This window comes from Labeo rohita, chromosome 14 (genome assembly GCF_022985175.1).
Source record: "Labeo rohita strain BAU-BD-2019 chromosome 14, IGBB_LRoh.1.0, whole genome shotgun sequence".
Lineage (NCBI taxonomy): Eukaryota > Metazoa > Chordata > Actinopteri > Cypriniformes > Cyprinidae > Labeo > Labeo rohita.
The window spans coordinates 4006792-4150970 of NC_066882.1; the positions used below are offsets into that span (position 1 = coordinate 4006792).

Below are 144179 nucleotides of genomic sequence, written 5' to 3' on the forward strand. Positions count from 1 at the left end.
GTCTTTGCTGACCTGTTTTGTCGCGATTTCCAATTCAAGTAAACTTGTTTTAGAGAAAAATACAGTGAAATCACTTATATAGCTCTCTCTAAAATGATTCTGCCTTGCCTTTATGCCAAGCCAAACATTTAAAACCTGCAGCAAGACACTCTATGTATTATATTATAATCTGTTTCCACTTGCAAGTCGTTTATTTGTAACATCTCCTTCGTTGACTTCTATTCAAACAGCCTCTGCCGCTTTTTAAGTGGAGTTTGGCTCCCTCTTGGGGAGGAGCTTGGCGGCAAGCGTTCTATCACGTGACCTAGATTAATATTCAGCAGCCAATTCGGTCGCCTTTCAACAAATCAAGTAGGGCGATTGGGTAAACGTCACTCAAGCATCTTAATATTCATGAGTCAATCCTTCGCCATAGTAGACAGCGGGGTGGTACACTGACTGGCTGAGTCTGCCGTGAGGAGGGGAGATGGATGCGACGCCGCTGTCTACCGGCTGTGGTACTGAAATTTTTAAATATAACAATAGAGTTGGCTTGTTTTGAATGGCAACGATTTTACTAAGGAAAGCAGCATGTGAGGTGATTGCTTAAATGTTTAATGCATTTTTATACGAGTCATTCTGTTGATTTGTGCAGTGAATGAGATGGAGGCCGGTGGAGATGAAGAGGGAGAGGCTCGGGAGGAGAGCAAGGAGGTGAGAGATGATGTATGCATGAAAGAATAAATCTTTACTGCCTTCACGTCTAATTATTGTAACATTCTCTATTCATGAGCATAAATTAATCTCAGAGTAGCGAGAAAAAGGAAAATCGGAGATCAGGCTGCGGCTGTGTGAATTAACCGGCTTTTTTATTCATTCGAGGGTTGACACCCTTTTCATGTGACAGTGTCTGAGCATCTTTTGTATGTCTCGTAAGAGTTTAAGCAGATTGTGCAGATGATGACCTTATATTTCTATCAGTTTCCTTTGACACACATTGTTTGTGGTTAATGCCACACCTCTTAAATCCACCTATTGTGGTTTCATGCATATTCATATTTCTGTTGTGGTTTCATATGAATATTTCCACTTATTGAATTAAACTATACAAATGCATTTATTTAAATGATTAATGTAAGGTTAACAGAGACATAGACTTCAGTGGATCACATTTTTGTGTAATGGCAAGGCAACACCTTTGCATGTGTTTGCAATTTACATAAAGGAGAAAGGAGAACGAATAGAGAATTAGATAACTAACCTTTTTGAAAGGTTCCTAGAGGTTCTCCAGAGGATTGCATCACTATCACCATCTGAGAAAGCATTAAAAAAATCATTTTTACATTTACAGGTCATAATTACATATTGATATCCAGAATAAACTAGCAAGAACATACAGTATATGCATACATTCCCTCACATAAGTCTGGTTCAGGGAGAGAAACATCATCGCTTTGAAGAATATTATTGTGTTAAATGTAACAGTATGCGGTTTTCAGTGTAAATTTGTAAATATGACCACTTTTGTTTAAATGTTTGAGGTCAGAAAGATTTTCTTTATGTTTTTTTTTACATCTCTTATGCTCACAAAAGCTGCATTTAATTAAAGTAAAATGTTAATATTGTAAAATATTATTAAAATAACTATCTTCTATTTGAATATATTTTAAAACGTACTTTATTCAAGTCTTCAGTCTCACACGATCCTTCAGAAATCATTCTAATATGCTGATTTGCCACTCAAGAAACATTTCTGATTATTATCAGTGTTGAAAACAGTTGTGCTGCTCATTTTTTTGTGGAAGCCATGATACGTTTTGATTCTTTGATAAATGGAAAGTTCAAAAGAACAACATTTATTTAAAATACAAATCTTGTGCAACATTATAAATGGCTTTTACTGTTACTTTTGATCGATTTAATACATCCTTGCTAACCCCAAACTTTATTTATTTTGTATATATAGTTTTTTGGCAAATGCTGTGATCTCGAATTGTGTATTTTGTCAGTACTTCTATATAATTTTCTCAATATGCCATCACCTGTTCTTCTCCTCAGTGCCAGAGACTCACTGCAGAGAGAGATGAGGCTGAAAGGCAACTCAAGCACATTAAACGGGGTAAGATCAATAAAATCCTGACTGCTGTGAAAGAATGTGAAGTTACCTTCTGCTGTTTTCTAATTCTATATGTCAGGCATGTTTGTTATTCACAATGGGAAGAAAAATAATGCAATGTGGAACGTAATGATTCTGTTTATAGGTGCGGTCTAAAATCACTTGTTATTAGTGGTACTGCAGCAAATTCATTTTCTGATCTTCTGCATAGACCAGAGGTCAACAATTAGCATCCTGCGGTCCAGATCCCAGCTCAGTATGGACCACAAATCATTACTCACAAATTAATACAATTATAAACAGCATTTATCAGCACCCCACTTAACCCTTGCAGACTTTTTTGCTGCCAAGTCAGAAAGATCGCATTAACAGCACCATAAAACTGTACTTACAAGTGGAAAACTCTGAACTTTCTTTTAGTTTTCTTCATATCTGTAAGAAAACACAACGGATGCATAAAACTAAGTTGCATCCACAAAATACAACAGTATTATACAATTACGAAAGAATATAATTATTCAGTTTACAGCACCTTTATAAATAATATATATTTTTTAAAAATCTTAAAAATATTTTTTAAAAAATCCTTACCATAAATATATCAAAATGTACTTATTAGTAATATGCATTGCTAAGAACTTCATTTGGACAACTTTAAAGGCAATTTTCTCAATATTTTGATTTTGTTGCACCCCAGATATTCCCAAATAATTGTATCTAGGCCAAATATTGTCCTATCCTAACAAACCATACATCAATGGAAAGCGTATTTATTCAGATTTCAGATGATGTATAAATGACAATTTCAAAAAATTGACCCTTATGACTGGTTTTGTGGTCCGGGGTCACATTTGTGAGTATCCTGATGTCCAACAAACCTGACCTCAGTGAACCCCAAACATCACCTTTCCACTCAGAGTAGGAGGTGAAGATGATCTCACTTGGCTCTTCCCACTAACTTGACGCTCGGTGTTGTCTTATCTCATTTCCGATCCCCTCGCCCTCACCCATATCATCGTGACATTACCCGGGGGCTCTTCTGAATGGTCCATTATTGTAGGTGTTAGCGGTTATTCAAGTCTCCATGGCTACTGGGAGCCAACCGTGGAGATGCATTAGTGTTAAGGTGACCTTACCTGCTTCTATTGCATTTTGTGACATGTAAGGAAACCCAGCCTCAGTCACTAACTAATTTGTTAGCACTCTGACAACACTCAAGCGCCTGCCAGCTTTAGGAACAGAATCTGGAAATTGTTCTCAGGTGAGAAAATGCTAATTCTTCTCTGCAAGATTAGAAATAGTACTTCATTTGACAGGGTTTCACATGTTTTTGTACTATATATATATATATATATATATATATATAGTTATGTATTTAAGTAGAGAAGTCAAGAAAGCATATTTGTAATTATTTGGAATAGCATTACAGATTTTTTTCTCCTGGAATCTGTTGTATAATTTGTATGTTAATTTTATGTTTGTTTTTCATGCATGAATTTTTATCAATATTTGCATGATTATATGCAATGCATAAAAACATTGACATGTTATATATGTGACCCTGGGTCACAAAACCAGTAGTAAGTAGCACGGGTATATTTGTAGCAATAGCCAACAATACACTGTATGGGTCAAAATGATCAATTTTTGCTTTATGGCAAAGTAAAGATCATGTTCCATGAAGATATTTTGTAAATTTCCTACCGTAAATACAGCAAAACATAATTTTTGATTAGTAATATGCATTACTAAGAATGTCATTTGAACAACTTTAAAGGTGATTTTCTCAGTATTTTGAGTTTTTGCACCCGTAGATTTTCAGATTTTCAAATAGCCAAATATTGTCCTATCCTAACAAACCATACATCAATGGAAAGCTTATTTATTCATAAACTTAAAAATATGACTGGTTTTGTGGTCTCACAATATCATTTTACCTGGAAGCCTGTTTGGTAAATTAGTTGCATATTGTAAATATTATCTGTGCATAAGTACATTTATTTTAGACTATTTTAGGCTTCTGTTTTTTTATATGCTTGCTGCCCTTTTTATTGGAGTCCTGGAATTGTCAGACACTCCCTAGGGAGGCAACATAGACCAGGCTGAATTCAGCTCTCATCACTGTCTTGTTATAGCACTAAATTATTAAAAATCACCAATTATGAATAATTTATCAGTAGAAAATGAATAGGCACCCGCTTTGCAACCTTCCATTGTAGTTCAAGCCAAACCCCTTATGCACTCTCATATCATTTCTGAAATGCAAGTCACCCTGAATATGATTTAGTGAAAATATATTCAGCTCAGAAAGCTAAATGCATGACATTTTCACAATTACCTTGTGAGTTACGGTCAATTTTTGCTTCATTTTTTATGCAATGAAATGGCAGTGCATTTATTTTATAACCTCTTTCTCACTAAATGACACAAATTCTTGCTTTGGCTAACATGACACAGCAAATGTCAGAGTAGTTTGGCCTAGTTGCTGTCATACAGGACAATAGTCTTGTGCTGGGTGCACGTGATTGGTCTGTGTTCTATTTAATGATTGGCTGCTGCAGGGGAACTGCTGTTGAGTATCTGGGAGGTACTGGATGTGCGTCTGGCAAAGCAGCTGTCTCCCACCTCCTCTTTGGGACGCCTGAGCGAGCTTCATTAAGAATACCCTCTGCACTTATGCAAATTAAAACACAGGCCGTGTGTTAAGCTATCAGCCCCATTACTCAGCTTATTTACCTTTACATATCTCACCGTTTGAGTGTGAAAACAGCCCTTAATATTTACATTAAAATGGATGCTTTAGCATTTTATGGAGTCTACACATCCACCCTGGGTTGGGAGTAGATTACGGGTTGCAAGCGCAAGCACAAAATTAGTGCTGGAGTTGAAACCAAAATTGCTGGGTGATTAAACCGTAACTGTTGAGATTTATTAAAAGAGCTTAATCGCTGTGATCAAAATTGGGATGAAACGCTTTAGACTAATGCCAGCCTGACGCTGTGTTTAAGTGGCAGACAAATGCTTGTTTGAAGCCGTCTGCAAAGGATGCTGCTGCACTTCTTTAAGCTTTCGCCTCTGTTCGACTGACTCCGCAGAGCCATATTTTGCTCATGCAGCATTAAGCGTGCTGGACTTGCTGACCTAGAATTTGCTCACAGAAGGAAGCCCAGAAGCAGAGCTCTCTCGGTCAATCATTAGAAGCCAAATGAGTTGAGCAGATGAGTTCGGACTAATCTGCAAGGGAAAAAGAGGGAGCCACACCCCTGTTATTGTGCTGCTTTATGTCTATGGGCAGCACGTGCAAACTCACACACCCTGACTTATTGTCACATGCAGAATTAGTGAATGACCCAGATGTGCATAGACTGTTTTGCTTTGATTGTATGTCACAAATGCCAGACCTGGTGATTTATACAGCATTTATAAGCAGCTGAAATGAAATTTCAAGCCGTGTCAGCAGTGTTCAGTGGTGCGATTTTGGTTGAAAACAAAATAGTATATATTTGTTTTAGGGGTGTCAACTGTATCAGTTCAATACAAGATACGGATTTCATGATAGGATACTCTCACAAAACTTTAAACAATACCAAAATAGAGTGAAAAATTGTACTTTTTTTTTATTTGCTATTACATCAAAAATGGGCTTAGTCCTTATAAATGGTAACACCAAAATAGTAATATTCGTAATTCTGCTCAAAATAAGAAATTATGTTACACACATAAGCATGCACTGTGTGTCTGACTACATACATTCAAAAATTTAAAATAATGCATTTTTTTAAACAATGCTTTTTATTTTTAGCTGTGGCCTTTTGCGTTTGTCATATTTGATGCATCCTTACTATATTTGATGCCCATTTAAATCTGTCTAAACTTTTATTTTGGGTGAACTATGCACAGTTCATATTATCACTATCAGTATGCATTTTTGTATTGCAATACATATTTTGGCACAATATATTGATACATCAATATTTTATTCATTGCATCATGTTAAATGAAAAATATGCGACCCTGGACCACAAAACCAGTCGTAAGTTGCTCGGGTATATTTGTAGCAATAGCCAAAAATACAAGTTAAGTGAAGATCATGTTCCATGAAGATATTTGTAAATTTCTTACCGTAAATATATCAAAACTTATTTTTTTATTAATATGCATTGCCAAGAACTTAATTTAGACAACTTTAAAGGCAATTTCACAATATTTAGATTTTTTTTACACCCTCAGATTCCAGATTTTCAAATAGTTGCATCTCGAAATCAAATATTGTCGTATCCTAACAAACCATACATCCATGGAAAGCTTATTTATTCAGATTCCAGATTAATGTAAACCTCAATTTTATAAAACTGACCCTTGTGACAGGTTTTGTGATCCTGGTCACATATAAACTGCTCTTTATCTACAGTAGACAATAGGTAGCATTTTATATTGGGTCAATGGTTATGATGGATCAGTAAGCTAAAAAAAAAAAATCGATGGAGTGCATATTTGGATGATTTCTGATATGCATTTCTCTTATGGACATTAGCATTACTGTATTCTCTTTTGGATTTCAGTTTTAAGCAAGAGCTGTTGAGAGCTGTGAACTTCACTTTGAACTGTCAGGTTATTCTCTCATTGGCTCTGCAGATCTGCGCACTGCAGCACTGCTGCCTATCCTGCATATTTAACAGAAAAGAGAAAAGAGCTGCTGAATTTAGTAATAGTATTACAGTAAATTCTAAGCATTATATGCAACCCTGTGAGCTGTTTTAACCGTTTGATTCATGTTTGTTAAATTATGCTCGAATTCTGCACATTAATTTTGCATGTTGCTTTTTTTCTGTAATGTCAAATGTGCACTAATATGAAGTGATATCAGAATCAGTTGATCAATTTCTGAATATGGGGTGAAAGTAAGGCCATGCATTGATGACATGCTTTCTATTCTTTGATGTACTTTGCTGTGACTGCATGTGGAGAGACGCATCGTGCCTGCATAATTCAGCAGCCTTTCATGGAATAATGTATAATAAACTCACTCTCTTGCTCATTTCCTGTGAAAAGCACAGCCACACATAATGCATTTAGCAATATTTTGTCTCATACACATATATTATGTTTATATTTGTTATACAGTATTATTAATCATTCATTTTACCGCTCTGTTTTTAGATGCTGTTTGTAGGAATTTTAGAAGTAGTGCAATGCACTATTGACTTGTTCAGGAGCGTGTTTGATGTGAGCTGCTCTGACATTGCTATGACATCCAATCCTCTATTTGAGAGGCCAGTGTAGTGTATAGAGTTACCACGCCGGTGCTTTGTAGCAACAGTCCATCAATGGTACCCAAAGTGTGGGAAATGGTCCCTATTGTGAGCTTGTAACTGATAACTGTCCATCTCATTAGACTCTGGTAATGTTTCACTGATAACTACACCACATCTAAATGAAAATATACTTTTTGCAGTTGCTCTTTTTACAATCCTTGTTTTATAAGCTGTTAATGAATCAAGTCATATAATATATTTTCATATATGCTTCATTTCTGGTTTAATGACTCATGCAACGCTGTTTGCTTCTTTAAAATGTATTTTATACATTAAACAACAGCATTTGTGAATAACTTGTGTGCTTGTGGCGTTGACAGCCCCCTCATGAACTGTGTAGGTGGTAGCCTGGCGTTCACTCCGAGAAATACTGCCTTGCCGATGCTTATATCTAACAGGATCTAGATTTATATCTAATTTATTTAGATTTAGTTTTTGCATGATGGATTTGATTGTAAATATGACCTAATGTGCATTAATGTACTCATAAATGCATTTGATTTCTCTGCACAGTTTCCCAAATGGTGATCGAGGAGGTAAACGTGTTACAGACCCAGCTTGAGATTGAGAAATCGTGCCGGGAAAATGCAGAGGCTCTGGCAACCAAGGTGTTTACCCAACAATATTATACTACAGTTTCATTAAAAAAAAAAAAAAAAAACGGTTAATGCTTTACAATAAGGTTCCATTTGTTAACATTAGTTAACATGAACTAACAATGAAAAATACTTCTAAAGCATTTAATGATCTTAGTCAATGTTGATTCCAACATTTACTAAAACATTATTAAAATCAAAAGTTGCATCTGTTAATCTTATTTAATGGACCTGAGCTAATGTGGACTAACAATGAACAGTTGTATTTTAATAGCAAACATTTACAAAGAGTAATAAATATAAGATTAATTCTATTCTGCTCACCAGGCGTGCATTTATTTGATCCAAAGTACAGCAAAAACAGTAAAATTCTGAAATATTTTAACTATTTAAAATAACTGCTTTCTGTTTGAATATATTTTAAAATGTAATTTATTCCTGTGATCAAAGCTACATTTTCAGCATCATTACTCCAGTTTACAGTGTCACACGATCCTTCAGAAATCATTCCAATATGCTGATTTGCTGTTCAAGAAACATTTTATATTATTATTATTACCAATATTTAAAACAGCTGAGTAAATGTTTTCAGGATTATTTGATGAATAGAAAGATCCAAAGATGAGCATTTATCTGAAATATAAAGCTTTTATAACATTATACACTATACCATTCAAAAGCTTGGAGTCAGTATATATTTTTTTAGTTTTATGGGAAATAAATGATAGAAATGAATACCTATATTTAGCAAGGATGCTTTAAATTGATCAAAAGTGATGATAAAAACATTTATAATGTTACAAAAGATTTCTATTTCAGATAAATGCTGATCTTCTGAACTTTCTATTCATCAAAGAAACTACTCAGCTGTTTTCAACATAATAATAATGTTTTGAGCAGCAAATCAGAATATTAGAATGATTTGTGAAGGATCATGTGACTGGAGTAATGGTGATAAAAATTCAGCTTTGAAATCACAGGAATAAATTACATTTTAAAATATATTCAAATAGAAAACAGTTATTTTAAATAGTAAAAATATTTTTAAAATGTACTGTTTTTGCTGTACTTTGTATCAAATAAATGCAGACTTGGTGAGCAGAAGAGACTTCTTTAAAAAAACATTAAAAAAAACCTTACTGTTTAAAAACTGACTGGTAGTGTATTTGTAAAAACATGGTAGCAACATTTTACGTTTTACAGAATTCAATTTACAGTAAAAAAAAAAAAAAATAAATAAAAAATAAAAAGTTTAATTAACTGAGATATTAATATACCAAATTACTAAAATATGATTTTTTTTTCTGTTTTAAAAACATATTTATTTTAATGAAAACCCATTAAATGTGAGCTTTTGGAGAATTATGGGAATGTCGGTTTATTTTTTTTTTCACTATTTTTATCATCCAAAAAAAAGGTTTTTCTATTTTTATTTTATTCATTTATTTGTAATTTTTTACAGTATATTGTCTATATTTTACCATAACATTACATGAAATGTCCAAATAGACAGTCTTCTTTGTATGAAATAAGGAAATTTACCTTTAACCAATTAACAGATTTTTACTGTATTATTTTTAGTCTTTTACTGTTAAAATAGTTGCCTTCAAATGCCATTAATTTATGGTGTTAATAATTTTGTTTTGACCACATTTCAGCTGAACTGTGAGAACAGGAAGCTGAAGTATTTGAGCTTGTCATCACGGCCGTGTCTGGACGAGCTGCTGCCAAGTATTTCTGACTGCATTTCTCTGGAAGAAGAGGCTGACCCACAAGATCCTGGCTCTGATCCTTTCTCACAGTATAAGCAGCAGGTCAAAGGTAAACACCATAGTGTATCTCAAACAAATGGGATGCAGTTTCCTTTGCAAAGCAATCTGTCATAAGGGTATGTCCATTGCAACCTCTGATTTCGCCACAGATCTCCAAGAAACCGTGAGTTCTTTGCTGGAGGAGAAGAAGCAGCTGACTTGTCAGCTGCAAGATCAGCAGAGGCAGATTGAGGAGTTGACGGCACTCGTGAGTAGCAAAGCGACTTTTTAACTTTTTACTCAAATGGAGCTCAGTCGAGCCTGATGGGAGTGAATGGGGGTTTGGACTGCAAAGTGTGGTATTTTAACCTGTTCATGAATAATAAATAAGCTTGAAATGAAGCCTTAGTGACCTGCGGTATTGCTGATCCTAAAAGGATACCGGCGTAACAATGTCTAATCGAGTTTCTCAGACGTGTGCCTCATGCTAATTCACAGACTGAAAAGGAGCAGGCTGAGATGAAGGAGCTTTATAAAACCATTGAGCAGCAAAGCAAGACCATTAAGAGGTTCAACAGGGGTGAGTATGGACGTTATGGACACAGAGCCGCTTCATTTCCTCGCTTGTATTCAAATGCATGAGCATGACATCATCTCAAATGGCCTGCAGTGCATCTGTGCATGTGCCTTCCAAGAAGATTAATGTTCCCCACCAGCCCACTCACTACCGGCCGCACGTCAGAGTCCCCGATCAAATTATCTGTAAAAGATTCACCACAGGAAGTCCCTCTCCTCCAGCTGGGGGTGATGCACTTTGTTTTGACATCCTCCCAGCTCCCTCTTTGCTCATTTGTGTTATTACTCTGACTGGAATATTGGAAACTGCATTACTCAGGTCAAATGCTGCACTGGCTAGTGTTGAACTTATTTTGCACATGCTCACTGTTTAGGGGGTTTCATTTTTTTATTTTGACAGTTTTGCCTATGAAATTTGACAGAAGTAGCCATGGTGTAAAATAGTTGATATATGCAGATATATACACACACACACACACATATTATATATATATATTATATACAGTATATACATTATATATACACTATATATATATAATGTGTGAAGGTACATTGTTACTTAGAAACAAGAATTAGTTCTTCTTTTTTTTGAAAATGTCTAAAGGCTGAAAAAGTTTCACAAGTTTGGGACCTGTAATATTTTTTTATTATTTTTTTTAATTTAAGAGGAGTCTCTTATTCTCACCAAGGCTACATTTATTTAATAATAATAAAAAAAATCTGTAATTTAATTTTAAATAGCTGTTTCTTTAAAGTAGCTGTTTCAATTGCACTGCTCAAAACTTTGGGATCAATAAGATTTATGATGTTTTTTTAACAAACTCTCCATATGCTCATCAAAGTTCCTTTATTTGATCAAAAATACAGAAAAAGTAATATTATGAAATATTATTGCAATTTAAAATAATAGTTTTCTATTCTAATATAATTTAATACTTTATTTCTGAAGGATCATTTGACACTGAAGACTAGAGTAATAATACTGAAAATTCAGCTTTGGATCACAGTAATAAATTCTATTTTAAAGGATATTAAAATAGAAAACCACTATTTTAAATTGCAATAATATTTCACGATAGTAAGTTTTTTTCTGTATTTTTAATCAAATAAATGCAGGCTTGATGAGCTGAAAAGATTAAAAAAATATAAAAAATCTTTCTGATCCCACATTTTTGAACAGTAGTGTATAGATACTTTTTATATTTTAATATTTTATTTTTATTTTCATTTATTCCTGTGATTAAAGCAGAGTTTTCAGCATCATTACTCCAGTCTTCAGTGTTATGTGATTCTTTAGAAATCATTCTAATATGCTGATTTGCTGCACAAGAAACACTTATTATTATCAGTGTTAAACAGCTGTTAGGCTTAATAGTTTTGTAAAAATATGATGCATTTTAATGATTCTGTGATAAATAGGAAGTTCAACATAACAGCATTTATTTGAAATAACAAACATGTAACATTATAAATATCTTTACTGTCACTTTTGACCAATTTAATGCATCCTTGTGAAATAAAAGTATTTATTTTTTCAAAATTACTGACACCAAACTTTTGAGCAGCAGTGTATGTTTCCATAAAGCATTTTTATGTAGTATATTTGTTAAGTATATAGATAGATCCAGTTATTCTTTGCTTATGAGAAGAATCATGAATGTAAAAGTGGAAACTCCTTACGATTACCGTTCATCCGTTCATTACTGTCTTTTATTATTTTTTTGGCATTTTGTATTATAGCCCTAATGGTCTAGGGGTTTGATCAGGAGTGTTGCTTTATTAGAAATAATCAAGCATCACTATTTCTCTCTGTAGTGTCTATGATGGCCACTCACGAGTATGAAAACATGAAGGAGCAGCTGGATTTGGAACAGAGCCTCAGGCAGAAAGCAGAGACCTACGCACATGAGGTATGGGACAAAACACATCTAAATTCACTGCATCAACACACGGGTGAGGGGCTCTGACAAACTGTGACCTGGTGACCTGAAAATACACCCAAAAGACAAGATAAATGTGTTTATTGACTGATGGGTATGAACTGTCCATGATTGCATGCATCACAGGATGTTTTATTTCCCTTAGTAGCTGAAGAAGGGAAATGTTCTAAAATTGGTAGTTGTTTCCTAATGTTTATTTTCTCCTGTAGATGATGGTGAAACAGAAAGAAGCAAACAGACAGAGCATGATTCTGCTGCAGCAGGCAGATCCCAGCATTCAGCTGCTGAAAGCTTTAGAAGATGTGGCTAATGTGACCAAAACATTAGAAGAAGAGAGAATACAGCACCAAGAGAAGGTAGGTGATGGTTCAAAATTCAATTTGAATTTATACGTTTAAAATTATAGTATAGGTTTTCATTTTATTAGCTAATTACAGAAAAAGTGCCAGTGAAAGTTTAGCCATATTTGCATGAACACAATAAGCCTAATCACGGATTGCATGATAGGATTAGACAACGGAATTAAATTTACTAAACCCCTTTTCAGTATTTTTAACACTGTCAGCTAGAGCTTTTCATCGACTTAAATCCTTTCATTAATATTAATCCTCTAATATTCGTTATGTTGTTAGAACAGTTTTGTGTTATTCAATAGCAAAACATAATCCAGTTTAATCAGGTGCTAAATATGATGAAATAGTGTTGTGCATTTATCTGACTTACTTAAAGGAGAAGTCCAGTTCCAAAACAAAGATTCACATATAATGTACTCACCCCCTTGTCATCCAAGATGTTCAAGTCTTTCTTTCTTCAGTCGTAAAGAAATTATGTTTTTTGAGGAACTGATCATTTCACTAGACAAGACCCTTCTTCCTCTGCTGGACTCATTTACAACTGATTTGGGATCATTTGAAGTCGCATTTAAACTGCATTTTGGAAGTTCAAAATTGGGGCACCATATCAGTCCATTATATGGAGAAAAATGCAGAAATGTTTTCCCCAAAAAACATAATTTCTTTACGACAAATTTTTGTTTTGGAAGTGGACTTCTCCTTTAATGTAAATCATTAAAAAGTGTTCTAATAATGTAATTAACATCAATAAATGTAATCTTCAGGAAATCTCAAACAGAACATTTATGCCAAATTCTTGCATTTAAATGACTGCTTTTTATATTTAGGGCCACATTTACTAATAGCTTGCACCAGCACATTGAAAAATGGCATTGAAAAAATACTGGCACAATTTACTAAAGAGATTCAGTGATAAATTAGTCATGAAAAGACGCAAACACAGTTATTTTTGGCCTTATTGCATATGCATTTCTAGATGTTTCCCTTTCAGATGCATTTAAATGAACTTAGGTTTACGAAAGACAATTTACTGTATTTGTGCCAGGGCTCTACAGTGCAACTGAAAATTACTGCGTGTGACTATAATAGCATATTTGAGGGGAGCTTCAAAGGTTTCTACTAGTTTTTGCAATGTTGAGTCATGTATCACAGACATATTTCACCAATCCTTTCATAAACAAAGTGTAGAGAGAGTGTAAATAAGAGATTCACTGAACAGTGTAGAGAGCTTTGTTGATTATAATGGAACTTTGTGAGATCGCGATGAAGATAAGTGACAGCTTTGTAAATGAGATATTGATTTAATACAACAATTAAATGAGCAATAAGTTTATATTAAGTGACTTACATTGTCTGACTGTAACACTATTGCCTGATTTTGCTCCATTTCGTCATCAAAAATAGTTTGAAACAAGTCACAACTGAGCCGCTGCGGATCTCCATTCAAACATAGCGGTGTTTCGTTTATGAATGAACATGCATTTTTAAGCTAGTCTAGTAAGTCAGCGATTCAATTTCCCATTCATAAAGACAGTCACTTGCTTTAGTCCTGAATGAATCAGCCGTTTGAACGAATGAAATGAATGAATGATTCACTAATCAGTAAATCAGTGACATGCGCCACCTACTGGCAGTTTTATTTTTATTTTTAAAGTATCTTTTTAGTTATTTAAATCATTTAATATTTCTATATTCAAAATGTTATATTTAAAACATTAATCTCAACAAGAGTTTATGAGTTTGATTGCACTCATGCCACCTCTGAGACGCATTAATCAAGAAATTACACCTACAAGCCACTTTTGTGTTCTTCTGTACAGATTCTGTACAGATCTATAGTACAAATTAATTTTGTTAATACTGATTTCATTTGATTGCCAACTTATTCTTATTCTACATGTTCGTATTCTGTTGTTTGAATTAAAAATGTAAAAAATCTTATACAATATAATTTAAAAAAATTTACATAAAAGATGAAATACTTTTAATAAAGTTAAATGCCATTGCAAAGAAAAAAATGTAAAAAAAAAATAAAACACTGTAAGGAGTCAAATATCACCTTGTAATGGGAATGCTAATTTTGTATGATTTTTAATTATTGATTAGAAGGTGCTTCTAAAATTTGGCTGTGCTCTTAAATTTAAGTTAGGAGCACAAGTGCACACCATTATTTAATGCCCAAAAATGCATGCTGAGCTGGGTAGATTAATTACAAATTGTAATCTGTTACTGACTCCATACTATGTGACATAAATTGTAGTTAGTAATGCAATCCATTAAATTACACATTTTAGGTAATATAATCAGACTACTTTGAGATGACTTGTGAAGTAACTCATTTATCACAATATCAGTGCTTGCTTTGGGTCTAATGTGGATCTTCTGTTTTACACTTGTAGCCTCAGCATCATGTAATACTTTCAACATGTAATACTTTTCAAACCACATTTCATGACAAACACATGTGGTTGGTAGTCTGTCAAAACAACCACAACTATATTAAACAAACACAGATCTCAAAGCACCAGAGGAGACATCCGGAGGCTTGACAGCTGTCATAATTTGGAGATTCATTCAGCAGCTGTCTGTCATATTTAAGCTCTGGCAGCAAATAAAGATTGTCCAGATCATCTGATGCTAATTACACACAATAGTTACCACGATCTAAACAAACTGGATGAGCGACAAATCAGATGAGGCAATGTTCCGTTCGTGGAGTACAAAATTAAACCATCACTAGTACTAGTACTGCTTTTGGTTGCAAATGGTATTTAGTGTTTGTGAATCAGCAGGACTGATGTGTCATCGGTCAATACACAGTCTGACCCACAATTTCGATCCAAAGAGCATGGATCCTAACTTCAGACGTCATGTAATCAATAGGCTGTGTTAGCAAAGCCATGTTTACAAGTCAGCCTGTAAATATGAACTAATTCTGTACCAAAGTCAAGGGCGTTTTTCATTGAGCACCAATCTGGGCTCCATTTGAGTTCATTGCACCGATCCAATCTAAAACAATTACAGCTTTTCACAGGAACAAATATTTTAAATGAAACCATTTAAGGGCAGTTAATTTATTTTTGAATATTATGTGTTCAAGTCCTCCTGAGAAGCTCATATTTGCGAGTTAGGAAGTCAGGTGTGTTCAAATTATTGTAATCTCACAATTCTGACTTTTTCTCACAATTATGAGTTATAAAGTCAGAATTGAAAGATATAAACTCACAATTCTGAACTAAAATCAGTTTAGGAAAAAAGTTTATATTGCACAATTCTGACATTATAACTTACAACTGTGTGTCGACTTGATTTCTAGCAATTTTGAGTTTAAAACTATCACAGTTCTGAGAAAAAAAATCTGAATTGCAAGATGTAAACTTGCAATTGCAAGAAAATAATCAGAATTGTGAGTTTATTTCTACCAATTTTGACTTTATAACTTGCAATTTTGAGTTCATATCACAGTTCTGAGAAAAAGTCAGAATTGCAAAATGTAAACTTGCAATTGCAAAAAAATAATCAGAATTGTGAGTTTATTTCTACCAATTTTGGATTTATAACTTGCAATTTTGAGTTCATATCACAGTTCTGAGAAAAAGACAGAATTGTAAGATGTAAACTTGCAATTGCAAGAAAATTGTCGGAATTGCGAGTTTTTTTCTAGCAATTTTGACTTTATAACTTGCAATTTTGAGTTTATATCTCTCAATTCTAGGGAAAAAAAAGAGAATTGCAAGATGTAAACTCAAAATTGCAAGAAAATAATCAGAATTGCGAGTTTATTTCTAGCAATTTTGACTTTATAACTTGCAATTTGGAGTTTATATCTCAATTCTGAAAAAAAAGTCAAAATTACAAGAAAAAACTCAGAATTTCAAGATGTAAACTCAGTTGCAAGAAAATAATTTAAATTGTGAGTTTATTTCTAGCAATTATGACTTTATAACTTGCAATTTCTCTCAGTTCTGAGAGAAAAAAGGCAAAATTGCAAGATGTAAATGCAATTGTGAGAAAATATCTGAATTGCAAGTTTATATGTGGCAATTTTCACTTTATAACTTGCAACTGCGAGTTTATATCCCACAATTATGAATTAATAATTCGTAATCACAAGGTTATATTTCTAAATTTCAAGAAAATAATCAGAATTGTAAGTTCATGTCTAATTCTGCGATTAAAAAGTCTGAATTGCAAAATGTAAAACACAATCAGATTTAAGAAATGAAAAGTTATTTTTTTTTATTCAGTGGCAAAAATGGGCATCCATAAGATGGTAATGTTCCTTATCTGCATGAAATGCAACAAGATTTTTAACTCTGCATCTACAAAATGATGAATAAAGAATGTGCATCAGGTGTGCCTTTTTATGTTTTTATTAAAAGTAAGAAGTTGCTGTAAATTAAATCATTTCTGTGTAATCGTACAGTACTGTGGTATTTTGTACATGAAAATAGATCGATTAAAAAATAATTGTTTAATTTGTTTTAACATATTTTTTGTCAATACAGAAGATACATCTATTCTCACTGACACAACCCCAGTGACTCTGGGCTTAAAGAAACTCCTGATTTTTCTAATCATTCAACTCAAAAATATGCTTTTTCCAACATAACTCACCATATGTCACATTTGTTTGCAGGTTAAAGCTCTAGAGACTGAACTGGACGAATGTGCTTTACGTAAGCAGCTAGTTCAACTGCAAAGACAACTTGAGATATTAGACGAAGAGAAGAAAGAGACCGAGGGACGACTGCAGGAGGAAGAGAAGAGAAACACTCTTTTGGAACAGAAAGGTAAAACTAGAACCAGTAAAACTAAAACTTCCGTAACAGAGAGTATAGGCACAAACCGCAGTGACCCACATACAGTAACATCCCGGCATCCTTTTGTCGTTTGTCACAGTTAAAGAGCTGCAGGAGGAGAGGAAGAGCTGCGCTTCAGCATCAGGCCCCTCGCCTGGGACTGCTCCTCCCCCGGCCCCTCCTCCTCAACCACCACCCCCTCCCCCGCCGCCTCCTCCTCCACCTCCCCCGCCTCCTCCCTCCCGCTGCAACCCCCTCAGGTAACGCTCCACTTTACTGCACTGAAGCGAACTGTCATATACAATCATTAAGAACAGTGTTGTCAAACATCTAATTACATGTCTCTGTTTACGGCAGCTCTCTCATTGCCATTATGAGGAAATCGTCCAAGGGAGGTAAAGGAACCCCCAAACTAGAGCAAGCCCCAGGTGATTGTCCCTACCGTGTATTTTTATTTTATTCTGCTGCCCTATTATAAGTATCTGGACAAACACATTCTCTATCAATGCAGTGAATGAAGCCGTGGACGATGTCAAAGTCAAAGCTGTCAATGAAATGATGGAGAGAATTAAACACGGTGTGGTTCTCAGGCCTGTCAAGAGTCAGGACACTAAGGTGAGTTTTTGGACCAAAATTCAGAGTTTAATTGACTCCCATGAATCAGAATTGGCCACATCCCACAGGATATTGAATTGGAATGACAGGAAAAGGAATTTTCTGTATCGCAATTCTAAGAAATTCAACACAATCACACAGCAGAGTGATTTAATTTACCCAAAACCAACAAAATTGGTGAATTAAGGTTTAAGGTTTCCATTTGATAAACCTGCTTCGTGTTGTTTGGCTCCGTTTTTAAGATTTTGAGGTCAATTTTAACAATCCATTAAGTTTTTTTCCTTTAAGGTCTATAAAAATGAATGTTAATTTTTTTAAATACAATGAAATAAGAATAGACTCAACACAAATGTATATAAATGTCATTTCAAACATTAACACTAGCACTCAAAGGTTTGTGTTGGTAAGATTTTTTATTTTTATTTTATATTTTTTATTATTTTATTTTATTTTTGTTTTATCTTTCATTTTATTTGTGATCTATATCACCAATGTTATTTTAGTATTATTTATAGAATTTTAAAGTATTTAATAACATTCTGCATTAGCTTTTTATATTTGAATTTATGACTTTGTTATGTGCTTATGTGCTGTTGTAATAATTTTTCTTTTAATATATCTATTTAGATTTTAATTTATTTTTATTTCTAAATTTAGTAATGTTACAATATGAATACACCATATTTAATTTTTAATTAATCGGTTAATTGACAAGGCTACATTTCTAATTTTAGTTTTACAAGTTTACATTTTTAATATAATATTTATATGTTATTTCAGTTTTTTTTTTTTTTATTACCGAAACTTAAAAATTCTGTTAAAAATTGTGATGATTAACATTTTTGCTGAAACCATGATACATTTGATGAATAGAAAGCTTAAAAGAACAGCATTTATTTCAAATAGAAATCTTTTGTAAAATTATAAATGTCTTTACTGTCACTTTTGATCAAATACTATTAGTAGTAGCAGTAGTAGTAGTAGTATTACCCACCTTATATGCTGTGTGTGTAAAAGCAGGTAATTCATGCTGTAAAAATAGACGTTATTAAAAAGTAAAATTAAAGCAATACTGTTCAATTAATTTTAATTCCAGTCATTCTAATTTCTACTTTTATTTTATTTTATTTTAAAAGAAGTCTCTTATGCTAACCAAGGCTATTTTTTTTATTATTAAAAAAAGTAAAGTAAAATATTTCAACTATTTTCTATGTGAATATATTTTAAAATGCAATTTATTCGTGTGATGAAATCATTCTCTAATATGCAGATTTGATGTTTAAAAATATTTCTGATTATTATTAATGTTGAAAACCGTTGTGATGATTAATATTTTTGCTGAAACTGTGATACATTTTTTTCAGGATTATTTGATGAATAGAAAATTCAAAAGAACAGCATTTACTTGAAAAAAAATTTTTTTTTTTTTTTTTTTAATCTATTATTATTATTATTATCATTATTATTATTATTATTATTATTATTATTATTAGTGTATATAATAACAGGAAATTAATTTAGCAGAAATAAGCATAATATTAAAAAGTAAAATTAAAGATCTACCATTCAGTTAATTGGAATTTCAGTCATTCTAATTTCCAATTTAATTCCTGTTTTTTAAATTTAAATAACACTTCTGCATGTGTAACTGAATTAGAATTTTAAAAGAATTCTCATTTTGTTCTAAATGCTGCACCTATAACACACTCTAACATTCTTACGTTGGTTATAAATATATATTGTGTATTCTGTGTGAACTAATTGATGTTCTGCTTTGTTTCTCTACTCTGTAAAATCATCTGCTGACCTCATCATCACAGAGATTTGGCACAAAGGTATGTTCAAATCACACATATTGTTTAACAACAGTTATCACACCAGATCATCATTCCTCCTTCACCAGTGTTAAACTGCTCAGACAGCTCCGTTACAATCAAACAAATCCTGTGTTTTACAACTCAGCAGCATTTTGTCAATATAAAGACCCTGCAGAAATGGTTCATAGCATTTGATCATCCTCCCTGAGGATGGGTCGGCTCATTAACGCATTTTGAGTATAGACAGCTGATAGGCTGAGAGTGGATCCATCTTGTTTAAGTTATTGACGGGCAAAGCTACCAAGATTATCCTGTGGCTCAAAGGGGCTGTATAATTTCTGATCAATAGCTATAGTCCTGACTCTAGAGATTTCCTGCTTCCCAATACGCTACATAGGCAGATTGTCTTTTGTTTTTGGCTTTCAGACATAAACTTAAAAACACCACCCACTGTAGCTGCTTGTCAGCAGTTCACAAGTTTCTGTAATGTTTAATGTTAGTAATATTTTGATGATCATGTTTTGGTATCGCCAATGTTATTTAGTATTAATTGTATAATTTTATAGTATTTAATAATTAGGGATGCACAATATAATCAGACTGATATCGGAATTACCTGATAATGGCTTTAAATGTTAATATCGGCATCGGCCCGATATGAAAAATTATGTCGATATGTCTTGCCGATAAAGGAATACGTTAACTCACGTGCTCAGGGTGTGCTAGCGAATAGATACATCAGCAGTGTGGCTCATACTTAAAGCAGTTTTGCCTGTTTTGGATCACTGCATCGCTGCTGATGTCATAAAATCATGAGTATGTTTTGATTTAGAGATCAGAAGCTGTATCTCATATGAATAAAAAATAAATAAATAAATCACAAACATGACACTTGTAAATTAAATAATTTTATATATACTGATTTATTGATTAATGTTTAATATGTTACATTTTTAAACAAATTATGAGCTGTAAAAGATTTTTGCTTTAGACCATCTACAAATATTAAATCCTGAAATAAAACGTTAAGGTTACCACTGCATCTTTCTGGGGAAGAAAATCCAGCGGTTGATATTGTATTTTGTATAGTTATTTTCAAAGCTTCAATGTACTGTCATTATAAAAGAACTTCATTATTGTTATCTAATTCTAACAAAAAAGTTCTTGTTAAGAACTACCCAAAATTCAAAATATTTTGCTTATAATTTTTAAACAGGAGAGACTTGGTTCCAAACAAAAAGAAATATATCGGTATGAAAAATATCGGCATACCGGATATCGGCAAAATTCAATATCGTGCATCCCTATTGATAATGTTTTGAATTACTTTTTAATATTTTAATTTTAGTTTCTTATATGCTTCTTTTAATATTTCTATTTAGCTTTTAATTTATTTTTATTTATAATTTTAGTAATTTTACAACAGCTTGAATACAACATATTTCAGTTACTTGACAAGGCAACATTTCTCATTTTTGTTGTAATTTTTTTTTTTTTTTTTTTTTTTTTTTTTTTTTATTATTTCAGCTTTATTTCAATTACCGAATCATTTTCATTATAATGTGATGATTTGCTGCTGAAGAAACATTTATTATTATTATCAGTGTTGATTGAATAGAAATTTGATGAATAGAGAGCTCAAAAGAACAGCTTTAATTTGAAATATAAATCTTTTGTAAATTATCAACTTCAGAAACAGAATTTGAATGTAAAATAAATTCTCATTCAGTTCTATTTATTTCCGTTACTTGACAAGGCAACTTTTCTTCTTAAGTTTTTTAAGTTTTTGATTCGAAATGTATGTATTATTTTATCTTAAATTTAAACTACCAAAATATTTTTTATAGTTTTAGTTAACAATAACAGCGCTGATATATCATGGTATTTGTGAAATATTTTTTTTGATCATATAATGTAAATTTGTATTGTTCTTGATCCACAGCAGCCGAGCCCAGTGGCAGCAGCAGCAGCGGCAGCAGCGGTGGAGGAAAAGCACCAGGAAAGTGCAATGGAAGAGCTGAAAGGCATTCTGGTAGGTTTTCTGATTAACAGCTGCATGCCATTAAATCACCTGATTTTGATTATGAGTCCAGCTATTGATTCACAGATTACAGAAATATATCCATCTTCTGTTTGTTTACAAAAAATAGTTCAGTGATGATGATAATCTGTCCAGTAATGGTTGTACAAATAAATGTGTAGTATACCAAAGTACCCTTTGCTCAGAAAATGCCAAATTGACCTTAGAACTTAGCAACTTAATTCATGAAAATCTGTTTTCTCCCTGAATCTATAGGAGACGGTAAAGAAGAGTCCCAGTCGTGGTTTCCAGGAAGTAGTTCATGCTAAAAAGGACAGTGAACTGGAAGTAATTCTGAGGAGAAGACGCAAACAGGCCTGTGATCCGGACAAAGAAGGCAAGAAGATAAACTCTATACTTCAAGCACATACAATATAGTTAAATGCATATATTTATTATGTATTTACTATTGAAAGGAATTTCTATTATATTATGTTCTACTATATTTCTATTGCTAGTCCGAGATTTGAGCATTGGACAAAATTGCATTAAATATTATTGAAAATACCCTAAGCATCCTGCGTAACTGGAGCAATTAATGAGAATCTTTAATCTGTTGCTCTGCAGATGATGGGCAGCTCAGTAAAGTTTCCTCATCAAACAGCCTGAACGGCCGACACAGTTCTGACTCTGGCAAAGACACAGAAGGGCCGGGCACCAGCTCTCTGTCGGGCAGTGAGCGCGGATCAAGAACCAGCTCAGACTCGGGCCGAGAGCCAGCCGTGGCTCGACAGAGCTCAGACTCTGGCATGGAGTCCAAAGGAGCGGCTCAGACAGACAGCGTCTGCAGATCTCTCTCTGAGAAAGAGCCGGCTGAGCCAGTGACCAACGGGTGCTGTTCAGGGTAAGGTTACACTACACTACTTGTTTGTTCAGCAGTGAACCACAGTAAATCCGTTAAAGGAATAGTTCACCCAAAAAATGAAAACTTACTGAACATGTACTCACTCTCACCCCATCCAAGATATAAATGAGTTTGTTTCTTCATCAGAACAGATTTGGAGAAATTCAGCATTACATCACTTGCTCACCAATGGATCCTCTGCAGTGAATGGGTGCCGTCAGAATAAGAGCCTTAACAACTAATAAAAACATCACAATAATCAACAAATAATCCACATCTTGTGAAGTGAAGAGTTGGATGTTTGTAAGAAACAAATCCATCATTTTAACTTTAAACCATCACTTCTGGACAAAATATCAGTCCATCAACATATTTGTTTAGAACATATGTTTTTGCTTGTAAACAGAGTTTGATCTGTGCATATTTCCCCCCGATTCAGACGACACAACTTTTTCACTGGAGAAACCAATATTATGGATTATAGACTTGTATTTTAGCCAGAAGCAATGGTTTAAAGTTAAAACATCTTAGTAGTGGATTTGTTTCTTACAAACAGGCTGCTTTTCACTTCTCAAAACATTAACTGATGGACTGTTGTGGTGTGGATTACTGTTGTGATGTTTTTATCAGCTGTTTGGACTCTCATTCTGACGGCAATCAGTTAACTGCAGTGTTAATTTCGTTGACAAATAATTTGTCATAATTTTTTTTTCACCCAAGAAAATGACATTAAAGAAACAAAAACTCATTTTGAATGACAAAAACTATGACAGAAATCTACTGACATTTTCATTGACAAATAAAAACAAGATGAAAATGTTAGGGAGGGACGATCTGGGAAGAGATTTATTCAGAATGAATCTGCTGCGTGATTAGGAGGTTAGAAGCACACATTTGAACTGTATCATAGCCTATTGATCTATCCAGCAAGATATAAACTGGCAAACATTTGCATGCACGTCTCATAAAACTCAATTCAGTCCATTTTTTTGAGTGCACAAACCGAAGCAGCGCCTCTCACACAGCATACTAGTACTCTTTCGCGTCGCATGAACAGAGAGATACACACAAAATGATGGCGAATTGTCAGTTTTGATGAGTATTCACATAAATACACCCAGTTACGTCTTATGTAAACATAAACAGTTGGGAGATTATCAGACATGCATCAGTGCATTCGATTTTAAAGGGACAGCAGCCTAATATAGTTGCTATTGTCTGTGGCATTGATGTTAATCAAGCAACAAAAGAAAGACTGAAAATCACTCTCTGCCCTCGACTAAATCCCTTTAGTAGCCCTAATAAATCTAAATGTATTTCTATAAATAATTATGTCTGCTTGAAAGAATGTAGATTATGGTAAACAAGTGTTCATAAAGAATGCATAATTAGGCTATATAACCATTGGTCACAGCAGTTAAATCTGTGTCTATCATGATAAAACCCTAATATCAAACCTATACAATGAGTTTGATAATTTTAGAGAAATGCTAAATAAATGTATTACATTGTAACTAAACCTATTAGATTTTAGCCAGCTAAATTTACTGTAGATTTACTTGACTAAAGTATGTTTAGTTGAGTAAAACTAGACTAGAAAGAATAAAACAATTCAGATAAACTAAGTGGCATTTTAATCAAAATTTGCTGTCAAAATGAACACTGATTCACTGCAAAGTGATAAAATGCTAAATTTCTCCAAATCTTTCTCTTTAAATGCGGCTTCAAACAATCCCAAATGCGGTTGTAAACGATCCCAGCCGAGAAAGAAGGGTCTTATCTAGCGTAACGATCGGTTATTTTCATAAAAATAATAAAATTTATATACTTTTTAATGTCAAACGCTCGTCTTGTCGTAATCTGCCTGAACTGTTTTTTCCGGTTCATGACAGTTAGGGTATGTCAAAAAACTCCCAGCTCATGTTCTCCCTCAACTTCAAAATCGTCCTATTTCGCTGTTTTACCATTTTCACTTTGCAAAGACTGGGTCGGTACTTCTGCAACAATGTAGGATGATTTTGAAATGATTTTTGAAGTTGAGGGAGGAAATACGATTGCTGTTTTCCGACATACCTTAACTGTCTTGAGTCAGAATACACAGAGTTCAGGGAGAGCAAGACAAGACAAGCGTTTAAGATTAAAAAGTATTTAAATTGTATATATATATATTTTTTTTTTATGAAAATAACCGTTTCGCTAGATAAGACCCTTCTTCCTCTGCTGGGATTGTTTACAACTGCATTTGGGATCATTTGAAGCCGCATTTAAACTGCATTTTGGAAGTTCAAAATTGGGGCACCATATCAGTCCATTATATGGAGAAAAATCCTGAAATGTTTTCCTCAAAAAACAGAATTTCTTTATGACTGAAGAAAGAAAGACACAAACATCTTGGATGACAAGGGGATGAGTACATTATATGTAAATCTTTGTTTTGGTAGTGGACGTCTTCTTTAAGATTGTTACTTATTTTGCCAAAAGTTAACCTCATATTTAATATTACGATCTGGATTAAATTGTTATCCGTTTTTGCTTAAACTTTTCTTATCAGTGAAATGAAGGATGGCAATCCAGAGAAGTGGGCAGGGCCCAACGGGATCGGCCATACGGATGCAAGCGATGACCTGCAAACTACCATCAGCTCCTCTGCACAAAGCCCCAATGCAGCAAACGGTAGCACAGATGCCGAGTGTTAACGGCAAGCGGCGCTGCAAGGACAGCTGCATTATTTGCACAAAACCATGCTTTCTAAATTTGTTTATTCCAAATTCAAAACCAACCGTTCATATTTAAAATAAATATAGAAAGATCATTTCATCATTTGCAGCTTGAAAAAAAGAAAAACTTTTACCGGACAACACGTTTTTCCTTTCAGTGTAAATGTACTGTACCAATAAACACAGGGTGTTTAGACATTAGAGACATCAAACGCTTCAGATTCATTCTGCACAGTAGTTGATATTAGATTCATCTTGGATTCATAGATTCAACATCTGAGTCAATTTTCCCTAAGAATGCAAGCAAGGAAACTTTAATGATGAAGAGTGTGATTTCTGTGCCACTAGCAGCAGAATTTAAGCAAACTGTCTCAGCGTTTTTTCTCCACACAATGAAAGTCAATGGGGTCCAAAACATCACTAGACTTTTTTGTTTCACAGAACAAATCCCTCAAACTATCCCTTATAGGTAAATGCATTTTGCATGCTAACCAGTCAAACCTTGATGCCTTGGGCCCAAGTTTAGGTCAGGACTACTTGACAAATGCTGTTGGTGGCACAGAATATACTTCAGATTCAATGCAAAGCAGTAAAACAATCCTGACACAATCACTGCACTGCACATCATGGCACCTTTGCTGTTACAAAAAGGTCCTAAGTGTGGACTAGACTATCCAAATTAATCAAGAGATGCAATTATAAGCCATTCAAGCGATTCTTTCCTTAAAGAGGAACTGTTGTGGTCTGTTCTGTCTACCTCTTAAGACACACTCACCTCTTTGGGATCCAAATCGTACATCTTAGATCTTATGAAAATGAATACCATCAAACCATGGAGGGCTACGCACTCATGTCTTCCACCCATTTTCAAAACTTTGCACTGCATGAATGCACTGTAGAAAAGTTTGGCTTTGATCAACAGTTGCGTCTTGATTAGATCCGCTCACTAATGCTGAGCTGTTCCAATGCAATATCATCTGCGAATTGTAATATTGTGCAGGATCAGGCTGCCTTTAATAACTGCGAATATTTGCCTTGTGACTCCTCTTGACTCGAAGTGGATCATGTTAATGGTACGAATATTAATGGGACTGTACACTTAAAATTTTTTCACAAGTTTTAATTAAAAACTTAAGTTCAGCAGCTGCCTTAAAATTTTAAGTTAAATCAACTTTAAACTACAAGTAATTTCAACTCACTACAATAAAATGAAATTACTTTTGTACTTTTAAAGGAGAAGTCCCCTTCCAGAACAAAAATTGACAGATAATGTGCTCACCCCTTGTCATCCAAGATGTTCATGTCTTTCTTTCTTCAGCCATAAAGAAATTGTTTTTTGAGGCAAACATTTCAGGATTTTTCTCCATATAATGGACTGATATGGTGCCCTGATTTTGAACTTCCAAAATGCATTTTAAATGCGGCCTCAAACGATCACAAATGCGGTCGTAAACGATCCCAGCCGAAGAAGAAGGGTCTTATCTAGTGAAACAATCAGTTATTTTCATAAAAATATACAATTTATATACTTTTTAATGTCAAACGCTCGTCTTGTTTCGCTCTCCCTGGACTGTTTTTGTTCCGGTTCATGACAGTTAGGGTATGTCGAAAAACTCATGAACATCTCATGTTCTCCTTCAACTTCGAAATCGTCCTGTATCTCTGTTTTACCTTTTTTGTTAAGGGTATTTGATCTTCTTTGCACGTTCACTTTGCAAAGACTGGGTTGGTACTTCTGCAGTGATGTAGGATGAGTTTGAAATAATTTTTAAAGTTGAGGGAGAAAATATGATTGGAGTTTTTCGACATACCCTAACTGTCTTGAGTCAGAAAACACAGAGTTCAGGGAGAGCAAGACAAGAGGAGTGTTTGACATTAAAAAGTATTTAAATTGTATCTTTTTAATGAAAATAACCAATCGTTTCGGTAGATAAGACCCTTCTTTCTTGGTTGGAATTGTGTACAACCGCATTTGGGATCGTTTGAAGCTGCATTTAAACTCCATTTTGAAAGTTCAAAATCCCTTAAAAAACATAATTTCTTTAAAGCTGAAGAAAGAAAGACATGAACATCTTGGATGACAAGGGGTTGAGTAGATTATCTGTCAATTTTTGTTCTGGAAGTGGACTTTTCCTTAAGTTGATTTAACTTTAAAATTTTAAGGTAGCCGCTGAACTTAAGTTTTTAAGTTGAAACTGGTGAAAACTTTTTACAGTGTAGGGTTCTGGCCATCTCAGTTGTCCTGGTCTTATTGCCCAGTTAACAGAGAATGTTCTTAGAACGTTGGTTAATGTTCTGTCAAAGTTATGAACAGATGTTCTTTCAGTAACATTAATAGAATGTTCAATGTTATCTTGTCTTTAATAAAGTTCTGAAAATGTTAGAACAAAAAACGTTATGTACACATCATTCATGAAATGTTTTTTTAGTTTTAGTTGGATTTTCACCTGTGTTTTGCTACTTACTTGTTTCAAAGAACATTTAAAGTTAAGAGAACATTCAAAAATAACATTTTCACAACTCAATGTGAATGCTAGCAAAACGTTCTTAGAATATATTTATGTTAACTGGGCGGCAACTGCAATAATATTTGACACGGCCGATAAATTATGGTTGCAATTATGTATCACTTGTCAGAAAATCTGAATTGTTTTATTATATATTCTTGTTTTCACTCTGTCGTCACAAGTGATTCTAATAACCCACGTTGACGTGACTCATTTACACTCTTTTTTAATGTAGGAGACTTGTTTAAATTGCTCCTTGATTTCTCACCACTTCTGGAATGTGTTTTGGCCTTACTGTATGCACCACTTCTTCCTTTTCAGCCTTATTGGAGTGTAGGCTTGATTTTGTATAAGAACTCTGAGAGGTGATTGATCTGACTTGTGATCTTGAAATGAGTGTGTTTTGAAGCTTATACTGAGTGTACCTGTTTTTATTTAAATCGGAATCTCCCTCTTCAACATACCTTTTAAACAACTGAATAAACTTATGAAGAAATACAGACTGTTTTCTGTACCTTTTTTCTGTTTTTCATGCATGTGAGTGTTACATCTCATTAACTTGAAAAGCTCTTTTTTAATAAGAACACAAAAAATCCCTTGGTTAGTAGTCGGTTTCTCTAAGTATTCAGTCTCTGTTGTGTAAGCAGGGACTTTGAGTTCAGTTTAACATTGTGCAGTTAAACAAAAGAAGGTGCAAAACATTACAAAGAGTGCATTGAAATATACATGAGGGCATTAGCAGGTAATGCAACTGGATCTGCAGTGAGAAACACAACCTGGATGTGCAGAGGGGGATGGCAGGAGTTGACAGAGAAGAGAAGGAGATACAATCGGGTTGAATTATAAAGTACAGCATAATCATACACATATAATACTGGCTTTAACTTTTAATAGAGATGGTATAGTAAATGTGACCAGATTTCTGAAATGGAAAATGGAGGCTATTCCTAGTTCAGTGGTCAAAAATATCAATGAAATCTTACTTTTTGTTATATATGACATATATGATTACAAAATGGGGACAGTACATTTTTGAATGTTTTGTGTGTATTGCAACTGTTAGAATTAATAACTTGTGATGTGTGTGGGTCAAACTGGCTCCAAAATTATTTTCACCAAAAATCACACTGAATACTGTAACCACTGCCAATAGCAAACAAAATGACTTATGACTTTTTATGGCCTAATTGTTACATTTGTCTCATAAGTTCCATATTTATCACTTAGTATGTCATAATACTGACGAAATCAATATTGCTTTATGTCATATTTTCACCCTTTTTCTTATAATTATTATGAAGTATCTCATAATTTTGGCAATTCATGTCAATTATGACCCAGTATGTTATAATTTAACATGGTTTGTCATAATTTCGACTTTTTATTTAAATATTAATGTAGTATCTCATATATTTGACAGTCAATATTATGAATTATGTTGTAATTTTTACATTGTCTCAAAATATTTACTTCTTACTGCATAATTTTGACTTTTCTCTCATAATTATGATATAGTATCTGACTATTTTGACAATTTGTCATATGAGTTTTTTATAATATATCTTAGAATTTTTATTTTTTATGTTGCAATTAGACTTTTTCTCTCATAATTATGATGTAGTATGTCATAATTGATGCCATTATGACTTTTTTGTCAAACTTTTGACTGGTGTTTATGTCATAATTTTAGTTAATGTACTTACAATATTACATATTATCTCAATGTTGACAATTTATGTCAAAATTATGATTATTTGTGTCATAATTTGGCTTTATATCTCAAACATTTTACTTTCTAAGTTGTAATTTCAACATTTTTCTTCATAATGATGATACAGTATCTCATTTTGACAATTTATGTCATAAGTCTGACTATTTTGGCTTTATATCTCAAAATATTTACTTTTTTGTTGTAAATTCGACTTGTTTCATAATTATAATATCTCATCATTTTGACAATTACGTCATAACCATGACTTTTTCTCTTATAATTATGATGTAGCATCTCATAATTTATTTCATGACTTTTTGTCAGAATTTTGACTGGTGTTTATGTCATAATTTTGGTTTATTTACAATATGACTTATCTCATTATTGGCTATTTATGTCAAAATGATGACTTTCTGCATCATAATTTGGCTTTGTATCTCAAACTGCGTTGTATGTTGTAATTTTTTTTTCTTCATAATTATGATAAAGTATGTCGTCATTTTGACAATTTATGTCATAATTCTGACTGGTGTTTATGTTATAATTTCAGTTTATTTACTCACTGTATGACATTATCTCAATGTTGACAGTTTATGTCACAATTATGACTTTTTGTGTCATAATTTGGCTTTATATCTCAAACTTTTTACTTTCTAAATTGTAATTTTTCTTCATAATTATGATACAGCATCTTATCATTTTGACAATTTGTGTCAGACTTCTGACTATTTTTTGGCATTATATCTCAAAATATTTACTTCATTTACTTTACTATTTACTAATTCAACTTTTTTCATAATTATAATATCTTATCATTTTGACATTTATGTCATAACTATGTCTTTTTACTCTCAAAATTATGATGTAGCATCTCATAATTTATGTCATTATGACTTTTTGTCAAAAATTTGACTGGTGTTTATGTCATATAGTTTTGGTTTATTTACAATATGACTTATCTCATTATTGACTATTTATGTCAAAATTATGACTTTCTGTATCATAATTTGGCTTTGTATCTCAAACTTCTTTCTATGTTGTAATTTAATTTTTTTTTTCATAATTATGATAAAGTATGTCGTCATTTTGACAATTTATGCCATAATTCTGACTGGTGTTTATGTCATAATTTCAGTTTATTTACTCACAATATGACATATTATCTCAATGTTGACAATTTATACCAAAATTATGACTTTTTGTGTCATAATTTGGCTTTATATGTCAAACTTTTTACTTTATAAGTTGCAATTTAAAATTTTCTCTTAATATTTATGATACAGTATCTCATCATTTTGACAATTTACGTCATAACTATGACTTTTTGTCTCATAATTATGATGTAGCATCTCATAATTTATGTCATGACTTAATGTCAAAATTTTGACTGGTGTTTATGTCATCATTTTGGATTATTTACAATATGACTTATCTCATTATTGACAATTTATGTCAAAATGATGACTTTCTGTATCATAATTTGGCTTTGTATCTCAAACTGCGTTGTATGTTGTAATTTAATTTTTTTCTTCATAATTATGATACAGCATCTTATCATTTTGACAATTTGTGTCAGAATTCTGACTATTTTTGGCATTATATCTCAAAATATTTACTTTGTTGTAAATTTGACTTTTTTTATAATTATAATGTCTCATCATTTTGACATTTATGTCATAACTATGTCTTTTTACTCTCAAAATTATGATGTAGCATCTCATAATTTATGTCATGACTTAATGTCAAAATTTTGACTGGTGTTTATGTCATAATTTTGGTTTATTTACAATATGACTTATCTCATTATTGACTATTTATGTCAAAATTATGACTATCTGTATCATAATTTGGCTTTGTATCTCAAACTGCGTTGTATGTTGTAATTTAATTTTTTTCTTCATAATTATGATAAAGTATGTCGTCATTTTGACAATTTCTGTCATAATTCAGACTGGTGTTTATGTCATAATTTCAGTTTATTTACTCACAATATGACATATTATCTCAATGTTGACAATATATGTCAAAATTATGACTTTTTGCGTCATAATTTGGCTTTATATCTCAAATTTTTACTTTCTAAGTTTTAATTTAAAAAAATTTCATATTTATGATACACTATCTTATCATTTTGACAATTTATGTCATAAGTCTGACTATTTTTGGCATTATATCTCAAAATATTTACTTTTTTTTTTGTAAATTCGACCTTTTCCATAATTATAATATGACTTTTTCTCTCATAATTATGATGTAATTATTGACAACTTATGTTAAAATGATAACTTTCTGTATCAGAATTAATTTTGCTTTATATCTCGAACTTCTTTCTATGTTGTAATTGAAATTTTTTTCTTCATAATTATGATATAGTATCTCGTCATTTTGACTATTTTCGGCTTTAAATCTCAGAATTTGTACTTTTTTGTTGTAATTTCGACTTTTTTCATAATTATGATACAGTATCTCATAATTTCGACAATTATGTCATAACTATGACTATTTATCTAATAATTATTGACTGCAATAAGTTCCATCTATTACTCAGGCTTCAGTATGTCATGTCACTCCCGTACACTAGGTGGCGGACAGTAACTTACGGGTAAGGATGCGGCTTAAATACGCGGCGAAGAAGAAGCAAGCATGGCGTCCTCATACTATCAGGAGATGCAGGAGATCTTCAGGAATAACAATAAAAGCAGAGAGTTCCCGGCTCACAGTGCTAAAGTGCATTCGGTGGCCTGGAGCTGCGATGGAAAACGACTGGCGTCCGGATCATTTGACAAAACCGCCAGCGTGTTTGTCCTGGAAAAAGACCGATTGGTGAGGTTTGGTTTATCATGTCCATCATCTGCAGTACACACTGAAATATACAAGTATTACATATATGGTGACTGTTGTTATTGTTTATGTATTAGAACAACATTTCAACAGTTATACTTAGTGCTTGTTTGTTGTTTTTAAAAATACAATGTTCTCCAAGAAGCCTTAAAAGGCGTTTTGTTGTTTCGTTTATATTTAAAGTAATACCATACGACCTGAAACTACAACAGTTTAGATAGCATGTTGGTTCTATGTGGTTATTTGTCTTTATTAGGCGTGATCTTGCTCATTTTTAACCTGTATTGCATGTATTAGGTGAAGGAGAACAACTATCGAGGGCATGGAGACAGTGTGGATCAGCTGTGCTGGCATCCCACAAACCCTGATCTGTTCGTCACCGCATCAGGAGACAAGACCATCCGCATCTGGGACGTACGGACCACCAAATGCATGGCCACAGTCAGCACCAAAGGTGAAGCTCTAAACCTCATCTGTCATATCTGTTGTTCTTATGATGGTTATTCATATGTTGAATTTCGTCTGACAACTTCTAGGTGAGAATATCAACATCTGTTGGAGTCCTGATGGTCAGACCATTGCTGTAGGCAACAAGGATGATGTTGTGACTTTCATCGATGCCAAGACGCACCGTCCACGTGCCGAGGAGCAGTTCAAGTTCGAGGTCAATGAGATCTCCTGGAATAACGACAACGACATGTTCTTCCTGACAAACGGAAACGGCTGTATTAATATATTAAGGTATGTTTGGCTGTAGTTGGAAGAGGCTGTAGGCGTGCAAAATGTTTAGGTGATTTCATTAAAACGCATTATGTTTATGTCTATGTTTCAGTTACCCTGATCTCAAGCTCATACAGTCAATCAATGCCCATCCGTCCAATTGCATCTGTATTAAATTCGATCCCACGGGCAAGTATTTTGCCACAGGAAGTGCAGATGCACTTGTCAGCCTGTGGGACGTGGAGGAGCTGGTGTGTGTGCGCTGCTTTTCCAGGTCAGTTTAACATAATATTGTCAATTTGACATTTTATCTCAGAATTATGACTTAGGATGTCATAATTTTGACCTGTTATCTAATAGCGTTTCATTTTATGTCATAAAGACTTTTTGAAATAAAGAATTTTATTTTGGCTTTTTTATTTTTTATTTATTTTTAGAATTTAGAAATAGTTAACATAAGTATGCCTTTTTTTAAATATAGTTTTATCTTTTTTAATTTAAACACATAAACACTTTTTTGTTTTTAATAGACTTTTGAAATGTAAAATTTTTTTTTTTTTTTTTTTTTTTTTTTTTTTTTTTAAGTTTTTGCTACTTATTTCTACTTTTTATGCCATCATTTTTCCAATAATTTTAACAGTGTGTTATAATTTTGACTTCTGAAAAAGTATGACTTTTTATTTAATAGTTTTAGTTATGTCATGAAAACAAACAAAAGATTTTAATTTTTTAGTTTTTATGTCATCATTTTTCTAATAATTTTAACACAGTATGTTTTAACTTTGACTTTTGAAAAAATTAAAATTGACATAAGTATGATGTTTTGAAATAGACTTTTAGAGTTGTTTTTATTTACTACTAATCATTTTTTACTTTTTACATCATAATTTTAATACTTTTAACAGTATGTTTTAATTTAGACTTTTGAAAAAAAATAAAAATTGACATAAATATAACTTTTTATTTAATAGTTTTTACTTTTTATGTCATAACTTTTGTAATTTAAAAAAAAAAAGAGATTTTGGATTTTTTTTTTTTTTTTTTTTTTTTTTTGTTATTCCATTCCATTCCATAATTTCTTTGCTAGGTCAGTTGATACATTGTTGTTATTGTTAGCTAAAATGATTAAAACTGAAACCAGTCTGAAAAAAGTTTAGATCAAAAATACAAGCTAATTAAAAATATTAATAATATATTTTACAATATTATGTATGATTATGTATACACTGTGAAACAGGAAAAAGTAATGCAATTAATCTAATCTGAAAGTGCATTCTATAAGAAGCGATTTTATTTTTATTAATTAATTTATTCAGTCATTCATTTGTGTTAGTCATTTCAGTTTCTCAAAGATCAGAGTTCTTTGATTGTGATTTGTTGGCGGACAAGCACTTTTGTCTCATTTTCATATTACATAATATTTTTAATCCCAAAACAGACTAGACTGGCCTGTGCGGACGCTCAGTTTCAGTCATGATGGGAAAATGCTGGCGTCGGCTTCTGAGGATCATTTCATCGACATTGCTGAAGTAGAGACGGGTAAGCAACAGATTTTGAAATGATCATGAAAGCTTGAATTGTGTTTTACTGTCCGACTGACGTTTGTTGTGTTATCGCCGTAGGTGAGAAGCTCTGGGAGATACAGTGCGAGTCTCCGACCTTCACTGTTGCGTGGCATCCGAAGAGACCGCTGCTGGCGTACGCCTGCGACGATAAAGAAGGCAAATACGACAGCAACCGAGAGGCAGGGACCGTCAAGCTCTTTGGACTTCCCAATGACTCCTGAGGACCAGAGTTGTGTTCATGTGTTCAAACTTATTCTGCCTCATTTGAGGCTTAATGGATAGTTCAATCAATGTACTTGCTTCGTATTAGATCTCTATTTACTGTGAAGTAAATGCTGTAAATTGTTCACCATATTTTGATGTTCAGCTCTTGCATTACTTGAGTTCCTGAATCACCAAGGTATCAGTTACAAGTATGAATAACTACCGCCTGCAGGTCATCTACAGAACATAAGAATTATGTTCATCTTTTTTCAAAAATTGTCTTGGCTACGTGGATAGGATGGTAGTCTAGTCTGACTGATATTATGATATCTGCGTAGAAGACTTGAAAATCGTTTCACTTCCCATTTTGTAAAAAATGTTTTGGGTTTTTTTTTCATTTATGGATCTTAATCTTTTGTTCAAATGCATGTCTTGTATTTCCCAGTTTTGGAAATGGCCAACAGAGGGCATCACAAGCTCAGAGGAAACAAGGCATGGCATTGCTGTGTCTAATATGGGAAATTTTGTATGTGTTTTTTTTTTTTGTTTTTTTTTTTTTAATAAAAATAAACTTTATGTACTGTATTTTTTTTAAATAAAAAGTGTTTCTTAAAGTATGATTGACCTAAAAGCCATATGACAAGTTGTTGTGCTTTTTATTTTAATGATTAACATAATAGTTTTTTTTGTTTTGTTTTTCCTTGGAAAATACAAAGCACCATATTTTGATGTGAGCAGTGTTATTTTAGTATTATTTATCAACTATTATAGTATTTATACATATTTTGAATTCGCTTTTATTTTTACATCTACATTTTCAATTTTAATTTAATTAATTTTAGTTTAAATTTTAGTAGTTTAGCTGTGCATTTCACATTTTTTCACTTTGCTTTTTATTTATTTAAATATAATTTTTAGTAATTTAATAGTTTATCTCTATTAGTTGCCAAGGCAACATTTCTAGTTAAGATTTTCATCTATTACTATAAATTTATTTTTATTTCAATTAACGAAAATGCTTTTAATAGTCTACTTAACCATAACACAATGTGAATGGAAAAAAATGAAAAAAAAATAGAAATAAACTTTATGTGCTGTATTTTTTAAATGAAAAGTGTTTCTTAAAGTATGGTTGACCTAAACGTCATATGACAAGTTGCTGTGCTTTTAACTTTAATGATTAACATCATTAATTGTTTTTTGTTTTTTCTTTGGAAAATACAACGCACCATATTTTCATGTGAGCAGTGTTATTTTAGTATTATTTATCAACTGTTATAGTATTTATACATATTTTGAATTAACTTTTTTTTTTTTACATTTTTAATTTTAATTTAAGTTAAAAATGTTAGTAATTTAGTTGCACATTAATCATTTTTATTAGTTGTTTATATATATTTTTACTTATCTTTTTATTTATTTAAATTTTAGTTTTTGTCATTTTAGTATTTTAGGTATTTTATCTCAGTAAGTTGCCAAGGCAATGTTTCTAATTTTAAGATTTTCCTCTATTTATTACCATAAATTTATTTTTATTTCAATTTACAAAAATGTTTTTTAAGTTTACTTAACAAAAAGTTTTTGTTTAGCTGGTTCAGATAATTGCAAATTATTATTATTTTTTTTTAATGTTAACCTGGACCTTTGCTAGATTATTTTTAATCTGTATTTAAAAATATTTTTAATAACCATATTTTTAATTAGGTAATGTGTAGTAAAATGAGAATACAGTCTATCTAAGCTGCATTTGTTCATTGTTTGGGATTTATTAGAAGAACATCCTAAACTTGGCAGAGGCTTATACATTTCTGGTTACAGATTTAGCAGAGTGCTTTATTATTGTCTGTGCCATACCATGATGGCAAGTTAAATATTTAATCTGTCTCTGATTTCATTGCATACACTAGTCAAGGAGTTGTTAGAAAATGGTTTGTCTCTCCAATCAGAACTTTTCGGTTCTTGGGCTTTTACTAAACGCTGACGTCGTGATTTCTCTGGGATTGGCGATGTGGTGAAGGGCCACTGAAGGTGGAGCAAACAGCGGTAGTCTGTAGACTTGGAGCATTCTCCAGTCAGCAGGGAATAGCTGGTAAGTGAGATTAGGTGCAGCCCCATCATTAATCTTTCTCCGTTGTGACAGACTTGCACAGCACGCGTGTCTTCCGTGCCCACTTCAGGAGCCTCTAGTCTGGCTGGTGGCAGCTGTCCTCACCCTTCTCTGCTGATTCACCCCAGCAGGCTCCAGGATGTCTCACTTTGCCACTTCCTACATATGACACGCTGCTGCGGGCGTCCTTCGATTGCTGCTTAATTACATTTAATTTAGCAGAGCCCATTTCCCCTGTGATGTCCAGTTTCCAGGCTTTGGCTCATCACCATTATTTTCATCCTCTTGTTTATGGTTGAGGATGTAAATACATTTATTATCGTTAATCCTGCAGCTGTTCATTATTTCTAAATACAAGTCTGAACTCACTAGGATTTGTTTCTGTTTTACAGTTCTAATGAAATACAACCTTTTCCATGAACAATTTTACAAACTAGTATTTGATATTATATAACACTTAGTTTCGGTCTTGGCTGAGGGACTTAATAACATCATTATCAGGGTGGGATTTACCTCTTTTTTTACCCCCAGGAATGCAGTTGGGCTAGTTCTGAGTAGCAGTCGGGTGGGTTTTGTGTTAAAACCTGGCAACCCTGATTCGTGTTTTTGTTATTGGGTGAAAAAAGGCGTGATTTCCGTCGATAGTAAAACGTAATTTCGTGTGGAAAACATGGGAATAGTTTGCCATTTTTATTCTATTGTTTGTTATATTTATTGGTCATTGTCTTCTGGTGGTTTTGATTCTCTTGCTGTTTTATTTTATTAAGTCTCCCACAGACTTTTGAGAATTGATTATTACGGCAGTATATATGAAGACTTCAGATGCAAAAAAAAGAGAAAAAAAAACAAAACAAAAAAACATTTAAATAAAAAAGGTTTTTCTATGGCATTGTGAAGCACCTTTATTTTAAATAATGTATATAGGTTTATTTAACATGAGTTTTGAAGGCTTCAGTTTAATTTTGACCTAAACAACAACTCATATTGTTTTTGAAATGTTGCTGGATGACAAAAAGCAGAACTAATGTAATATTGATTCGTATATCTTTATAAATGTAAGTGTGTGAAGCCCAAACCTTATTTCTATGTAATTAAAATAAATGTTTGTAACCATTTTCAATCACTGAAATACTCTATATGGGGTGTAAACAGGCCTACAGATTTCCTAGGATTATAAGACTTCTTAAAAAAATATCTTCTTTGTTCATTTGTACACTTTTTTTTTGCCCAAATTTATTGGTGTGCATTGCTAAATTATATATTTATTTGCGTTTATGAATCCCATTATAAATGTATAACTTGTTTATTGTGTTAACTTAAAGTGCCCCTATTATGCCATTTTAAAGGTTGCTAATATTGTTTTAATAGACTCCCAAAACAGGTTTACATGTATGCAAGGTCAAAAAACATTTTAGTTTTCTCCAAAAATAGATTTAAATTTACCCCATTTCTAAATGATTCATAAACGACTCGTGCGAAGCAGTTCGAAGAATCAGTCTCTCTAAACCCCCTCCTTTCCGTGAGCCCTCACTGCTGTGATTGGTCAGATGGCGCAGGCCTTTATGATTGGTTTACCGCGTACAGCGTGTCGGAGAACGAAACGCCCATTGCCATAACTGACTGACAGCCCTGGATACTTGTCAATACATAGAAAAGATGGCATCGATTTTACCATAACAATTCCAGCCAGAGTCTAATGATGAAACGGCTGAAGTGGCTGATCGACAAGTTAGCACAGGCTACCGTGGAAAGTGCTCACAATTTGCTTTTATAACCGAACCGGGCACACCTCCACGTTGTAAACGTCAACATTGTATAATGCATAAACGTCTTTTACACCGAACGCGGAAAGTGCTGCGCTGCCGCTGGGTTCAGTGCAGCCCTTCAGAGCAGCGGCAAAAGTTCATTTGAACAACTGATTTGAACTTTGTCCGCGGCGTGCGCGCTCCGCTGCGCGTCCGCTTTGGTCGAGACCAAAACAAGCCGTCCTCGTGTGGCGGAAGCAATTAAACCGAATGGGTTTCACAGCACAGCGCTTCAGCATTCGGTGTGAAAGCCGCTTCATGCGCCATCCTTTATCATCACTTAAACTAATGAGACAGACAGACAGTCAAGCTGCATCAATCACAAATTGTCAGACTACAGTGGACCCACAGCTGAACAACAGAACTACAGAAGCGTGATTTAGCCGGTTAGCATGACATGTGCAGGGTTGTTACACAACATAACATACACAACTATGTATTTTGAACGATCGCTAGAAAATACAATCTTTGTAGATTCATCATCTTTTGGAAGTGAATATAAAACAGCTTTACTCACAGCATAGGATACAGCGTCTTCCGTATATTGTACATGTGAGGTAAATCAATGGTAATTTATGGGCGGGCAAGTTGTTCGCGACGTAGAACGTGGGCGGACATTATGCAAATCTGTTACTTCCTGACGTGTGACCGTAACAGACAAAGATTTGAATTCCTGACGACTCGTTTAGGCAAATGTGAGTCGACTCTTTTTTTTTGATAGACAATAACTTTATGTATCGTGCACTGTCGGCTTCACAACTTTGCAGATAGTTTATGTTCACATACAGCTACATGACACACTGCATGAAAGATCATATTTGAAAACGCATAATAGGGGCACTTTAAGAATGAGTTGTTGAATCATTTACTCAAATGACTCATTCACAGTCAGCTTCATTTAGATGCAAATGCCATAATCAATTTAAAATGTTTTATATTCCAAGCACATTTTAAATGGTTCTGCATGACGCAATAAACCCAACATTAAGCCACGGAATTCTCCTTCATACGGGACACTCACATTCTTACTGTGTTTTCTCTCTTCTTAAGGTAAAGCCAGTAAACCTTCGCCAGCCGGGTAATACCTTCGGGGTTTTGCGAGATCAGAAACGTTTCTCAGGAGAAAGCTCAGAGTTTGCACTGCAATAAGGTTCTTTACCTGCTGACCGGAATGGGCTACATTGGCACTTGGCTTCACATGCAAGATGTTAATTATGTGTGGATTATTGCGATGTTTTTATCAGTTTGTTAGACTCTCATTCTCAAATTTTTTATTTTTAAGTGACCTGTATTAAACTTAACACTGGACTATGCATTTTAATAGTTATTCAGATTAGCTTCTCTGATCTATTTTGTTTATACGACTAAAGATGTGTGATTGATATGTTTTCATCATGGATGGTGGTTTATTTTACATCCAGTGCATCCAGTATTCTGACTAATTTTGTTAGAATGTTTTAATTTTGGATGTTGTACTAATTCTTTTTAATTGTCTGACATTTGCATAATGTATTGAATAAGAATGAGTCATAATTTTATGATGGTCATAAAATCAGATGAGTTTTTTTGCATTTAAATGAACAGATATATTAAATATAAAAACATGATCTGAACTGTTATGAACAGCCACCAGGAATAAAATAAATGAAATCTCAGACTGAAGGAGAATGAATCTGTCTTAAAAGAGCTTAAATTCACAGCGTTTATCAGCACTGCTGACATGAAGAGGATAAAGTGAGTGTGTGCAGTGTCGAAGATATAGTTTGAATGTTTATGATCTATAGAAAGTAGACTTTTCCCAGCCAGGATGCATGAAGCTAAAAGTGCCTTTTTACTGTTATTTCTCTATGCCTTTTTTTGATTCATGTAATAAGAAATTGTCTTACATATGTCATAATAAATCACCACCGCAGAACAAACACAAATGAAGAGGCAGAAGTAAAATGCTTTCTGCTTTTCTCTCTTAAAATGACATGACACATTTTCATATCTCCCCTAATTTCCATTTCAATAGATAGAGCTTCCAGGTCCCTTATGAGACTCTCTCGGTCCCTCAGGTCTTAATGGATTAGTTTCTCCACAGCCATATTATTGGCTTTCGTTACTCTTCCAATTTGTCTTTCAGTTCTTGCTCCAGTAATTTATGGGGCTTGATGTGAAACAAAACATTTTTGACATGCAATTTATTAGCAGCCCACAGTAACCTTCGCCGTTCAACAATTCAGCCTCTCAGAACGTTGTTTTTTTTTTTTTTTCAACAGCTTTGGAATGAATAAAATTTGCAATTCACATGCAGGAGCAATATTTTATGCTTGGCCACTTTCCTGCACTATTTGTGTTCAAATATTCAGATTGACTTACTGTAATCAAGCTGTTTCTTATGTGCAAACTTTAACTAGTTAGTTACATGTTACTTGGACATTGTCTATTTAACCCTTTAAAGCATGACATATGAAATAGCTGTCTAAAATACAGTTTTTTGCTAAGTATCATAGGCTTTTATGGCAGAAAATTGCTCAAAGAAAGTTTGAGAAGTAGGACAAGCACATGAAGTAACAAACGCAAAAGCTGTCATCATCAGATCCTTACAGTCTCATAGGAGCACGATATATATAAACGTGAGTGGGCTTCGGTGAGCAAGTCCAACGTCAGCATTTGCTCATGAAATTCAGTCTTAACCTTGCCTAATACATTTTAGGAAATCAGTGGGAGCTTTACTGTCAAAACTAGAGTTTGAAGGCAAAGATATGAGACGTCCATTCGCTGACACTCTGCTAACCTTCATTTAAATTCACAGAAACATCAACATTTAAATCTTTTTATAAAGCATTTTATTTGCCATTTCAAAAAATGGTACTTTATGTCATTTAGGTTCATTAATGTAATAGATTTACAGTGATTTGGTTTGACAGATGTTGTATTACATGCAATAAGAAAATCATTCTCTATGTACATTCTCCACACGCTTAACCCTGGATCAAAACCTCAAACGGCTGAATGCTTGTCAGTAAACTTTTTTTAAAGCCTTTCAACTTTATCATAATCACATGTGATAGACATAGATTTATGCAATGAAAAATAATTTGTGTACATATGGAAAGGCAGTTGAGTCTTAAAGGAGACCACTTCCACTTAAAGGAGACCACTTTGCAAGTCCACTTCCAGAACAACAATTCACAAATAATTTACTCACCCCCTTGTCATCCAAGATGTTCATGTCTTTCTGTCTTCAGTCGTAAAGAAATTATGGTTTTTGAGGAAAACATTTCAGGATTTTTCTCCATATAATGGACTTGATTGGTGCCCCGATTTTGAACTTCCAAAATGTAGTTTAAATGCAGCTTCAAAGGGCTCTAAACAATCCCAGCCGAGGAAGAAGGGTCTTATCTAGTGAAAGGATCGTCATTTTTTTCAGAAAATACAAATTTGTATACTTTTTAAGCACAAAACCTTGTGTAGCACAGGCTCTGGGATGCGCGTTCATGACACTACATACTATTAAATCACATCAAAAGGTCACGTGCAATGTAGGTGGAACTACATACCCAGTGTTTACAAAGCGAACGTGTAAAGACTAAGGAAGTGCAAGTAAGTCAAACGCTGTTTACAAACAAAAAGGTACAACGATGTCGGATGATTCTGAAGTCGTAGGAGAAAATAAGATGGAGTTTTTCGCCATACTCTGCCTTTTTGAGCCGGAGTACACAGATGATGAAATTAGATGTGATTCGTAGTATTGATGGAAGTTCGGATCATTTTACCGAATTTTAAAATTAACAAATCTTTTTTTCGAGTCATTTCATTCATTTTAGCAAAATATAATTAAAATGTTACGTGTTACTTCCCTAACACATCTACTGCTTACACAAACACTGATCACACTACAAACAAGACAAAACTATAATGCTATAAGAAACAGAAAAGATGAATTCATTGTTTACCTGGGTCTTTAGTCTATGATTAGCTCACCTCACCTCTTATCTGACAAGTTTTCGGGTTTGAGCTTTGGGTTTGCTGTCACGTGACAGCCCCATAAGCTCAACCAATGCAGTGTGAGCCAGAAAAAGAATTGATTAGTTCATCTCTCGAGTCTTCGGGTTCGAGTAGTTCGTTCAACACGTGACAGCCCCATAAGATGAACGAACGACTCAAAAAACCCGAAGACTCGAAACAGGTGAACTAATTCCAGTACAGAACCTAATAGGATGTTGCGCATGCGTGACTGAACGAATCACTCCCCGAGATGACTCGTTCTTCCCGAGTCACATTAAAGATTCGTTCAAAACGAACAAATCATTCAAGAACGACCCATTACTAATTTGTAGCATTGTGGACACGCATCCCAGAGCTTGTGCTACACAAGCTTTTGTGCTTAAAAAGTATGCAAATTTTTCAAAAAAATGGCCTATTGTTTCGCTAGATAAGACCCTTCTGCCTCGGCTGGGATAATTTAGAGTCATTTGAAGCTGCATTTAAACTACATTTTGGAAGTTCAAAATCGGGGCCCCAATGAAGTCCATTATATGGAGAAAAATCCTGAAAAGCTTTCTTCACAACTGAAGACAGAAAGACAAGAACATCTTGGATGACAAGGGGGTGAGTAAATTATTTGTAAATTATTATTCTGGAAGTGGACTTCTCCTTTAAAGAAATAGTTCACCCAAAAATAACAATTTGCAAAAATATTTTCTCACCCTCAGGCCATTAAAGATGTAGATGAGTTTCTTCATCAGAACAAATTTGGAGTAATTTAGCATTACATCACTTGCTCACCAATGGATCCTCTGCAGTGAATGGGTGCCGTCAGAATGAGAGTCCAAACAGCCGATAAAAACACAATAATTATCTTGAGCAGTGAAAACTTGTGTCTTTGCAAGAAACAAATCTATCATTAAGACATTTTAACTGTAAATTGTTGCTTTAGGCAACAGTCCATAAGAATTATTTCTGGTCCTCTCACATCAAAATCCACTGTATTTGTTTAGAACTGTTTTAATTGCTTGTAAATTGTGTTTGATCTGTGCATATTGCTCTCCTGATTTAGATGAGATGACTTTTCCACTTAAGAAATCAATATTGTGGATATATATTTTTAAAATATAAAGCAGCAGTAAGTAAAAACATCTTGATGGATTTGTTTGTTACAAACACAGCTTCTTGCCTCACAAGATGTTAATTGATGGACTGGAGTGGTGTGGACTACTTGTGGATTACTGTGATGTTTTTATCAGCTGTTTGGACTCACATTATGACGGCACCCATTCACTGTAGAGGATCCATTGGTGAGCAAGTGATGCAATGCTACATTTCTCCAAATCTGTTTTGATGAAGAAAAAAAATGGTATTGCTTGATGGTGGCAGCATTACACACTCATCGACTATATGAGTTTGAAACATGAAAGCCTACTCAGCTTGGAAGTGTAATTTTGTAGCTATAAATAACACACTGAACATCCAGTATTGTGCCTCAGGATGAACTGTGGCCAAACTATACTTTTTCATACTCAAACTTACAAAAACTTGCCTAATTACAGCACCAGTGTACTCATAACACAAACTCTAGAGGGTTTTTTGATGAAACACAAAAACACTCTTGTTTTTTTCCATTGCAGTTTTAATAAACATGATCACCTGACCTGATAAAGCTGAAAGGTTGAGGTTTATTTTGATAGAGTAGTTGTTTATTCTGATCCAGAGTTCATGGCAAATGATCAGAGTTGCAGTAAACAGTAAATCATTCTACTAAAATTACATTTCCATATGGTTTGTAATTGCTTTTCTTTAAAGAAATAACATTCTAAGATTGTTTTACAAACCAAAGCCTCAAACACACAGCAAACGGGATAAAAATCAGTTTTATCCTACATCATATGTACCAGTATTTTACATGTTTAAGAAACTACTTTAAACTGAAATGAACTATTACAAATTCATCCAGGTCCCTGACAACAGAAACTAGCTCAAGTTGAATAGTTTAGACCTCTGCCTTCATTGTCATCCCGTACAGCCACACATTATTAACTGAGCACAAACAAATGTACTCAGTTATTCAGTTACAAACGCATGATGAGAAAACATGCATGTCCAAAGCCTACATGAATGGTATGTTTCATGTACCGATTAGGCCTAGGTAAAATCCAATGCACCTAATATATACAAAATTATTAATATTTTGTTACGCTGAAACAAAAAGACCAGTCATGGCCTGCAGGTTGACAGTTCCCCAGCTGACAGCGTTGAAGAGCAATGTTGTTCAAAAAATTTATTTATTTATTTGAATGTTTGCAGTGATTCATCCAAGGTCTTTATATTTATGCACATACATGGAATGGACAGTGCTATGTGGTATCATGCATTCATAGCCAAAGAATGAAATCAAATGACTTATTTCCCTCCATTCCTGAAATAAAGCATGCAAGTGTTTGGTCCAACCCAACCAAATGGTTTGGTGGAAATGTGAAACATAGCCCTTAACATAGACACTTTTAGTTTAGAGCATTATTACTCATTTATATATTGATTAGGTATATTAAAACAGGAACAACTAGCTGTTGTTAGTTCACTGAAATCTCATAGATATTCATCAGTGAAATCTCACTGAGCTGTGTATTTATGATATTCATCACAAAATTGTCAGTACACTTTTATATTTATTATTTATGCATAATTCACCCAAAAATGACAGTTTGCAGATAATGTTCTCACCCTCAGGCCATTCAAGATGTAAATAAGTCTGTTTATACATAAGAACAGATTCTGAGAAATTTAGCATCACTTGTTCACCAATGCTGATCCTCTGCAGTGAATGGGTGCCGTCAGAATTAGAGTCCAAACAGCTGATAAAAACATCACATTGATCCACAAGTAATCCACACCACTCCAGTCCATCAGTTAAAGACTTGAGAAGTGAAACGGTGCATGTTTGTGAGAAACAAATCCATTGTTAAAGCATTTTAGCTTTTAGCATTTTAGCTAAGTCCATGATCCAAAATAACACTTCTCCAGTGAAAAAAATCATCTTCTGTTGTCCTCTCACAACAAAATTCACCCACATATTTATTTAGAACAGTTTTTGGACTGTTTTCACTTGTAAACAGTGTTTAATCTGTGCATATTGTTCTCATGTTTGCCACTTTTTCACTGGAGAAGGCAAAATTATTGATAGAGGTTTTTTTTTTTATGTAATGCAATGGAACGTAAAATATAAATTGATAGACTGGAGTGGTGTGGATTACTTGTAATGTTTTTATCAGCTGTTTGAACTCTCATTCTGACGGCACCCATTTACTGCAGAGGATCCACTGGTGAGCAAGTGATATAATGCTACATCTCTCCAAATCTTATAAAGAAACAATCTCATCTACATTTTGGATGGCCTTAAGATGAGTACATTTTTAGAAAATGCTCATTTTTGGGTGAATTATTCCAATAAGCGGATGTTCAACCAATAACACATGCTGTGGATGTCATTATTTTAATAAATTCAAATCCATAAATGTTTTTTTTTCTACTGCCAGACATCTACAGTCCTACAGCATCTTAAAGATCACAGAATCACCAACACAGTCAGCCCTTTTACCCAGTTTATTATGTAATTTTCATTTAATAGAAAAATTACATAAAATGAAAATATGTCCGATACATATGAAACGAAAGAAGTATCAGTAAAGTGGGAATTGACATCTAAAGCGTCAAAATGATTCTGTGGGGAATCAACCAACTATACCGTGATCTCAAAAAGTATTTGAACAGGTGAGCATGTATGAATTTCTTTGTGCATTGTATAACATGAAACCAAAAAAATAAATAAACAATATTAGAAGTGATGAACTGAAGTTTAAAGTCTAGAATCAACTGTTTGTAAATGACACTTGGCTTGATATCTTATATCTAATGACATTTAAGTACAACCAAAAGTGTCCAAATACTTTTTAGGCTGTTTATGAAGTTATGAACCACTGCATTGTGGTGACACAATGCACGAATGTAATTTATGCCGAGAGGTATATCGGAGGTACAACTAATATAATATCACATTTTCATCTAAGATCAAGTTGCGAATGATAAATGACTAGAAATAACCCTAGCTGAGTAGCATCAACAGTTTTGAAATGTTCTCTCAGTTCTGTCAACCAAACAACCTGAATGATCGGCCTGATAATTCATCACATCCCATTAGACAGATGGGAACTAATCCCTGGATAAAGGGTGCAGCTTCTGTTGCAGGGACAGCGATACATAAACAGGTACAACCTGACGTTCGGATTTGGTATTTAATGCAAAGTTCATCTGCATGCATACATGAACATTAGGACTCCCACATACCCCGATTCCACCGTCTTTTCACGACAGCGGACACAGCCTGCATTAGACTGTATGCACATAAAACACATCAACAGGTACAACATGAAATAACATTGTACAGCACAAACAGGTACAGACGTACATAAATACACACTTACATTGAGAACATACAGCACATACGGTAGACCGTACTACAGTAGCAATCTTTTTAGAAGACTCTCTTTCTCTCTACGAAAAGTATATACACTTTCTGACACAGACTATGAAGAGTTAAATAGATTTTTAGAACATATTTTTACAGATGCATGACTACAAGATGATTATTTTTTCATTAATTATTGCAGTCTAACAATATGGCTTTGACTAGTGAAAAACCTTTTAGCACTACAAAAATGAAAAAGTCAATCTCATTCTTTATAGATCAATTTAAAAAACGCACTTGCGTACTGCTAAAATTAAAGTCTACTTGAGAGTAGCATGTGTTATTCTAAAGTATGTCATTCTGTTACTAAGATTTTTTTTTTTTTTTAAACAAACTTTACAATCTTAAAAGCATTTTGATCACAGAACAACCAGCCTAATGGATACGGATACATTCCTGTAGGCATATCATTTGCTAACAGACTTTAAAAAGGGACACATTTTTAATCCGACTGATTGGAAAACATACAACTACTGATTTCATACTTTTTGTCATGAAAACTTATCTATAGGTTTATATTTCCCATCATGCAATACAATACCCATTTGAGCATTACTTTACAAAATAAGTCTGCCTCTTTAGCCCAGGTTTCATAAACACTTATGTAAACATTTATCCCTCCCCAAAAATATGTGCCCAACATGTTTATCAAATGGCAGTGTTTACTAAATGCTTAAAAACATAAGGACATTAATAATTGAAGTAAACAAAAAAGCCTTAAGTTATCATATTTGCAACCCCACATCAGATTTTGCCAGCAGTAAAATTCATATTTCAGGCAGTATTTTTATAACTGATCATTGTGATATATTGTGTTTCACAGCAGGAGTGATTGTTGTTGATCAGATGTATGAATATAATGGTTTCTCAAAATGTTACCATAACTTAACATGCAAGATGATTATAATTGCAGTTTATTCTCTCTTTGGTATTTTTTTACTGTTGTCATTGAAGCTCATGCATTCTTAGTATTAATTTAGTATGTATTTTCACTGATTAATAATTCTTTTTAGAAAAATATTGAAGCCCTTTTCCATAATTTCCAGGTCATTTTTATTTTGTGGAAATAATTTGTTTTTCTTGCAATTGCAAGTTCTGAGATGAAAAGTCAGAATTGTAAGATATAAACTCATATTTGCATGAAAAAAAAATTGAGATAATATTGAAATAAAATGTTACAATTACTTGTTACATTTTTAAATTGTGCCAGAAACAAAAAACAGAACTCCTCAGAATTCTAAAATAAAGTCAGAATCATGAGAAATAAGAGTTTGCATCTCACAGTTCTGAATTGTGAGAAACAAGGTCCGAATTGTGAGATATAAACATGCAACTGCAAGAAAATGTCACGTGCATCGTAAGATAATTTATATTTTTAAAATTCCAAACTAGCTTCCTTGTAAAAAATGCCTGTTTTTTATGCAATAATACTAAATTCATTATACATGTAGGCTTTTTTTTTGGTTTGTAATGTTACAATTACCTACTTTTTTTCTAAAAGCACATTAAAAGTCAGGTCAGACCTTTACATAATATTCAGCTAAGGCAGGTATTTTAATATTGTGGAACATCCCAAATATTTTGTGAAAATATTAGTTTTTTCTTGCAATTGTTTATAGCTCATTATTCAGACTTTTTATTCCAATTCTGAGATGAAAAATCAGAATTGTAAGATATAAACTCACATTTGAAAAAAAAAAAAGAATTTTGAGATAGAAAGTTACAATTACTTGTTACATTTTTATGTCATGCCAGAAACAAAAAACAGAACTCCTCAGAATTCTAAAGAAAATTCTAAAAATTCCATGCCTGCACTTTATGCAGTAATACTAAATTTATTATACATGTAGGCTTGTTTTTTCGCCTTTTAATGTTACAATGATCTACTTTTTCAAAAAGCACATTAAAAGTCAGGCCAGACATTTACATAATATTCAGCTGTGGCAGGTATTCTAATATTGCAGAGCATGCCAAATATTTTGTGAACCATGCTTAATATGTTTTAAATAAAATTTTGATGTGAAATCTACCAATAACAAACATAAAAATATTTGTTTTAATTTTTGTATGATACCAGTTAATTTCTGATTGTCATGTGTGAGTGATCTAACATCAGATCTGCTTGTTTTGTAAATGATGAATGTGCTGTGAAACCCCGACTGACTGTACGTTTTTGCGATCTTGTATCATCCTGAATAGCTCTTAATTGTAAAGAGGACTTGGTCCGGTTTTTGTAAAATTATAATCTAGCACTTACTGAGCTTTTCCTGATTTTTTGCTGGCAAGGCTAATGTGAATATTACTTGTGGTCAATTCAAGTTCTATTTCACACTAACAAAAATAGAGAGAAAAAAAATAACAATACATCACAGACAATTGAGAACTGCCAGGCTGCAAACCATTTGAGCATTCAGGTGGTCTAACGTGGCACATCTAAGACAGTATATCAGCATTTCCCATTTTAACAAATGGCAACGTATCATCAAACTCACTGATGGCAGATGTAACTCATCATATTTTGACCTCATGCACGACTGAAAGCATTACGGCTGCTTTAAAATGCTCTGACCCCACTGTTTTAAATAAATAAATTTGAGTAATCGTCATATTCCCAGTGCCAGAGCTCAGTGTCAATGTGCTGTTATTGTGGGGCTGATCGCTGAGTACCTAAGGCAGATAACTCTCAAAGTATCAGAGACCCTGGTGATCAGTAAACAAACACAGAGATCTATAGAAAATGTAAACAATTTGAACCTGAATGGCAGTGAAAAGACCAAACATTGTCGGGTTATGAATTGTGTATCTATCCATAGAAAGGACCAAATAAAATTCCGTCAAGGCAGTGAAAAGCCTTTCACCTGTTTGGCAAAAATCCCCCCTCACCCATCTTTTCTTGTGAAACAGCTTTGTGTCTGTTACTTTTTAAACATGTCCTGCAGAGGTCCTGGCAGGAATTTGAGAACGGTGTCTAGAATGCTCTCCTCGTCCTCGTCGTCGTCTGCCCCGCAGCCTGTCGGGATGGCCTTTTTGGGGCGAGTCAAGGAGCCTTCGCATGCTTGTTCCATAGCAGCCTTCTCCTCTGCTTCCTTCTCTTCTTTCTTTTTTAGTCCATACTGTATAAACATACATAAAATATGAAGTGATAATTAAACAGGAGACGGACAGGGCAAGAGGTCTATTCATTATTGTATTGATACCATTTCTCATAGCTCTACTGTATATCATTTATGGGAAATAAAATTAAAGAACAAAGTTAAATACCATGAACTACAAAGATACAACAATATGCAAAATATAATTTTTTATATAAATAATATTTTTATAATTAAATAACATAATGTTTTTTTAATATAAATACACACATATATATATTAAGAAAAAATAAAATATTTATAAAAAAATATTTCTATTTATATATAATATAAATTAGATACAAGATAAAAAAATATATATAGACGTAAAAATATTTTTTATATATATATACACATGTATATGTATACACATATAGCATGTAAACATAAACTTCTATTATGAATGCAATTAATCGTGATTAATTGTTTTGCAGCCCTAGTTTTTAAAAAAGTCATCTATACACACCCAAGATGCATTTATTTGATCAAAAATGCAGTAAAAACAGTAATATTGTGAAATATTATTACAATTTAAAATAACTGATTTCAATTTTAATATATTTTTAAATGAAATTGATTCCTTTGATGCAAAGCTGAATTTTCAGACTTTACTCCCGACATCTAGGCCACTGAAGATGCAGTGGATTACGTTCGTTTGTGAAGGGAATGCGCCTCCAGATCTACATAAATGCGTCTATGTTCGTGCGAATCATTCGTGATCCAGCTTCACCTACAGCAGAAGTGAGTATAAGGTTTTTTTAATGAATCTTTGCGATTGCCTTTCCTAATAATGTGCTAGTTTTAGCGGCTAAACGTGGCTAAATACAGCTAAAGTAAACAGGCTCATCACTCCACAGAGAGAAGAGAGGGGCGGGGCGAGCAGAGCTCATTAACATTTAAAGCAACCTTGACCAGAACAGGATGATTTTTGCAGAGCTGATTTTGGCAAGGTAAAAAAGGTGTTTTTTACACTAAAATTGAGAAATTTTAACCAAAGAACGTTACAGACTTAACCTAAAGAATCATATCACAACACATTAAAGAGCCACAAAATGCTATTAATTCTTTGAATTTCCTAAAAAATTGACAACATTAAAAAACTGAGACTATGTTTCATACTAAAAGTGCTGATGTTCTCATGGTGCTTCTTGTGACCATTTGGGATCGTGGTTGACCCTGTAATGACTTGATACTTCTGGTTAACGCTAATGCTGTTTTCCTCTCTTAAGAATGAGCTGTTCAATTAGCTGTAATTAGCTGGCATTAAGACCTCCTGCAAATGTGACATTTCATTAAAGGGTAATGGAGATTTTGATTTAATGTGTTATTCCCACACACGCATTAATCATTAAGTCCTGTCATCAAGGTATAATGGCTTCATCCTGCTTTAGTTCGAAATTGATTAGCAATTAGCAAACGCTCACATGTTTACCAATTCACTCAAACGTCTAGTCTCAGTCTAATCGGCTGTCACTAGGAGCTGAAATGCACGGAAATGTGGAAAACGTACCTTATCTCGAATGGCCTGTCTGACCTTTTCCCTCTCGGCCTCCATACGAGCGTGTTTGGCCTTTCGCTCCTCTTCTTGTTGTCTGAGTGCCTCCTGCCTCTCCTCCTCCTTCTTCTGGGCATCAGGGTCCTTCTCCTCCTCTCCACCTAACATCTTCCCCATGTCTTTGGTGGCCCCTGTGCAATAAAGACCAAAGACATCTTATTACTATCCTGAGGGTCACCTATGAGCGATTTTCAGTGGCTGATACTGGAATATTAGTCACACTTTCGTTCAAAAGTTTGGGGTCAGTTTTCCTTTTCTTTTTTTGTTTTTCTTTTCTTTTCTTTTCTTTTCGTTTGAAAGAAAATAAAGGCACAATATGTAGGTTTTTGCCGCTAGAGGGCACATATTCAAAACAAAGAAACAAAGGTGTGGTTCAATGACGCTGTGATTGAGTGTGGAATCATGGGAGTTGTTGTCTTCGTCCCCACAGCCGATGAAATCCGTCGGGACTCGGGAAGAAATCATATCCACGGATGAGCTAATGTATTAAAGACTTAAGGTCACTGTAGTATGAAGCAGGGTGGAGCTGAAAATCCTGGAAGTGAAACGAGGACGCTGGAGTGATTGCTACTGAATGACAATCACGATATACGCCTCGAGAAGCAGCAGAGCTTTTATTATGCCACAGCTGAGCACTTCCGCTTCTTCCAGTCATGTGTTTGTAAGGTAAAACAGCGATGTTTTATCATACTAGATATATTTGAGTGTGTTGAAAGTTCTAATAAAGTTCTAATAAAATACATAACATTAAAGTGTCTTTGGGCTTTCCATGTTTTCTACAAAATAAAACCATAAAATCGAGGGTATATGACATGGTCCGTTACACTAGTTAAGCATTTAAGCATTATTCAAAGCATTTGGGATAATGTAAGTACACAAGTCGGCAAAATATATAACACTGTTCTAGTGATTTTTGGATATTTTAATAAAAAAATCTTACATATTGTGCCTTTTATAGATTTATTCAGAAAGGCTGCATTAAATAGAATAAAAACATTTACAATGTTAAAGAAGATTTCTATTTCTTTTCTTTTCTTTTTTTCTGTTCATGAAAGAATCCTGAAAAAATGTGGAAAAGGGCCGTCTTAAATTGTAAAATATATTTGTACATTTTTTACTTTTTTTTGTCCTGCTTTATAGTAAATTATATATATATTGTCTTGTTTTAGTTTTTTGTCCTGTTTTACAGTAATGTATAAATTAAAAATTAAAAAAAAAAGTTAAATTACAAATTAAATGTACAATTTTACAATTTTTACTGTATTTTGTCCTGTTTTACAGTAAAGTATAAATAAAAATGAATGTATAAAATTCCAATTTGACACTTGGGTAACACAAATATAAATATATTAAGGTATCTGTTATCATGCTATTTCCTATATATTTTGCTTATCAAGTACATTTATCTTGCTTAAATTATGTTTTGAGTGGAAAACAACATTTTTTTAATAAAGGCTATCCTTTTGAATTTTGTCCTCATCAAATAATCCAGGAAAGGTTTACACAAAAATATTAAGCAGCTCAGCTGTTTTCAACACTGAAACAGTTTGTTTTTAAGTTTTTTTACTTTATAAAAGAATCTTGAAAAGAAAATGTGGAAAACACATTTTTGCTTCACAGTCAAGTATATATAAAAAATAATGTCTAAAATTTAGTGGTGTTAAATGATTAATCACAATTAATTACATCCAAAAGTTTTGTTTACGTAATTTATGTGTCTATACTGTGTATATTTATTATGCATATATAAATGCACACACATACAGTATATATTTTTAAAAATATTTACATGTATTTACATGTATATATTTATAATCAAATAATTGATGCTATATATAAATATTTTTAATATATAAACATAATATTTTTTTCTTAAATATATACATGCATGTGTGTTCAACATTGCCATCACAGGAATAAATTGCATTACAATATATTATTAATTATTTTTTTTTTTTATAACAATTTGAACCTTTTTACTGTATTTTTAATCAAGCAAATGCAGCCTTGCTGATCATAAGAGACTTCTTTTAAAAGCCCCCAACTTTTGAAAGGTAATGTGATTATATGTGTTTTATGAATTCCAAAGAGAGACTGCTCACGTTTCGCACTGTGCAATCTCATAACATGATGATATACTGAAGCCAAAATGATGAAGGCAAACAGAGCTACCAGAATGATGCATGTGCCACTCCTCTCTCTGCCATCTGTTTCATTGGTGCAGCTCTACCTATCATGCTGTGTATTCTACATCGTGCTCTGGTTTCAGCAAACAACAGCCACAGGTCATTATGGGTAGTGCAGCAATAAATGCTCTGTGTTTGCATATACCTCGATGTTCACTTTAACCATATGTTTTAAAACACAAAACACAGCTGTGTTTGAGAATCATACAGACTGATGTGAATGGTCTCAGCAAGATTTGGTTGTAAACACTGTACTATTGCTTTAAGTCATTAATCATTTGCATAATGGCTGTGCACAGTGTGTCTCTACAAGCAACTGTACACTCATTCATTATTAATGGCAGACATTTATAATGCATGAGTGTGCATTTGAAATCCAGCGTCAAGGTCTACGCATTACCTTCACGTGTGCTTAATTGCTTCTGTATGACACTCAGGACACTGGACAGGAAAGGAGTGGAAAAGTACACTTTAAGTGGCCTTTAAACGTCTGCGTGTGTATGTTGAGGACAGCTTGAGCCGACATAACAGAGCACATATCACGTCAAACCGCAGGTTGCTCATGGTCCACAAGGAGCGTATGCAATCATTCAGTTACCGAGGCCTCAGGTCATTCAGAGCCCACACTAAACCCCCACTAACCCAAAGCGTTCTGATCCATAATTAACATCCTGCCCAGTTTTGGCTCAGTGACTGTTAATCTAAGCCTTTACATTTGAATGTTAACAAAGTCATGACTAAGGAGAGCAAATTAGGGGTTTAAGTAATTTTGTCCTCTTTTCCAGGACAATAAAAAAATGTCTAAAATTATAAGATATTCAGGATCTTACAGCCTTTAAATATAGTAAAGCCTTTGTATATGAAATATGTATACAATATGAATTAATACAAAATATAGAAAAAAAAAATAATTTAATATTATCTTTTGCTTCTCAAGTATATTTGTCTTTTTTATAGGATGTCAATATGTTTGCATTGGAAAATACAGATTAATTTTTTTTTTTTTTCCCCAAAATTGATTAAGGGAGGTTTATGATTTTTTTTTTTAAATAAACAATTTGCCAATAAGGCGGGGAAACATTTTTTTCTTAAAAAAAAACCTAAACTAAATTAAGGTTTATTATTTTTTTAAGAAACAATTTGCCAATAAAAAAAAATAATAATTTGAGTAATTTAATATTATCTTTTGCTTCTCAAGTATATTTATCTGTATTTGTTTCTTACAGGATGTTAGTATGTTATACTTTTTTGCAGTATTTATTATTATTAATATTATTGTTGTCATTGTTATTTATTTATTTATGTAACCCACTGGCAATTTCTTTTCTTACAAAAAACTAAATAAAGGCTTATTATTTTTATTATAAAAACAATTTGCCAATTTAAAAAAAAAAAAAAAAAAACACTAATTTGAGTCCTTCTTAAGCAAAAAGATTTGCTTTTATATATATATATAGAATGTTAGTATGTTTTTTCCCAATAAATTAATTCAATTTTATGATTTTTTTGTTTTGTTTTTATAAAATAACTTGCCAATAACACAAATAAAAAAAAACTAATCTGAATAATTTAATACTGTATTATCTTTGATGATTATGCTTTTCAAGTATATTTATCTTTTTTTTTTTTTTTCTTTTACAGGATGCCAGTATGTTTTTATGGGAAAATACAGATTAAGATCCATTCTTTTGAAGCATTTTTATTTTATTTTATTTTATTATTTTACCCACTGGCAATTTTTTTTTTTTCAAACTAAATAAATTATATGTTTATTTATTTATTTATTTATTTATTTATTTTTTTTTAAACAATTTGCAAATAAGAAATCCCAATTTAAGTAATTTAATACAACCTAATATAATCTAATGTAAGCTTCTCAAGTATATTTACCTACTTTACAGGACTTTTTATTGGAAAATACAGATTAAGATTTTTTTCGCATTAATCTTAGGTGAACTTCAGTCTGTGTCACGGTGATGTGTTCAAATATCAACTGCACATTCACAGCGAAAGTGTACGTGTAAAGAAATGGCAAAAATAATGATTTTTACCAAACTGGTTTCCTGATCACTTCTCTCTTCTATCATTGGTCGATTAAACTTATAGCCACACCCTAAACTCACACCATTGGCTGAACCACTGTTGTTGTTGTCGGGCCAGTCTGCATGCTTAAACACACTTAATAAAAAAATGCTTCAGATGGTTCAGATGTTCTCCTCACATCAATTGTTCTACAAACTGCAAAATGCAACTGCCATTCCTGAGAGCTTAAAGCAAGATGTAGGCCACTCAGTGTAGTCCTGTTGTCTGTTTAAAGCCACACAGAGGCTGGTTAACATAACAAAAGAGCTGCATCCCTCTATCAGATACTTCATGGCTTTACATCAAAGCACTTGGCAGGAACAGCAGTGATGGTTATGGATGGAAGAGCAAATCTGGGCTCCGCATAAGGATGGCACAGCGGCCGAACTGTATTCCAGTATCTCTGGAAACAGCCTAATTCTTAATGATACGTGAATTATCAGCGCTTAGGAAATTAGCATATTAATTAAGTTCTTTTATAACAGTAAAGCACTAGTAGTAAAATAGGTCACTTGTGTTTTATAACAGAAGCAGTGCAAGTGTTTAACACAGTCTCTAAAACAAACATCTTGCATAAAATATCTTACACAAAGAGAAGGGCATCTGAGATCGATTAATAAGAGGTTGGTGAGTGTATCTGAAGATATTTTGTGTAATAATCTCCTTTTATAATGTCACATGAACGAACTCAAGGGTGGTTAAATAGCCATTAACTCTTTCCCTGCCACTGACAGAACTTTCAGTAAAGTCTGATCTTTGAGAAAATATAAAGGGTCACTAACGTCGTCAATTCTTTCATTGTTTTTTTACATTTTTACTGAACTGTACCATAAATTTATCCAATGGTGTGACCTAGCAAAAAAAAAAAAAAATTCTTAATAATATATAATAATAATATTTTCATTGTTAGACAATTATTTTCATATAGTGTTATTTATGTAATATGAAATTATAATTAACATCATTTTTCCCTGTGATTTGTTGAACAAACTTTGCTGTCATCTGTTCAAAACTGCTGAAAATTAAACAATTTTAGGATGAGAGATATTTCTATCTCCCCTATTTTAAGATATTTTGAGATAAAAACAAATCTGTGGTTCTTTTATGCGTGTCACACCATAGGACATTACGTCACACCAAAGGACAGAAATGGTAGTTATTAAAGTTACATTTGACATTGCATGTCAAATAAGAAGGAAAGTTTAATTTTGATACAATATCAACAATATCAGCATGCTTTTTAAGCAAAATAATTTTCATTAACAAAATTCAGTCTCTTAGTCAATCAGTATGTTACTCCAACTCTTCTAGCCGCTCTGCTGCATGTGCGGCACAGCTAAATATGATTGATATTTAAACTATATTCATTAAGATGTGAATTAATTTTTTTAAACTATATGACTGCTCTTTTTAAGGCATCATTTTGATTCTATTTACTTTCTGCATCTCCTCCCTTCTAGTGCCTTCCTTCTGTTAATTTTCTGTCTATATTTCCATGTCCTTTCTTTCTTTCACTAATTTCTCTCCCTCAGTTCTTTCTGCTTCAAAAACAAAGCATCACATTTCATACTATTTTCATGACACTTTATAACAGCACATGTTCTGCAAAAAAAATCAGAAAATAGTTTAACTAATGTAATTATTGCATTTAAGAGCACTGAAAATGATCAAAAAAGAATAAAAAGGAGTTAAACAAATCTTATTTAATTATTTCAAATGCTTAGTTTTAATGCTTTAAAGAGACATTGTCCTGTGGTGTGACAGTATAGGCGTCACACCGGAGGACATTTTCTGTCACACCAAAGGACGTTTCAGCTTTTTGTGTCAAGTAATGACCTTGCTATTCCAAGCTATCCTGTCATTAGTGGTTAGCAATACACATTTGCATAATTTGCCATGATTATGTAGATTAACATACATTAAATTCTATAAAAGATATATAATTTAGGGGTGTCACACTAAAGGACAAGAAAACGTAACACCTTTGTAGCGCTTCTGAATAATTCTGAGACAAAAATTGACCTTGTGCAAGTCATGGATTTGACAAGGGGTTTCAGTAACAAGACCATGAATGGGGTCCTTCAACTATTACATTTTTTTTCTGCAACTGGCCGATTTAAAATCAGGATATGGTGTCACACCAGAGGACATGGTTTTCAGAGACAAAATGTATCAAGTTCCTACACTTTCAGCAATATATGGATGAAAAAAAGATTGCCATTTACTAAAGTAGACACTTGTGCAATTATGCCGGAAGTATTTATTAACATGTTTATGCTTTTCTTTTAAATTTATAAAAATTGATGCCATGCTTGAGACAGTCACACCATAGGACAACTGTGAGATTTGGCTCAAAAATGTTACAAATTAAATTACACTGCAGCTTTTATAACAACAGGTCCATGTAGGACAAAGAAATGTTCAATGATTTACTGCATTTTAAAAAACGACAATATTAATTATATTCATTTTTATCTTGTGGGACAGTGAAAATGCCATGTCACGTTAACAACACATATGCGATTCAGGTTAAATATATGTGCTTTAAATATTTCCATGACTGTAGGTTACATACGTAAATGCTGCTCCACACAAACTATTATCATTTACATTAACGGAGTGTTACAAACTCCATCTTTGCATGCTGTTGTGAGTTTGGGTTTATTATAACACTCATCTGAGAATGCAACGTGCAGCATTTACTCATATTTGTAAGGTAAATAATTCATAAACATACACAAACACAGGAGAATATATCAATACCTTTATCGATATGCAAACTGTTCATCGTAATTCCAAAATAAAACTTTAAACCCTCACTTTGAGTTTACACGTTTTGATCATGTCCACATACTCAAGAAATTACAGTGGCCGTAGCATTTCTAAAGAAATGAACAAATATTACAGATTAAGTGGACATTTGAATTGAATGTTATTTAGTCAATATTAAACAAGGATTAGATTGTGTGGTAAATTGTAAAAACAATCATCAGGCCGTTGGCGCCCTCTGTAGGCATTTGCTATAATGCATAATGTACATTAGTTCTATTGTTTATAATACTTTATGTATTTAAACAGTTTTAACACTTTATTTGAACTCATTTTTATTGCCTCATTGCTATTATACATGTATTTTAAGTAATTTTAAAAGGCTTGATTACCAAAATAATCATTTGTGACAGTGCTAAAGCAGATGCATATGTAAAATAACGTGATCATCAAACATTAAACAGCATATTAATCAAAACTAACTAATGTTACCAAATAAAATGTCGACTCAGGAAGTGGTTTAGGACTGTGAAGCTTTGGGAGTGTTTTGATCACTGTTTTGAATCCGATCCAGATGTAATCTTGGACAAAAACACAATTTTCTGTTTGTTCAAATGTTCGTCACCTTCGAATCATAAGGTTCTATCTGACATTTTTGTCAAAATTGAGTTATTCACATATTCTTATTTAGTGTCAACTTATTTACATTATGTGATGTTTCATTTGTGAGATGTGTACATTTTGGTATTTTTTTTTAGAAAACAAAAATGGTTCTATCTACAGAAGTCTATGGAACGCAAAAAGCTCAATATCTCAAAAGTGCCTTAGAACCTTATAATTCTAAGGTGACGTGTTGCTTTTTTATGACACTTACCCACATTCAGTGATTACAATTACAAACAATGCATGAAGTTGTTTTTGTTTTGTTTTGTTTAAAAGCAGATGATCTGTTCTTTGTTTTCACATAGTGCATGTTCAGATCATCATACAAGAAAATATTCCAGGGGGCATTACATTTTTGTGATGTGATCAAAAACGCTGGAGGTGAAAGAGTTAATAAGCAGAGCTGCTCTGAAGCACAACATCTTTTATTACATGTTATGCCCCTTTTCCATCTTTCTTTAATAAAAGTCTTTCATACTAACAGACAACAAACATAAAGGTTGTTTTTTCCAGTCTACTGAACGCGGACTCTTCTCTGTGGGATCTTGAAGAAATTCTATATGCTTCTGAATAATTTGCAAGGCTTGAGGAAATCAGGCTAGGGAAAGTCTGTTTAATAATGGATGATTTTTGTCAGTAAATCATGCTTCATTACATCAGAGCTACCAAGCTGAATTTAAGCCATGTCAGTTTATAAGATCTGAGCTCCGAACAAAGTAAAAAACTTGTAGACGTTGGGATCAAATTCAGGGCACATTTACATATCAAAGTTTTTTTGATATATTAAAAGTGCCACACGGCACATTTCTTTCATATTCATTTTATGTTTCGCAATTCATAGTCTCGATCCGATCTCGGCCTCATCCATGCGGAACAGCAAAGGAACTGTGTAAAATACGACGTGCGCTGAAAAGACAATCTGTGTTTCTTAAAGACACCTCGTGCAGAAGGTCATTGTGTGGTCACAATCCAATCTGCTACATCTGGCCCACTCAAGGGAATTGACGGGGGAGAAATACATTTCATTTTATTGCCCATAGTCACTCAGCTGATAAAACCAAATCATGGGATTGATTTAAGAGCTCAGTGACCTTTAGACAAACTTATGTTTATAGGATGGTGCAAATCTATAACACATACAAACGCCATGTCAAATAAAGCAAAACTACAAGGAGATCAATAAGTACTTTGCTTTGTTATTGTTAAACATGTATGAATTTCAAAAACATATTGCGGACTTATCATCTTGTACCCAATTACAATGTGGTAACATTTAAATTCTTAAACATTTGTATTTATTTTTATTAATTATAAATGTAACATTTATGTTATTAAATATTAGTCAACATTTATAATTATTAAATGATTTAATATATATATATATATATATATATATATATTTTTTTTTATTAGTTATTTTAATTGCACAACATTACATTTTACAGTAAAAAAAAATTAAAAATCGGTATTGAAACCAATGCCAGGTTACATGCTTCAGATGGTACATATATATATATATATATATATATATATATAATGTAAATATAATCTAAAAAATAGATGACAGATTTCTATAAAACATAAATATAAAAACTAAAATATATATATTTTTTTAAACTGAAAAAAATTATATTTATTTTATAAATATAAAAATATTTATATAAGTATTTTTTTTATTTGGGAACATCTAAATTAACTGATATTAATAATTCACTAATAATTCTACTACTGCTTTATTTAAACAACTAATTTAATTTCAGAATTATTTCATTTTAATGAACAAAAAAATAAAACAAATTCTCTCCAAGTTTTACCAAATAAAACTAAAACCATTAAAAACTTTTTTTTTACTTCATTTTACTTCATTCAGTAAAATAAACTTTTTTCATCAACTTTTTTTAATTTTTATTTTTAGTGTCACTTAAATAACTAAAACAGAAAAAAAAACACTATATAAACATGTTAATACAAATAAATAAAAATTACAAAAACACAAATAAATTACTAAATAACTAAAATGAAAATGGAAACTAAATATTAATAAAAACTATCGTAGTATCTTGCTGACACTAAAATAACAAGGTAACATTTTACAGTAAGGTTCGTTAGTTAACATTAGTATGAATTATGAATGAACAATACTTCTACAGCATTTATTAATCTTAGTTAATGTTAATTTCAGCATTTACTAATGCATTATTAAAATCACAAATTGTTTAACATTAGTTGCACTGTGAATTAACATGAACAAACAATGAGCAACTGCATTTTTTATTAATGAACATTAACAAAGATTATTAAATAGTGTAATAAATATATTGTTCATTGTTCGTTCATATTAGCTAATACATTAACTAATGTTAACAAATGACTCCTTATTGTGAAGTGTTACCAATAACACTACCCAAATATACACTACAGTACATACACATGCAAATCAGTCTATATTAATTTATATACAGTACATATTTGTGAAAATAGCACAATGTTATGCAAAATGTCTATCATACATGTCTGTCAGTTCCACAGCAATAGTTAGTAGCATGACACTTACCGCCCAGCGCTTGCTTCATCACAAAATCCATGATGCACTCAGATATGTGGTCCTTTTATAGCTAAAGAGATTGTTGCATTTAGTCTAGCTGTGATCCTGATTCTGCCGGTCCACCACAGTGTGTCAGTCGTCTGTGTCCTGATGAATCCTTTACACCTACTGGGAAAAGAGGGACGTAAATCAGTTCAGTTAGATAATACTGATCACTACAGTGTCAATACACCCTCATCCATCACATCTGAAGTCCAACTAATGACTGCTTACAGGAACACACTGAACATTTCCAGCTATGTCATATTTGAGACTTGCCACCTGAACATAACACATAAACAAATTCAGTCAGCTTTACAAAGCATATATGAGCTTCACTGAGACTATGGATGTTAAAACACCCTGTCTGAAGACATCATGAACGGGAACAACAATAAAACAAACCAGAACCCTACATGCCAGTCAAACACCTCTAAAGAGACAAGACACAAAACTAAAGTACAGCTGTTTGATTAATGAAACAGGCATTAAACAAACTGGAATTATGTGTAACTAGTTCCTATTATGTATTCACTTAAATCTGCTTCCACTTACCAGCTTACTGATTTGCAATTTGTTCTTCTTGAAGAATTCCTAACTGAACATTAAAGAAAACTACATGCTCGAATAGCTGGAACATGACAAACACTCACTGCGTCCTGATAATCCACCTCTGTCTCTGTCTCTGTCTCTGTCTCTGTCTGTGTCTCCAGTAGCTTCATTCATACTCGCCCACACTCCTCCCCCTCATCTTTCCATCTCCCTTCAGTAAAACGTAAAAAGTTAATTTAGCTAAATTTAAAGGATAGATTACCCCAATTACTGCATGTTTCCATTTGCTTAAAGTATACTATAGCTTTTCAAACAATGTTTTACTTTTAAGACATCTTTTGCTTTATTCTCCCTGTAGAAATATTGCTGTATACACCTACACTTCTGTCTGAACTTTATCTAGGTCTATATATAGTCCTAGATAAACAGGGCCCTAGCCGATGAAATTGTGGAATCCAGTCATAAAAATTTACTGAATAACGCGGAATGTCACGGAATTTGTCAAAGTTTGAATTAATTAATCAAAAGTAGGTGATTACACTTAAATCAAACCACAATATGGACTACTATCTGTAAATAATACGCCGCAAAAATACCATTTAAATGCGAATCCTGCATGTTCTGCGTGTCTCTGTTTTAATGAATGGAGCAGACGAGTGGTTTTGTTTACTACACTACTACACACACTAAAGCGCGCACGACGCTCACAGTGATTTCAGCGTCTGTCGTCTCACTAAATGAGGACATAAATACATAAAAAATATCCTTTGAGAGTCACTTCATGAGCATTTAACCGTTCCATTTTAGAAAAACCAGCGTTATATCGTATACACACAGAAATGCAAAGGTAGACACGGCAACCCGTCAAAATAAAATAAAAGTCCGGTTTAACATTGTGCCAGATATATATTACTACTATTACTACTACTACTAAAATGAAACAATATTATTTTTTAGGGTATAATCACGCAACATTTCTTCCATGTTTTAATTTTAATAGTAAATTCCCCTTTGATTGCCCAAAGTTAATTTTCAATAATTAAAAGATAAATGAAATTAATGTTTTATGCCTTCATTTGATAACCACAACATTTTAAATACACAACAGAATTTCTGAGGGTAAAAAACCTTTTCTAAGGCTATTTTAAGAGTAAATTTGAGTAAGGTAAGTATGCATTCAAATAATTAGACATGCTAAACACAGAATTTGATAACAATAAAACATGGTGAGAAAAAATAAAACATTTCATAGGGCCCTAAACATGTCATTTTTGTTAAACCTTTATTAAATTGATGTGAAATTGTACAAGTTTCATGATTTTAATTCATTAGACATGCTCTTTGATTAATAAAATTTAATTTAACCATTAAAAAGGAGTTGAGAAAAATTTAAACGGGAAAAAACGGAATCCAGAAAAATTAAAACTGAAAAAATGGAATTTGGGAAAAAATAAAACGGATTTCATAGGGCCCTAGATAAAGAGAAAAACAGCATGGGATGATAAAAATCTCTACAAACCTTCTGAAATTCATCTTCTCCAAAGCACCATCATAAAAAATAATAATTATTATTACTTGAACTTTGTTTTACTAATGCAGGTTGTAATAACTGTAAAAATATTAGATAAAAAGATCACAAAAAAAATAAGAAAAATTAAAATTGTCATTTATATAAAAATCCAGTAGATTTTAAAAAATGTTAAGAAAAAAATGTTTGATATATAAACATTAAAAAAACACAACATAGACCTAAATTAAAAACAGGCAATCCTGTCCTCACTGTAGATGATTTGAAATGCAATAATTCTGAAATGTATTATGTGAAATGTTGAAATGTATTCTACTTATTCTACTACTACTTCATTTTACTGTGAAGAAAATTTTTCTTCATCATCAATTTGTCATATATCAAATGAAAGTCAAAAAACTAACCAAATATAAATAAATCATAGTCCTCAGAAAAACATAGACCTAAATATTATAAAACAGGAACATTCTGTGCTCACAGCAGACCAACAGTTATGAAATGTATTGTTGAAGGCAGTGCATTTGTGCTGCTTTAAAGCAGATGATTGATAGCAAAACAGTATGAAATGCTAAAATTCTCTCTGAGATCTATTTATGCATCTTTAAAGCTCCACCATGCAAAATACACTACCAGTCAAGTTTTTAATGCTTTTAATGTTTTTAAAGTCTCTTCTGCTCACCAAGCTTGCATTTATTTGATCCAAAATATAGCAAAAGCAGTGATACTGTGAAATATTTTTTCTATTTGAATATATTTTAAGATGTAATTTATTCCTAATCATTCTAATATGCTGATTTGCTGTTTAAGAAACATTATTATTATTATTATTATTATTAATATATAAAACGTTTTTTCAGGATTCTTTGATGAATAGAAAGACCCAAAGATCAGCAAGAAATTACGGAAATGAATACTTTCATTTAGCAAGGATGCTTTAAACTGATCAAAAGTGATGATAAAGACATTTATAATGTTACAAATGATTTCTATTTCAGATAAATGCTGTTCTTCTGAACTTTCTATTCATCAAAGAAACCTGAAAGAGAAATTCTACTCAGCTTTTTTCAACATCATCATAATAATAATAAATGTTTTTGAGCAGAAAATCAGAATATTACAATGATTTCTGAAGGATCACATGACACTAAAGACTGGAAAATCAGCTTTGGAATCACAGATATAAATTACATTTTAAAATATATTCAAATAGAAACCAGTTATTTGAAAAAGTAAAAAATATTTCTAAATTTTGCTGTTTTTGCTGTACTTTAGATCAAACAAATGCAGGCTTGCTGAGCAGAAGATACGTCTTTAAAAATCATTAAAAATCTTACTGTTCAAAATCTTTTTGAACAGTAGTGTATTTATTATTATTACTAAACCTTTGATTTACCAAGCTAGTTCCTTAAGAATAAAATCACTTCAGGCACGATGGCACAAAAAAAATGAGTTGATTGTATGAAAAATGTTAAGAAAAGTATTAAAAAAAAACAAACTAAATCTAGAATTCTAAAACGGTTCTAAATCTACTTCAGCAGTGGCTGATCTTCCTTTCTAGAGTCAAAATGTGTCTGTGCTAACACCCGCCATGTCTGATTAGCATAACACAAAGCGTCCTTCTGTGACCTTGCGGTTGGTTTTGTGAGCCAATCACCAATTCTATTCAACCCGCCACCAGTACAACCACCTCTACCAGGTCAACACACACACTATTAATGTAGCTGAGTCTTACCAGTGTTTGGCACATAAATGCTTCCATTAAACTGTATGAAGAGTGTTTTCAGTTGAGTAATGCCATGGTGCAATAACTATTTGCTTTGAATGTTCTGCATTATCAAACATTGCTTAGCATCTAATTATAAATCTTTTTCTGTCATCTTCATAAAACCATATTCCATCCAGCTCAAGCATCCATCCTGGTGAAATGTAAATGTAAATTATATGATAATCTGACATCCGAACGTGGAGATTTGTAAAAACAAGACAGCGAAAGGATATATGTCATCGGAAATCTCACAATGCACTATAATGGTGGGAAGGCGTCAAGGAGAAGCGACGTTCTGATTGATTGGTGCATCTAATCCATCTTTGAGCTTCTACAATGACATAATGGGATTAGAATGACAGCCTTAAGGTTACAGTTTTTGCCAAATGAAAGCTTAAAATGAAATGCAAAAGTCAGGGTTGCCAGATCTGCATAAAAAAACACAGCCCATTCACGGCCGGAATTAGCCCTTCCAGTGGGAAATGATTATCAAAAAAGCCCCAAAATAGCATTTCAGAGGAGCAGAGGACTATAAAAAACTAGAAAAACAACCCACGGGAACAATATTAAAGCAGCATAATTCTGCTGAGAAAACATGGACTTGGCAACACTGTCAAAAATGTTTTTTTATTATAAAACTCCTTTAGATTTTAAAGCACACAAGACTGCACAGGATAGTTGTATACTTTAACACTAAAGATAAAGAAGAAGAGCAAGAGACCATATACTTTCTGAGCTATTACTGGATTCTTACATAAGCACTATTTTAGTAGCAAACTACAAGATCACCGCAGGGCGTTTGATTTCCTACACAGAAAACCACTGATGTATGGCACAAAGTGATGTTGTGATAATATGACAATTAATTTGAGATGCTTGCACTAAATACTGTGCTAGATTTTTGAAATCAGAGGTCTTAGGAAAACAACATAGCTGCTTAAAGCATGGATGGAGCTGACTGAGACTTTGCCCAGCCAGGCATGAAATTATTACTCTTCCTATTAAAGGCTTTAACATTTACACAATTATGCAACATGATAAGGCGTGAATAGAAACATGGTTTTTCCACATGCACAGGAACTCACTCTGAAGTCTAATAAAGCAGCATGCTTTTATGCTTTATGGGTGCTATTTTGGTACAGAAACCAATAATATGCCTATAAATCAAAAAAGCAATTATAAGAGACTGATTGCACATGCCTCGTGAGAAAACACTTCAACCAGATCACAACACAGCAGTTATGCAAGATATTTTCTTATCATTTCCAATATTGTCTGTCTGAGCACCGCAAATCAATTGATTTGCATGGACAGCTTGTTGCATAAAGTAAATAACTCTGAATGTATCCGATGGTGGATTGCTCACTTCAGGCATGCATTTCATGCAAGCAGACTAATGACTTCAGTAAAGATTTGTTCTCCACGATTCTGTCCACATCCTCTCTTATCTTCTTACAGATCCTTTCAAGGATAGCCATTTAGGAGTGATACACATGGTCCATGATTGTATCCATTAGGCCTATTGAAAGCTACCTTCAGCCACATCTTAATGAGTCAGGTAAAAGACGCCTGGGGCCAGTTCAAATCAATAGATATGGACGAGGAAAGATTCCTGGCTTTCCCCGCAACCCTACAGAGCTTTCAGCTTCAAGGCAAATACACAACTTTAAAACACATTAAAACTCTAAAACCTTTCTGACAGGCAGTTTCCTATCCACAAAGAAGCCTTGAAAGCGAAAGGGAGAGAAAATAGCATCAAAACCTTGAGGAAATACCAGCATGTTCAGTCATTTTCAGCATCCTTTCTTGTTCCTTGACAGACTCTGCCACACAGATTGTATACTTTTTTTACTCCACTTTTCTGTGTTTGTTCATTCAAGACAACTCAAAGTATAACGACTTTTTGTGTGTGTAATTTTCAAAACTCGTAACTTGTGCACAGGCTAGTGATAATCATTTTTGTCAAGTAAATCAAGTAATCTGTCCTACTAATACCTACTGGTGAGGTTTTTCACTGACTCTTTCAGCAGGTTACACAGTTATGTCAATAGGTGGCGACAATGAGTGATTCACTGAATCATTAATTGAACCAATTCATCCAAACACACTGATTCATTCAGTAACAAAACAAGTGAGTGAGTCATTAAATCATATATTCAATCAATTCATTCAAACACGCTGATTCATTCAGGAGCAAAACAAGTGTGTGAGTCATTGAATCATTCATTAAATCAATTAATTCAAACACACTGATTCATTCTGTAACAAAACAAGTGTGTGAGTCATTAAATCATTAATTCCATCAATTTAATTCAAACACACAAATTCATTCAGTAACAAAACAAATGTGTGAGTCATTAAGTCATTCATTCAATCAATTAATTTAAACACACTGATTCATTCAGGAGTGAAACAAGTGAGTGAGCCATTGAATCATTCATTCAATCAATTCATTCAAACACACTGATTCATTCAGAAGCGAAACAAGTGTGTGAGTCATTGAATCATTTATTAAATCAATTAATTCAAACACACTGATTCATTCTGTAACAAAACAAGTGTGTGAGTCATTAAATCATTAATTCCATCAATTTAATTCAAACACACAAATTCATTCAGTAACAAAACAAATGTGTGAGTCATTAAGTCATTCATTCAATCAATTAATTTAAACACACTGATTCATTCAGGAGTGAAACAAGTGAGTGAGCCATTGAATCATTCATTCAATCAATTCATTCAAACACACTGATTCATTCAGAAGCGAAACAAGTGTGTGAGTCATTGAATCATTCATTAAATCAATTTATTCAAACACACTGATTCATTTAGGAGCTGGGTTTTCACACATTTCATATTTAAATTCAATTCTGATTCATAAGCTTGCTATTCAATTCGGTTTGATTTCTGATTCAATTTTATTCAATATTGATTATTTTGGACATATACTGGGTACAGTACATGCCAAATTTTCTCAAGGAAATTGAAAAAAATGTCAGCTTGTACTACATTAATATAATATTGAAGGTAAAAAAATAAACTGATTTGTATAAAAATACGTTGTAGTTTGCATATATTTATCAAAACGCTCCTCTCTAGAGTTCTTTTTTCTAGCTGATAAGTTTATGGTCACCAAATATTGTTTTTTCTGAGGTAAAAGTCAATATTTTTTACCCAGTCCTAATCTATTATATCGCATACATGTATTTTTAGATCAATGCTATATATGCATATATAAAATAACAAAATAAGAAAACTGCTTTTATTCTAACCAGCTAACCAGTTTAGTACCATGAAGTAGCATAGTAGCCTGCGTGATTATTAGCTATTTTGCAAAATTTTGTTCAGAGATTCGACTAGACCACATTACAGAGAAAATAAAGGGAGAGTGGTTCTGTCCTACTTATTTGGTATACTATAGAATGAGGATGTTTTCATGATTTTATTTGTAAAAAAAGCTGCAAGAACAACATTTACCTGAGGGTAATAAACATGCCTGACATTTACTAAATGTTTTTAGGCATTTATAAAGTGTTTACACCATTATGAATAACCAATAAACACTGTTTCATGAGGACAAAACATGTCTGGTTGAGTAAAACTGTTAAAAATGAGAACTATATTAATTCCTTACTCAATTCTCATGCTGAAATGATTTATTTCATAGTTTCTGACATTTGCAGCCTAAAAGACAAGCCTGAAACGAAGATGAACAATATTTTATGGTTGAGCTGCATGTCCATTATGCCAATGGCAAGTCGTACGCTTAGGCCAGTTACATTTATTCTGTGACATTTCTGCTGAGTTTGCCAAACCACTTTGTGCTGCAATTATTACTTGGTTAAAAGAGCAAACAATGCCAGGGAATATGCCAAATTATCATGTAGAAGTACAGTATGAAACCATGCACACAGTCTGGAGCCTGGAAGTCTGCCAGCACAAAATCTTTAAACCATATGCCAATTGCCATCATTTTGCTTAACAGTCATAACATACAAGATAAAAGCACTGATTATGCAACCGTAACAGCAAACCAAATGGTTTCAGCCCACTCTGTAAATTCGTCTGGACAGTAAATAAGGAACTGATACACTTCCCGCACAAGAGAAGACGTGGGAGGGAAACAGGAAGGCAGGGCATGAAGGGTAATTAGGTTAAACTCGGAGCAGCTCTGCTTGGTTTACAAAGCCATTCTGACAGAAAAGCACCATTCACGATTAGATTAAATTTGTGGCATGGGGTCTGGCTACAATGCTATACAGATCCATCCCAACACACAGGAGCAGGAAAGCAATCTGTTCATTCTCAGCATGTATATTAATACATCGTGCATGCAATCATTTTGCCGGGGATCGGCATTTATTAGCACAACGAAGAACAGATCTAGTGCAGAGCACTGTACCCTACATGTGTCCTGAGCTGCAGGTGCAGTACTAAAACACGGTAAAGTACATGTAATGCCACAGAGCTGCATGAAAAGACTAATCCTCATCATGATCTATCAGGACAGAAATGCATAAAAAAGGTGGGGGTTTTTGTTATCAAGTTCACAGATTTTCCGACCGTTTTATACTGTTACCTCAGTAATATAAGCAAACAAACAGTGCATTTTTCCATATTAACTGCACCAATATATCCCCTTGTATTTGCCGACAAAATTCTGATGATGACGTGTTTTACATCATGTTTGACACCTCTAAGGCTTTTGAAGACTACAGGAAATAATTTTTCTACTGAGCAGAGACTTTCATATATATATATACATAGACTTTCTTATATATAGAGACTTTCTTATATATATATATACATATATATATATATATACACACACAGGGCATGTTGTCACACCATTTAGGTAAGTTTTCATAGTGGAATTAGTCATTAAACAGCCTATTAAAGGCTTTTTAGCAAAGTTTAAACGGTAAAAGAATTTATAAAACAGCAGAAATATTAAAGGAAATAGAAAACATGCAAAAATACAAAACGAAAAAAGGTTTTGTCTGACAAATGTAACTGAAATAATACATACTTTATCACTTTTTTTATACTTTTTTTATGTTTAAAAATACATGTACCAACTGGCCCCAATATAAAATAAAATAAAATAAAATAAAATAAAATAAAATAAAATAAAATACTGTATAAAGGATAGGGTAACCACATATAGTGAAAATTTAACTTTTTATGATGTTTTTTTTTTTTTTTTTTTTAATTGTAAAATACTGTCAAATTTATGTTTTTCTATTGTACCAACTGTATTATGGTGGTTATTTTTCATTTAAGGAAAAAAGATGATTTTTGTTGCTCAAATAGCAATGTTACTTTAGCATAATTGATACTTTTATAGTTTTTTTTTTATTAGTTTTTATTTTTCTATTTTCATTTTAATTTAAAAAATATGTTTTGGTCATTTTTATTAGCTATTTTGCATTAAAATTAATGATAATATCACTTAATGAAATCTAGCTATAAGTGGTCAAATATACGCATCCCAAAATGACAGAAACAATGTCACATAATTTTTTACAGTCAATTTCTGGGAATCACAGATGCCTGTTTTTTTTTTAAATGAATTCAATGGTATTTTGTAGAGTCCATTGTTTACTTTTTATACTCATAAATTTGACAATGTCACAGAGTTAAGCTGGGATATCGGATTATAAACAAGTGATTATTTTTAATCAAACATGTTTCACTACAGACTTTGCAAACATGCCACCAAACAGGAAAAGACACTAAGACACATTTAAAGATACTGAGCAAAATCTACCTGTGCATCTCATAAACTGTCTATGACTAATTAAGAGCCAGTAAAGAAACAGGTGTGTGAAGTTGTCACCAGGGCAATGCTTTCTCAAATAAAACATTAACAAAGATCTAGTACAGAACTGGCTGTAGGGAATCCAGCACATGAGCTCTTCATTACTGTGACTCCTCCGGCTCCACCAAAACGAAAGCTTTGCTTTTGATTTTTGAGAGATTGCCACCAAGTAAAGCAAAAGCCACTGGGATTTTGAAAGGCATCTTGCTCTTGGAGAATACTTCTGAAGTTAACTATTTCTCTTTTAAATTATGCTTGTGATTTGTGTTAGTCCTGCTTAGGCAATTTGTCTGCAATTCTGCAGATGACTGATGCTGCAAGTGTAAAAAGTACTGTACATCAGTGTAGCACGATATACCGGTACTTAAAAAGTATCACGATACCCTGCCTCTAAAAACGATACGATTCTGCATTTTACTAGTACCGTTACTTTAAGTCGTATTTCTGCGTGTCTGTGTTAGTGAATGGCACAGACGCGCAGTTTTGTTTACTACGCACATACACGTGACGCTCGCTGTGTTTTTGCCTCTGCCGCCTCAATATACAAGTACATGAACACATGAACATAGTCTCTTGAACTGCTCTGAGAGTCATTTCATAAGTATTTTACCGTTTCTTTAGCGGAAAACTATTGTCATATAATGAAGACCCTAAAGGTCTTCACAGCAACCCGTCAAAATAAAAGTTCAGTTTAACCTGACAGTCAGAAATATATTACTTAATATAAAGATAGTACTACTACTACAAATAAAAATATTATTATGTTTAAGGAATAATGATAATAATAATGTTTAAGGAATATTTACCAGAAAAAATATTTACCAGAATTTATTTACCAGAAAATTGTTAAAAAAAAAAATAAAAAAAAAAGAATTCATTAGACATGCTTTTGTAATGAAAGTATTAAAATGTAATGAAATGATTAAAATGGAATCCAGAAAATTAATGGAAAACAGAGATTGACAAACAAAACTGAATTTGAGAGAAAAAAATGAAAACATATTTCATGTAATTTTTGTTAAACTTTTAATAAATTGCTGTTACATTCTGCAAGTTTCATGATTTCAATTAATTATACATGCTTTTTGATATATATATATATATATATATATATATATATATTTTTTTTTTTTTTTTTTAATGTAACCATTAAAATAGAGTCTAGAAAAATTCAAATGGAATTTAGGAAAAAATAAAACAGATTTCATAAGGCCCTCTTTATTTCATTTGTGTCTAGGTTCTTATTATTAATAACAAAGATAAAAATAATAAAAAATGACTATGTCATGATATAAATTGTTGTTGTGGAATAAAATTACTATATCATGAAATAAGATTTGGCTTTATCCTTTAAGCTAACTTACCAATATAGCAAAGATCTCTACATACCTGTAGGCTCGGTAGTTGTTCACCATAATTCTGTGTAGTGGCACTGGCATGTGATTATTATTATTTTATTTATTTTTTTTTTTTTTTAAAGGGGGGATGAAATGCTTTGTTTTAACAGATAAAATAACTATGATTTCTATCTGAATCATCTGCTATTCAATTATTTTTCCTGTTGTTCTGTTTTTTCGTAGTATTGGTTCAATAGTAGTATCGTGATATTTTAGTCAGGTACCGTATCAAAGTCAAAATTTTGGTATCGTGACAACACTACTGCAACATAGAGTTACAAATATTATTCCATTATTAAAAAGCAGTTTATCACAACTTGTTTTAGTTTAGTCTTTTATCAGCCTGTACGTTTTAATTTTTCCTCTTGCTGGTTTAACAAAGCAAAGCACTTTTTTTAAAAGGACAACCCAAGTACAGCCCCTGGTTGGGAATTGCTGGCACAGAAGAAAAATCCGATATTTTACGGCAATGTATCAAGAGTCAGCGCTGACCCACTTAAGCCAGCGTATGAATATGAATACTACACCCTCAGTTGAGTGCGAGCAGTTGAGGACACTTGATTTCAGGAAGGGGGTCTGCATCTACTTCCACTGATCTCCCGCTAAGTAATTGTCAAAGCCTATCATTGCGTGCTGGGTTGGGCTTGCACAAGAGGTCACGGGAACCCCCCTCTCCAACGGGGGCCAATTAACTCTTGTCACATTAAAGTTAGCATGTCAGCTACACATTACTATATTGCTGCTGACTGCACCGCTAACACCTGATTCACACTTTCCATTGTGCTGAGAAAACTGTGCATTACAAACAGATGGGCCTGACAGTGAAAAATGAACAGTTGCGCTGAATGCACACAGTATTTTCCTGTGCAATCTTGTGAAAACGCCAGAATAAATCTGTATGCATATTGTGAAATACTGAACCACCTGTGTAAATAGATTAGAATTTATGCGTAATACAATATGTCTGGTACATGTCAGACCGATGGTATTTTCCTGTCTAAGTGGGATGTTCTTGGCCAGAAAAGTTTCTAAAAGTCTTCCAACTCATTAAATCATTATATTATTCTACACCCACTAGCTCCATACTTCCGGATCACATTGGCTTTGCACTAAAAATGCATATCTGCTGACCCGTAGGTTACCGTTTCAGCTAACTCAGGCTGCTTCCTTGAGTCTGAAGTGTTTTCAGTCTTTGTATGTGTCTGCCAAATGGCTAACCACGCAGAGGCAGTAAAAATCTGGAGAAGAGAGATAAGCTTTCAGCTGAAATACTTGCTGCAAGCATTTCATCCAAAAAGCATTATCTTCAGACCATTTAGCCAGATTAAAGGTCTTTTCAATTATAATCAACCCCTCTAACATCTTTCCACAGCTTGACTCGGTAACACATCTCAGCATACATCTGGTTCACAAAATCGTCCTATCTGACCAGGTGCACTCAAAGCTTTATTCCTTGAGTCACTTGATATCAAGTCTACTTCAGTTGAGAGATTATATGAAGTGGTGAATCGAATGACAGTTTATGGATGAACAATCGCAATAATAACAAAAAACCTGCGGTAACCTGTCACTGGCTGTTTTACCCAGCAGCTGTGAGCATTTCAATGGTGACAACAGAAACATACCCTGCAAAAAGGAATATGATCATAAAGCCTCACAATGCAATTTGATGGAGGTTTGGACACAGCTATAAATAATTCAGCACTTGATTTCTCCCCTGCAGCTAGACCTCTCCTGACGACTCTCAGCACCAAACACACAGCGGAGGCTTCAAAACCGCCACTCCACACCTGTCACCAGCAACACCTCCACCAACTGAGACGCTCCTTCCACTCGCACTTGAGGACAGACGTGTCCGTATGACTGACTTAAGGAGTCATGAATCACAACATCATGCCTGTTCAAATTTCTCCTTGTTTGGTTACAAAATTAAAATGTAAAATTTTATTCTAATAAAGTTTTAATGGTAGGCAGACGATTCTCCAAATCTTTTCAATGATGCTGGTAGTGGCACAAATAACACCAAACAGCTGATAAAAACATCACAATAATTCACAAGTAATCCACTCCACTCAACACTACATCAGTAAAAGCCTTAAGAATTGAAAAAGCTACATGTTTCTAAGAAACAAATTAATTATTAAGACATTTTAACTTTAAAGGAGAACTCTTCCAGAACAAAAACTGACAGATAATGTACTCATCCCCTTGTCACCCAAGATGTTCATGTCTTTCTTTCTTCACTTGTAAAGAAATTATGTTTTTTGAGGAAAACATCTAAGCTTTTTTTTCATATAATGGACTGATAGGGTGCCCCGATTTTGAACTTCCAAAATGCAGTTTAAATGCGGCTTCAAACGATCCCAAATGCGGTTGTAAACGATCCCAGCCGAGGAAGAAGGGTCTTATCTTACTTCAAAAATGATTTAAAAATCATCCTACATCACTGCAAAAGTTCCGACCCAGTCTTTACAAAGTGAACATGCAAAGAAGATTAACAAAAAAGGTAAAACAGCGATACAGAACGATTTTGAAGTTGAGGGAGAAAATACGATCGGAGTTTTTCAACATACCCTAACTGTCTTGAGCCAGAATACACAGAGTTCAGGCAACACAAGACAAGACAAGCATTTGAGATTAAAAAGAATTTCAACTGTATTTTTTTATGAAAATAACTGATCGTTTTGCTAGATAAGACCATTCTTCCTCGGCTGGGATCATTTACAACCGCATTTGGGATCATTTGAAGCCGCATTTAAACTGCATTTTGGAAGTTCAAACTCGGGGCATCATATCAGTCCATTATATGGAGAAAAATGCTGAGATGTTTTCCTCAGAAAACATAATATCTTTACGACTGAAGAAAGAAAGACATGAACATCTTGAATGACAAGGGGGTGAGTACATTATATGTGAACCTTTGTTCTGGAGATAGAGTTCTCCTTTAACTTGTTGGCCAAAATATGAGTCTATGATCCAGAGCAACACTTCCTTCAGTCAAAAAGACCATCTCCTCCATCTCATCTCAAACCCATATATTTGTTTATATCTCTTTTTGGACTGTTTTTGCATGTAAACAGTGTTTGATCTGTGCATATTTCTCTCCAGTTTGCGATTTTTTCATTTTAGAAAGCAATATTATGGATAGAGGACTCACACATTAGCAAGAAGCAATGCTTCAAGCCTTTAAAAGTCATAATAATGGATGTGTTTATTACAAACACGCAGCTTTTTGTTTCATAAGATGTTAAATTATAGACTGGAGTGGTGTGGATTACTTGTGGATAACTGTGATGTTTTTATCAGCTGTTTTATTATGTTTCACTGCATATCCACTGGTCAGCAAGTGATGTAATGCTACATTTCTCCAAATCAGTTCTGATGAAAAAAACTCATCTACATCTTAGATGTCCTGATGTCCAATTCTTTTAAATATTGTCCACACTAATCACACATACATATTTATATGCATTTAGACACACACAATAAAAACAATCAACAAAAACAGTGCATAAACTGTACTTTGCAAGGTTGCATGACACTATGGCTGCTATAACATCTAATAAACATCAAGCAGAATAGCCAATCTAAAAATCAAGTTTTTTGAAGCAGAAAATGTGATCTGTTCCAGTACTATACATCCATTCTCTCTTTCGCTTCTTTTATCTCTCCTTTTACTCTCGGGCTCTCAGAGACAGCGCATGAATAATGGTCAAGGGTTAGTCCTAATTCCCATTCTTGCCTGGGGCCGAAAGTAAGAAATAGTAATGTGCATTTGCTGTGTCCAATCAGGGCGAATTCTTTTGAATGTGAGAGTTACTGTCTCACACGTATGAGGACGCCGGCGCTGCACGCAAAGTCATTTGAACAGCTCAAAACGTAATTACTGTAACACTTAAGTATCAGGTTTTCAGACTTTAATCTCATGAGAACTGATTATAAAGTAAATTTCATCATGATGACATGACATTAAAATATTACATTACTAAGTTCCGGGTCTCGGCTACCACAGATGAGAACATGAATAAATGAACAAATGTGCTATACTACAGCATTAATTAGATTTTTTCTATACTGTAAGTGTATTTTATTGTGCAAACTAATTTCCAAAATTATTACTATATTGGTTAACATTTACATTATTGAAAAATGCATGCCTAATTTTTTGTAATATGTGACCCGGACCACAAAACCAGTCATAATTAGCACTGGTATATTTGTAGCAATAGTCAACAATACATTGCATGAGTCAAAATTATCAATTTTTTTTTTTATGCCAAAAATCATTAGGATATTAAGTAAAGATGATGTTCCATGTAGATATTTTGTAAATTTTCTACAGTAAATATATCAAAACTTGAACTTAATTTGGACAACTTCAAAGGCGTTTTTCTCAATATTTTGATTTTTTGCACCGTCAGATTTCAGATTGTCAAACGGTTGTATCTCGGCCGAATATTGTCCTAATAAACCATACATCAATGGAAAGCTTATTTATTTCAATCTCAGTTTCAGAAATGTGACCCTTATGACTGGTTTTGTTGTCCAGGATTACAAATCTGTCTTCTTGTCCAAGAAGCACATTAAAGGATTGGAAAATACAATTAAGAGGTTAATTTCAAAATTGCTATTGTTACATTTCCCGTATAGTTTCAAACATTTCAATATAATTATAGAATCGATTGGTACAAATACATAAATGCATCAAATATGTGGTCTGTTTCCTTGTGGTACTTATAAACCAAAACCAATTTTCATTATGTTTTAAGATGTCTTAAAAATTACCATTTGAAAAATTACATAATAAGCCAATTTAATGGACAGTAAAAGCATATATAGGGAATGAGCTGACAGAGGTATCCTATATGCCAGGGTTTGCTATACTGTACTGGCGCTCAAGGCAATTGTAGGATCAGATACTGGTTTCTCGCACATCTACTATGCATGAGAGAAGATCTCTAAAGCTCAACCCCACTATCAGAAAAGATCAACAGTAGGATCATGCATCCCATTCAGTTGTTTTCGGCCTTGCCGTCCACCAGTATACAATGCAATCATGCAGTCCATCAGCTGACAGATTCATCAATTGCTGCACCTGCGCATACAGTCGTCTCTCTCTCTTTCCCTCATCATGCGCTTCTGTCTCTACCGCTAACCTGCAAAACGCACAAGGCGTCTTAAAGCACCTGGCAGGCAGCTCTCACATTTCACTCGCCCTTTTCTTACAAACATGGAGCTGAAACTGGCAGATCACGCCTTACCCTGCGTGCCCAACCCTCTCCATCGGCGAGTTTGCACCATGGCAGCGTTCAGCACCAGCAACATGCAGCATTCAACGGCAACAGCGCGCCGAGTCTGAGCAAATGGATGGAGAAAAGAGAGCATGCGAGGAGCGAACATTTACAAACCTCCGCGATGCGAGAGAGCGACGTGGCGGCTCTGTGGTCCTGACTGCTTTGAATTCAGCGTCTGATGTGTGCTGCTCCGTATCGAATCGCCCCCTCCCTCCCTCCCTCCCTCTCTTGTCAGATTCTCCCTCGCCCGCCCCTCTTCCACCCTCTGCCATCAAGAACCGCTCCTACAGCGTTATGAGGAGGTCTGAAACCCCCCAAAGGAAGTCCAAACGCAAGGTGCGCACTATTGTTTTTAAACACAAGCATATGTTTTCGAACGTTTCAGTCAACACAAAGTTACATTTAGAAGTTAGTCAGAGCGCATCGCCGAACACAAAGTCGCGTTCGCTGGAGGAGGTAGTCATAGCAACAGAACGCCGCTTCCGCACTTCGATAGAACACTAGTACTGTCATTATGTTTTAATTATACATGTATACTAGAATCAAACGTATGTTTTCTTTAAAATGTCATTCTGATAAGTAGCATCCAGTTTGTGTGATTCGACAGCCGTTTTTTGTCTTAAAACTAGGAAATTAAGTAGCGATTTTAAACCATGGGAATTTCCCATTTTTAAGCGTTGTTTAAAAATTTAATTACATCATTTTTTTTCTGAATGTAAATGTGAATTAAATTTCATTGCTTCGACGGTGGTGATTTTATGCTGAATAATGAATTTTTTTGGTCATTGCTACTTCTTTTGGCTGTTTTTACATGGATATCACTCTATTGCAATACAACAATAATTTCTCAAACATCTGTTACTTACATACTGATCAATTGAAAATTCACTTTAATGGTATGAGATGCATTTTAAACTGATATTCTATTAAACTGTCAGTGGTCAAACTTTAAAATATAGTCAATTACGAGCTACAAAATCGATCATAATGCACGGTATTTTAATCTAACAGGTATTTTGAAGTGCAGTTCGTCGTATTAATGGAGTGTTTTCACTATTAGCAGTAAACCGATTACCTCACCTGAATATGTTCGTAGATGTTGGATGTTTTGACTGGAAAGCAGTTAAATTCCGGATGGAAATATGGATATTTTATTTTTAAACATCATACTTTTCGTTTATTTAAGTTAATGTCATAAAACCAGCGAGCTAAACCAGTAGTAGTAGTGACAGTGTCGTGTAAACATGGATGACGGAGGAACAGACAAACGATTTAACTGAATGAGTCATTTACGCTGGAACCGCTTCGATTGATTCAGACTCAAACTGGATTCACCAGTAAAAACCAGATCAAAAGAGCCATATATTTTCGATTTCTGACATCGCTTGTAATGATTCTTAAAAGCACGTGATGGGTGAAACTCCGAATCAGTTAAACCACGGCGTTGCAAAATGATTCACTGTTTCGAAGCGCTCCAATTGGATAGCGTATTGCGAATCATTTGATTCAGATCGGGACGAGCGCCTATCGTTTAATTTAGATCGGAACTTCAGAGTGGGTTTGTGAATCTTTTGATTCATATCGGAACTTCGGATCGAGCGGGTTCGCGAATTGAAAGATTCGTGATACGCGCTCCGAAGTCTCGATATGAAATTATGATTCGCGAATCATTATTCAGATCGGGCCTTCAGAACGCGTTTGCGAATCTTTTGATCCAGATCGGGACTACAGTGCGAGTTGGTGAATCATTTAATTCAGCGTATCGGGAATTATTTTAAATCTTCTGATTCAGATCGAATCGCATATCGTGAATCATTTGATTGAGATCGGACTTGAATTCATTTGACTTAGATCGGAACTTCGGAGCCAATTCCTGAATCTTTTGATTCAGATTAGAACTTCGGAGTGGTTTTGCGAATAATGATTCAGATTGGGATTTCGGTGCGTGGATTGCGAATCATTTGATCTAGATCAGAACTTCGGAGCGGATTTGTGAATCTTTTGATTTAGATCGAAACTTCGGAGCACATATCGCAAATCATTTGATTGAGATCGGACTTGAATTCATTTGACTTAAATCGGAACTTCGAAGCCGATTCGTGAATCTTTTGATTCAGATCGGAACTTCGGAGCGGTTTTGCGAATCATTTGATTCAGATTGGGACTTCGGTGCATGGATTGCGAATCATTTGATCTAGATCAGAACTTCGGAGCGGATTTGTGAATCTTTTGATTTAGATCGAAACTTCGGAGCACATATTGCGAATCATTTGATTGAGATCGGACTTGAATTCATTTGACTTAGATCGAAACTTCGAAGACGATTCGTGAATCTTTTGATTCAGATCGGAACTTTGGAGCGGTTTTGCGAATCATTTGATTCAGATTGGGACTTCGGTGCGTGGATTGCGCATCATTTGATCTAGATCAGAACTTCGGAGCGGATTTGTGAATCTTTTGATTTAGATCGAAACTTCGGAGCACATATCGCAAATCATTTGATTGAGATCGGACTTGAATTCATTTGACTTAGATCGGAACTTCGAAGCCGATTCGCAAATCTTTTGATTCAGATCGGAACTTCGGAGCGGATTTGTGAATCTTTTGATTTAGATCGAAACTTCGGAGCACATATCGCAAATCATTTGATTGAGATCGGACTTGAATTCATTTGACTTAGATCGGAACTTCGAAGCCGATTCGCAAATCTTTTGATTCAGATCGGAACTTCGGAGCGGATTTGTGAATCTTTTGATTTAGATCGAAACTTCGGAGCACATATCGCCAACCATTTGATTGAGATCGGACTTGAATTCATTTGACTTAGATCGGAACTTCGAAGCCGATTCGTGAATCTTTTGATTCAGATCGTAATTTCGGAGCGGTTTTGCAAATCATTTGATTCAGATTGGGACTTCGCTGCGTGGATTGCGCATCATTTGATCTAGATCAGAACTTCGGAGCGGATTTGTGAATTTTTTGATTTAGATCGGAACTTCGAAGCCGATTCGTGAATCTTTTGATTCAGATCGGAACTTCGGAGCGGTTTTGCGAATCATTTGATTCAGATTGGGACTTCGGTGCGTGGATTGCGAATCATTTGATCTAGATCAGAACTTCGGAGCGGTTTTGCGAATCATTTGATTCAGATTGGGACTTCGGTGCGTGGATTGCGAATCATTTGATCTAGATCAGAACTTCGGAGCGGATTTGTGAATCATTTGATTTAGATCGGAACTTTGGAGTGGTTTCGCAAATTATTTGATTCAGAACGGGACTATTACAATCTTTTTTTGTTTTAATGTAGTTACTGTAGCAAAACCAGGGTTAATTTGTGTTTAGGCAACCTTTTTTTTCCCAGAGTAAAAATGCGGTTAATTTTACGTAAGGGATGTGTTGCCAGGTTAACACACGGAAGTAATACATTTAAACCTTAAGAGGACACATAGAATGAATACAGAATTACAGTTTTGACTTTGGATAGTTTTCATATTGTCTAGATTAAGTTTGAAAGAGATATTTAGAGCCAGATTTTTGTTTATGTGTAAAGCTAGCAGGAAACACAAATTAATTAAGTTATATTTTGTACAGTTATATTTTCCATACTAATACAGGATTACTAATACAGGAAAATTAGGATTTACTCCCTTATTTAAATGCTGTTGTCACTCCTGAAACTTTACAGTGTTAACATGGCCATAGCTCCTATTTTGCTGTTCTATTCTAATAGCTTGTGTTTAGCCACGTGCCCACTCTCACTGTACAGAAACAAACAAACAACACTGCTGAAATACACAAACAATACACAATCACAAATGATAATATTCAGTGACACTATCTATCAGCATCGTGACTTTACACCACAGTGTTTTTCCATTCTGAAGGTCGGCAGGATCTTGCTGTAAGTGTTGTGTACGGTGATTACTGATCCCTCATTACCTTCTGTACCTGAACAAATATTACTGACAGGTGCTCAGGCTACACTGAGCAACACAATCAGTCCAAACAAAGCAGAACATGCAGCAGCCATATGGGGTCTGATTTCAGAGAGCTGCACCATTTAAGACCGGTTTTTATGGCAGCATGTCTGCAACCAGAGAACAATGAAGTTTAGGGAGCTGTAATGGGAGCCACAATGAAATCATCATCCTAATATGTCACGGAGTGAGCCGTGAGGGACCCTTTAGAGATAAAATCCATACGGGAGGTTGCTCTGCTATTATGTCACCAAAAGAGATTCATTTCAAGGTCAAACTACAGGACACGACCTTCATGGAAATATGTCAGAGTGCATGAGGGAGAAATGAACTGCTGTTATAGAAAAAAAAAAAAAAAGAATAATTGGTAAAAACAAGTATTACTTGATGTATGCAAATACTTAAAAATATTTTTTTTTAATTAAGTTCCAGAACATAAAACAAGGGATGTATGTGTAGGAGACAGTCCTGAGTTGATAAAAACATATTATGAAAGCATTCTCTTAAACACATTTATTATTGCCAATTTAACATAATTATCGAGGAAAGCACCAATAATGAGGACTATATAAGGGCTCCACTTGTTGTCTGAGACTGTGTACAGATGAGCATTCACTGTCAAAAAACAACTGAATGCAATTTAATTAGGCAAGCTACTGTCTGACGCGTTTGAATGTCTGTCGAGAAATTAGATTAAGAGAAAGTTCCATGTCCTGTTTGGTCAGATTAATGTCTTGTGTGTATTCAGCCGCCAACACCACCAACACCAATTTGTCCAGAGCTCCAGGTTAACAGCTTGTGGCTCAGTGGACAAATGTTCAGACCAGTTTCCATCCAGCAAAAAAACAAACAAACAAAAAACAACAACAACCAACCAACAACTAACCAACCAAAAACAAATAGAACAATAAGAAAACAAAAACAGTATTTTATTAGCATATTTCAGATACTTAAATACGTTTTGAACTATACAACATGATGATAATAATGCCTAATGATGATAATAATAATTATTATTATTGCAACATTATTATTTTTTATTCATCAATAATATAATTGCAATTATATTTATAATAATTTATGCCGTTTATTTATGCAATTTATACAGTTTAAATTAGTTTAAATATTATAATAAATATTAATACTTTAATATTTTTAAAAATGATAAATGATATCTAAAATAATAACATGTAATTGAAGTAATTAAAACTATATAAACTATATAATTAAAATAAAAAAAAAAACTATATAATTAAAATAATTATGTGATGTAATTTCAGAAGTTTTAAATGAATGTTCGTAAAGGTTTACACTTTTTATGAATTTACACAACTTTTCTAGTCCTTTGTGATTTCAGGGGTTTGTTATTATTATACTTTTCTCACAAATGGCTGTTCCTTACTGATATAATATTTGACATAACTAGAAATGAAGAGTTAATTTGCAAAAACTGATAACAAAAATTTTAACAATTTTCAAAAAGCTTGTTTTTTAATTGTGCATTGCAATTAATCTTAATCAAACTGCAGTTGGGTTATTCTGATTAAGTAAAAATAACAACAACAAACAAAAAAAAAAACATACAGCTAACAAATGCAATAAAAACATAACAGTTATCTGTTTTTGCAAATAAACCCTTCAAATATGTATATATATTACAAAATGTTATATAAGTGTTATTGATAACACTTTACAATAAAGTCTCATTTGTTAACATTAGTTAATGTATTAACTAACATGAATGAACAATGAACAATATATTTATTACAGCATTTATTAATCTTTGGTAATGTTAGTAAATAAAAATACAGTCATTCATTGTTGTTCATGTTAGTTCACAGTGCATTAGTTAACAAGCACAACTTGTGATTTAATAATGCATTAGTAAATCCTGAAATTAACATTAAGTAAGCTTAATAATATTCTTAGTTCATGTTATTTAATGTAGGTAAATAATATTAATTAATGAACCTTACAGTAAAGTGTTACTGTGATATTTTTATCACTACTACTACAACAACAATAAAGACAAATGCAAATGATGATAGCAGTTAAGTACATTGTGCTACAGGCTTTTTAAGCTGTTATCAAAGAGGAGCATATGGCATGCATATTTCCAAGCAATAAAACATTCAAGATCCACATGAACAGCCCACATAGCATCTCACCGGCGAACCTGTTAAAACATGCAACATATTGTTTTAGAGCTGAACATTGTGTGCTCACCATCTAGAAATCAGTCACAACAGAAAATGATATTTACATGATGATCTGATATCTCAAAGCACAAAACACCTCGTTCGCACAAAAGCCTGGGAAAAAACAAGCATCATTGAGCTGATAGTGATGAGCAGGACATCCGTCTTCATTAGCCTGTTTCACATCAGCTCTGGTGACATAAGAAGTAGTCAATATTCATTCACACAAATAAATTAACAAGATAAACAGCAAAAATAGATCAAATCTCTGCTGCATACGCAGCCCCCACATCATTGTTGAGTCACTGTTTAATCCAAAGATATAAATATTTCATTTTTTAAAGCAATGGCGGTCTATCAAAAGTTGTTTTTAGTTAATTTGTTTTTAATTTCTCAAAATAGTAACACTTAAGTATTACTTTTGATACATTAAACTTTACTTTCTCTTAGTGTGCACACAGCTAAAGCTAAACAATAAACACAGATGAACATGCATGAATTGTTGGATCACGTTTTAAAATAGAGACATAATATACAGACAGTATATAATAGCATATAATTACCGACGCATCACTAAAAGGATTTTTGGCAGCATCTTTATGACTTGAATGACTTGTGCTGTTTTGCTCGTGGCTTGTAGAGGAAAGTAGTGTCAGTTTTCAGTGGAGACACAATGCAGACCGGTGCTTTAGATGCTGCCTGTGTCCTCAGCTCTTTTCACTTAAACCTCATCTATCACTCCACTGGCTCTACATAAAAGCAGGAGACCTTTTGCTGCGTTTGCGAGAAATCTGGCACAGTGCTCGAAGGGTCAGGTCATGTTGTTTAAATGTGACTGAAACATGATTTTAGGCAGTGCTGGGTAGTAACCGATAACTGTATTCTGGATTACAGATTCCAAATCAGATTCCAAATTGTAATCAGAGTATGTTACATTTTAAAATACTCATAATCAGATTATCGTTACTTTTTATGGATTACATGATTATATTATTCACACAGTGGCAGTAAATTATTCATCATCTCCCTAATTATTTTTTTTCTCTTTTAATTATACTTTCTACTATGTGTCATACCATTTACCATTCAGAAATGTTATGTAAATAAATGGGCAAAGCATGCTTCTGAATATGGGTGAAAAGGCACCTCTCAAGCAATTAGACCATGTATAAAACAAATAATTATGCAAATTACTCATCACTGGTTATATATGAAATAGTCTTCATCATATCCAGTGACCTACAGTAACTTATGATGTTTGGACTAAAATATTCCAAAACTGTTGTTCTTGTAATGCAGCAATTTTCAGGTGTTTTTGTTATTTACTTGAAATATCTCTAAGGAAGTTCATGTTTAAAGAAATGGCTCACCCAAAACAAATAGCATTTTTGTCATTAATTACTCATCCTCATGTCATTCCAAACCTGTAAGACCTTCATTCATCTTCAGAACACAAAAAATTAAGATATTTTGATTAAATCAGAGAGCTTTCTGACCCTCCATATCCACAAGTTTCCGGGAGCGCTACTGTAAATAAGAATGTGGGTACAACTTCCGATAAGGCGGCGGACGTACTATACAATGGTATTTTGTGTGCTAATTAGCGAAGAGGCTAAGTGTTTTTTAGACCATTGTTTACTTTGTAAAGAATGACATTTGAACCGAGACATCAGAGCCTGTGTTAAAGGGCATGCCAGACGAAGCCTCCATTCGAGGCATGTTAACGTAGAAATCCCTTTTGTAGAAGCCTCACTTTCTGTCCAATCATGTGCACGATTCACTTTGCGTGTCCTAATGTTCGACCCCCATATCTTACTTTGCGAGTATTTTTTCGTTGGGACCTGTTTAATAATTACATTTTTAAATACCCAGTCATACAAGTAATATGTCAAATGCAAATTATTTCAGGAAAATTAAATATATGACATATGCTTTTAATATATATGTACATTATTTTTCTATTACATCATATTGATATTTGTACTGGCATTTAATGGCACTGTTCAATTGGTAAAAATTAAATGGTTAATTTATCAGGGTCAAAAATTCAACAAACACACACGGTTAGGCTTTTATTTGTGCATGTAACATGGATCGATCTATGGAAATTGTGGTGAATGCTTCTTCCGACAGAGCTTCACAGGCTTTTGGCTGTTTTATTTTTTACTAACCACCAGATCGTGCTGTTTTCAACACTCTCGAAGCTTTGAATCTTTTCCCGAAACAGTCAGAGGAAAGTCTCTGTGCTTCACGAGGCTTCATTTGCCTGTCATTCCTGTCAACTGTTGAATGAATGAGTGTCACGTCCCGCTTGTTTACTTTGAAGACGCTCCAACGTTTGATGCAAGGCCTCATGGGGCATAGGAAACTAGGCAGGTCTTATGGGTTTGGAATGACACGAGGCTGAGTAATTAATGACAGAATAAAACAATAAGCCCCAAGAAGAAGTTGTTTACAGAGAAATTAATAACAGCTAAGGGGCGTTGTTATAAATTCACCGTAAACCACGGCTTCACTGGGCTTATTGCTTTTATAAAAACAGTTATTCCATATACCTAGTAAGTTTTTACAAAATAAGACAGAGCAAATAAAGTGTAATGATATTAATAAAAACAGTATTCTTCCACCAAACAATGTAGTTTCCTCAGAAACGGTTGTGGTTGCAACAAACGTAAACAAAGGTGTATGTTTGTAGAGTAATGTACAACAGCTTTGAATGCAGCTCAACCAATCAGAATCAAGGATCTGTTTTATAATTTTCATTTTTGGGTGAACTGTCCCTTTAAGTAATTTAACAACACTTTCACTTGTACAGTTCTCTGATGTCGTTAATGGTCACTTTGACTTGCAGATAAACAAATAAATATTTTTTTTTTGTGTTCAAGTGTTTAAGTGTAAAGTGTTGATTATTTTTATTTTACATTTTTATGATTTAATTCATTATTAGCTTTATATTAACCCAAAACCCCACTGCAGTTTTTTCAGTAAGCCAGTTTGGGAAACCGTGGTGTCATTTTTAGTGTCTAATGCCATTTATATGTTAATATCAAAAAACAACAAAAAAATGTTTTTCTTTTTGTTTTGTTTTTTCCTACATCAATATGGTATGTTTAAAACAAGTTTGATAAAAATCTAAAAGTAATCTAAAAAGTAGTTATAATAAGATTATGTTACTAGTTGCATCATGTAATCTGTAATCAGTAACCAATTTAAGTAACAGAAGTAACCCAGCACTGAATTTAAAATCAGTTTAAATTTTAATTAACATTTCCTGTAGCTATATCACTGAGAGTATTTTTCCCCCAGTGTCAAACATTTTCAGAGAAAATCATATCGTTTCTAAACAAGAGCTGTGTTTTTTTTCAGCCACACTGGTGAGAAAATTTTGGTCTCACAGGTTTGTTTTAGATACATTGTCACCATCTAGTGGAAACATTTTTCTTTACATTTCCATAATGCCGTCACCGATTTTCCTGACATAACGAAACAGCGCCACCTAGAGTATAAGAAACGACAACAAAATCTTTCGTTTAATATAGTGGGATTGGACAAAGTAATGTGAGCACCCATTATTATAGATGTTAATATAATTTGTGTAAGTCACATAGAAAAAACAAACGTTGTGATTATATATATATTTTTCTTTACTTGTAGGCCTATTACATATATATTCTATATATGAAGAGTTCAGATGCAAAAGCTTCTAAATCCATCTGACGTATTTCTTTAAAACTAGAATTTCTTTCTGGCTACTTTGTATAGGTTTCTATGCAAGTACTGGTACTTCTGATTGGGCTGAGGCTGGAATTTAGCGAGTTTGGAATAAAAGAATTTGATGGACGTATAATATGTGCAATGTTGGGAAGGTTACTTTGGAAATGTAATAGATTACAGATTACAAGTTACTTGATTTAAAATGTAATAAGTAGTGCAACTTTTCAATTACTTTATTAAAGTAATGTAACTTATTACTTTTAATTACTTTTTGATTACTTTTCTAATATTTTCAACTGTTAATCATTTTGAAACATTTAAACCAGGCAGAGTTAGCCTTACAGTAACGTTCAACACTGATTACTGTCAGACTTTCAAAACCCTTTATCACTTGAATTAAGATTATATTAAGGGATAATATACATCTTTAATTTGCCAACTGGCTGGATGTACATTATCTCACTTACACAGCTGCTTGATGGATTATTTAGATGTGTCGTGTCAAAATTATTAGACACGAAACACTGATCTTAGTTGAAATATTTTAACGCAAAGCTTCCATGAAGAAATCAGTTGCTAGCAAACGACAAGTTCAAACTAGACATTTTAGGGATACAGTGCAGTCATACCAGTTTTCTTGCACAACATTTCACCAAATACATTTAAATCCATTTAAATGTACAAAAAAAAAAAAAAAAAAAAAAAAAAAAAAAAAATGGCAGCAGCTGCATTTGTATGAAACAATAGAGCAAGTCCACAATACCAGGATGACAGAATTAAGAAATTGTACACATAATATTGAATTAAGCTTTAATATTTTATTAGCTAACCAAACGCAAAGCTTCCGCCAAGAAAATTATCAAGCATATAGCACTGACTTAAGTTACCCCGAAAGAGTCTGAGCTGTGTAATAATTTAATTTAAAGCACAGCCACCACAAATTCAGACCACAAATTGGGCTTTTTATGCCTTTTACTGTGATAGGACAGTAGAGAGATGACAGGAAAGAGCTGGGAGGACAGAGGGGAGCGGGATCGGCAAAGGACCTCGAGACGGGAATTGATATAGTTGCGCTATATGTCATAACAAGATAAATAACATAAATAACATCATAACAAGAAATAGTTTAATAGCTATGATACTGGGTTTGAAATCAAATGTTTGTATAGTTATGACAGAAAACACTAGCATCTAACAATGCCTTGGAAAAAACAATCTTAAAAAATAAAGTTTATGCATAAACCCAAATAGGAAATAAAACAGTTATTGAATAAGCATGTTCCTATTCTGTGTCCTAAACTCCTGAAACATTGGCGTCTCATTTTAGAGCAGTCAATGCAATTTAAAAGAAGTCAGTTAAATCTGTAAGTGGGGGTGGGTGGGTGTGTGAATAAATTCAGATGTAATCCCCTTTGTAATCACTGGCATTTTTCAAAAGTAACTGTAATTTAATTACATATTTTTTCTCAGTAACTGTAACTAATTACAATTACATTTATTTTGTAATTAAACTACGTAATTCCGTTACATGTAACTAGTTACTCCCCAACACTGAATATGTGTCAGGAGCATTCACTCACTATCATTATCTAGTTTTTGACCGAGATGGCTTTTAGCTGGTTTTGCATCTGAACTCTTCATATGTATATCAATTCTCTAGGTTCAGGTTGTATATCAGTATGAGTTGTGTTTTGTACAAGTGCCCAGTGAAATGAGTAACTTATCAGTCTTCCAAAAATGACAAATCATGTGAAGCTGTTTAGAAGGGGCGTGTGTAATCTTAACAGACCGGCTGTTTGGTGTTTCACGAACCACAGTCTTTATGATTATGACTGCTTACATAAAGCATGGAAGAAAGTGAAGAACAAAATGTGGGTGAAAACCAAAAGTGAATAACTGTCACACACTAAGAAGGACTGCACCCAAACAACACAAAACTACTACAGCAAAGTAAAAGCAATATTTACCTCAAAGAACCAGTTTCCACAAAACCAACCACTGAGAATTTCACAAAACCAACATCCGTGAAAGAGCTGCATTTGCTAAAACTTTAATCACAGACACCAGTTCTAAAATGTGAAAAATGGTGCTCAAACTGTCCAGTTTTTAAAATCTTAACACCAAGATGAACTTCAACATCTGCCCTGGTCAGACAAAACATCCGACTTGAATATTGTCAAAACACCATGTGTTTTAAAGAGAAGAGTGAGAAGCAGATGTTCTCATAGACGACATTCAAACAGAGACTATGTAAACGTTGTATGAATCTATTCTAAGAAGGATTGCGGCTGTATTGAAGGTAAATGGTAGCGAGACACCTTCATAATAAAACACTGCCTATGTCCCAGGTGTTTATATGATTTTTCTAACCACTGTACTTTTACATCTCTCTTCTTGAATTGCTATTCCCATTTCGATAAGTAGATGACAATGCAAAAATATTAAGGACATGAACTGTTTTTGAAGCTTATATCTTGAGAGGTACTTTTGCAAAAATAAAATTTCATTAAAATATATCAGTATTGGTTTGAATCAAGCTAGCAGACACTTCACTATAGTATTTGATTTATTCACATATTTGAATAATGTTGCATTAGCAGATGATCATTTTAAAGGCACATTGTACTGACAGCCTACTGAACTTATTTAAAAAGTAGATAAAAACTCATTCAGTCACAGGCTAATAATGGTTTGTTAGATGATGATGCATAAATGTGATCAATTGCAAATGCAGAATACATATACAAGCATATGTGCAAAATACAAATTAGTGTATCATTCTCATGCAGGCGATGCATAATCATATATTAAAATATCTGAGCAAAATATTTTCAAAATAAGTACCCATTTTCTTAATATAAGAAAACCTAAAAGCTTCACTGATACTCCTCACTGTATCAACAATGAACTCACATTAATGTCACATGTAAGTCTCTACATGGCATTAAAATCATAAATCCTCTAAAATCATTTCTGAAAGTCTGCGTTAGAAACTACGGAAAAACTGGAGGGAAAGCTCGTAACCAAGAAACATGGTTGCACACATTGGAAATCCTCTGATTGCATTGACAGTCGCTCCACGAAAGAAAACCTGTATTGGAAATTTAGTAAAGCAGGGGGGAGAAAAAAAGAACAAAAACATCAGTATTACATTCATATTTCACAAACATCTTGTTTTTAGTTGTTTTTAACTTAAACCAGGTCTTTATTAGCTGTGTTTTACTGTGTCTGACCAATTTGACCTTCAAAATTCCACTGGTTTACACCAATTTAAATATAACACTACATTTTTTAACCTGACCAAACGTGTTTGACCATGCACTTGTTCCAACTTGTTACTTAAACTTGTTTAGCAGCAGTGCATGTCCTGCAGCTGCTGCATTGCAACTTTGTTTGAAACCTTCCGGTTTTGAAATTGCTTCTATCCAACTTACATGTATTCCCTCCGTCTTGTAACTTTGCATGATGCAGTGCAGAATGCCCTTGTATTTCCTGGGCTGCATGGCATCCGCCTGCAACCGGCTTTTCACCACATCTGCCGGTGTGGCGGTGACCCATGATAGGGATCCTGTGAAACAACAGTATAACCACAAGTGAAATCTCATGTGAAATATTCAGTGTCCTTAAAATACCTGACTCCCAACAGGTTCATGTTTAGGTTAAACCAGGCCTTTCCTGTCATGCACCAATAGGAGGGAAATTTTTAACGGGAAGTACAGTGAGAAATTGCAAAACAATCCACACTCCCACTACCCTTAGCCAAATGTACACTTGTTAATCTGTGCATGACTGCTGAGAAGTGGTTTGGTGTCATACCGAGGGTCTGACATAGTTTTGAAACAATTCAACATGTGCACAAACAGACTGAAAAACACAAAAGTGCATCTGGTGTTTCTTTAGGTAAGCATCACATTCAGGCAGGCAAAGAATAGCTCTGTTAATCCTAATGAAAAAACTATGTATACATGCTGCATTTTAAAGTTCTAATGTATTATACTCAGGGCTGTCAAATCGATTAATCATGATTAATCACATTCAAAAATAAAAGTTTGTGTTTACATACTGTATCTGAAATATATACATGTATTTGTGTGTTTATATATACATATAAATATACACAGTGCATCCACGTATTTTATGTAAACAAACTTTTATTTTCAAATGCGATTAATCGCAATTGATAGCTCTAATTATACTGCATTCTGAGATAAGATATGACCAAATTTTTGCGACAGTAGTACATGCATTCTTTGGGAAGGCAATCCTATAATGCATTATGGCATGCATAGAAAAAAATAAGGAATAGTTCACCCAAAAATTAAAATGTGCTGAAGATACTCACCATCAGGCCATCCAAGATGCAGATGAGTTTGTTTCTTTATTGGAACAGATTTGGAGAAATGTAGCTTTAATTCACTTGCTCACTAATGGATCCTCTGCGGTGAATGGGTGCCATCACAATGAGAGTCCAAACAGCTGATAAAAACATCACAATAATCCACAAGTAATCCACACCACTCCAAGTTCATCAGTTAATGTCTTGTGCCAACAGTTTAAAGTTAAAATATCTTAAATGGGTGCTATTATGCTTTTTCACTTTTTGAATTTTAGTCAGTGTGTGGTGTGTATCTTTGGGCATAAAAAAGATTTACAAATCTCAAAGTCCACTCCAAAGGGAGATATTTAGTTTTTAAAAAATGTCTTTTCAAGAACTACAACAACGGCTCCTTTGGACTACAGCGTTTGTTTTTCGCATGCAATGATGTCACAATGTGGCCATTTAGAATATCATTAAATTAAATCCTGCCTACGGAAATTCGAATTGTTGGGGGGTGTGTAGGGACGAGGTGGGGGATTAGCCTAACTTTAGCAATGCAGTTTGGAGAGCCGCTTCAACGAGCTGCAGCACGGCGGGTATAAACACAAGCATTGACTAGAGTGGCTGCTTCAGAGCAGTAATGCGCCACAGACGTGTGCAGTACAGGGGGTGGGAAACACATGCCGAAGTCGCAATCTACTCTGGTTGATGCGTCGGAGCCGTATTAATGTATTGTAAAACAAAATCAAGACTTTATAAAAGAGCATAATAGAACCCTCTTAATGATGGATTTGTTTCACACACAGCAGACTGTGGATTATTGTGATGTTTTTATTAGCTGTCTGGTCTGTCATTCTGACGGCACCCATTCACTGCAGAAGATCCACTGGTGAGTAAGTGATGTAATGCTACTTTTCTCCCAAGCTGTTTTCGAAGAAACAAACTTATCAACATCTTGGATTGCCTACAAGTGAGTAGATTTTCAGCAAGTTTTTACTTTTGGGTGAACTGTGCCGAGTGAGAAATTGTTGATTATACATAATCCATTCAATGCCGAATCCAGTCTGTTTCAGATGGACTATTGTTATCTAAGCAACAGTTTAACATAAAACTCTAATTAAAACAATTGCAAGTTGAGCCTGTGCATTTGAAAATGTATTAAATCAGTCACTTATTAGGATTTTAGTTAGGCTTTAAAATAGAGCCCAAATCTCCATTACCTGCTAAACCTCCCGCTAGCCATATGCAGCAGGGATGGGGGGTGCCATTGCCATCAGGATTCAGCCAGTTACAGAATAGCGTGTATGGTACAAAGTACAGGGTGTAACCAGGTATATCCCTCAAAATCATGGCTCCCGCACCTCTGTAGAGCCCTTGAATGCCCTCGTTCTGCAAGACAGTACTAATGCAATGCAGTGGCCCCCTGTAAAGTGACTGGGACTGAATTCCCATGGACCGGAGAGGGACACTCCCATTCCCAGCCAGGTTAAAGTTCTCTGGAAACATATAAAACAAATGAGAAATACTGTGTGCAAAAGACATTATTTCTCTGGAAATGTTTGTCTTTGAGTTAACCATTTGGAATTTTTCTCTTAACATTAATATGTGCTGTCTGACTCCCTGCATAGCTACAGGGTGCTCAAATGTATTCATAGCCAAGACTCACCTGCAAGAACAGGCTGGGTTTGCATCTGCAGTCTAATTTTGACTAGGTCAACAGGGGCGCCCACCCCCACTGAAACCAGACCAGTCAACATGCTTGCTACAGTCAAGTCGAGCATGCTGCATGGGTGTCTGCCGTCACCATAACGATATCTGCTAATGAGGCGCTGCGTGTTGCTGAAGAAGCCAAATACCACTGAGTTATAGAGGGTGATGCTGGCCAATGGAAAGGACAGTCCTTTGAAAAAACCTGTAACCTAAGACAACACAAAAGACAGATTGATTGTGTACTTTTGCTTCCAAGGAAAGCCAATACACGTTTACACCGAAAATGGGGTCATTCTTGATATGCAGTCTTGGGAATACAGCCTCAACTTATACAAATTTTGACCCATGCCCATAAATACTGTATGTCTTGACAAGGTCTTGACAGGTCAAAGGTTTACATACACCTTGCAGAATCTACAAAATGTTTATTATTTTACCAAAATAAGAGGGATCAAACAAAATGCATGTTGTTTTTTATTTTGTACTGACCTGAATATTTCACATAAGAGACGTTTACATATAGTCCACAAGAGAAAATAATAGCTGAATTTATAAAAATGACCTTGTTCAAAAGTTTACATATACTTGATTCTTAATACTGTGTTGTTACCTGAATGATCCACAGCTGTGTTTTTTGTTGTTTAGTGATAGCTGTTCATGAGTCCTTTGTTTGTCCTGAACAGTTAAACTGCCTGCTGCTCTTCAGAAAAATCCCTCAGGTCACAATTTTTTTTTTTTTTTTTTCAGGATTTTTGTGTATTTGAACCCTTTCCAACAATGACTGTATGGTTTTAAGATCCATCTTTTCACACTGAGGACAACTGAGGCACTCATATGTAACTATTACAGAAGGTTCAAATGCTCACTGATGCTCCAGAAGGAAAAACAATGCATTAAGAGACGGAGGTGTAAACTTTTGAACAGAACGAATGGGTGTACATTTTTCTTAGTTTGCCTAAATATTATAGTTTTTTTCAGTTAGTACTGGCCTTCAGAAGCTACAAATGATACATACATGTTTACCAGAAAACAAAATAAGTTAAATTTACCCTGATCTTCACATTCAAAAGTTTTCACCCCCGCCTCCAGATACATTGTGTTTCCTTCTGGAGCATCAGTGAGTGTTTGAACCTTCTGTAATAGTTACATATGAGTGCCTCAGTTGTCCTCAGTGTGAAAAGATGGATCTCAAAATCATACAGTCATTGCTGGAAAGGGGTCAAATACACAGAAATGCTGAAAAAACAAAAAAATTGTGTGACCTGAGGGATTTTTCTAAGAACAGCAGGCAGTTTAACTGTTCAGGACAAACAAAGGACTCATGAACAACTATCACTAAACAAAAAAAACACAGCTGTGGATCATGAACAACTCATGAACAACTATCACTGAAAAAAAAAAAAAAAAAAAAAAAAAACACATCTGTGGATTATTCACACAACGCAGTATTAGGAACCAAGCTTTTAAACGGGTCATTTTTATAAATATCTTATTCGGGTCAGTACTAAATAAAAGTAACATGCATTTTGCATGATCCCTCTTATTTTGATAAAATAATTAACATTTTGCAGATTCTGCAAGGTCTATGTAAACTTTTGACCTCAACTGTAGTATAAAATCACATGATATTTAATTCCTAATAATGGAAATCAATTTATTATTATTCAAATCACAACTGAGTAAAAATATGGGTGTTTCTAAATCATTTTCCATCTTCTTTTTGAGTGAATGTTGCCATTTCTATTATGAGTTCTGAACTATTTTCTTACATGAAAAACTGTCAATTTATGAGGAAATATTCCGGATGTTTTCTTATTTTTCATTTTGTCCATTTAGAATGCTTTCTTTTGGAATAGTTGTTGTTTTATGGTTCCAATAATTGCTTTGGTCACACTTTAGTTTGGGGACCAATTCTCACTATTAACTAACTATTAACTATGACTTTTGCCTCAATGAACTCCTAATTTGCTGCTTATTAATAGTTAGTAAGGTAGTTGTTAAGTTTATGTATGGAGTAAGGGAGATCTAAATATGATCATGCAGAATAAGGCATTAATATGTGCTTTATAAGTACTAATAAAAAGCCAATATGTATGCTAATAAGCAACTTAGTAAGAACTGGTCCCCAAACTAAATAGTTGCTATTGCTTTTGTGTCTTTAACACTGTTTTCCATCCTGTTGATCTTGTGAAATATTCTTTTTAAACAATCAAATGACAGATCCTTAGTGAGTAGTTGTGATATAATAATTGTGAAAATGAAAGTAGTCCGTGTAATAAAACTTTACATTTTCCTTTTTGTAGATTGTTACAACACAGTGCAGGGTGTTCCTGTATCCTTTGCCAGCTTGTAAACGAGTCTATAAACAAAGCACAAGGGAATGGTTTTAAAGGTTTTCAATAAATTTTATAAAAGTGGGAATAAAGAAGTAACTTAGAAAGTAAAACAGACTAACTTTAGAATAGAATATATGAATAAATATATGAACTGCATCATTTTACAACATACACTACCAGTCAAAAGTTTTGAACAGTAAGGCATTTTATGTTTTTTTAAGAATTCTCTTCTGCTCACCAGAAATTAATACTTTTATTTAGCAAAGACTGATCAAAAGTGATGATAAACACATGTATAATGTTACAAAAGATTTTTATTTCAGATAAATACTGTTCTTCTGAATGTTTTATTCATCAAACAAGCATGGAAAAAATTCTACTCAGCTGTTTTCAGACATAATAATAAATGTTTTTTAGCAGCAAATCAGAATATTAGAATAATTTCTGAAAGATCATGATGCTAAAAATTCAGCTTTGAAATCACAGCCATAAATTACATTTTAAAATACATTCAAATAGAAAGCAGTTGTTTTAAAAAGTAAAAATATTTAAAGTAAATGCAGGCTTGGTGAGCAGAAGAGACGTCTTTAAAAAAAACATTAAAAATCTTGTGAATGCCAAAACAAGATACCTTGACTGTGTCAAGCGGATGTCCCACAATCACACTGGATGCTCCTGTAACAAAAGCAGTTGTATACGTTCAATATGTTGCAACTGAAGTGTACTAAAACAAAGACGATAATGATAGATTCTGCCTATCGCATAGCTTTGTAGGAGGCTCTTCTTGCAGAACACAGTGTCCGTTTTATGAATAAGTTACATTGTTATGAACATTTCATGGTGGGTGCACATGCACATTAGGGCTGTGCAAAATAAATGTTTCCTTTCAGTGGAGAACACCAGGTTATGGCCGAGAAATGTCGACCGGTCCTCGTTGCCAAAACGCGTAAAACTGGTTGTTTGCAGTAAAAATACTTTGGAGACAAAGAACTTTAACGTTGTTTCTAACATGGTTTAGACAAACACGTGACAGAGATTTCGATAAAAACAGACACGGGTGCATATTCTCTTAAAACTTATAGAAAAACACTATCTGACCCCAAGAGAACATCACATAGCTGATAAACATAAACAAAGACGCAACGACGCCCCTAACGCGGCTTTTTTCCATCTCTCAGTCAAACGTGTTTTGTCTTTATCCTGATAATGTTCCTTTTTAGGTGTAGTTTCTAGAAAAACCCGTTCTAAAATGCATATAATAGCAGTTTAAAGTAGCAGATTCATTGAAACTATCAAAGCTGGGGGGATTTCCGAACAGACGCGACGATAAGTAGTTCGCCAAACAAGATAAACTTTCTTCAAATAAACTTTTCTTGCTCTGCAAAACTTTTTATAAACAGAAATAAACTCACCTCCAATCCATCCAGCTACAAAATCATCCAAATGAAAAACTGTCATTGTACAGCTGAGTGAATTTACACCGGAGATTTCCACATAAGCGACTGCATTGATGCGGTTTCAGTCTTTACGCCAAACATCAGTATGCTTCATTTCACAGTTGCTCAGATCAATAAAAGCAGAGGTAACTTCAGCCTCATCCACATATTTAAATCGCTAAGGGGGGAGTATGTGGGGGCGTTGCAGGGACACGAAAATAGATTTGTCCACCAACAAACCTTCATGAGTTGATTAAAACAAAATGCCACATGCATATTTCTCACTGTTGTGTAAGATGATGGGTAAAGTGTATGATTTTTTTATCATGTGACTCTTGGTTTTCTCTATATAGCGAGGAATGCCTGGAATGTGGTGGTCAATTACTCAAATATGATTGAACCATAAAGCCAATGTTTTTCACAAACATTCTTTTGTAGGTAATGTTTCAATTACTGCTAAAATGTACTGCTGACTGTGCATGATTTATGCTCCCATAAAGTCCTTGACACGAAAATGTAGGTTGGGATGTAAACAAACCCTCTGTAAATAATATGCTTCAGTCCATGTGGAAAGTTACTAGCTGTTGCACTCAACTGATGTTTTGCAAACTTTTGCATATGGACATAATAAAAAAAATTCAACCCACTATAAAACTGCAAACATAATTGCTCCATTAAATCAACATGGTGCCAAAGGTAAAAGCTGCAGTGAGTTTGCACTTTTTCAATCACTTTCAATGTAATTCCTGATTTTGATTGAAACACAAGAAGCTCATAAAATCAGGTAGTCAATGAATAACAGAAATTATTGTGACTGATTACTGTGGACTGATATCATACAGATAATGTATTAACATGCATGTATAGATGGTATTAACTAACCCGGTGTTCCTTTCGTTTTGAAATATACTGTTGATTCACATGCCCTTTAAACATTTTGGCACAGACTCGGTCAGCAAATGAACCCTACCACATACTGACCTACAAACACTTTATACACAGAAAAAAAAAGGTAACACCAGGAACTAGTTTTGTACAGGTGACAAATAGTATTTTATACCACTGAATCAACCTATACATACATTTACACCAACACTCTCTTTGTATCTTTACAAAAGGTAGACTTTAGTACTTTATTCACCCCTAAAGGGTGCATATAATTACTTTAAAGTTGCATATTAGTACCTAAATAGAACATATTTGCACCTTTTGAAAAGGTATACCACCCCAGTGACAGTTTTTTTTTTTTTTTTTTTTTTTTTTTTTTTTTGAAAGTGAACAAACCTATTTTTGGGTTATTTCTGCAGGACTTGTCAGGGAACATTCTCCAAGTTACAAACAAACATTCTTACAATGTGATCTGGGTCTTTAATAAAGTTTTCAAAATGTTAGCACAAATTCATGGAATGTTTTTCTGAAATGTTTTAGTCAGACGTTCAAGTTTATTTATTTTTTATTTTTTTAAATGTTACTTGTTTCAGAACATTCAGAGAGCATTCGAAAGTAACGTTCAACATTATGTTTGCAAAATGTAAAAATGGAATGTTCCCTTAATGTTTAGATATAACTAAGAAAAAATTGACATTTTGAACATACAGAGAACATTCAAAAATAAAGAAGGTATGTTAGCAAAACTACTCTCTGAACATATTTTCTGTGAAACCACTGTGAAATTTAAAAGAGGAAATTAGTTTTACCAAGAGTAAAAACATGCAATAAAATAAATAAATAAATAATCACAAATAGCACTTTAAAGTAACAATGGCCAGTTAACACTTTTTACAATGTAAATATGACAAATCACAAATGTTTGCATCTTACTTTTTAATAAGTGTACACAACAAACATAATAAAGAAACGGAAACAGGAAAAGGAAACAATTACTTTTAGCATAGCTTAGCATAGATCACTGACCTAGAAAATCACAACTTTTCATTTTTCGTCCATCTTTGTACACAATGTAACTACAGAAGATTCAAGTTTTAAATAGGGAAATATCGAATCTCTCTTTGGTCATTTTTGAGTGAGGTGCTAACGGTCTAATCCGATTCAGTGATCTATGCTAAGCTATGCTAAAGTGGTACCGCGAGACCCGGATATCGGCTGAATGGATTCGAAAATGATAAAACGCAAATGTTAAACTCTAGGGGAGTTGGAAAATGAGCCTATTTTCAAAAAAAGTGGAGTGTATCTTTAAGGTAACAAGGCAGGTTACCACTTTTTATAGTGTTGAATTATTAATACAAATTTGGTTCACAGGAAGCAAATACATGCAAAATAAAAAATTCTCTCTCTCTCTCTATATATATATATGTGTGTGTGTGTGTGTGTACTTGTTTTTGCTACATTGTGGGGACCAAATGTCCCCACAAGGATAGTAAAACCTGAAATTTTTGACATTGTGGGGACTGGCTTGAGGTCCCCATGGGTACAAAAGCTTATAAATCATACAGAATGAGATTTTTTGAGAAAGTAAAAATGCAGAAAGTTTTCTGTAAGGGTTAGGTTTAGGGGTAGGGCTAGGGTAAGGGGATGGAAAATACAGTGTGGAGAGTATAAAAACCATTGTGCCTATGGAGAGTCCCCACAAAGATAATAAACCAGACTGTGTGCGTGTGTGTGTGTGTGTGTGTGTGACCCTGGATCACTAAACCAGTCATAAGGGTCAATTTTTCAAAATTGAGATTTATACATAATTTAAAAGCTGAATAAATAAGCTTTCCATTGATGTATGGTTTGTTAGGACAGGACAATATTTGTTAGAGATACAACTATTTGAAAACCTGGAATCTGAGGGTGCAAAAAATTCAAACTATTGAGAAAATTGCCTTAAAAGTTGTCTAAATAAAGTTCTTAATGTATATTACTAATCAAAAATTAAGCTTTGATATATTTACAGTGGAAATTTTATAAAATATCTTCATGAAACATGATCTTTACTTAATTTCCTAATGTTTTTACCATAAAAGAAAAATCTATAATCTTGACCCATATAATGAATTTTTGGCTATTGCTACAAATATTGCCCAGCGACTTAAGACTGGTGATATATATATACACATACATATATATACACACACACATATACATATAAACATACTATGTATATATTGCACACTAATGGTGCAGTCAAAATGGCAGAAAACCTGGATTAATGTTTTATTTGACTATTTAGCCCATTTGGATTATTATTAACTCACTCTTAGTAATAAAGTCATATTGTATGGGTCTTTTCTCCTTTATCACTTGACCTGAGATGGGTGAGGCCGTAAGGCAATCCACTCATGTATTGCAGCAATCGACAGACATCTTGAGTGCTTTGAAATGCAAGTTTGCTGAATAAAAGGTTTTTTAAGGATTTCAACAAGGTTGATTCAGATCTCTGATTAGCGTCTCACAAACACAACTATTGTTGTGATAAGCGTTCAATATTTAACCACACAACACAACTGTCTTATCACTGCATACCGGATTGCATGCGAGGTACAGAACGCTCCATCTGTCTGTGCAAATAACCGACTAGGCAGCTCGAATGTTCTTGTACTTATTTTCATGCGCTACAAGAGATCTCCTGTGCATCTGCCGTAGACTTGACTACTAATGAGCATTTGTTTGGGTGTTAGAAAGAGGCTTGGATGCAAATTGTCAAACGTCAGCAGAATAAATTAAAAGCCAACATCGCATGGACAAAACAAAGTCTTTGTTACTGACACAGCATGAGTAATGCATGCCTGGGAGAGCCACAGAGATTGCAGCCTTCAGATGGGTTTTCTTAAGCTTTCTATTATGGCTAGAAAAAAAAAAAAAGTAGTAAAAGTTGTTGTTCTGAGATGAGAGATGAGGAACAAACTAATAAAACAGCCAAGCACATGGTTTTCTTTTGAATTCTGGTTTAAAATCACTTTCCCTAAACAATATACTGTAAGGCATGACCAAAGAAAAAATGTGCATATGTCTGGTTATAATTTATTTCAGAAGTCTAAGCATTCTTGTTAGTCAGGTTTCTATAGGTCTGCTAGAATTACAAGTTGGTCAGCTCAAGGTCTCTGGTTTCAATGCAGATGAAAGAAGAAGAAATTATAGCAACTCATGTGAACCGTCTTGACCCACTGACACAATTCATGCCAATATTGGAAAATAAACACTTCTTAAATTTTTTACTGGCAGTCTCTATTCTGTTCTATCACAAATACATATAATATAGTTCATTTGGGTCAGTGACCTGATTAGACATGTTTTCAACTTGTTTTGAGGTCTGTGTTGACACAGACCACAGAAAAACGCCACCAGACGTCAGTAACATTTGTTTTTGTTACTTTTGAAATTCGCAGTACATACCCTATCCAAAATGGAAAACTGAATTCCAAATAAAAGTATTTTTAATTTTAAATAGGTGACCCTGGACCACAAAACCAGTCATAAGGGTCATTTTTTTTTTATAAAATGAGATTTATACATTGGCATAGAGCAATATTTGGACAAGATACAGCTATTTGAAAATCTGGAATCTGAGGATGCAAAAAATAAATAAATAAATAAATAAAAATACTGAGAAAATCACTATAAAGTTGTCCAAATTAAGTTCTTGCGTATTACTAATCAAAAGTTAAGTACTGATATATTTACGGTAGGAAATGTACAAAATATATTCATGGAACATGATCTTTATCTAATATCCTTATGATTTTTTTGCATAAAAGAAAAATCAATAATTTTGACCCATACCGTGTATTTTTGGCTATTGCTACAAATATACCCTCACTACATGAGACACCAGTGTTTCAGGAATTTAGAGCAAAGAATAGGACACATGCTTATTCAATAACTGTTTTATTTCCTATTTGGGTTTATGCGTAAACTTTATTTTTTAAGATTGTTTTTTCCAAGGCATTGTTAGATGCTAGTGTTTTCTGTCATAACTACACAAACATTTGATTTCAAACCCAGTATCATAGCTATTAAACTATTTCTTGTTATGATGTTATTTATGTTATTATCTTGTTATGACATAAAGCGCAACTATATCAATTCCCGTCTCGAGGTCCTTTGCCGATCCCGCTCCCCTCTGTCCTCCCAGCTCTTTCCTGTCATCTCTCTACTGTCCTATCACAGTAAAAGGCATAAAAAGCCCAAAAATATAAGTAAAAAAAGTCTGAATTTGTGGTGGCTGTGCTTTAAATTAAATTATTACACAGCTCAGACTCTTTCGGGGTAACTTAAGTCAGTGCTATATGCTTGACAGTTTTTCTTGGCGGAAGCTTTGCGTTTGGTTAGCTAATAAAATATTAAAGCTTAATTCAATATTATGTGTACAATTTCTTAATTCTGTCATCCTGATATTGTGGACTTGCTCTATTGTTTCATACAAATGCAGCTGCTGCCATTTTTTTTTTTTTTTTTTTTTGTACATTGCAATGGATTATAACTAACAAACTAGCACTACTACTTAATTAATTATGTGGTGAAATGTTGTGCAAGAAAACTGGTATGACTGCACTGTATCCCTAAAATGTCTAGTTTGAACTTGTCGTTTGCTAGCAACTGATTTCTTTATGGAAGCTTTGCATTCAAATATTTCAACTAAGATCAGTGTTTCGTGTCTAATAATTTTGACACGAAACATCTAAATAATCCATCAAGCAGCTGTGTAAGTGAGATAATGTACATCCAGCCAGTTGGCAAAAAAAAATGTATATTATCCCTTAATATAATTAATCATTTAATTCAAGTGATAAAGGGTTTTGAAAGTCTGACAGTAATCAGTGTTGAACGTTACTGTAAGGCTAACTCTGCCTGGTTTAAATGTTTCAAAATGATTAACAGTTGAAAATATTAGAAAAGTAATCAAAAAGTAATTAAAAGTAATAAGTTACATTACTTTAATAAAGTAATTGAAAAGTTACACTACTTATTACATTTTAAATCAAGTAACTTGTAATCTGTAACCTACTACATTTCCAAAGTAACCTTCCCAACACTGATTATATTGCATTAATCTTACTAATAGTACTAATATTGTAAATCGTAAATATTTATATTAACAATACTACTACTACTACTAATAATAATATATCAATGTATTATATAAAACATATGTATACAGCAACTATAAATAAATAAAAAATGCATAACAATGTAACAAAGTACAAAAAAAAAAAAAAAAAGTTTGGCCCAAACTAAGCCTACAATTATTCCTTTCTAGAATTCCCCTCCAGTTCTTATTTGAACAGTGAAATGGCTCCTCTGACCCCTGATGTTGCTTAATGTTCAGTTTGCAGAGTCCAAATAGCAAATAATCCAAATAAATTGAGTAATTTCAATGACTTTATATGTAACTGTAAAACCTTGAATATGGGTGTGTTCAGCATGTGATTTCCCATTGGCTCTCGATGCACAAGGGAAAAGTTGAACAGCTGTAAGTGTACGAGGAGATGACGTGTGAAGAACTAGAAAGGGACGGGAGTCTGAGTCACCGAGATAAAAGCCAGTGATGTCACAAATGTTCAGCTTTAATCCTGTCATATGACAAGTGATAAGCAGTCATTTTTGTAAAAGCGCTTTTTATCGTGCCTTTTTATTATCACCTGCTGTGTGTCTGAACATCCCCAAAAGCTTATTTATGACTATGAACTTTAAATAGCGTATCACTGACTACAACAGGTCAAATAGGTGCAAAAACACTAAACAAATAAATAAATACAATTTTTGTCTTGTTATATTCTATGTAGTCACACACTTTATGCTACTATGTTTTCTTGCCAGAGATATGTCATTTTCTTTGTTTACCTAAAAGTAACTGGCTTAGACTTAAATAAATAAGAACTCCAACAAAAGCAGGGCAGAAAATGTATCAGGGCAGAGCAAGCTATCTGTAAAAATGTTGATTCAAAAATCTTGTTATAACATTGTCAGCATTGACTATAAATGCAACTCACACAGTCAATCAGACCAACAGTTCTGTTGATAAAGCCCATTTCAGGTTTTGTTGTATAACAGTGCCACCAAGTGACTTTTTTCATGCTAATTTTTTTTGGCCCCCCAGCACCTTCTTACAGCCAGGGCCCACTAGGGGGCCTCAGCAAACTTCCAAGGAGGCAGCAGGATGACTTGATGCTAATTTTATTTAAGTTATATATGACCCTGGACCACAAAACCAGTCTTAAAGGAGAAGTTCACTTCCAGAACAAAAATGTGCAGATAATTCACTTACCCTCTTGTCATCCAAGATGTTTGTGTCTTTCTTTCCTCAGTCGATAAGAAGTTATATTTCTTGAGGAAAAAAAAAATCAGGAATTATCTCCATATAATGGACTTCAATGGTGGGCTCAAGTTTGAACTTCCAAAATGCAGTTTATATCCAGCTTCAAAGGGCTCTAAACGATCCGAGCCGAGTAATAAGGGTCTTATCTAGCGAAAAAATAAAAATGTATATACTTTTTGACTGTTAGTCCAATTTTCACCAAATTTGACTCAGATCATCTTTAGACCTTGGGCAAAAAGTTATGGACTTCGTGTCGATATACAAAACGGTTTTCATTTAGCACATCAACGAATTTGCTGGAATGATGCCAAACTGCATCTGAGGCTGTATCTCTGCAAAGCTTTGACATATTGACACCAAATTGTATGTGTGCCATTGTACCTCACACTGACCACGCCACATCGATTTGGTAACAAGCGCCACCTATTGGTCAGAAGTAATACACCATTCGTTAAACATTAATAATGAAATTTCCAAAAATGCTAATAACTTCTGATTGCATTAGCCTATTTTAATAAAACTGGTCTCAAAATATTCCTTGAGTCATGCCGACAACATACATACCAATTATACCACAGTTGGTCTAACTTTCTTTCCGCCATTTTGATTAATGTACAAAACTTACTTGTTCAAACTCCTCCTAGACCGTTGGTCTGATTTTCACCAAATTTGACTCAAATAATCTTTAGACTGTGCTTACACAACGTTATGGATTTTGTGTCAATAGACTAAACCATTTTCGTACAGCGCCGCTACACATTTGAGGCATGATGCCAAAATGACTCTGAGGCTGTATCTCTGTAAAGCTTTGACATAATGACACCAAACTTTGTGTGTGTCACTGTCACCTTACACAAAACACGCCACATCAATTTAAAAACAGCGCCACCTATTGGTCAAAAGTGATAAGCCATTAAATTATATTATTATTGGTGGTATTTATGATTTTTTAGACATTTCAACTGATATCATCCTAAAAATGGCTTTATTTACTCATTGTTGTAGTCGGTCTGTTGCTCCTTGCCATGCTTAGCTCCTCATTCTGCCTCTTTTGTGCTTGGCCCCGCAACTGCTGCTTACAGCTATATTTACTATTATTATCATTGTTATTTTAGTATTATTTCACCTTAACTATTGTTCTTATTGAAGAAAATCAGTTCCTTAAAACTGGAATCACAAAATGAACTGTGATTAATGAATATATAAAATTATATATATTAACACTCCTGGTTTCTGCTAAAAGTTTGAAATCAAATTACAGCAGAAATACTGGAGTAAATATCTTAGTATACATGATGTGTCTTTGAGTAAAGGGGTGAATAAATGAAAAAAAAAAACACACACACACACACACCTTAAAATGTCAATATGTAGCACTAAAATCATGATCAGTTTATAAAAAGATTCAGTTTAGGTTTGATTTAAATCAAGGAAACAACACAAAGATCATTTAGCTTCCGTTCTGTTTATTATTTCTCTGAATATGAGTGTGCTTTGTAAACTAGTGATCTGTTTTACTCTGTCACAATTTTAAGGAAATGTATGCTCTTCATTATTTTACATGTTTGGTTTTTTATACAAATAGATTAACTATATAAGTTATAGGGTTTATAGCAGGTGTTAACAGTGATTGACAATTATTAATCTGAAGGTTGGGGTCGGGTGGGGTTGCTATAAACCATCAATGCTCATTTGATTGGTGAGAAAATACAACCCCGCACTTCTTTTGTCAACCACTGTGTCACACCCCCCACCAAACACAACGTACTACACCACATCCACCATCTACGGCTCCATAGGTCCCCCCCTGCACCCGCCCCCCTGCAGCCCTGCAGGGGGGCCCTAGAATTTACTTCAGTCCCTAGCACTTGGTCCTAAGTGAAGAGAAAACATTCATTACAGAGCAAGTGTCCTGAGCAACTCTTAAGAGAGAAATCTGAGGCTTAAATCTGCAGCAAGAGTCAACTGAAAATCAAAGATTCCGAACATTCCATTTATGTTAATGAGCCATTGTGACATCATACTGGTATTTGAATCTGGCAGCGTGTTCTTCATGAGCAGCTTGTAAAGCAGATGCATTTCACAGTAGTCATTTGTAAGGGTAAATTAGTAGTAATGATAATGACTTGGCCCCCCTGCAGGACTATGGTGTGCTGTAAGTGTGCAGGGGGGGCCCTATGGAGCCGTAGATGGTGGGTGTGGTGTAGTGTGTTGTGTTTGGTGGGGGGGTGTGACACAGTGATTGACAAAAGAGGTGCGGGGTTGCATTTTTTCACCAATCAAATGAGCATTAATGGTTTATAGCAACCCCACCCGACCCCGCACTTCAGATTAATTGTTGTTAACCACTGTTTACACCTGCTATAAACCTTATTTACATCATATGAGTAAATCAAAACATACATACAAAATAATGAAGAGCTCAGTAAAACAGTTAACAAAGCACATTAATATTCATTGTCATAATAAACTGACAGAACTGAAACGGTATGATTCTTGTGTTGATGTTTTGTTTTAAGCAATGTGATGAAATAAATCATACATTAAGCTTATTATAAACTGAGTGCTGAATTTGGTGCAGTTACTGAACTTTAGTGATGTGTAGATATGTGTGTTCAGTAACAAACATTAAGAGTCTTAATGTTTTCTACCATATACACTACTAGTCAAAAGTTTTCAAATGGTAAGATTTTTTATAAGAAAAAATGTATACGTTTTTTAAAGAATTTTCTTCTGCTCACCGAGACTGCATTTTTTTGGATCCAAAATACAGAAAAAGCAGTAATATTGTGAAATCCTTTTACTATTTAAAATAATTGCTTTCTATTTGAACATATTTTAAAATGTAATTTACTTCTTATATATCATTACTCCAGTCTTCAGTGTCACATGATCCTTCAGAAATCAGTCTAATATGCTAATTTGCTGTTCAGGAAATATTTGATATTATTATCATCAATATTTAAAACAGTTGAGTATATATATATTTTTAAGATTCTTTGGTGAATTGAAAGATCCAAAGATCAGCATTTATCTGATCTTTAAGAAAGAAAGAAATTATAGAAATTAATACTTTTATTTAGCAAGGATGCTTTAAATTGATCAAAAGTGATGATAAAGATATTTATAATGTTACAAAAGATTTATATTTCAGATAAATGTTTTTCTTATGAACTTTCTATTCATCAAAGGAACCTGAAAAAAATCTACTCAGCTGTTCTACTCAACATAATAAATAATAATAATAATAATAATAATAATAATAAATATTATTATTATTATTATTATTATTTCTTAATGATGCTAAAAATTCAGCTTTGAAATCACGGGAATACATTAAAATATATTCAAATAGAAAACAGTTATTTTAAATAGTAAAAATATTTCAAAATATAACTATTTTTGCTGTAATTTAGATCAAATAAAATGCAGGTTTGGAGAGCAGTAGAAACTTCTTTAAAAAAAACATGAAAAATCTTACTGTTCAAAAACCTTTGGTAGTGTAAATATGTCTACAAATAAAAATACTTCTGTGCAATGAATCTAAATTTCAAGTATTTTTATTTTATCTGAATGCTCATGAAATATAAAAAAATCAATATTCCATGTAGTGTTTTTTTAAATTCTTTAAAATCAATTCCTTGTGCAGCTGAAGTGAAGTATTTGCTGTGATATTCATGTGATATCTAACTAACGCACACAACAGCTAAAATCATGCTGTAAGTACATATTCTGATCACAAGATGTCGCCATTTAAATGTTAATCCCACAAACACTGAATACAGAATATTCTAGCTCTCAAGTCAAACTCCATGTGCAATCCTTTTAAGAGTACCATAGAATAATTATGACAATCACAGAGTAATTTGTGGAAATAAATAAAAATGTACTGTGTTGCACTTCTTGCATGGGTAATAAATATATTCACGTATAGATCTGTAAATAATCAATAAACTAAACATCAGTAGACAAAGGAAATTATTTTCATTTCTAGGTGCTTTGCATTGCCCATAATTCACTTGAGTTCACTTTATACATCATCTGAAAGCTGAATAAATGAGCTTTCCACAGATAGGACAGTATTTGTCCAAGATAAAACTTAAGTTATTAGCAAGGCATATTAATAATTTTATGGTAGGAGATTTACAAAATATCTTCATGGAATATGACCTTTACTTAATATCCTAATGATTTTTGGCATAAAATAATTTTTTTGGCTATTGCTACAAATATACGCGTGCTACTCAAGACCGGTTTTGTGGTCCAGGGTCACATTTAGTTTAATATTTGTGTCCAAGGATCTACAGAAGTCGTCTATTCTCGTATCAGGAAAAAATAAGCTGAATGCAAACACTAAAATACAACTAACCATATAACTGTTTAGATAGGTTACCACAATAAATAGAACAAAAAAGTTTCCCACATCTTGTTTTCAAAGTTTGTGTTCAATCAACAGGGGTGCAAACTTGTCAGGGGTGAAAAAGGTGACAAACTAAACTAACTATGATATTGCATGCATTAGAACTAAAAGGTAATATCAATAAATTTCATGTTTAATTTTAGGAACATTTTTGTACTTGTACTTTCGTATGATAAACACTTGGGTGCTGTGTTGAGTTGAGCAAATGCAATTTTTGTGCAGTTATTTGATCATTCAAGCATGTTTTCTATTGAACACAAGGGGGCAGAATAGTATAATCTATTTTTCTTTTTTCTTTTTTTTTTTTTTTTTGCCAACCTCATGAAATTTGTGGTTTCTCCATGGTTTTGTACTTTAATTACCGCTGACCTTTTCTCTCGTACTATAGATTCTAATCACGAAGCACAAGACTCCGGACCGATCCTCCAGTTCAGTTACAATGTGGAGTGGTGAAATTTCCCATAAATCTTTCCAGCGCAGCTCTCCTTTGCCCTTAAGTGCACACGGGTGGAACTGAATACTCATTGTCTCCTCAATAATTATATCCTTTTTCCCACTATTCACTTTCATTCTTCTTTCTATAGATTATAAATATATGCAGGCCTACATTAACAATTTAAACTTTTTGAATATTTTAGCGTTTTATGGTTATTGCCACTGAAACTGATTATATTAAAAAATTCTAAGCATTTTTAAAAGCACCAAAAATGTATGCAATTATATTTTCTATAATCATATTCTACCATTCAAAAGTTTTGGGTCTGTAAGATTTTTTAATGTTTTTCAAAGAAGCCTTTTCTGCTCACCAAGGCTGCATTTATTTGATCAAAAATACAGTAAAAATAGCAATATTGTGATATATTATTACAATTTAAAATAAGTGATCTCTATTAAAATATATGTTAACATTTAATTTATTCCTGTGATGCAAAGCTGAATTTTCAGCATCAATACTCCAATCTTCAGTGTCACATGATCTTTCATAAATCATTTGAATATGCCAATTTGCTTCTCAAGAAAAATTCCGTATTAATATCAATGTTGAAAACAGTTGTGCTGCTTAATATTTTGTGGATTTCTTTTTTTGGTATTTAATAAAGAGAAAGTTTATAAGAACTGCATTTATTTCAAATAGAAATCTTTTGCAACAATACTGACCCCCAATTTTGAGCAACATTGTCTCTAGCTGATTAGATATTCACACAACTGTAAAAACTTCCTAACTTCCACAACTTTCTAAACTCAAGATTGAATCTGTGGCCTGACAGCTGAAGAGGAAAAAAACTTTCAGTTTAACAGCTGAAAGTAAAAACAGTGGGCTTACAAGGATAAGAACAGTGTGTGCTCATAGCATTATAGCTTGAAGAGACTTTGTTTTCACTGGTTATAAGCTGTAAAATATTTACACTTGCTCTCTAACCTGATTCGCAATCCAGGAATCCAGTCTAATTAGACAGAGAAATGACCACTGTATTGGCTAGGGAGTCTAAAGCTAATTTGCATTCAGTGAGGCTCACAGTGAAGGACAACGTAAAACAACAGACACAAAAATAAGCAGCCGTCTACTGTTCGTGACACGCTGGGACAGTAGTAGTAGCCAATCCAAATATTAAACCAATGCATAATTCATAAATCAAGAGCCCAACTCTTGGAGCAACACAATTGCGTGCCGAAACAAAACAAGATCGACCGCTTTAGAGAGTGTGGAAGGACACAGTCCTTGAAGGGAAAGGTTAGCACTGTCCTTTAGTCACATGAACAGACCGTGTGAATCACACAAGGGTGGATGAAGCGGTCAAAGTTCTACAAGAACAAATTTCTTATGTAAAAGCATGACTGCGTTTTACCCTACAGCGGCAGATTAAAGGAGAAGCGACTTAATGTGGAGTGACAGTCCTAACGGAACCGGCTGAGAGTGGCGTGGTAAGGCTGTCCTGGCCACAGATTTACAAAGGTTTCTGCGAGATCTACAACGACACTCAAGGAGGAGCTGAACTCTGCCTCGGTAAAGGTTCTCGCAAATATTTCCAGACCTGCATAGGGGAGCGCCGTGAATAGAGCCATCTTGCTCTTCCTGTCTCATCACCTGCCGCACGCAAAGATTCTGACACCGAGTGTTGACGGCGCACTCTGGAGACCTGCCTTCAGTCCTGCCTCTTCCCTCCACCACCTGTGCAGAAACAAACACAAAATGATGCTCCTTAAAGGGATAGTTCACCCAAATATGACAAAGAACATTTTTAACTGAAACTGTGCTCCTTGGGGTCCTTATAAAATGCAAGTCAGCAGCTTCCTGTTTTAAAATACATATAAAAAAGCATATAAAAAACACAAAATGAATATCCCTGGCTCCTCACAATATATTGAGGTCTTATGAAGAGAAACAATCAGTTTGTGTAAGAAACCGAACATTATTAACATTAGTACCTATAAGGAAGCCTCAGGAAATGGGGAATTCTGATTCATTTTCAGTTCTTTTAGATAGTTTGTTTCAATTAACTGGTTCAGTTCACTAGTTCGTAATTAAGGCTGGGCGATAATTTGATAACGATAATTATCGCGATATAATTTTCCTCGAAAAACGATATGAAGAGTTCGATAAATGTTCGTTATAATTTTTATGTGGCAAAAGCGGAACTCATTTGAATCGCGCCACAGAGGCCGTTTATCATCTTGGACCAAAGTCTGTTTATCCTCTCGGACCTCTTGGACCAAAGCTATTTTTCATACAAATAGGCTACCTATAAAACCATGTAGTTACATTTTTACCATGGTATTGAGGTACCATTATGTGTGGTTTTAACTATTTATCATGATTTCAAATGTATGCTTGCTACTATGGGAGACCAATGAGACAAAAAAGTGATATCATTATTATCATTATCATTATCAGACAACCCAAACCTGTTTCTTGATTTGAAGCAATATAACTCATTAGAACATACAGAAATTATTTTTTCTATTTAGATATTTATTTTGTTAAGGAAAATTAATGGTTTGGTTTCTACAACTTTCACTTTGGAGCCTGAATCTGACTTTAAACTTGAAAGAAATAAAGATTTGACATTTATCGTGATAATTATCGATTTCGACTGATATTTGCCCATATCGCCCAGCATTACTAGTTCGTTTACATAATCACACAAAGACGTAACATACATACAATTATATTATTAAAGCATTCAATAATGATGTGAAATAAAGTGAATAAAGTAGTCTTCATCAGCTTACCTTTTTACATAAAGAGAAACCATAAAAACTAAAAAGGAACTGGAGCGCTGAGCTTTTGAGTTTATTCATCATAGGATCATATATACGCCGGTATTTTGGCTCATTTTCAGTTAAAGTGACTGTCAGACATCTTAAAGTGAGTTTTGATTGAGTAACTTGTAGATCTGTGCTGTTCGAGCTGTTAATTGCTTCGGATGGTTCAGTCTAGGGCTGTCACAAACGGATCATTATAATTATTTTTTTAGTAGTGATAAGAATAGCCTTTAAAATGACTTTTCCTATTTAATACTGTAAAGCTGCTTTGACACAATCTGTACTGTTAAAAGTGCTATATAAATAAAGGTGACTTGGACGTGACTGGACATCACTCCAGACCATTTCCTGAGGCTCTGGATTACAGGTAATAATGTTGTAAATAATGTTCAATAATGTTCATGTTTCTTGCACAAACTGATTGTTTCGCTTCATAAGACCTCAATATATCATTAGGAGCAACAGGTATTAATTTTGTGTCCATGATATGCTTTTTTGACTCTTAAAAACATGCAGCCACTGACTTGCATTTTCATTTTATAAATCACCATGGATCAGGCTTCAGCTAAAGATGTTTTTTTACTGTTTCACTTTAGAAAAACAAACAAACAAAAAAAACACCACTCTATTTTTGGGTGCACTATCCCTTTAAGAGGGTGTTGTTGTACTGGCTGTCTCTCCATGTGTATGACCTCTGTATAAAGAGTGAAATCCTCAGCGGCGTGGACTGATCTGAGAAGAATGAGGTAGGAGATCAACAAACAGTTTCGGATGAGTAGAAACTGTGCACGTTATTTAAATACGTGTTATGTGACCAAATCTGAGGCGACAGGGGTCCAGCATGGCTGAACTGGATGTACAGTCCTCCAGCAGCAGTTCAAAGCTGGCAGGCTGTTGTGCTTAGTCATCTCTGGATTTTCCTCTCTGCGCTGCCAGGCCTGGCCGCTGCTCAGTCTAGACGCTAACTGCCATTGGTCATGTGCAGCTGTGGGCTGTCAAGCTTTTCAATCATCTTAATATGTCTACAGGGTACCACGGTCCCCGATCTCATCGTCATTTACTTCCGACCTCATCTGATAATCCACACTTGCGGCAAAGATTAAAAAGAGAAAATCAGACTCCGGTTGTACTCACCTAGTACTGTATAGAGAACATAAAAAGGGAGTTTTAGCAATCCATTTTGGCTAAGTCTGTGACCAGTGAACCATAATATGTGAACGTTACATAACTGCAACTTAATCTGCTGACCAAACTTTCACTGTGGCAATGTAATGAAAAGTGAAACTCCTTTATTTGCTCCCACATCATCACAGTTACTGACAACATTGAAAGAAATTACTAATTGCAACGTTGCGGATCAATAGTTGTGTGCTGGTAATCAGCTGGCAGTCGTTTTTGTTTTTTCCATTTATTATTCCAAAGGCAGACATAAAGTAGTTTAACCCAATTTATGTCCCCATTTTCCCACACTAATTTAAAGCAACTGTTTTTGAAACAAGTTTCAAAGTCATTCTGATGGTACACTGACTTATAATAAGGTGAATTGCTTCTGTTTCCCCCCACATTACCCTACAAACGTCTGTTCTGGCAGTATATATACGTTTAGTGAGCGGGTACACATTGCTTTTTGGCACTCCACTGTAATTACGACAGTAAGGAGCCTTCAAAGTCACACAAAACTACATACAGTTGACTTATATTCTATAATAAGCAAAATCATACAAGAAAGAGAGGAAAAGCATAACCTTTCTCTTTATGTTGGTTATGAATGTGATATCTCTTTAAAGGGATCATCGGATGCCTATTTTCCATAAGTTTATATGATTCTTTAGGGTCTTAATGAAAAGTCTATAATATACTTTGGTTAAGAATTCTCAGTGGTAGTGTAAAACAATACCCTTTTTACCTTGTCAAAATCAGCTCTGCAAAAATCATCTGTTCTGGTCAAGGCTGCTTTAAATGTTAATGAGCTCTGCTTGCCTCGCCCCGCCCCTCTCTTCTCTCTGTGGAGTGACGAGCCTGTTTACTTTAGCCGCATTTAGCTGCGTTTAGCCTCTAAACTTGCTAACTAGCACGTTATTAGGAAAGGTGATTGCAGAGATTCATAAAAGAAACCCTTATACTCACTTCTGCTGTAAGTGAAGCTGGGTCATGAATGATTCACGTGAACATAGACGGATATATGTAGATCGGGAGGCGCATTCCATTCACAAACAAACTTAATCCACTGCATTTTCAGTGGTTCAGATGTCGGAAGTAAATGACGACCACTATGTTCATTATTACATCCAGCAACACAACACCTCAATCGCTCAATTCTTGAGGTAAGACGCTCATGTCAATCAACTATCGTGGGAGCGGCCTCTGTCGGTGTGACGCCACAACGACAGGCATCTGAGAATGACTCACTTTGAAAAAGGGAATATTATTTTTACAGATTTATTAAAAACCACTGCATGGATTTTTATCATTATAGGGTAGATTTGTACATACACTGCCAACACACATTAATGTTCAAACAACATGTAAAAGTGAACTTAGTATCCGATGATCCCTTTAAAGGGGAGCATATAAAGTTTGCATATAAATGTGGACACAACCAACCAACAATGATAAAAACCCATTCACCCCCTTTTTTTAATCCCCAAAAAAGTAAACAGTCTCATTTATTACGCCATTTTAATTTTCCCGTATTAGCATATTCCCACCCTCAGTCAGTTGTACACTGTCCGCCATTTTCTCCACGCTCAAGCAGCTGTAGCGACAACGTCTAGCAATGCAGGTTTTTTATAGTTTGATGTAAAAGTGAACATAAGAGTCATTTTCTCCCAACATCAGACCCACAGAGAACATAGTGGATTAGTTTTGTTTTTGATGGTAACGTACCACCAGATACACAAAAAACAGAAGAGAGAGGTGGAGTGAGCAGAGCTCATTATCATTTAAAGAGCCATGCACTGAAACAGGTCGTTGTGAACAAAGCTGTTTTTGACAAGGTAAAAACGGTGTTGTTTTACATGACCATTGAGGAATTTTAACCAAAGTATGTTGCAGACATTTCATGAAGACCCTAGAGTATCATACTGTACCAACTTGTGGAAAAGTAAAGGCAAAGTAGGAAGCAAGGCATCACTCATAAATGAATCCATGTTTTTGAATGAATCAGTTGAGTAAATGATACAATGACTCACTCACAAAGACAGCAACTTGTTTCATTTCTGATTGAATTAGTGGTTTTGAATGAATGGGTTGAATGAATGACTCAATGACTCATCCATAAAGATAACAACTTGTCACCATATACTGATGTAATGATGTAATCTACAAAATATTTACTGTAAAATCACCAATGGGATATTGGACGAGAAACAAAAGTGGTATATATCTAGGTACCATAAAATCAGAGACTTAAGATTTGTTCCAAGATTTGTAACATTTGTTCCAAATGACACTATACACTGTGCAACTTGGACTGTGCACTTGGACTGTGTACTTCACCATCTAGAGTATATATTTATAAGGTTATTTTGTCATCCAACTGCCATGTTATCAAGTGCTGTCAAAGGTTGTTTCAGTTTGAAGGATCCTTGGAAGGCAGCCTTCATTTGGCATCCTTCATTCAGTGCATATTGAAGGATGGCTTAAGTGCATTCTTCACATCCTCAAAACACCCAGAATCCTTCCCACACATTCCAGGTTTTTTAAGTGCACATTTTCTTTTCGGAATGTTCAGTGTGAAGACACTAATCACACTATTTATACAAAAAATAAACAAATTCTGACTTTTTTCTCAGCATTGCATAATACAAACTCGCTATTGTGAATTTTCTTAGAATTGTGAGATATAAACTCACAACTGCAAGTTATAAAGTCCAGTTCTGAGGAGAAAAAAGGCTGATATGTTCTCAGAATTGAGTTTATATCTCACAATTCTGACTTTATTGCTTAGAATTGTGACGTTATTTCTCAGAATTACGAGTGGAGAGTTTATATCACCCAGTACTGACTTCATAACAATTATGAGTTTATATGTCACAATTGGGATGCACTTTTGGAGGTAGACTCATCTGACTAATTTATACTTTTTATCACAGAAGCAAAAAACAGTATTATTAATGTGCTGCATTGTTAATAAACAGCTTTGAAAATACAATTTTAAGCATCATTAAAAATGACATTTTTGTTGAAATTTTGAAATTTTGCTATTCTAATATGAAAAGATATTTTTCAGAATAATATCCAAAATATTTGGCACCCAAAATTTAACTTTATAAGTAGACATCAGAAGAAAAAATAAATATTAAAATGTATGACTGACCCCTTGAAAAAAAAATAGTAACACTTTACAATAAGGTTCCATTACTTTTTTGTTAGTTAACTACATTAGTTCATATGAACTAACCCTGAAAAATAATATTAAAGCATTTTTAGGTCATGTTAATTGCAACATTTACCGATACATTATTACAATTTAAAGTTTTATCTGTTAATATTAACTAACGGACCTGAGCTGAACGTGAACTAACAATGAACAGTTGTATTTGTATTGATTAACATTTGTATTCATAAATCATTAACAAAGATTAATACTGTAACAAAGGTATTGCTCATTGTTGGTTAATATTAGTTAATGCATTAATTAACATTAACTGATTAAACTTCTTGTAAAGTCTGAACAAAAAAAAAAAAAGAAGGAGTAATTCATGGTAGCTAGTCTTAAATGACAGGTGTATGGAAAACTGCAGTTTTCTCGGTCTGGACATAGTGAGCGATAAAGCGTATTTGCCTGAATTGTCAGTTTCTTTAGTGCAATGTCACATATGCGTCGCCTCTTGTGGACAGGATCGTATGTGCACCAATTTGGAACATGACACATTCTCATGGGGATGCTGGAAGCCTCATGCATCACAACGTTCATTCCTGTCTGTGGAAACTCGATATAGTTTGAAGGGAAAGTTGTATTACGCTGTGCTGGACTGAGCATACTTTTCATTCTGAGGCAGCTGGACTTCTCGAGGGACCTCTGTGCTTTGTGAAGGCTGAATTGTGATAAATCTAGTTCTTTGTAGGCTTCTTTCGCAGTTTGGTTCAGATTTCTGATGCATATTTGGATAGTCTCAGATTAAGTGATGAAACAAAAAGAGAACAAAAGATTGTTCATAATCAGCTCATCCTTTTAGAGTTCTTCATCCCGTGCCAAGGCTATTGTTTGCTAAATCAACCATGAAAGGGCTTGTTGTTCCATCTCATACTCTCCTCTCTGGCCTTGAGACTTTATTGTGTCCTGTCATTGCCTTAAGTAGGACTGAATGCTCATATTGGCTTTCAGCCATAGTTTCCTTAATTCTCCCCTCTTGGCCTCAGCAAGTGACGGGGTCTTCACCATGTCTTTCTCTCTAAATAGCACAAAACTCCCACATTAAGATCTTTCTTGCCTGCAGTGGGCTGCGGCACATCCTCATTATGGCATATTGGAGTCATTTAAGGTCTGCAGTACCTTTTAGTACTTGGGATTGTTTTATGGCCATGGTTTAATTAAGTTAAAGTCAGTCTTAATGTAGGAAACAGTTCATTTCAGAGGAAAAATTCCTGCTTCTTTTGTGTACCATTTCCAGTTTTCCTCTGAAAGCACTGTTTGTTTGATGCGATTCATGTTTGTTTGACACTGAAAATCTTACATTTGATTTTTCTGATCTGGAAACCTAATTAAAAAGGTTTTCGAATGCTTCTTCAAATCTGTCTACGGAGCTACTAAAGTTTTGTAAAGGAAATAATATGATGTGACATTTTCAAAGGGGAGTGCAATAGTTTTGTGAGAGAATGCAGATGTTTAAAAGCAAATGGAAAATGTCTCAGTGGAATGCAATACTTTTAGTAGCAATGCAAAATGCGAGAGAACGCAAAGTTCCTCACGAAAAAATTTGAAAAGTTTCTTGGGGGAATGCAATAGTTTTGTGATAATGCAAAGTTCCTCATAGGAACGCAATTCTTTTAAGACAGAATGCAAAATATCTCAGAGAACGCAATAGCTTTGCAAGAGAATGCAAAAATTCACAAGGGAACAGATTTCTTTTGCGAGAGAATGCAAAGCTTCTCAGAAGAAGGCAATTCTTAATAAAACGCAAAGTTTCTCAGAGAATGCAAAAGCTTTGCGAAAAAATGCAAATGTTTTAAAAGCAAATGCAAACTTTCTCAGGGGAATGCAAAACGTTTGCAAGAAAACTCTAATTTTCTCTGGGGTATGAAATATTTTTGAAAGGGGACGCAAATGTTTTAAAGCAACCACAAAATTTTTAGTAGCAATGCAAAATGCAAGAGAACACAGAGTTCCTCACGAAAACATATTTCTTTTGAGAGAATGCAAAGTTTCTTGGGCGAATGCAATAGTTTTGCGAGAATGCAAAGTTCCTCACGAGAATGCAATTCTTTCAAGATAGAATGCAAAGTTTCTCAGAGAATGCAATAGTTTTGTGAGAGAATGCAAAGATTCACGAGGGAATGGATTTCTTTGGTGAAAGAATGCAAAGTTTCTCAGAGGAACGCAACAGTTTTGCTAGAAAATGCAAATGTTTTAAAAGCAAAACTTTTGTAAAACTCAAATTTAAAGCAAACAAAATTTTTAGTAATAACGCAAAATGTGAGAGAATGCAAAGTTCCTCACGAAAACATATTTCTTTTGCAAGAGAATGCAAAGTTTCTTGGGGGAATGCAACAGTTTTGGGAGAATGCAATTCTTTCAAGATAGAACGCAAAGTTTCTCAGAGAACGCAATTCTTTGACAACAGAATGCAAAGTTTCTCAGAGAATGCAATATTTTTGCAAGACAATGCAAAGATTCACGAGGGAACGGATTTCTTTAATGATATAATGCAAAGTTTTTCAGAGAATGCAAGTTTTGTGAGAAAATGCAAATGTTTTAAAAGCAAATGCAAAATTTCTCAGGGGAACGCAAACTTCAAATTTTCTCAGGTATGAAGTATTTTTGAAAGGTGATGCAGATGTTTTGCAAGCAAACCATTTCTAGTAACAATGCAAATGCAAAGTTTCTCAGAGAATGCAATAGTTTTGTGAGAGAATGCAACATTTCTCGTGGAAACATATTCTTTTGCGAGAGAATACAAATTTTCTTGGAGGAATGGAATAGTTTTGCGAGAATGCAAAATTTCATGGGGGAATGCATTATTTTTGTAAGGGAATGCAAACTTTTTAGGGGAATGCAACAGTTTTGAGAGAGAATGTAAAGTTTCTCAGGGGAATGTATTGCAAATGTTTTAAAAGCAAATGCAGAATTTCTCAGGGGAATGCAATAGTTTTGTGAGAAAAGTCAAATTTTCTCTGGCGAATACAATACTTTTACAAAAGAATGTGAATATTTTGAAAGGAAACAAAATTTCAAGGAGGAATGCAATACTTTTGCAAGAAAATACAAAGTTTCTGGGCAGAAATGCAGTACTTCAGTGAGAGAACACAAAGTTTCTCAGGGGAATGCAGTACTTTTCAGAGAGAACGCAAATGCTTTGAAAGAGAACACAGAATTTCTTGGAGAAAACAAAACTTCTGCAAGAGAATGCAGAGTTTCTCAGGGGAAAATAATATATTTGCGAAAGAACATGAACGATTTTTGTGAGCGAATGCAAAAGCATCAAAATACAATTCTTCCTCCCATCTTATATTTTTTCCTCCTTAAAAGCTCCATATCTGGAGCTACAATTATTCATATCTGATAGCATCATTATAACATTAAACAAATGTCGTCTAGCATTTTTAAAATGGTAAATTAGTAGCAAATTGTTTATTACATGCTTTTTTCCCCTTAAAGATAACATTTGATTTTGTATTCCCCAAATTTCTAAAAAAAAAAAAATCGGGCCCACTTGTCATTCTAATTTCAATACAGATGTTCACACATGCTTTACATTTTCAAGCCATTTGATTCAGCATGACATATTAAGGTCTATTAGAAAATAATTCATTTCTCAAGCATTTGGCTTAAAACCCCCAAAAAGCTCTTTTCAGAAAGCTTAATCTCTTGATCCCCAGTCACACTCTCCTTTTTGTATTTAGGAGGTATAGAAAAGGCAGGTGGTGTGTACAGATTTGCTGAGTGAAAGACGTTTATGTTGCAGGCAGACATCCACACGTTTTATTGGGAACAGATGGCAAATACATGATAAGAGCATCTTGGGTGCTGTCTTTATGGAATTTGTTGCTTGTTGTTCACTATGCAGTGCAAGGCCGCTTCAGAGGAAAGTGAAACACTTTTGTAATCAGATCTCTAAAAGCCATATGTTAGCCCCTTTATTCTTTAATTTATCAAACGTTTGAACTTTCATAACAAAGGATGTAACACAGTTCTGGGAATAGTAACTTTGATACTTCTGGCAGTAGATATATTTGGCAGACTTAAAGTACATCTTGAAAGTGGCATCTACAGTATGTGTTGAGCTTCTTTCTCTTAGACAAGAGCCTTTCTGTAGATGACATTTTTAGAGATTTTGTTTCTTTATTGGCCCAGTATAGCTTCTTGTCTATAATGAAAGTCAAAATTTGTTAGTAGTATAAACCAGTGTTCTACAGGAATTAAAATATATACTGTATGAAAACAATCTACAGAGATTGTACAGATAATTATTTTGATGTACTAAGTCTGAGTTCACACAAACAGATTCAGAATAGTTGTTTAATGTCACTGTACTATAATGTTGATAATATTTTTATATTTTGATACATAATTGTATTAAAGCATATTGTCATGATCTATTTTGCTTTTTGTTAAGTATTAACAAAAAACTATATGCAGTTTCCCCTTAATGTTGTTTGTTCAAAGTCAGAACAAAAACCAGTGGATCCTCTGCAGTGAATGGGTGCCACCAGAATGAGAGTCCAAACAGCTGATAAAAACAAGTAATCCACACCACTCCAGTCCATCAACTAACATCTTATGAAGTGAAAAGCTGTGTGTTTGTAAGAAACAAATCCACCATTAAGGCATTTTAACTTTAAACTGTCACTTCTGGCCAAAATATGAGTCCATAATCCACAATTATGCTTCCTCCAATGAAAAAGTCCACTCACATCAAAATCCAGTGACATATTTGTTTTGAACTGTTTTGGACTGTTTTTTTTTTTTTTGCATGCAAATGGTGTTTGATCTGTGTGTATTTATCTCCTGATTCAAACAAGATGACCTTTTCACTAAAGAAACCAATATTATGGATAAAGGACTCATATTTTAGCCAGAAGCAACATTTTAAAGTTAAAAAAGTCTTAAAGGAGAAGTCCACTTCCAGAACAACGATTTACAGATAATGTACTCCCCACTTGTCATCCAAGATGTTCATGTCTTTCTTTCTTCAGTCGTAAAGTAATTGTGTTTTTTTGAGGAAAACATTTTTTTAACAATTTTATTTTTCTCCATATAATGGACTGATATGGTGCCCCGATTTTAAACTTCCAAAATTCAGTTTAAATGCGGCTTCAAACGATCCCAAATGCGTTTGTAAACAATCCCAGCAGAGGAAGAAGGGTCTTATCTAGCGAAACGATTGGTTATTTTCATTAAAAAAATACAATTTAAATACTTTTTAATCTCAAATACTTGTCTTGTCTTGCTCTTCCTGAACTCCGTGTATTATGGTTTAAGACAGTTAGGGTATGTGGAAAATTAGGGTATATTTTCTCCCTTAAAAATCATTTCAAAATCATCCTACATTGCTGCAGAAGTACAGACACAGTCTGTGCAAAGTGAACATGCAAAGAAGATCAAACACCCTTAACAAAAAAGGTAAAACAGCGATATAGGGTGATTTTGAAGTTGAGGTAGAAAATACGATCAGAGTTTTTTGATATACCTTAACTGTCTTGAGCCAGAATACACAGAGTTCAGGGAGAGCAAGACAAGATGAGCATTTGACATTAAAAAGTATATAAATTGTATTATTTTTATAAAAATAACCGATCGTTTCGATAGATAAGACCCTTCTTCCTCGGCTGGGATTGTTTACAACTGCATTTGGGATCGTTTGAAGATGCATTTAAACTGCATTTTGGAAGTTCAAACTTGGCACCATATCAGTCCATTATATGGAGGAAAATCCTGAAATGCTTTCCTCAAAAAACATAACTTCTTTACGGCTGAAGAAAGAAAGACATGAACATCTTGGATTCCAAGGGCGATGAGTACATTATCTGTAAATTGTTGTTCTGGAAGTGGACTTCTCCTTTAATGATGGATTTGTTTTTTATAAACACGCAGCTTTTCACTTCACAAGAAGTTAATCGATGGACTGGAGTGGTGTGGATTACTTGTGGATTATTGTGATGTTTTTATCAGATGTTTGGACTCTCATTCTGACGGCACCCATTCAATGCAGAGGATCCATTAGTGATCTCCTAAAATCTGTTCTGATGAAGAAACAAACTCACTTACATCTTGGATGGCCTGAGGGTGAGTACATTATTGGCAAATTTTTGCATAAACTATTCCACTAAGTACACACACTAACCTCGACGGCCCTAAAAATACAATTTATAAAATGTGTTTTCTTTTCCTGTTTTTTTTGTAGATCCTCATAGTACCTTAGGGGGCCGCTATTACCTTTACAGCCCCCGGGGGTCGACTTTTGCCAACAAAGGTCTACAGAAATACAAGACTATTTACTGAGGGTCCAGCGATGGGACCCTCTCAGTGGTGTGTAAAGAAGCATGAAGGTTGAGTCCCTCAGGAAGGTTGAATAAACCAGCACTGGCCCGCCAACACTGTCAATGCTAATCTAAGACAATTGAAAGAAATAGTCTCTCTGCTCTTCCATGACTATAGTCGGAGCAAGAGCGCGTTTGTTTTTGTCAAAAATGACTATAACGTTTATGATTGCCGATGATGTAGTGAAAGAGTCTCGTCTTAGCAGGTCAATGCCATTACACCCCTCACCTTCAGAACTCCTCTGTCTTTGCTTGAGCAAAAAAAACCTATTATATCAGGTACAATTCCTCAAACACACACCTGGTCTCGGTCATAAATCTCTGTCTCCATTATAGTTCTGCCAATAGCATGGCCATGCTGGCTGCACACACTCTTTATAGTGGAGTTTGATGCATATTTCACCGTGCTGGGGTGTGACAGAATGGGGTTGGAAAATGAGGGAGCAGCTTCATTACGGTACTAGTGGATTGTTCGCTGGAGCTGCCAAAAGTGGCATGAAATGGGGGGAACGGAGTTGGAGAAATGGAGGGAAGGAAGAGAAAGAAGAAACAGGAACGAGACAAACTGTACCAAACATCAGCAACTAATTTTTCTCCCCGGTTCTGAAGCAGATAACCAGTCGCCGTCTCTACCGTCAACCATGACAGAATGATAGCCATTAAAACTTAAAGAATAGCAGCGAGTTTGTTTTCACTTCACAAGCTCTAACTCTGAAACGCATCAATGCCTAAATGTCCACATGCAAAATATAAAAGTAGGTGCCAAGATTGCAATATTTACATACAAGTTGGTGCATAGCGCTGGAATGAGGTGCATCTCACCTTCACAGAGCAGTAATCTCACTAGTGTACTTACATCATACCACATGCTGGAGAGCTCAGGCGTGTTTTAAAAGAAGCTTTAAAGAAAATGATTTATCACTCGCACCGACTATACAGCGGATTACACAGACTCTAAAAAAGTTTTTTATACAGATGGGTAGCTTTGGGTAAACGACAAGACATATTTCTCATCCTCTAACATTCTTAAAGCATTTCACTTTACAGCTGGCTTTGGTTCAGTCTATTAACATCATTTGGGACTTTCATACTCACCTTACATTAATTTTCATTTAACGAGATCATTTTATGTAGGGCTGGGCGATAAAATGATATCATTTTGAGAGTCGCGATATAAATTATGTCCGTAACGATGATAATCTCTGGACATTTTTACTCAAAACGAATTAATCTAACAGCAGAAATAAATGCGACAACAGCTAGTCAGTGCTTGTTGCTAACAGGCTAAGTCTGAATGCCAGTATTGATGTGCGCATGCCCAGTAGTCTAGCTACTGGGCATGCGCACATCAATCTAACGTTATTTTTATCACACTGTACAACAATAATACTGTTTTTCTATTATAGTAAGGGCTAAGTTTAGGGGTTACAGTAGGTATAGACGTTAAAAACAATCTAATAGGTAGACAATTAATTTCATTGTTAGTTTCCGGTCGGAGCTGTATCCCTTATAGCCACAACCCTGAATGCGCTTTCTGTGTAAATGAATGGTGCGGTTTCGTCAGATATACGAACTCAAACTCACGTAATACTCGCAGTGTTTTCAGCCTCTCAGTTCAATATGAGGACATGAACACACAAACTTCATCTCCAAAACTGCTCTGAGATCACTATACTGTCTTTTTATTTATTCATTTATACAGTTTTTTGACACAAGAACAAACCCATAAGTCAGTGACAGTGTTCTTTTCTTTCTAAAAAGGGACTTCTTTCTTAAGTGGCAGCAGTAAATAAATAAATAAATACCAAGTAGCGGTTTCTACATAAAAACTAACATTATAAGATGATCTCAATGAAAAATAAAATAAAATACGGTTAATTTAAGATGCTAGTGTTTTCTGTCTTCACTTCCCTGGTGAAAAAAACAGCATAGGTATGTTTTGATGCTGGGATGCTGGTTAGGTAGGTTTTATGCTGGTTTAAGCTGGTCCTTTGCTGGTTTATGCTTGTCCTTGACCAGCAACATGACCAGCAAAAACCAGCAAAGGACCAGCTTAAACCAGCTAAGGACCAGCATAAACCAGCAAAGGACCAGCTTAAACCAGCATCAAAACCTACCTAACCAGCATTCCAGCATAAAAACATATCTACCAGCATATGCTGTTTTTTTCACCAGGGTTAAGGTAATACTTAAGGCACTTTTCCTAAACATATTGATACTGCTTTTCCAAACTGTTTTCTTAGCTTTAGGGTTTTGTGTCTTGATCCTTATTGACAGCTCCAGGCTTATGTAGCAGCAAAACAATACTTTATGATTTTGGCTGTTATCTGAATCATTTATCTTTTCTCCTTCGTATTGCCTGGTGCGATGTTATCAGAAGCTGATGATTATATCTTTTCAAGTACGGCACTAAAGTTCAGATTAATCTTGATTTTCAATAACAGTGCATTGTTTGTTTTGTACTGGCTTTTAGAAAGCAAAAAAGTCAAGTATTCTTCAAACAAATATTAACTATATAAATTAAACTGAATTAAAAATAAAAGTCTCATCTTTGGTTGTCATGTTATCTTATGTTTGTCAGTAGGGGGCAATCTTACAATGTCAACCTGTTACAATGATTTTGTTAAAAGTGGACATTTCTAGAAATATCAGTACTTAATATCACCATTTGTCTTTCTAAGACACATCTTTAGAGTTTCAACTATGAGTACAAATAATTCTTTATCCCGTTTCCGTCAAACTTGTTACCTTCCTGAAGACACTATTACATTCCAACATGATTAATTTAGCTTGAAATGCCACTATTCCATTAATTAACACTTAAATACATTATTTGTCTGATAGAATGCTTGAGATCTTGCATAAAATGTACTTCTTTTCAAATTGGAAAATGCACCAGTTTCACAGAATGACTCTGTTATATTGCCATTCAATGGGCGAAAAATGATTTCCTCTTCGCCATCAAATCTCACTCCGAGTCATAAAGATAAAATGTTGGATGGAGAAGGGTCATCTGAATCAATGGCTTCTTAACTTTGACGCTATATGGCATACCTAATGAGAAAAATATATTTTACTACCCGTTGGCATGAAATGCTGGACTAAGCTTTTTTCCAAGGGCAGCATTCAGTCTGACCTATCAACATTCAGTCCAGCATCTGCTATAAATTGCAAGGCTGTGCGTTAGAAAGGACTTATATTGATTACTAAGAGTGAGTAGGACACTGGAGCTTCGCTCTATTTAGATTCTTATTAACCAGAACACACACACACACAGATGTGACCTACACAAAACACTGCTACATCAAATACATTCGAGATGCTATAAAGCACCAAGATTTCAGGAGGATTTAGGGATTCACTCATTAGATCTGAACTCAAAAATGCTATTAAAATTAGAAAAACTGATGCAATTGATAGTGCTTTTATTTTTTCTGGATAATTAGAGAAGCAATAAAGCCTTTTTCTTTGATCTTCAATGGAAACAATAAAAATGTTTGATTTAATGAAGCATTTAAGGAAACATAATTGTCTAAATGAATGAGAACAAACAAGAAATACTGTCTGATGTGATTATTATTTCCCTTGTAAAACAGCAAGTTTTTTTTTTTTTTTTTTTTTTTTTTTTATAAATCTGTCTCACAGTCTTCAGAAAAACAATAACAAAAACAGAAAAATCGGTCTCCGGAGTTTAGTCGTGACATTGGGTATGATATATTCTCTAATAAATTGTTATTTAGAGACAGTTGATTTAACACAAGAGGCTTTTATATTGGGCAACATAAATGGTAAACATTTCTCACGATACATTTATTGAACCACAGATCCGCTTTAGTCCACACCTGGAATCAAGATGGATGCATTAAAAGCTCACAGATAAAAATCACTGCCTTAGAGAAACAAGATCCTTTGAGAGGTATCAGGATGAGGGATTTTCTGAATGAACTTTTAACCTCCTCTGTCTCTATTATATCTTATTTTCCTGAAGGTAAGAATAATGTTCGGTGGGTGATTATAGGTAAGCATGCCATCTGCATCTTAATAACTCTCCATATGGTGCTGATCCAAGCGTAGTCAACATTTATTAAGCTGTGATTTAGAGCACAGGTTGAATTTTTTTATGTAAAAGGTGGTCAAAACAATATCTAAACAATGTAAATGACAGGTAAATTAATTAAAGGCTTAATTAAATGTAGAGTTTACCCAAAAATGAAAATGAATCTACCCAAACCTGTATAATTGGAAATTGTCATCAGTGAATTTTGAACAAATACTTAAGAATATTTCACTATATTAATATGCTTACTGTATTTTTGATTAAATGCAGCCTTGCATCCTAAAATCTTATTGTTTGTTTGTTTGTTTGTTTGTTTGTTTTGTTTTTGGAATATATCTGCAAACTCCCTCTTTAGTTTGTGCTTCTGAGAGGACACAATGACCTAAAAGTGCTGCAAACATCAGAGCAGGTCAATGTGCTATAAAACACCAAATAAAAGGATTTACTGCCAGTACTAAAGATGCTGTCGTATGACGATTAGCAAGAGACAGAGAGTGCAAGCTTATGATTGCCATAAAGCTGAAACAAAGTAGTTTGCTAATAAAAGATGACTCATGCAAAAAATGACATCTCTGGGTATTTGTAAAAGCCTATCTTTAACATTTCTTTTAGAGCTGTTGTGGTTAGCGTAACAGATTATCCTCTTTACTTGTACTGCTGACCAGTTGGTGAGGACCTGCTCTTGCGTCAGACTACAGGGAAGTGCTTTTGTAGTGCAAGCTTTGTGCCTGCATTGCAGAGGCTGTCTGAACACAGATTGATTTGTAGCTATTGAGACAACAGTGATACGTTGCAAAGACCACTCAAATCAGACTTTTGAGCTGAGGCTAAAAGAGGGAGGGCGGGGGACAATATGCATGTTTCTGTTACTTGATGCGTTGCTGCTCTTAAAATGTTAAAATGAACACAGTCATTATTTGAAATTATGTTGCATTAAATACCCTTAATATATTGTTCTCTGAGGCCTGGAGAATAAATAATTCAAATAATACAGCCATTTTAATGATGAGGTTGTTTGATTTCAAGTGACAACCATAAAATGTATTGATTACGGAAGAAACAGTGAGTGTTTGATTAATCAATTATTATTATTATAGCTTGATCATGATCCTGCACGATTTGTTTTTGGTTTTATATCATCAGTTAATAAGTTTTAATTATGCAACGGTAAAGCAGTCTTAATAATTTAACAGTTTTAATAACAATAGCTTAATAAATTGCAATTATATTGTTAGCATACCAGATATTTAATAATTAGGCTATGAAAACTACATAGACATGGTTTATTGATGTACAGTATGATTAGGGTGACCACCTGGCAATAGGGCTATTGCGGGACACAGATGTGATTTTGCGGGTCATGTGCGAGACTGATACATTTTCTACCGTTGTGCTATGTCAATACTGATACATTGTTGTCATATGCGCTGATCTGTGTTTCTGAGCGCGCACATGCAAGTGAGAGAAAGCGCGTCTTTTTATATGAGATTTGTTTTGCACAATAATATGCTGTAGACATTTGTCATTAAAATAATGCAATAGAAACCGCCTCAAACAAACTATTAAAACAAGAAGAAAGTCAGGTCTGAAAGTCGCATCGATTTTTTTTAAAAATTGGTTCAAATAAATGGAGAATATCGTGTTTTTCTGTGCGCTTGACCATTTCTGTCATGGTCCTAGATCACTTGATAAGGTCCAGAAACTATTCCGCAAAAAGAATAAATAAAAAGCTTTCTTAAAAAAAAATATGCATGGACGTCTTCTTCATTAAAAACCAACAGACTGATGAAAATGCGGGACATTTTCTCAATAAACGACAAATTCTGTTATTAATTACTTACCCTCATGTTGTTTCTAAACCCGGAAGACCTTCATTCATCTTCAAGACACAAATTATGATATTTTTGATGCGCTTTCTGACCCCGCATAGACCGCAATGCAACTGACACATTCAAGGCCCAGAAAAGTAAGAACATTGTTGAAATAATCCATATGACATCAGTTGTTCAAACTTAATGTTATGCATTGGTTCTTTCATAAACGTGCATCGAAGACTGACACAGAAGAGAAGAATTTACAAAATAATTATTCATTAAGTCATTATTTTTGTTTTCTTTGTGCACAAAAAGTATTCTCGTAGCTTCATAAAATTACAGTTGAACTACTGATGCTGCAAGGACTATTTTAACAATGTTCTTACCACCTTTCTGGGCCTTGAACGTGGTAGTTGTGTTGCTGTCTATGCAGGGTCAGAAAGCTCTCGGATTTTATCAAAAATGTCTTAATTTGTTTTCTGAAAATGAACTAAGTTTTACGGGTTTGGAACGACATGAGCGTGAGCAATTAATTACAGAATTTTCATTTTTGTGTGAACTTTCCCTGTGATAAACAATAGTTACATGGTGAATGTTTATTCCAGTGCAGGTTGACAGAATGTCATTAAAATTAATTGTAAAACAGCTTTAACTGTGCTCAATGACCTGCTTTAGACTGCTAGTTAAATGCCACTTGCTTGTTGTCTGTTTTCTACTGTGACTACTGATGAACTCTAAACAATGGCAGTGTCCATCTGACGCCATTCAGCAGACATGACAGCCTGTAATCTGCGTTTTCAAGTTCTTTATTATTATTTGATGCTGGATCTCTTAGAAGCAATTTTCGCAGAGTAGTATTTATGTATTTGTGTTCGATTTCAAATAAGGTTAAAAGCAACCTACAAAATACAACTTTTTAATCCACTGCAGTTTTAAAGTAAATTTTACATCAGCATTTTACAATGGCCTCATTTTTCACCTTTGCCAGAATAGTTTTTCACAGGAGTCCAGTAGATTTTCTCTAAAGTAACACTGCACTGAGTACATTGTGCACCTCTATTAAAAGTATATTTTGGAACACACTGCAAAATCATTTTAAGATCAAGTAAATACTGCACTGAAAATTTCTCTCTCCTCCTAATATGCATTGCATGGGGAATAAATATTTGAGATGGTAGCATTGTTTAACTGTTTGTTAGTTTTTATGAAATGATTGGTTTTAAGGCTGATTTGCCAGAAATAAATCCATCATTGTTTAACTTTAAACCATTAATTAATTCTGTAATCCATAATAACACTTTTTTTAAGTAAAAAATCCATCTCTTGTTGTGTTCTCGCATTAAAATCCACCCACATTTTTGTTTTGGAACTGTCTTAGACTAATGTAAATGGTGCTTGATTTCTACATATTTCTCTACTGATTCAAACAATATGGCTTTTCCCCTGGAGGAAGCAATAATATGTATAGATGATCATATTTTAGCTGTTAACTGACTTGAGTGGTGTGGATTACTTATGGATTATTGTGATGTTTTTATCAGCTGTTCGTACTTTTATTTTGACGGCACCCATTCACTACATTTCTCCAAATCTCTTCTGATGAAGAAACAAACTCATCTACATCTTGGTGAGTACACCGTCAGAAAATTTTCATTTTGGGGTGAACTGTTTCTTTAAGGTATTTCATGAGCGTTCATGTGATTCAATAATTTAAGACAACAAGCACTTTTCTCTGTTTACATAAAGTATATATGTATATCTATATTATACAGTTATGTAACAGGTAACTTTAACAATGATGGCAGATTTGATTACAATTTTTTCAGTTTAGTCAAGAAATTGTACTGTTGGTTCCATTTTTCTCAACACCAAATAAACTTTTGACAGTAGTTTGAGAAAAGGCCATAAAGTTTGGCATCTGGTTTCATTCCACTTTTTCCAAAATGTATGAATCCAGCAGTTACACCGAATGAGTCATTCCTGTGCCATTAATCATGTGCTGGGCTCAGTTTAGACAGCTCTGTCTGTAGAGCACAGCACGTCACGTTAAGAGCAGTGCTTGTTTTTTCCTGCCTCTTTAGAAAACAGTTGCCTCTCCTTCTGTTTACAGCGGCGGGGGTAACTCCAGAAAAATCATCATCTTATCTGTTATTGCCCACGCTGAAGCTCACTCCGTAAGGGAGGCATTACACTGGTTTAGGCATCTTTGGGAAAAAGTGAAGAGCTATGCATCTGTTGAAATCTGGAGAGGGCAGTACACTTGGACGACTTCTCATAAGTCTGAGACCAGCATTTTGAGCCCACTCTATCCACCTAGAGATTAGACTGAGAAAGTGGTGGTGAGTTAATCATCCAAGGCTTGGGTTTAGCTAAAAATATAGACTGTGTAGACTGTATAGACTTTTAGTCATTGCTATTAGAATAGTGATTAGATTTTCAATCTGATACATAGATTTTTTTTTTAGATTTAGATAGATTTATGTTTATTATGATTCAATGTTTAAGCAATACCACACAAACAACATGTAATGGAAGTAGCAATGCATATTTTCTTCCATATTCAGAATAATAACAGTAGTAATAATAGTAATAGTAATTCACAAGTAGTTCAGTAACATGCATTTAGAAAAACAGTTATATAATAGGGTGAATTTTCATTTCATGTCAACATTAAGTTATTCCAACAGCACAACTGCGAAGTCTGTTAACAAGAAGTTATTATTGAGTAACTTACACAGCATTGCCAATTGCTAATCTGCTTTTTGCTTTGCCACCGACAAAAGTTGCTAAACAATGCCAAATCTATATCTCAGAGCAAACTACAGCACTTTTAATGATTCAGTTGAGTGAAATATTCAATGACCCACTTACAAAAAGAGTGACTTTTGTTGTTAAATGAATTTAATTCTTTTAAATGATTCAGTTGAGGGAAATATTCAATGACTCACTCATGAAGACAGTCACTTTTGTTGCTAAATTAATTAACTCTTTTAAATGATTCATTTGAGTGAAATATTCAATGATTCACTTATAATGACAGTCACTTGTTTTGTTGCTACATGAATTAGCTCTTTTAAATGATTCAGCTAAATGAAAAATTCAATGACTCACTTGTAAAGACAGTCGCTTGTCTTGTTCCTGAATGAATTCACACTTTTAATGATCCAGCTGTGAAAGATTCAATGACTCACTCAGAAAGACAGTCGCTTGTTTTGTTTCTGAATGATTTAGTAGCTTTGAATGATTCAGTTGAGTGAAAGATTCGATGACTCTCTGATAAAGACAGTCACATGTTTTGTTTCTGAATAAATTTGCCCTTCTGAATGATTCACCTAAGTAAAAGATTCAGTGACTCGCTCATAAACAGTTGCTTGTTTTGTTCCTGAAAGAATTAGCACTTTTAAATGATTCATTTGAGTTAAAGATTCAGTTACTCATGCATTAAGACAGTCGCTTATTTTTTTCCTGAATAACTGAGCAGTTTTGAATGATTCAGTTGAGTGAAATATTCAACGAATCATTCAAAGACAGTCATTTGTTTTGTTTCTGAATGAAGTAGCACTTTTGAATGATTCGATTAAGTAAAAGATTCAGTGACTCGCTCATAAACAGTTGCTTGTTTTGTTCCTGAACAACTTACTTAGCACTTTTAAATGATTCAGTTGAGTGAAAGATTCAATAACTCAATCATGAAGACAGTCGCTTGTTTTGTTCCTGAATGAACTGGCACTTTTAAATGATTCAGTGGAGTTAAAGATTCAGTGACTCACTCGGTTGTTTATTCCCAAATGAATGTGCTTGAACAAATCAGCTGAGTGAATGATTCAAATGACTCATATTGACGGTGACTTGTCGCCACCTACTGGTGTAACTTGTAGAAAGATTCACTGAAATGAAAATTTCCATCACTGACAGCCAGACAACCAAAAAATATGCTCAACCACTTAGCCCACAAATCACAAAACCATAAAACAAAAAATCCATAAATCACTATGTTGAGAGTTCATTAGAAGACAAGTCAATTTAATCTTTATTAATGAGCGCTACATGGCAAACCAGTGTGAAAGAAATATCTGATATTTTGATATCAGCTGAGGCTTGTCTGAATTCATATCCTGTGTGCATTGTAACTCATACCCCGAAAACACATTAGAGGGGTTTGTCCATTTGTGTCTATGACATCTCATATTAGACTATCAGATCTGTGTTGTCATCTCCACTCTGTCTTTTACTGAATTCTTGAAAAAAAGAGGAAAAAAGAGTAAAATGAGGTTAAACTACTTTGAAATGCAAGCATTTCACCATGCATTCTTAATCAATCTTAATTACTGATGAGCTCAGCATTCCAATGCTTTTAAAATGCTTGTAAGGAAGACTGCAGCTAGTTGTCACATAGGGGTGCCATAAGTCTGGTATCTCAAATTACACAATTTACACAAATTAACCAATTACACAAATAAGTTTTTCTTTATGTGAGTTAGGATTGCAGTAAAAAAAAACAAAAAAAAAAAAAAAAACAAAAGAATGGGATTCTTCATTTTGTATGCAATGTGTAAACACTGCCATTTCAAGCACATTCCCCAAAACTTCACAGTCTAACCCCAAAATACTTCATATCTCACTGGGGTGTGAAGATCAGGACCCTTACTTGCACCAGGTGTTGCATGGAGCAACTTGCCCTCCATCTGAAAGTCAAATGTTCTACACAGTGTTATTCCACATTAAGATTCTGAGGCTGCGACTGAAAACAAGACACTCTTAATTACACTGCAGCCAACAGTCAAGGGTAATTAACCAATAGGTAAGGTGAAACATTTGTGTCAATTATGCATGGGATTTTAAGTTAAAATCTCCAGCTGCTCATGCAAATTCCCAAATGCACAAGGAGCTGGTTGATATTTACTGAAATACAAGTAAGCAGGGCTTCTCTAAATATTCTTATTGAATCGCAGTGGCGAAAGGTCGCAAAGGATGAATCGACCCCCCCTGAGCAACAACAAAGTCAACAACTTGCCATTATTAGAATGAATAATGAATCCAATTAAGATATTAATCTCATAGTGCTGTACTATGAATTTATAAAGTAAGTGTTGCTCCATTATTCATCCTGAGTGGAACATCATCTCTCATACCAGCAAGGGGTGATTCCTGCATGCAGAGAGATAATCGTCTTGGTGTTTCCTGAAGAGAAGAACAACACATTTCTATCACATTCTATCTAGATCAGGATTAGGGATAACATTTTTTTTGCTTATTTGACTTGCACCACAGGCAAACAGTCAGGTCTATCGTTAAGCTATTTTGCAGATAAATTGCTATGTACTCTAAGAAAATGAGAAAGTGTCAGGTAAACATGATTAATATGCATAAATAAATTCAAATTGATATTCAAAGCTTTGTCAGTTTTTACAAATTGAGATCCAAAAATCATGTCTCTCATCTTATTAGGCAAGCAGGGTAGCGTGCAGGCATTGCATTTCTTTCTTTTTTCATTTGGTAAATAAGAAAACCTAATTTGGCACTGTTTGCTATAGTGCATGGTTTCAGATAAAGGCTTGATTTGAAAGCACTGCAGGAAGATGCAAAAAAAAATTGCAAAAAGTATTGCACCTCATAGATTATGCTTTTTCACTTTTTGAACTTTAGTCAGTGTGTGGTGTGTATCTTTGGGCATAAAAAACACATGCTGAAGCACCAATCTACTCCGGTTGCCGCGTCAGAGCCATAACACGCCGAAGACGTGTGCAGTGTGTGGTAAGAGATTTATTCATCATACAGTGTAGATAGCTTCACTTATAACGCGAGTGTTTTTTAAAATGCATAAACTTGCACTAGAATAGGCTAGGCTAATCATTGATAATGTTCTTTGATAATGTTAGGCTGCTTTTAGCCTTATGCTGGAGCTGGTTTTGGGCAATGAAACTAAGAATGTAAATAATTAAATACATTAGCAGGATAATATCATGTATTGGTGATCTCGCAGGCTGATGATAGGACCCAACACTACTGTAGTGTATTATTTACTCACCCTCCATGCATCCTAGGTGTATATGACTTCCTTCTTTCAGATGCAATCGGAGTTATATTAAAATTTATCCTGACACTCCCAAGCTTTAGAATGGCATAGACGGGTGTTTCTCCTCAGAAGTCCAAATCAAGTCCAATAATGTGCATCCATCCATGATAAAAATGCCTCATACGGCTCCGGTGGGTTAATAAAGGACTCATGTAGCGAATCAATGCGCTTTTGTAGGAAAAATATCCATATTTAAAACATAAGAATCACTTTACTCTAGCTTGCGCTAACAGTTGTACACGAAACTTGCTTTTTTGACAAGGGGTGTGGCAGTACTAGAACACTGTCTAAGCTGTTTTCCAACCGCAACGCAGTGGGAGAGCTAACCAATCACAACACATTTCGTTTTTCAGAAGGCAGGCCTTCATTAAACCCGGGACCAGGCTGGAAGAAATGTATTGTAATAATGTAAATTATGTTAAAAATACTGCATTTTTCGAACCACCAAGCATGAAAGCATGTTCTAATACACCCCCAAAACAAAATCAAGACTTTGTAAAAGAGCATAATAGGACCCCTTTAACTGCAATGCATGCAAATAGCTAACTCTTTAAGTGAGAAAAGTCAGCAGTTGCTATCTGCAATGCCAGCAACCTACCTAGCAACATAAGCTAGTAATTAGCTATGGGGTGAATGTGGCAAAAAATATTTCGAAGAGGAAAAGTCATGTTGTCATTTTGATAGCGCTCACTGGGTTTGACTGCTCCTAAGGGCAAATTGTAATAACACTACCAAAATACACCAAGTAATTGCGGTAGCCTAAACAAGACACTCAAAGCAAATGCAGGAACAATCTGACATGGGATTTAATACTGCAGATATGACATTATTACAAGAGATGATAATGTCTAGTAGACGTTTACATGCACACTCCTTGTAGTTCATCTTTCTTTTTTGTGTTAACAGACTGACAGCAGTACCAACAACAATAATAACGACAAGCCGTTACAACCATTATTAACTTCAGTTCAGATTGCTTAAAGTCAATACTGACCCCATGTACTTTCTAACTGCATGTTTCTGGTTACATTATGCATTTACTTATCTTATTGAATATCCTGTTTAAAGGAATAGTTTATGCAAGTATTAAAACTTGTTGAGGTTCTTTGGAACAGATTTGAAAAAATGTAGCATTACATTACTTGCTCAACAACGGATCCTTTGCAGTGAATGGGTGCCATTAGAATGAGAGTCCAAACAGCTGGTAGAAATATCACAATATAGACTGCATGTTTTAAAGAAACAAATCCATCAAAACCCAAAACCCTCATCTGAACCAGGAGAGAAATATGCACAGATCAAGCATAGTTTACACATGTAAAAACAGTTCCAAACAAATATGTTTGTTGGATTTTGATGTGAGGTGACAACAGAAGATGGACTTTTTCACTGGATGAAGTGTTATTACGGACTTTAGCTGGAAGCAACAGTTTAAAGCTAAACTTCATTAATCACTCAATTTTTTCTTGCCAACCCGCACCTTTTCGCTTCACAAAATATAAATTGATGGACTGGAGTGGTTTGAATGACATGTAGATTATTGTGATGTTTTTATCAGCTCTTTGGACTCTCATTCTGACGGCACCCATTCACTGCAGAGGAGCCATTGCTGAGCAAGTGATGTAATGCTAAATTTCTCCAAATCCGTTCTGATGAAGAAACAAACTCACTTACATCAGGAATGGCCTGAGGGTGAATGCACTGTCAGAAAATGTTTCATTTTGGGGTGAACTATTCCTTTAACATATTACATTAGAGAAGTAAAATGATTCAGCTGAGTGAACAATTCAATGACACACACAAAAAGACAGTCGCTTGTTTTGTTCCCGAATAAATTTGCAATTTTAAATGATCCAGCTGAGTGAAAGATTCAGTGACTCACTCATAAAGACAGTCACTTGTTTTGTTCCTGAAAGAATGTGTTTAAACAAATCAGCTGAGTGAATGATTTAAATGACACTTTTTGAATTCCTGAATGAATTAGCACTTTAAATTCAGTTGAGTGAACAATTCGATGACTCACTCAATAAGACAGTCACATATTTTGTTCTGGAACAAATTAGCACTTTAAATGATTCAGTTGATTGAACAATTCAATGACTCACTCAATAAGACAATGACTTGTTTTGTTCCTGAATTAACATGTTTGAATGAATCAGCTGACTGAATGATTCAAATGACTCACGCTCTTTGAATTCCTGCATGAATTAGCACTTTAAATGATACAGTCGAATGAGCAATTCAATGACTCACTCAATAAGACAGTCACATACGCAGTGCTGTTCCGGAACAAATGAGCACTTTTAAATGATTCAGTTGAGTGAACAATTCAATGACTCACTCAATAAGACAGTCACATATTTTCTTCTGGAACAAATTAGCACTTTAAATGATTCAGTTGATTGAACAATTCAGTGACTCACTCAATAAGACAGTCACTTGTTTTGTTCCTGAATGAATGTGTTTGAACGAATCAGCTGACTGAATGATTCAAATGACTCATATTTATTGAATTAGCACTTTAAATGATTCAGTTGAGTGAGCAATTCAGTAACTCACTTAATAAGACAGTCACATACGCAGTGTTGTTCCGGAACAAATTAGCACTTTTAAATGATTCAGTTGAGTGGAAGATTCAATGACTCACTGAAAGTCAGTCACTTGTTTTGTTCCTGAACGAATAAGCACTTAAATGATTCAGTTTAGTGAAAGATTCAGTGACTCACTCATTTGCTTTATTCCCAAATTAATGTGTTTTAACAAATCAGTGAATGATTCAAATGACTCATGATGACAAATGATTGATGATCACTTGTCACCACCTACTGGAGCAACCTATAGAAAGATTCACTGAAAAATTCCCACCACTGACAGCCAGACAATCAAAAAACATGCTCAACCACTTAACTCACAATCATAAAACCATAAAAAAAAATCCATAACTCACTGTGTTAAGAGTTCATTAAAAGAGACTTACGAATTATATTACATTACAAAAGCAAAATGGGTTGCAAAAGTTTTACTTTTTGAATCTATCTAAACTACTTTCTAACTAGCCTCTTCTTAACAAGCATTGTTGTCTTTTGCCATAGAAAATGAAATTGCATCACATACAAAACTTCATCATGGTGCAATATAATCAAAATAGTTTCTCCATCTAAAAGATCCCAGTGGACCACTGTTAAGCATATTCCTCCTTTCTGCCCATAGATGAAGCCCTAAAGAGGCATATTAAAGCATAAACTGCGGACTCAGTCCTGGGAGCCCCATCACAGATAAATTACTCCACCCACTTGGATAAGCATCAGTCCGCTAAACAGTCAGTCTCTAATCATATGAGATGAGAAATACAAGCAACTTTAACTCCATCACCACTATGCAGTAAGTCTGTCTTTTGTACTAATGCACTAATCCCATATTTTTAGGAAAATGCAATTTACTATAATCAGCATAAAATTCCAGAATAATAAAGGATGCCCTTCCTGTGACCAAATACTGATTCATCAGTGTGCAAGACTGGAGGACGTCTGACTGTACAGGGAAAGAATCGGCCAATCAGCGAAGAGCTGCAGATGACAAGAATACCCGCCCCGTCTGGATGACGTTCAGAGCAGTGTGTGCCAGACTATTATACAGATGCACAATGACATTAAAAGGATTAAAGGAAATTCCAGCGGGATGCTAAATGACAAGGACAATAATCCCAAATGCCAGTTGAAGATGAGCACCCTAACAGTAAAATACCCACAGTCGTTTGGGCTCCACTGTTTCGCCAGTGAAGGCAGGGCTGTTCATAAATAACAGTTTGATAGGTTCATGTTCAGAGGTCACTGAGAAGGTCCTCACAAAGAATTGAGTGCAAGGATACTTTATGACTTCACTGATTTCATCTCGAGCGTGCCAGTCATGTCTCAAATGAGATTGTTTGATTTACTGAGAGTCAATAAAGGCTATAGACTCCTATATGTGCATGTATATATAACTGCATAGACTCAAATGCAATATTACAGAAACTGTTTACCCCAAAATGAAAATACGCTAAAAATTTACTCGCCCTTAAGCCATACGAGAAGAAGCTGAATTTGTTTCTTCATCAGAACACATTTGGAGAAATGCATCACTTGCTCACCAATGGATCCTCTGCAGTGAATGGGTGCCGTCAGAATTAGAGTCCAAACATCTGATAAAAACATCACAATAATCCACACAACTTCAGTCCATCAATTAACATCTTGAGAAGCAAAAAGCTGCATGCTTGTAATAAATATATATCTATTTTTTAACCTTTAATCGACTTCTCAGCAAAAAAGTCAAAATATAGAATACACAGATCAAACAGCATTTACAAGCCAAAATAGCTCTAAACAAACATGTTGTTGGTTTTTTCTGTGAGAGGACAACAGGAGAAGGACTTTTATAATCAGAGGAAGCGTTATTATGAATTATGGGCTCATATTTTGCCCAGAAATGATGGATTAAAGTTGAAACATCTAAAGTGATGTACTGTACTTGTTTCTTACAAACACACAGCTTTTCACTGTACAAGATGTTTTTAGGTGAAATATTCTTTTAATAATCTACTTTTATAGGTTTTAAAAGATTTAGTTAGTTTGACATATAAAGCAATAGTAAAATCTGTGTATTATGTAATGTTTGTGATTTATTTATGAACGTGTGCCTTTCTTTGGATTTATCCTTATCAGCGACATTTAAACTTATTGACCAATTCTAATGGAAAATCTGCAAAGGGTTATGGGGCAGTTTATTGTCTCTGGGGGGTAAACCACCAAGAGTAAATTCTGCCTGCTGAAAGCATCATTTATTCACACATAATGTGTTGTTTTAGCACTAAAAGGATTTAACAAAGTAGTTAATGGTGCAAACATTCCCAAAAATGTGCTCAATGCAGTTCCCCGTCCTGCAGGCTGCTTCTGATGTGCACTGCTCCATCACGGCAACACAGACTTCTTAATCAGCTCTTTGAAATGCCGAAAGTGCGCTCGACTACACTGCGCATCTGGATATATGCCCGGTCTTCTCCATGATCATGATTTGATAAATTACTGCTGCCATGATCATTAGAAAAATATACATAAACATCTCTTTTAAATAAGTTTACAATTAAATTGATACTGAATTGAATAGATCTCTAATTAGACAAGGCAAATATCTAAAATAAGCATAGAAAAGGCATGATTATGCAGATAAATGACAATGACAATTTAAGTATTCATTCTAAATGGGTTTAGCACACAAAGAATGATAAATGCGGTCACGCTTTAGCTTGGGAACCACTATTAAAACTCAAAAAACTCCTGATTTGCTGCTTATTAATAGTTAGTAATGTAGTTTAGAATTAAGGAATCTAAAATATGGTCATGCAGAATAAGGCATTAATATGTGATTTTTATGTACTAATAAACAGCCAGTTTGCTAGTGTATGCATGCTAATAAACAACTAGTTAATAGTAAGAATTGGTCCCTAAACTAAAGTGTTACCCAAAGGGCTTCTAAAGCATTTATTATTCTTAGCTAGTGTTATTTTCATCATTTACTAATGCATTACTAAAAAAAAGTTCTGTATTAATAAATACTGCAGCAGTATTGTTCATTATAAGTTCATGAATGCATTAATTAATGTTAACTAGTGCTATCTTATTGTAAAGTGTTACCTTAAAGCCTAAATTAAATTTGTTCATAATATTAAAGAACAGGTTATATGTGACCCTGGACCACAAAACTAGTCATAAGGGCCAATTTTTTTAAATTGAGATGTACACATCATCTGAAAACTTAATGATTAAAATGTTCACTGATGTATGGTAGGATAGGACAATACTTGGCCGAGATACAGTTATTTGAAAATCTGGAATCTGAGGGTGCAAAAAAAAAAATCGAAATATTGAGAAAATCACCTTTAAACTTGTCCAATTTAAATTCTTAGCAATGCATATTACTAATCAAAAATTACGTTTTGATATATTTACAGTAGGAAATTTACAAAATATCTTCATGGAACATGATCTTTACTTAATATCCTAATGATTTTTGGCATAACAGAAAAATCAATAATTTTGACCCATACAATATATTGCTGGCTATTGCTACAAATATAATCGTGCAACTTACAACTGGTTATGTGGTCCAGGGTCACATTTGGTTTCTTAAAGTGTCCTAATATTATGTTGGAGTCCCCTACAACAGGTTTAAATGCATCCAAAGTCAGAAAACATTGTAATTTTCTCAGAATATACATTTATACATTGTTTTTGATGTCTGCGGGTTGAAGCAACCCCAATAACGTTATATATTTAGCCCCTGGAATGCAAATTTACCAGTGGAACCCCGACATAAAATACCCTGTGTGTATTTTACACACCGGAACGCGATTTTTAACGTGACAGGGCTAGTTTTGAGTAGCAATTGGGTGGGTTTTGTTGTGAAAACCTGGCAACCCTGATGCAATGACATAGAAACGTTTTGTTTAACACTTAGGCGAGTGAATCATGCCTGCTGCTGAACTGTAAACACATCACAAAACAAGAATGGTGGATATGTTAGCCGAGTGCTAACGTGACTAACTGATGTAACAACAGTTTGTAAATCAAAATACATCTAAGTTACATTCTTTATTATTAAACGAAGTAATTAGAACAATGACAGTCTACATTAATCGACAAATTCATAGGTAATAGTGGGTTCACAGTGAATTATCAGAACTATTTCAGCAAGACAACACTGGCACCTCCTCCATCAAGAGTGGACATAAAGATATTGTCTCTCAAAAGAAAGAGTTGACTTAGAATCGCCTTAACGAGTTGTCATATTTTAGAATATTTTTCAAACTGCAAAAAAGATATTGCACTTTAAGTGATCATGTCTCTTCTGAAGACTTGGATTAATGGTGCAGTTAGTGATTTCTGAGAAACGCTGTTGAAGGTGGATCAAATCAAGCACCAAAACACTTGTAGCCAATCAGCAGCAAGGGGCGTGTCCACTCGTGATGGGGGAGGTGCCTATGTTGCATAGCATGTTTGTAAATTTGGGGCAATCAAAATAGATGAGTGGCCCTTTTGGGTAGAAGTGTGTTTATTTTAGTCATTTCAAATATCAAAAGAAATCACTAACCACCTTAAAAAGGCTTGATTCATATGGGTTACTTTAACTTTGCTAGAATTGACTTTCAGTTGGGAGACAGAAATCTCAAAGTATTTTGCATCTGTTTATTTCCTCTGTAGTATTTAATACTTCAAAGCTGCATATTATGAGTGCAAAAACCTTACTTCATAGCACTTTTTCCTATTTTCTTTAATAATACATTCTTATCCAACTTCTTAGCATACACAAATGCAATTAACTTAGAAAGTTTCACACTAAAACTGCAGTAATATTAGCAAACATGGTGCAGATCGCACTGCAGGGCAAATTAAGCACTAATAAAGTCAAATCTATGTGTACCATTGGGCCTGAAATTACATAGCGTTGATAAACAGTGCACTACAGACTATTATTGCAGTTGGGGAAAAAATAACGTTAGTTACGGATGCTGGACTGGTCAGGGGAACGAGATGTTGTTTTCCACGCCGTTTAATGATCTGCTTTGATTAAGCTCATCTAATATAATAAAACCGGCCACAGTCTGAGAGGCTTGATTTGAGAGCATGGCCTATTTAAAAGCTTATCTGTGCTCCCCGACAAAAACCCTCTCCCCAAACCGTAATCTGCTCACATGCCCTGAACACCGTCTGGGGAAAGAAAAGATATTGAGGTAGCTAGCGGAGGACGCCGGCGGAAAGCGACGTAATTGCTTGTGAGCAATGCCTGTGTCTCCTTGCACACATTTCCTTTAAACAAACCTCACTAAGGCAGGCATGGTGGCAGATTTCCCCCTCCACGCTCTAAAAAACGCTGGCGTTGCAACTTGGTGTAATGTGACAAAGTCATAACGCTCATCTTCAAATCGCAGGACCTGTAAATGGCCTCGAATAGAAAAGAATCCAGTGCGTTAGACAGATGGACGTAATGCATTTTCATGTAAAGCGCAATCAAATGTAAAGTGCTGTACTTGTGATAAGGACAGGATGTAATGACTCTCGCAGCTGC

The 144179-nt window shown here is 34.1% G+C and overlaps 4 protein-coding genes across 8 annotated transcripts; 2 read left to right on the forward strand and 2 right to left on the reverse strand.

The window, feature by feature from the left end:
• Positions 1 to 422: 422 nt before the first annotated feature.
• On the forward strand, positions 423 to 28506 carry shtn3 (shootin 3). 2 transcript variants are annotated; one of them, XM_051127798.1, is made up of 18 exons: positions 423 to 497; positions 635 to 705; positions 2038 to 2098; positions 7924 to 8018; positions 9665 to 9827; positions 9928 to 10025; positions 10256 to 10337; positions 12149 to 12243; positions 12483 to 12629; positions 17266 to 17419; positions 17529 to 17688; positions 17786 to 17856; positions 17940 to 18043; positions 19864 to 19878; positions 21803 to 21892; positions 22157 to 22277; positions 22508 to 22784; positions 25336 to 28506. In XM_051127798.1, the coding sequence occupies exons 1-18, from the start codon at positions 467 to 469 to the stop codon at positions 25478 to 25480; spliced, it is 1980 nt and encodes a 659-aa protein (XP_050983755.1). In that variant the 5' UTR covers positions 423 to 466; the 3' UTR covers positions 25481 to 28506. The 2 variants fall into 2 exon arrangements, with proteins under 2 accessions (XP_050983755.1, XP_050983756.1); XM_051127799.1 differs by having other exon boundaries at positions 635 to 693.
• A 3814-nt stretch (positions 28507 to 32320) lies between these two features.
• On the forward strand, positions 32321 to 35677 carry thoc3 (THO complex 3). The gene is given in 7 exon segments (XM_051127800.1): positions 32321 to 32355; positions 32358 to 32542; positions 32858 to 33014; positions 33097 to 33301; positions 33393 to 33554; positions 34719 to 34819; positions 34903 to 35677. Coding segments are annotated over 7 exon segments (1002 nt in total). The 5' UTR covers positions 32321 to 32327; the 3' UTR covers positions 35067 to 35677.
• Positions 35678 to 41775: 6098 nt separating this feature from the next.
• Positions 41776 to 79014, reverse strand: cplx2b (complexin 2b). 4 transcript variants are annotated; one of them, XM_051127923.1, is made up of 4 exons: positions 78909 to 79014; positions 62408 to 62566; positions 52109 to 52284; positions 41776 to 50580 (listed from the first exon to the last, which is right to left on the reverse strand). In XM_051127923.1, the coding sequence occupies exons 2-4, from the start codon at positions 62436 to 62438 to the stop codon at positions 50383 to 50385; spliced, it is 405 nt and encodes a 134-aa protein (XP_050983880.1). In that variant the 5' UTR covers positions 62439 to 62566; positions 78909 to 79014; the 3' UTR covers positions 41776 to 50382. The 4 variants fall into 4 exon arrangements, with proteins under 4 accessions (XP_050983880.1, XP_050983881.1, XP_050983883.1 ...); XM_051127924.1 differs by having other exon boundaries at positions 62408 to 62563; positions 78909 to 79005; XM_051127926.1 differs by lacking the exon at positions 78909 to 79014 and adding an exon at positions 78762 to 78900.
• A 12222-nt stretch (positions 79015 to 91236) lies between these two features.
• Positions 91237 to 98629, reverse strand: slc25a48 (solute carrier family 25 member 48). The gene is made up of 7 exons (XM_051127919.1): positions 98460 to 98629; positions 97679 to 97722; positions 96999 to 97070; positions 94668 to 94920; positions 94222 to 94497; positions 92118 to 92251; positions 91237 to 91774 (listed from the first exon to the last, which is right to left on the reverse strand). Exons 1-7 carry the CDS (start codon positions 98503 to 98505, stop codon positions 91670 to 91672), a joined length of 930 nt encoding a protein of 309 aa, XP_050983876.1. The 5' UTR covers positions 98506 to 98629; the 3' UTR covers positions 91237 to 91669.
• Between the last annotated feature and the right edge of the window lie 45550 nt (positions 98630 to 144179).

Bases quoted from the DNA above. Each gene is read 5' to 3' on its own strand.
- slc25a48 (XM_051127919.1), bottom strand. From the start codon at position 98,505: ATGACAGTTTTTCATTTGGATGATTTTGTAGCTGGATGGATTGGAG. The intron at 97,071-97,678 runs GTATCTTGTTTT...CTTTGTTTATAG, and splicing joins ATCCGCTTGACACAGTCAAG to ACTCGTTTACAAGCTGGCAA. The intron at 94,921-96,998 runs GTAAAGTTTTAT...GTGTTGTCTTAG, and splicing joins CAATCTACAAAAAGGAAAAT to GTTACAGGTTTTTTCAAAGG.
- shtn3 (XM_051127798.1), top strand. From the start codon at position 467: ATGGATGCGACGCCGCTGTCTACCGGCTGTG. The intron at 12,630-17,265 runs GTAGGTGATGGT...ATTTGTTTGCAG, and splicing joins GAATACAGCACCAAGAGAAG to GTTAAAGCTCTAGAGACTGA. The intron at 22,785-25,335 runs GTAAGGTTACAC...TTTTCTTATCAG, and splicing joins ACCAACGGGTGCTGTTCAGG to TGAAATGAAGGATGGCAATC.
- cplx2b (XM_051127923.1), bottom strand. From the start codon at position 62,438: ATGGATTTTGTGATGAAGCAAGCGCTGGGCG. The intron at 52,285-62,407 runs GTAAGTGTCATG...TTTATTGCACAG, and splicing joins GATGAAGCAAGCGCTGGGCG to GGGCCACCAAAGACATGGGG. The intron at 50,581-52,108 runs GTACGTTTTCCA...ATGTTTATACAG, and splicing joins GACAGGCCATTCGAGATAAG to TATGGACTAAAAAAGAAAGA.